This window comes from Pyrus communis, chromosome 11 (genome assembly GCF_041283825.1).
Source record: "Pyrus communis isolate YQ-2024b chromosome 11, ASM4128382v1, whole genome shotgun sequence".
NCBI classification, from domain to species: Eukaryota; Viridiplantae; Streptophyta; class Magnoliopsida; order Rosales; family Rosaceae; genus Pyrus; species Pyrus communis.
The window spans coordinates 1,099,783-1,232,431 of NC_142575.1; the positions used below are offsets into that span (position 1 = coordinate 1,099,783).

Below are 132,649 nucleotides of genomic sequence, written 5' to 3' on the forward strand. Positions count from 1 at the left end.
GTAGAGTCACACATATTGATTCTTTTCTGTAATAATTAACTAGAAGAAAGTTTCCCAGCAAGAATGTTGAGACATTATCTTCAGGACTGTAGAGTCACACATATTGATTCTTTTCTATGCTGATATTTTATCACTGCAGATTGAATTCAAAGGTTTATTAAAGTCTTGAATCTTGATAGAGGTCTTCTACTCTTTTGGAACACACATTGACACGCCCAATCCTGATATTCCTCGAACACCAGGGTAGGCACGTACTCGCCGATATCCAAATTAAAGTGACGAAGCCATACTAACATGCATGGAAAATAATAAATATGAATAAAAGTTATGAATTTAAATACAATGATTATGCAAATGAGGAACGTGTTTAGAGTATATAACTAATCTAGAACACTAAAAAGAAATAATATAAAATTGAGTGAACAAAGGAGTGGGTCCTACACCGAGAGGACTCGAAGATGCCGATGCGAAAGTGCCTTGACGATTGGATTGTACACCTCGATTCTAAGTCCTAAGGGGGCGCAAAACAAATATGAGTGGACCAAGTTGATATATATATATATATATATATATATATATATATATATAATATTGAAATAGTTATCAACATACTAACCCCCAAAGTTTTATGAAAACTAATAGCATAATATGTAATAGGTTTTCCTAAAACCCTAACATGCCATAAAACCTTTCAATAAACATATCTCGTATATAGTGTGCTAACTAGTGGTATCCTAGTCACTTGTAGTGTTCAATAATTATATCTCGCGGCCCACAGCCAACAACCATGTCTCTTGGCCCAAAGCCAGAGATTATTTCTCTCGACTCGATGTTAGCAACCATGACCCCGAAGCCAACAACTATATCTCTCGCCCATAGGCAGAACAGTGACCACTAGATACGCACAAAATATTGAACATAATCTTTCCAAACGTAGGTACATATATTTCAAAGACATCTTCATAGCATATAATCATCTATCATATATACTATAAAGAAGTGTAAAAACATGTTCATAAGCAGTATGTAGTCATCCATCATATATACTATAAGGAAGTGTAAAAACATGTTCATAAGCAATATATAGTCATCCATCATATATACTACAAAGAACATAAGTTTGATAAAATATGGTATTCCAAAATATTCTCAGTACGCATAATATCTCATAAAACGTAATCATTGTATCATGCTTTTCATAGATGCACTTATACTATTAAAACATACATTTTAGAAGGGGTCAACTCATAGATACTTCGCCGTCGAAAAGCCATGCAAACTAGTAAAGACAGAAACGCCACAATAAATGCACCAAAGCACATAAAGGGTCAAATTAATAAAACTCTACTAAAATGATTGAATTTGGAAAAACGGACGTCAGAAACAAACTCAGGGCATCAAAATTAGCTTAGGAGGGGTCCCGAACAAAATCCGAAAAAGTCAACCCAAAAATCAACGTTGACCTCCCAAAAATCAACATTGAAGGTCAACGGTCAGACCAAGTCGGGTCACCAAGCTTGGGTCAACAGGGTTTAGGGCTTAGGGTTTGGACTTGGATAGGGTTAGGTTTAGGTAGGTTGGGCTTTGGGTTAAAAAGTTAACAGGTTTAAAGATTGGGGCCGAGTTACAAGGCCCACGGGTTTGGGTCACAAGGGTCATGGGTAGGGCTAGAGGCCCGTGGGTTTTGGGCTGGGTTCAAAGGACTTGGGTCGGGTTGACCCATTTTCAGGCCAATGAATTGGCCGGTTTCTAGACACCACTTCAAACGCCCATAACTTCTTTGTTACTCAACCAAATCAAGTGATTCGAAAATGAAAGTTGTAGTACTCGACGAGGCAAAGAGATAAGTACCTTCTACGATGCCTAGCTCGCCGTGGTTTGACCGGAAAACGCCTCGCAATGTGACTGTCCCTGGGAAAACTGTTAACTCGCCATAATTTTTGGGTAAATTTTAAACATCCATAACTTTGTCAATACTCAACGAAATTGGGTGATTCAAAAGCCAAAATGTATTTAGGAATGTGGAGAAGATATTCATACTAAGTGGGGACCGAGTGATTGCTGGAGTTGGCCGGAAAATGACCTGAAATATGGCCAAATGACCACGACTTGGAAATTTCCAGATTTGCACATTGACTTTCCTTGAGCTTTTCCGAGTTCCTACACAACCAAAACCACCCAAAACTTACTAACCGCGAACCTAGAAATGATCTACAATGATAGGGACCAATTTTGAGGCTTACCTTCTTCGAAAATGGCGAGAAATCGCCATAGAAGTTCCTTGAACAGTGCAGCTTGGGGGTGAGTTTTCGAATGGTTTTTCTTCTATTTTCTCAGTTCAAGAACTTGTAGGGACAATGAGGGAAGGTTGTGGTGTAGTCTAGGTTGTTGTTGTGTGTTGGTTGAGTGAAAACCCTCTAGGAGGGTTGATTTTTGAGAGAGCCGAGAGGAAGAGAGGTGAGAGAGATGAGAGAGGAAAGTGAGGGAGAGAGAGAGCATAAGGTGCACGGAAGCAAGAGGGAAAAAGAAAAGATATGGGCCGGGGGGACAAAGGCCGAAGGGTGGGCCCCCTTGGGCACATCATTTAACACCAAAAACAATATTTTAAACAAATATCTCACAACCGAAATGAATTTATCAAAAATATCCTTCCGTTCCGTAAAATCTGGGACGGGTTGTTACACATGTTGAGAGTATGAAACTCATATCGAGAAAAGGAAGAGATCTTGCATATGTTTATAAGTAATTATGCTATTCATTATATTACCAATTGGTTTTATAGTGAAATCGCAAATTTTTTCATAACATTTGGGCAATTTGTCCCAAAAAAATGAGCTGGCCCAAAGTCTATTTAATCCATCCAAATGAATAGTAATTGACTCTAATAAACAGTAATTGGCCAAGTGTATCTTCATTCCTAAAAATGAGCTAGGCAAGAGTCTAGTCAACACGTATTAAATTATTATTATTATTATTTATAAAATAATAAAAAATAATTTTATTTTTAATTTTGGATATGATTTTTATACAATCTTGTCACGCCACATGTCATTATCCCAAAGTACAATTTTTGTAGATAGATTTTTAAGTAGAATTTTAACCAATTTAAATAAAGTAGCCAATTTAATAAAATTTCATTTTATTTTTTCTGTATTTTTAAATAATTTTTAACAATTTTTATTAAGTTAATTAATCTGGACCGTTGAATTTCAAAAAGATTGAAATCCAATAGCCCAAAATTGGACACGTGGCCAACGATAAGATTTCTGACATTTTCTTTCTTTATTTTTATTTTTAAATTTTTTTTACTGAAAAACCTAGATCATTGATCTGGAAATCGAACGGTCCAGGTTTTGCCACATCACTAGCCATTAGATTTCAATTCAAATTTTTTTTTTTACCGTTGGAAATCTAATGGTCCAGAAAACTAGCCGTTGGAAATCAAATGGCCATCGCCGCGCTACATGGCCCAACTCCGACTTCCGAGTTAGTGCACTTGTAGTACGGGCCCCTCCTTTGTGAGTTGTCGAAAACGCACGCCCACACGCGCTTGTTTCCCATGCGCCTGCCGCAAAAAAAAAGGCTCAGTCCATGGTTGATGTCAAGCTAACGTCAACATGACATCAGATGGGCCGGTTCTTTACTCAGTGCATTCTGGTCCAGCCTAGAAGCTGGGGTGGACTTTGGGTCAGCCTATTGGGTAGGTGGAATGGGTTTTTTTTTGCTGGGGTGGAAGTTGACACACCTCGACTCGGAATGTCCACTAGGATTTCAAATCGAGTTGTGCTAGCCAACACTTGGAACGTGACGAAGTTATAAAGTGTAGTGATGTGGAAAATGTGAATAAATTTAAAGGAAAACTAATGAAAAGGGCTTGAAAACTTTGAGTTTTAACGATAAGGACAAAATAAAGGGTAAAGTGAATAGTACCAGAATTGACTTTTTAGTGTAAAAATGTGGTTTTTCGTTAAAGTGAACAGTACCGTGGGCTTTTCGTTAAAACTCCCTAAATTTAAACCTAAAAGTGCCTAAGTATAAGAGTGCGCTAGTGAGCGGGAATGAACCTATATTACAAGTGAAGTCAGAGCATAAGTAACGTACAATAGTGTAGGTTGAGAATTATACCATCAAGGGTAATCATCTACATCAAGATTTTCCAAGAATCCTCGTTGATACGAAAGCTCAGCAATAAAACCTGGAGGGGCGAAAAATAAGGGTGAGTGGGCCTAAAAATAAAGCTTTGCAAAAACCTTTTTGAAAACATAATAACCCTTCTGTAGACATCGAAATTTCAGTAAAACAAATGTTCACCAATGCATTAAAGTTTTGACGTGTCAAGGCATACATGGCATACGCCACATGTTGTACAAATTGTACACATGGCGTGTGACTCAACAAAATAGGAAGAAATACCCTTGAAGGATTAAACAAGTTTTTCTTCTCATTTTGGGCAATGACAAGGCAAGTACATTTCAATCCATTGAGGATCAAAACAAGTTTTTCTTCTCATGTTGGGCAATGACAAGGCAAGCACACTTCAATCCATTACGGATCAAAGCAAGTTTTTCTCATTTGGGCAATGACCAAGCATACACATTTCAAGTTTAAAATGGTGTTAAGTGGGAAATTAGGCCATAAGTTAGACCACTTCAAGTTTAAAATGGTATTAAGTGGGAAATTAGGCCATAAGTTACACCACTTCAAGTTTAAAATGGTATTAAGTGGGAAATTAGGCCATAAGTTACACCACTTCAATTTCAATATTGCATTAAGTGGGAAAATTAGGCAATGGTGCTTGGAAAGGAAAAAAATATTTTGTGGTGGTGATTCATTCTCAAAGCCTATAAATAGGCTTCTCCATCAAGGTATCAAGCATCAAGGAATTCACAAATACATTTCTCTACTCCCAAATTGGAAGAGAATTCCCCAAATCCTTGAAGCTTTGAAACTCCAAAGCTCTCAAGCATCCAAATTCCCAAGAATTCCGAAGGATCAAGAAAGCACTCTTCGTTCTTCGTCAAATCCTCCTTCAAGATCAAGCCCCAACGGCCTTTGAAGAACTCCCACCAACTCAAGATCAAGCCCCGACGGCCCCTTGAAGAAAGTGTTCATCATTCATCATCCGTTCATCCTAAGATCAAGCCCCAACGGCCATTTGGATCAACAACCTCAACAAACCCATACACCCATTCTTCAAGATCAAGCCTAACGCCCCTTGAAGATCCGTTCAACAACTGTTCATCCAAGATCAAGCCCCGACGGCCCTTGGATCAACAAACAAATCCACACATCTATTCTTCAAGATCAAGCCCAAAAGCCCTTGAAGAAAACCAATTGTTCATTCAAGATCAAGCCCCGACGGCCCTTGAAGAAAACCAACCGTTCTTCAAGATCAAGCCCAAAAGCCCTTGAAGATCCGCTCATCCATCAATATTCAAGATCAAGCCCCGAAGGCCCTTGAAGAAACTTACAACTGTTCATCCAAGATCAAGCCTCGACGGCCCTTGGATCAACAAATCTACATCTTACGGAGATAGAATCAGAGGACCAAATTTGAGAGAGATCGTACCCCAAAATCATAAACACAAAAATATTATTTTGTACACGTTATTCTGGTTTCTTGTTTCAAGGAATCTTTCGTGTTCACACCTTCGTCGTAAAAGAAGTATAGTTTCCAAAATATATAGACTATGTATAGTATGAAAATACTTACCATAGCCAGCTGTATTTTAAGAATGCCATACGACACAACTTCCGTAAATAAATACCTAACATCCGTAATCACATATTCTCGCATAAGCAAACATATCATATTGAGTGCTCATCGACACATGCCGACACACGAGTTCATGCAGAGGTATTCTGACATGAACAGGACTGGGTGTAACAATGATATACGCTATGGTACTACAATCATGTGAAGACTGGCGCTATGTGCGGCACATACAAGTCAGAGTTGCCTAAAGCAACTTGTACAATAGGATTGGCACCTACAATGGATCTAAAGTGAGCGTACGGTGCAATGTGCATATTCATGCGAAAGACTGGACTGGGCCCGGCGAGTACCAACATCGGTGCAACAAACGATGAGCAAATAATGTAAATATAGTCATGCCATAGTGATTCAATAACTCTAGTCAACATCACATTATTCATAGTCGTAAATTTAACTAAGGTATCCCGTAAGATTCATAATAATTTTCTAATTCTCTTCGTTACGTCATTTCTTATAAATATTAATTTAACTACGACATTCATATAGAAAATTCATTATCAGATGTATATATGGAAACTAAGCATATGTGTATGTATATATCAAAGAAAAGACCCTCTCACAAATCATGTCGTTGAGTCGAACTCGCCTAGTAGCATTGAGAGTCCTTGCAATGCGTTTCGCCTAGAAACGAAATCATCTATGTAAATATATAACGTACTAACGTAGAAATGCGTTTTCGTACAAAGTAGGCTAATAAAATAACTATTTTAAAACGGTCGAATTTCGGAAAATGGACGGCGAAAACGGGTTCGGCACGTCGAGAAACCTAAGGAGGGACCTTGGGTTCCTCCACACGCCGATACCCTCACACTTCCATGCGTGTCCACGTGCCTACGAGTACAAACATACTCACCGTCTTCACGAAGCACAGATTCGGCCTGATTTCTGGGCCAACTTCCAGAGCTAATATCTAGCTCAATTCACCACCAAAATCGATGATGCAAAAACCAATTTGAAGCTAGAAATGTGGGGAACAAAATCATACCAAAGTGGGGTCGAGTAAAGGTCGGTGTTGGCCAGAAAAATGGCCTGAAATTGGCCAAGTGGTCACGGTTCATTAGTTTCCAGAAAACTAGAAAAGTTTCATCTCGTCCTTTTTGTCACCACACCCTACCAAAACAAGTTTAAAACCTTATGATCGTTTACAAACAATGAAAAAGAAGGGGTGGAGAGTGTTCCCGAGGCCCATCTTAGTTGTGGACGGAAGAAACTGTTGGATATATGTCAACAACCTGTGATAAAATTATATATGCTAATAAATAATAAATGCAAATAGGATATTAACATTATATGAACAATGAAATAATATTGAACATAAATATTGAAGATCGAGGCTTGCATACCGTAATAGCTCCTTTGGAAATTCACCCGAAATCAAGTTGTCATTCAACAACAAATAAAAAAGATGTGGAAGAGTCCCCAGCCAACCAGGTATTGTGCCAGTGAGTCTGTTAAAAGACAAATCCAGGACTTCCACTTTCCCAAGCTTTGAAATCCATGCAGGTATGTGCCCTGTCATATGACACATAAGTAAACTGAAAACACACAGATTTTGTAACCCAGAATCGACATTTATATCCCCGTCTGGCATTTCTTCACCTTTAAAATTTTTTGAAAGAAGGAGCACCTTGAGACTTTTGAAACCCGTCAATATCTTCATTGCCCCCGTGACATTGGTGAGTCTGTTATGAGAAAGCGAGAGGAAGGTCAAGTTTTTCAATTAAAGAATCTCAGGTTGGATTTGGCCCTCGAAATCATTTGTTGCCAGTCGAAGTGCTTTGAGGGACTTGCATGAGTAGAGGCTTATTGGCAAGGTACCAGTGAGATTATTACTTATACAATCTAGTTTACTAAGTTGAGTAAGATTAGAGAAATCGAGCACAGAGATATTCCCACTAAAAAAGTTGAATCCCAGATTTATTTCAACAAGGTTTGTGCAATTCATCAAAGATGGGGGCAGATGACCTTGGAGACTGTTGTAATGAAGGCGCATGAGCTTTAATTTGGAGAGCTTCCCAACATTCTCACTGATGGGTCCGACAAGCCCATTGGTAGATAATGAAATTTCTTGAAGTGCCTGAGCATTGTAGATATCAGCAGGAAGGGAACCTGAGAGAGTATTGTCGCCAGCACGAAAGACCTCCAATTCGGAAAAGTTTCCTAGTCCGGGAGGAATTGGGCCACTGAAATTATTGTGGGAGAAATCCAAGACTCTAAGCGAGGAGGAACGAAGACAGATAGAGGAAGGTATTTGGCCTGTAAAATGATTATTGCTGATATTCAAACTGCTCAAATTCCAAGCATGCTGGAGGAATGAAGATGGAATTGTTCCGTTGAATTTATTGCTCGAAAAATCAACCATTTGGATGTAATTTGATGATAAAGACAATGGTATTTCTCCGGAGAAAAGGTTATAGCTCAAATCAAGAATCTCAAGTCGTCTCAAGGACGAGAACATCCGGGCTTCAAGAGAGCCGGAAAGCAGATTGTGGGAGAGATTGAGGTGCGAAAAAAGCTTAAGGTTTCCAAGTGATGAAGGAAAAGTACCTCCTGTGAGGCCCTTGGATGCTAATCTTAATTGGATGATCCAACCATTCTGATTACATGTGATGCCTTCCCACTGGCAACAATCAACTGAAAGTCCAGTTCAATGCCGGGGAAGACAGAGTGCTCGCGAAGGACTTGAGGGCGCTGCGTTCGGTTAGATCACATGCCTGTATTGTGAATGTAATGGAAGAAAACAAGAGGATGAGAAGGAAGCCATGAGAGAATGGATGATCCATCTCAGGTTCAGATTACTCACAGGTTTTCTTCTACACGCGTAGATAGGTATGCATATTTGTATGAATCTGCGGACTATATACACATCTTCTGCATCCCGGGACTGAAAGCAAAGCCAAGAAGAAGCATAGACAAGAAATATATCAGGAATGTGCTATCCACACATCCCAAATTCCTTCTTACACACCCCTCGTTAATTTCTATCCGTTGATCTTCTTCAATTCAGCCGATCCGATGGCCAAAAATTAGAATGGTGTGTGAAAAGTAATATGGGGTGTGTGGATATCACACCCCATATATTAAGCAGCAATCTTCTCTCTCTCTCTCTCTATATATATATATATATATATATATATAATGTTTTGGTAGATTATGGGCGATAAGGCAACGACTTCAAAGTCGTTGAAAGTTTTTTAATCTCTTAGTCTTTGGTTTGACTGTAGGTTTCTTAGATTTAAAGGAAACACCAAAATTAGAAAGGACGACTCCGCTATTCTTTGAGGCTCTGTCACTGTTTGTTTCTGCATAAATCAGCGAGCGAAAATTCATCAAATTTCAGGTTTTTGTTTTAGGTGAAGCGGAGAGTGAGATTCAAACTCTTTCCACTGAGTGTAGGTAAGTACCCTACCACTTGAGTTGTCCCACAATTGTTTATTTTTGTTTTTTGATTTTCTGGGAAAAAGGAATATTGTGATGTGAAATAACGGTAAATTACAGAGACTTCTAAGTGCAAGGACTTGTAAATTTATTGAAAATAGTTGAGGTTTCACTATACAACCAATTGACAATATGAGAAATAACCTAATTTACTTAATGTGAGATTTAGTCTCAACCTTTACAATTTTTACATACATCTTCCATGTTCTTAGTTGTATTATTACTTGCACTATTTCGAAAAGCGGGGACCCGCGAAGCATCGGGTTGCCCTCAACGGCAGTGCATTGAGGCCTTGGACGAAGACTCTCTGTCGGTTAGATGATTTCCCGAGAGGTCTGAATCGTCTCTCCAAGTTGGTGAGGCTGGAATCTGGTCTGGAATGATGCCAAAGAAGTTGTGGTCGCTAAGGTCCGTTACATATGTAGAAGAGAAATAAGTGTAGAAAATGTAGATAGACTTCAAGCTTCAAAGCATCAGTTGCACAAGAGGGTCCATACAAGGTTTTTGGATTATTCCTTTCCGACTTTGATGACTTAAGAGACAGGGTATTGAAGTTATCAAAGTTCGAGAGACGGTTCATCAGCTTACTACTAATCAAACAAATACTAATCACATGTACAAACCAATAGTTGTGCCAACCCGCGACTTCAACGTTTTAAATTCATTGTTCCAATTCAAGTAAAGACAATCTAGGACCCTAGCCAAGTTTTTTAACTTTTTGATGCGGGGCATGCTTCAATTGAGGTTTTAGAGATGGTTTATTAGCTCATTACTAATCGAACATTGACATTGACCACATGTGCAAACCAATATATCGTTGGGTTAACTTGAAACTTTAGCATTTTAACAAATTTATTGTCCCAATTAAGGAAGAGACAATCTAGTGAGCCACTACTAATGAACCAAGGTTTTCTAGGTTTTTTTATGTGGGACGTGGTTGGTTGTGGTTGAAAATAAAAATGTAAATAGTTGCAAAAATCAATATAACAATTAAAACTCCCATACAATTGAATAATGCGTAGCATAAAAGCTACACCTGTGAGACATGCTTCAACTAGGGTTTTCAAATCTGCCACGTAGGCATGCAACAGCAAAAAATGGCAGCAAACTCTCTCCAACCTAGCTTTCAATTTCTTACGTGGCGTTGAGTCATTTGAAGGCAAAGTCTTTGCTGTCAAATTTGACATCAGATGTCAAATTTATTAAATGATTTTTTTAATAGATTAATATAATATATAGGGTTGGTTTGGTATTGCTGTGCTTTGAAAAAAAGCTGCTTCTGCTATATTGTGAGAATAAGCAGCTGTGAAATAAAGTAGCAGAGTGTTTGGTAAACTTTTTTGTAAAAGTGCTTTTGAAAAAACAAAAGCAGTATTAGAGTGTTTGGTAAATTTTTATGTAAAACAGATGTGAAAAAAAGCCGGTTTTTTAAAGCTGGGTTTTGCAGCTGCTTGTTTTTGGTTTTTTTTCACCCAAAACTGTGAAAAAAAGCTGAAGCTGAGTGTTTACCAAACACAAAAACAGCTCCCAGCTTTTTTTGATAGCAGCTTTTTTCAGAATCACCTCAGTACCAAACCAGGTCATAATATGTTGTTATGTTTTTCAAATATTCGATTGGTTGCCTTAATCATTGGACTCCACAAAAAGATAAATTTTTTTATTAAATGACATTATTATTTAATATATCGGGTGGAGCAAAATATTGTATAAAATGTTAAATTGCCACATAAGCCATCAAATATCATTTTGATGTTTAAAGTTGGCGTCTCCTTTGGAGATGCTCTAAGATGCTTTACTCAAAACACCTTAATATTATTGAGAATATAAATCTCACATCGGAAAAAGAAAGGGCTTAACGTGTGCTTATGAGTAATTGAGCTACTTCCACATTGCCATTTTAAAGTGGAATCTCAACTTCTTCATGGTATCAGAGTAGGTTGTTGCATGTGTGAAGTCTAACAGCCACTGTCACATCCCAGTCCGGGGCGGACCACTTCTCGGCCCCGCTCCACTACTGTAGCACGATATTGTCCGCTCTGGGCCCCGACTACGCCTTCACGGTTTTGTTTCTGAGAATTCACACGAGAACTTCCCGATGGGTCACCCATCCTGGGAATGCTCTCGCGCGCTACTCGCTTAACTTCGGAGTTCCGATGGAACCCGAAGCTAGTGAGCTCCCAAAAGGCCTCGTGCTAGGTAGAGATGAGAATATATATATAAGGATCACTCCCCTAGGCGATGTGGGATGTCACAGCCACAAGTGCTCTATGTCACTCGGTTTGATTCCGGATAGAGACTTTACCCTGCAGTCCAGATCCCACCTCCATCTAAGTAATCTAATTCTGAGTAATTTAGAAAATTGATTACTAATATTATTTGTAGATGGATCCCAGCAATTTTCTAATTCTTCAAAAGCATGATAAACGCTTGAATGCTTTGGGAGAAATGTAATTGTGTTTGTTCCCATTTTATTCCGGTTTTGGAATCACCCATAAGTGAAATGGGACGTCACTACTACAATATAGGCTATCATCGGCGGACCAAAAACCGACAAGAAACCCCGATTTCTGTCGGAAATTTGGCAAAAATCCGACATAAAACACTGCAATGTCGGATTGGAATAGCGACGGCATTGCTACCGTCACTAAAGGGCTTCAGCGTCGCTTTGTTCGCTTAATCCGCCACTACGTAGCGTCGGTTTAAAGCGACGCTGATGTTAACGTCGGTTTAAAGCGACGCTAGTCAACAATTAACTAAATAAAATATGCAAACTAGTGACGGTTTAAAGCGACGTTAGAGAACAATTAAATAAATAAAATATGCAAACTAGTGACGATTTAAAGCGACACCACCTTTGATAATAATAATTTAAAAAAAAGTCGAAATCTGTTTCTGTATTCGTTCTCAAATAATTATAACTCAAAAAAATTATATAATCGAAATAATAAATTTCAATTTTAGGCCAAAACAAACAATAATAAAAATAATTCAAAAGAAAAATAGTGCCATAATATACAAATGTTTTACATCCAACATTCCATATAATTTACAAAAATTCATCCTCCATGCTTTCCTGTGCTTGCCTTTGTCGAAGACCACATATTTTGTAGCTCCATAGTGCCATATATAATACTAGCAACTCCATGCTGCCATGCTTGCCATCAGATCAGTGCTCCAATACTTTACTACTTCAACATTAAGGCTCTAATCTCTATAGATTAAACTCAGGTTTTATACCTTTAAAAAATTATGGATCTGCGATTTCCAGTGTCCTTGCTCTTCAGATCCAACATGCATAAATACAAAAAAAACAATTAAAAACCAAGAAACAAAAATAAATTTTCAATTTAAGCATAAAACTATTTAGAATACAAAATAGAAACTAAAATTAATAATCATAATAATTTAAAAATGAACCACCTTCAAGCTCTTCCTCCTCGAATTGGAGTTCTTCAGAATGTTGATCTTCAAACTGGTGATCCAAAGCAAACGGGGAAGGAGTTGAGGAAAAAATGAAAAGGAGGAAGAAGGGGACGCACAGATGAAATGGGGAAGGAGAAGAAGAAAGTCTGAAATTGGGGGAGAAATGAAAGCACGGTTGAAATGGGAAAGAGAGGGGTTTAAATATGGGTACTTAGTTTGCGTCCGTTAAAACCGACGCAAACGTCTGACACTTTTTTTGAAATTCACATAGCGTCGCTTTAATGAAACTAGCGTCGCTTTAAACCGACACAAACTTCTGACACTTTTTGAAATTCACATAGCGTCGCTTTAATGAAACTTGCGTCGCTTTAATGAAACTAGCGTCGCTTTTAACCGACGCCAACTTCTGACACACTTTTTGAAATTCACATAGCGTCGCTTTAATGACACTAGCGTCGGTTAAAACCGACACTAAGTCTCTCCATCCATTCAAACAAGCGGGAAATTTCCCGCCTAATATTTCAAATACTATAATTTTATATATATTAATTTTATTACCCTAAAAAATACTATAATAATTATATATATTAATGTAACAATTTTATACCCCTAAAAACTATAATAATTATATATATATATATTAAATTAAATTTTAAAAATTGGTGACCGTTGGATCAGTTTCAATATACATACCATTCAATTTCTTTAAGTGTTATACATACAAAATAAATAAATTTAAATCTACTTAATAAATATATATATATATATATACACACACCATTGAACTTGATGGGATACAAATTCTATGGAACTTTTCGATGGTTATAAAACGAAAAACTAATTTAAATCAATATGTCGCTTAAAAGCGACACTGGGTTTCAAAATATTTAAAAAAACTAATTTAAAGCGACATTGGATTTCAAAATATTTAAAAAAATAATTTAGTGTCGGTTATAAGCGACACTCATATAAGGGTAGGTTTTTGGGTGTGCAAAGCACCATTTTTGCACAAGTCAAACCACCTGGTTTTTTCTTCTAAAAAAGAAAACATATATTCCGTATAATACCTCCTGGTCCCAAAATAAGATCTCTTCAATTAATTGGAAGGATACTTCTGAGAATTTGTATTACACAAGAGCAAAAAAATAAGAAAAGTTGAGGGCCATATTTGTGCGCTATACAGCACACACACTCCACACTCTGTCCATCAATTGATAGTGAAATTAGTTTGACGGTTGAGATCGTTGAAATTAGTTTCGGAGAATTCATATCCCATCAAAACAATAGATTGACTAACACTTAGAGTTTATTTATACTTTCATTAAGTATAACATAAGATTTTGTGGTATCCACTTGTGTAAATATTTTAATTTGAAGATCGAATTCATTCATTCTATTCATAAAGGGTCAATGAGTGTAGCTGTAAAAAATCATCAAAATTGGAGTTAAAATAACCGTTAAATCGTGATTTTTCGTTTATAACCGTCGAAAAGCTTTGTCCCGTTACTTGATCTCTGAATGTTTGTTTTTTGTGATTTTTTGCTGATGTGATCTCGAAGCATATGCAAACAAGTTTGACGGTTGGGATCGTTGAAATTAGTTTCGGAGAATTCGTATCCCATCAAAACAATAGATTGACTAACACTTAGAGTTTATTTATACTTTCATTAAGTATAACATAAGATTTTGTGGTATCCACTTGTGTAAATATTTTAAATTGAAGATCGAATTCATTCATTCTATTCATATAGGGTCAAGGAATGTAGCTATAAAAAATCATCAAAATCGGAGTTAAAATAACCGTTAAATCGTGATTTTTCGTTTATAACCGTCGAAAAGCTTTGTCCCGTTACTTGATCTCTGAATGTTTGTTTTTTGTGATTTTTTGCTGATGTGATCTTGAAGCATATGCAAACAAGTTTGACGGTTCGGATCGTTGAAATTAGTTTCGGAGAATTCGTATCCCATCAAAACAATAGATTGACTAATACTTAGAGTTTATTTATACTTTCATTAAGTATAACATAAGATTTTGTGGTATCTACTTGTGTAAATATTTTAATTTGAAGATCGAATTCATTCATTGTATTCATATAGGGTCAAGGAGTGTAGCTGTAAAAAATCATCAAAATCGGAGTTAAAATAACCGTTAAATCGTGATTTTTTGTTTATAACCGTCGAAAAGCTTTGTCCCGTTACTTGATCTCTGAATGTTTGTTTTTTGTGATTTTTTGCTGACGTGATCTCGAAGCATATGCAAACAAGTTTGACGGTTGGGATCGTTGAAATTAGTTTCGGAGAATTTGTATCCCATCAAAACAATAGATTGACTAACACTTAGAGTTTATTTATACTTTCATTAAGTATAACATAAGATTTTGTGGTATCCACTTGTGTAAATATTTTAAATTGAAGATCGAATTCATTCATTCTATTCATATAGGGTCAAGGAATGTAGTTGTAAAAAATCATCAAAATCGGAGTTAAAATAACCGTTAAATCGTGATTTTTCGTTTATAACCGTCGAAAAGCTTTGTCCCGTTACTTGATCTCTGAATGTTTGTTTTTTGTGATTTTTTGCTGATGTGATCTTGAAGCATATGCAAACAAGTTTGACAGTTGGGATCGTTGAAATTAGTTTCGGAGAATTTGTATCCCATCAAAACAATAGATTGACTAACACTTAGAGTTTATTTATACTTTCATTAAGTATAACATAAGATTTTGTGGTATCCACTTGTGTAAATATTTTAATTTGAAGATCGAATCCATTCATTGTATTCATATAGGGTCAGGAGTGTAGCTGTAAAAAATCATCAAAATCGGAGTTAAAATAACCGTTAAATCGTGATTTTTCGTTTATAACTGTCGAAATTAGTTTCATAGAATTCGTATCCAATCAAGTTCAATAGTGTGTGTGTATATATATATATATTAAGTAGATTTAAATTTATTTATTTTGTATGTATAACACTTAAGAAATTGAATCGTATGTATATTTAAGCCAATCCAATGATCACCAATTTTTTAAAATTTAATTTAATATATATATATATATATAATTATTATAGTTTTTAGGGATATAAAATTTAATTTAATATATATATAATTTAATATATATATATATATATACACACTTTATGTCGCTTAAAAGCGACACTAGTATTTAAAAATTATTAAAATAATGTTTACGTCGGTTTAAAAGCGACACTAGTATTTAAAAATTATTAAAATATATGTTTACGTCGGTTTAAAAGCGACATAAACATTTAATAACGCTTATAAGCGACAGTAAATCCGACGTCATGTTCAGTTAGTGTCGCAACTGCCTAATCCGCTACTATATTAGATTAAAGCGACACCACCCTCCGACACTATAGCCCCCTTTTGTAGTAGTGCGTCACTAACGGAAGGTCTAATAATTGGGTTGGCAACGTATTAGAAGGTTTAAATTGATTTTGGGCTCGTGCTTTTTGAAGAGTTAAAAGCACTTTTGTCTTGAAAAATGGTTTAAATTAGGGGTGGGCACTTGAAACCAGAAATCGAAATCGAAACACGAATCAAACCGAATCGCACCGAACGGTCTGGGTTTGTAGTTTTGAAATGGTTTCGGTTTGAAACCGAACCGCAGTGAAGGAAAATGGTTTGGCTGTGGTTTCGGCCTTTTGAAACCGAACCGCACTGCAAAAAATAAAATATTTAATTAAATACCCATATTAGGTGTCGTGTTATAGTTGATTGTTTGTTAAAGTGCATAACTTTAGTATGACTCGACCATGCCAGAAATTCATCTCTCTCTTAGTCTTCGACTCTCGGTCACTCATCCAACCATTCTTTGTCTCCCAACTCTCATATGTTCTTCACACCTTACACAAACAAAATTTGCAAATCAATTTGTCTCACGCTCACCGTGCAACAACTTTGATTCTTGGAGGGTAAACCCCCCACCCCCAAACAATGAACCACTGTAAGCCTGTAAGTTCTCTTTCACAGCTCCAGAGTCAACAACATTGTTTTGATTTGAAAGAGAAGGTGTTTCCTCCTTCTAATCTGCCCGTAGATGAGAAGTCCCTTTTGCTCCTTTCCAATTCAACAAGTCTAGCAGGAAACTATATTTTCCAACACGAATTTGGAACTTACATTGCTAGTTAATCTTTCAGCAATCTATTTTTCATGGTTTGATAATATTGTTACGAAACGACATTGAAAGAGTATAGGGAGTTGACAAATTAAATAAAGATAAGAGAATTGAAGCTATTTTTTTTATTTTGTTTGTAAATGGTTTAAAACCGAACCGAAAAAAATGATTTGGTTTTATTTTGATTTTAGCCTAAAAAACGCACCGAACTAAACCGCAAAAATTTTCGGTTTTGTTTTCGATTTCACTTAAAACCGTGCCCACCCCTAATTTAAATTGAATATGGGCTCGTGCTTTTTGAAGAGTTAAAAGCATTTTTACCGTGAAAATGGTTGTTTGATAAAAGTGTTGTAGGAAGAGTGTTAAATAGGAGAGTTATGAACTAACAAATAAATAATTATATAGTTAAGAATAAAAAAGTAGAAATGAGAACATCATTAATTAATCACGCGTTAAAATTATCAATGTTCTAAAAAACGGCCTAGGCGGCGCCTAGGAGCTGAGCGGTGGTGAGCCGAGACGTTTTCTTGCAAATCGGTGGGAAAAATCTGATGGGCTCTAGGCGGGCTAGGCGGGGTTAGGCGGTTTATTTATTTATTTATTTTTTAATGAAATTAAAAAATAAAATAAAATAAATCATATCCAAGTCTAAGTGGTTTAAAATTGTGAACTTGTTGTACATATGTCATCTTACAATACTCCTCACTATGGTTATATGGCATATATGCTTAATGTGTTTTTAAATTTTGGACTTGTTGGATACTTTTTTTGCATTTTATCATTCTTTTATTATCTTATCCATAAATTTCATACAAGTATAATTTTTTGTAAGTGTCAATATGCACTTATTTACAAGATATATAAGAAATTTACCTAAATTCGCCTAGGCCACCCGACTAGCGCCTAGCGTTTTTTAGAACCTTGAAAATTACTACCATAGAATGGTGTAGGTCCACCATGTGTGACTTATTTTACTACTATGTATTTTTGGGAATTGTTATTGTTACTCCAAAAATTTCATTCTACACTCCAAACTTTCTATATTTGGAAAGAAAAATACACTTGTAAGGAGTGTAGAATGAGATTTTTGCAATGCCAATAACACTTCCCATTTTTTTTCTCTTTCTTAACTTTGGAATTGCAAAGAGAGTGGAATGCTTGTTGAGTAAAAAAAAAAAAAAAAGGGAGTCTGATGCATTAAAAATAATTGTCATGCATGCTGGCTTACGAAGAAGCCAAGTCCAAATATCAAAAAGTATATTTGCTCATGGAGGTGGATTGTCTGGTCTTCCATTTTCATACTCTCTTTATATCCTCATGTGATGTGTGGTCATGCTTAAGTTACGTTAACATTTTATATTCTTATTACCTTTTGTTTTATTAATTCTATAAAAAATTAATATAAAATGTTAACGTAGCTTAACCGTGACCACACATCACAGAAGGACATGAAAAAAATATAGAAATGAGAGGACAAACAATCCCCCTCCTTTGCTCATAGGTGCTGCACAGCAGCTGTACTTGATCAAAAGTTAAAAGCAACGGCCATGCTTGAATAATGGTACAGCTATATACTGAGAAATATACCCCCTTGTCTCCCATCTTGGACGGATTTGATTTGTCATGTTAAAAAGAGAATCCACAGAACCGCGTCCGGGAAAGGACTGATCACTAGTTTTTTGCATGAATTTGGATGCATGTGTTGAAAAAAAATAAAAATAAAGATGAATAAGCTGCATAACAAAACCAAAGGGATAAAAAAATCCCGTTTTGTACGAAGACATCAGGCAAGTTTCCAAAGCAAAGAGTCACCACCGAAAGACACCTGCAACAAATCAAGAATACAAAGAAATGAAGTTGCGGAATATTCATTCAAATCCAAATAAAACGAAAAAGTATAAGGCCTTACTGACCATTCTGTTCTTCTCTTAAAAAAATAACGAACAGTAAAGAATGGTACGGGAGAAGCTTGTGCGAAAGAACTGATCAAAAGAAATTCAAAAAGGGTTTGGTAGGATGCTATTTATCCAAAACCACCAGAATGGGGGAATTTGAATTCCTTTCTCTGTGACTCACCTAGCATGAGATAAACCCCTTAAGAAAATAAAATAAAATAAATAAAATAAAAGAAGTTTGCATCAAACAAACTTCTCAAAAGAAAAGTATTGCCCACGTGAAGTCTTGTTTAGACTTAGAAATCCAAGTCGACAGAGAGAAGAACCAGGAACCAAAAATAAAAAATAAAAAAAAAAGAAAAGAAAAGAAAAAAGACACGTATTTCTTCCTACAAAAGGGGGAAAGCAACGTGGAGCGAGATTTCATATTCTTCTCTGCAAGACGTGGAAAGTTACACAGTTAGTGGGAGAGGTTAAGAGAAAATGGCGAAGGATATGGCCTCTATCTTCCCCACGTAAAAGCTCCAGAGACTTCCTATGACGCCTATAAATAGGCATCAGTCACAGTAAGAAGGGAGGAAGACACAGAAAAAAATAGGAGGAGGTACGCTGTAGAAATTGAGATAGAAATTGAGAGAGGAAAGAAGTAACAAAATACTACCGGAAGAGAAGTTGAAGTAATTCCATTATCGGTGATTTTCAAGGAAGAAGAGCAAACTACAAGCAACAATCAGAAGGTACAAAATTATGTTTCTTTTCTCTTCATTTTCTCTCCAGTAAATTTATTTTGCAGGCAAACGTTGTCTTGAAAAACTTTGGTCGGCAACAAGAATTTTATGCCAGCAACCGCCGACGTTAGACAAAAAAAAACCAAACGAAGGCAGCAGCCACGCCATAATTCTTCGCTTCCACTTCGACAAACCGTCTAACAATGATGTGGATGCGACACTGAGCAGCAAGCAGACCACGAGGGACAAAGACGCAGCCATAGCCATAGAACAAAAAAAATGGAAAAGGTTGCAGTTATCGCTTCAAGAAAGAAGACTCAAAGTAGAAGAATCATGTTTTTTGATGCAGTGCCCTCCGTCCATGCCAAGAAGAAAAGGAGTAGCCCGCGTCGGTCCCCGCTGAGCCATCACTGTCAAAAGTTCCTATCCACCGTAATGAGGCAGTTGAAGACCCGGTCTATGTAGAAAAGCCAACAGGAAGAAGATCGTCGAGACGTTGATTGAGTAAGCCCAAGAGTTCATGCCTTGTCTAGTAAAAAAGCAACCAAGGAACAACCTCAAAATTCTGTGCACCAAGTTGTAGAAGATGGTTGTCTACAAACAATAAGGCAATGGTGCAGAAATGGTGTTTCCATTGTTTCGTTACTCTCACAATCATGCATCCCGCTGTCCGTGCTCGCACATGCAGCAGCCCTTCAACTGATGCCCTCAAAAATCAAATTGTCACGGTCTTTCCCGGTGATTGCAGCAGTTTGGCGTGGAAGAACAAAAAGTGGTCCCTGCCTATTAAAGAGATACTGAAGATGTTTTGGAGAGTTTGCATCAAATTTGACGAAGGAAAATGGTGCAGCAGAAGCAAAGTAGAACGCCTGCAAGGCAAGGACTTGAAGCAAATCACGAAGACTTTCCCACTTGCAAGCCATTTTTTTAAAGAGAGTAACAACAAGTTTCAAGGGGTGTGCTATCCACACACCCCTTTTTACATCTCACACACCCTTGTTAATTTATGTCCGTTGATCTTCTTCAATTCATTCGATCCGATGGTTAAAAACCAAAAAGATGTGAAAGAAGTAAAAAAGGGTGTCTGGATATCACACCCCAAGTTTCAAGTATGGAGGAATAAGGTGGCAGAGAAGAAAGACGACAACCAATCCGTCTCTGTTGTTTGTGTCGCCTCGGTTGCCACTGAAACTCTACAAGGGAGCAACCCGACCGCCGCCGCTGTTGTCAAGAAAAAAATTGCCTTGGAAGGCAAGGATGTGCTGCCCGCATAGAGCACCAAAAATGGTGCGGGCTGCAGTGTAAGTTTGCTAGGGAAGATTGTCCCACATGGAGATTAAATATGCAAGAAGAAAATCAATGACTCTTTCATTTGTTTTATTCATATAGGAGTCTTATCAAGTTTGGATCTGAGAACGAGAAGTATGCAGACCATGTCCTCAAAAACCTGTCCTTCTTTAAATCACCAAATATGCATACACTTCTTGGCAAAAAGTTAAACACGACTTCAAAGAATTTGGCACGTTGTCGCTGCTCCATTCTTCGAAGGGTGTTCCAAGAAAAAGAGGAAGAAAGAAACAGTTTTGTCCATCACGTGGGTGTTGCAGGAAGCATTAGGTGGTAAAGTAAAAAAAGAAAGTGATGTCCTCTTACAACTGGAAAAGTCCTAGCAAAAGCATACTTAAAATAATGAGGCTATTGAACCTACAAAGAAACAAGACAAAAAACCTCTGAGTTACTACTTCTATGTCTTTTGTCCAAGAAATAAAAAGGATGGAAAGAAGCATCACATGGATAAAAGCAACGGTGAAAAGAGAAAGGGAACAGATGCCAACATTTTTTTTGGAAACTTTGGATGCGGTTTCTAGCTATGAAATTTTTTTGATTAAAACCTTGTTGGCTTTCAATTTTTGATCCAAGTTCCTGAAATTAATGTGATAATTTATTTCTATGTACGTTACTATATTTTTTAAAATTAAAAATTAAAATTTATAGTTGTTTATATTAATGAGATTTTAAATAAAAAACCATAATTTGTTGGATTAAAAATATTAAAATATAAATACACTATTGTGTGTGTATAAACATGGTTACATTCATCAAAATTAACCAAAAAATTATTGTACCAAAACATGGGTACATTCATCAAAATTAACCAAAAAATTATTGTACCAAAACATGGGTACATTCTTCAAAATCACCAAAAAAAAAAAAAAAAAAAATTAGGCTTAATATTATTAGTAAATTTCTTCAATTAAATTTCACATGGATACATTCTCAATTCAAAAAAAAAAAAAAAAAAAAAAAAGAATGTACCCATATAAGTTTCAAAATGGATTAGAAAAAAATTGAATAGATTTTATATAAAAAAATGTTACATTTTACGTATAACAAATTGGTATATTTAAGAATGAGTACATTTTAAGATTAAAAATTTCAAAAAAAATTACATGAATGGCACATATAATTAGCATGGGTACATTTAGCAAAATTAAAAATGGGTACAAATAAATAAAAAAATATGGGTACAAATACAAATAAAACTTTATAAAATATGGGCACAAAAAGAAATTAATATACGGGTACAAATTAAAACTGAAAAGAAAATTGGAAAAAAATTAAAAAAGGGTTGCAAATTAAAAATGGGTACAAACTAAAAATAAAAATATACAATAAAAAATTTAGCCATAAATATAAAATTATTAATTGTAACATTTTTAACATTAAATGAATATATTTAGAAATAAAAAATATTTTATTTTTGAAATAATTAATGATGTTATTAATACCAAGGACCTTGATAAAAAATTGAAAATGAATAAAGTTTTAATCAAAGGAGTAGTAAAAAGAAAGATGAGAACCTAATTTCTCCTTCTTTTTTTTTCCTCTGAAGTTCTACTCCAATTTTGAGTGCATTGTGCAAAGAAGAAAGCTACAGTGAAAAAATAAAAGCACACCTTCATGCCACTCACGTGAGCATTAAGAGCATGGCCTCCATCAAAATTAAAATTATCCATGAAGGCTGAGATGCACGGCACCAAGACAAAGTTAAATACCAAAGTATTAGTGGGTTCATCACAAACATACCCATTAATTTTACTTGACGCTCAAATGGAACAATGCCGCTTCAAATGGCATAAAGCCAATTTAAAGGCACAAAGCCAAGCCACGTTAGATATCAACTGGCATGAAGCCGTATCAAACGTCAAATGTCCCTAAGCCATATCAAATTTACAATGGCACAAAGCTGCGTCAAAATTCAAATGGCATGAAGCCGTATCAAATCCTAAAATGGCACAAACCCATGCTCCAAATTTCAAGTGGCACAAAGCCATGTCAAGTCTTAAATGGCATGAAGTCGAAGAAAAGTCAAATATCAAATGGCACGAAGCCGTGACAAGATACGAATGGCACGAAGCCGCGACAAGACTCAAATGGCACAAAGCCACTTTAAATTCAAAAGGGCACGAAGTCGCAACAAGATTCAAATGGCACGAAGCCACATCTAGCTCCAATGGTTCAAAGTCCTCACCCGCATGAGCTAAAACTGCACAAGGCACCAACGTTGACACGCCCCGATCCCGATATTCTCCGAATACCAGGATAGGGACGTGATGGCCGACACCCGAGGGTGACGAAAGCCATTTATTGAGTGCAAATGCTGAAAACAAGGGATAGATAAAGCTTATAAATATAAAATAATAATGAATATGGATTTAAGGAACGTGTTCATAGCATACAACTAACTAGAGCACTAAAAGAAATTATATAAAATTGAATGAAACAAAGGATGGATCCTACACCGAGAGGACTCGAAGATGCCAATGCGGAAGTGCCTTGACGCTGGGATTGTACGCCTCGATTCTAAGTTCTAAAAGGGGCGCAAAACAAACATGAGTGGACCAAGTTGATATATATATATATATATATATATATATATATAATAAAACAGTTTTCAACGTACTAACCCCCAGGTTTTATGAAAACACATACATTATGATAAAATAGGTTTTTCCGAAACCTAGCATGCCGTGCAATGTCTCAAATCATAACTTGTATATATAATAATCACTAGTAAATATCCGATAACCCCCAGGCCCCATGCTGGCTCCTCATCTCTGAGTAGACAGTCAGAGGAAAATACACTCCAGGCCCCATGCCGGCTCCCTGTCCCTGTGCTAAATAGCCAGAGGAAACACATTCCAGGCCCTATGCTAACACCAAACCGTCGCCCCGGACGGACCGGTTCTATCCCTACATCCCGTAGCGGAAATGACCACTAGGTAAGTACAAAACCAGTGAACGTACATATATTGAAAATCAACTTCATAGTATAAAGTCATCCATCATCTATACTATAAAAAGGTGTTCTAAACATGTTCTAAATATCATATCGTCATCTATCATATATTCTATAAGAACACGAGTTATAGGAAAAATAGTAATAATTCAAAATAGCCTCAGTAAGCATGTTATCTCATAAAATGTTTCATAAAACATAGTCATCAAATCATGCTTTTCATGTATGCATTTCTATTATCAAAACATGCATTTTTAGAAGGGGTCCACTCACAGTACTTAGCTGCCAAAAAGTCAAGCAACTAGCGAAGACGGAAACGCCATGATAAATTACCCCTAAGCACATACAGGGTACATTTAGTCAAACTCTACTCAAATGACTTAATTTCGGAAAACAGACATCGGAAACGGGTTCAAGATGTCGAAATTAGCATAGGAGGGGTCCTGCACGAAACCTAAAAAGTCAACATTGACCTTTGACCGGTCAAAGTCAAAGTCAACGTTGATCGTTGATTGAGTCAACGGTCAGACTGGGTCGGTCAATGGGTCAACGGGTCAACGGGTCAAAGGGTCTTGGGCTTAGGGTTGGAGCCGGGTTGGGCCTAAAGGGTTTGGGTCTAATGGGTTTTAGGGTTTAAATAAATGGGTTTAGGGTTAACGGGCTGAAGGCCCTAAAGGAAACGGCCCAAAGGCCTTTAAATTAACAAAACAAAATAATAAAAGGGTTGGGTTGGGCTGCCCAGGGTTTTGGGTTTGGCAGGAACGGCCCGAAGGCCTGGGAGGTTTCTTAGGCTGGGTTTCACGCCGCAAAAGAAGGCCGGAATTCGGCCGGAATTTAGACAAACTTTGAACGTCCATAACTTTGTCAATACTCGACGAAATTAAGTGATTCAAAAATGGAAATCGTAGCTCTCGAAAAGACAAAGAGAATACCTTACACAACGTCTCACTCGCCGTGGTTTGGTTGGAAAACGCCTCGAAAGCCTCGGAGGTCGCCGGAAACTGGGTAAGATTCAAATGGATATAACTTCTTCAATATTCCATGAAATTGGGTGAAACAAAAAGGAAAGTTGTAGTACTCGGTGATACAAAGAGATTGATACCTTGCACGCTGGCCAACTCATCGTGGTTTGGCTGGAAATTTCCTCGAAAGCCATTGGTTTCTCGCGAGAAATCTGGAGAAGTCTCCCTGACGTGTTTCTTTGTGGTTTGACGTCCAAAACATAACTAGAGGGTCAGAATAGAACTATAGAGATGAAAAAAGAAGCATTTGGAGTGTTTTGATATGACAGCCTGTCCCAGATTATTTCATATTGTAGGGATGAAATGACGATTTTGCCCCTAGTGGTTTTGTTTCGTTTTGTGGTTATTTTTGGGGTTTTGGTTGGCTACTTTTAAACCACACACACACACCCACACTCATTTTCATCTTCTGCCCTGTCCCGAGTCTTTCTGTCTCTTTCCCTTCTTCTTCTTACGTATGGACAAGAACCACATCCTTCGAACATGTTATGGATCGAGGAAGAAAATTATACCTTTGTGTTCATGAGCTTCATACGAGTTCAACCATACCTATTTCAGGTAAGGAAACCTTTGTTTTCACGTCAAACTCGAGATCCCCGATTTGGTCACTGTTCATGCACACTGAATTATTGAATTTCAGGGAATTTGAAGCTTGTAAGAAGCTTGGTGAGGTCCTTAGGAAGCTCGGGGTGGTTCGTTTGAAGGTTTTGGACGTCGGGATCGTGAGTTGCAGGTTTGGCTGGATTTTGTGAAGTTTTTCCAGCGAGATTCCGCTAGTTTTAGTGCTTGAAAGTGGTAAGGTTTTGTTCTACTAGTTGTAAGCTTCATTTTGGTACCAATTTCGTGGAATTTGGTGGAAAAACGAGTGAGAAATGAAGTTTAGAAAATTTTCCAGTTTTCCGGCTACGGCGACCACGCCGAAGGTTGGCCGGAGAAGACGACGGAATATTTCGTCAGCTTAGACGGAATATTCCTAACGGCGTTAGGTTAACTGTAATGGAATCTATTAGTTTTAACTGAATATTCTTGATGGCGTTAATTGACGCCGTCAGTGTGCCAGGCACGCGCCTGCACGTGTGGCCGTGCCTTGGCCGGTGCGTGAGGGCGCGTGAGACATCGAAAAATTATTTTAAAAATATGGGGGTGTTCGTGAGGTTGAGTAGATCACGTTGGTGTATTCACACACCCCATTTGAGCATTGTATGAGAAGTTATTACCTAGTTTGGGTTATGTGCTTAAATTAACATTTTTATAGTTGTTTCGCATATAGGTGAGACCTATCCCAAGGATAAGCGCAGTCACTCGAGGTAAGGGGGTTACGACCCTTCTACATACCAGTGAGTGGGCTTTTGGTTTTCCGTATATACTTATATACTTGTGATTTTCCTAGAAAACGAAACGAAATATTTATATGTTTTAAATGCCATGCATTGCGTTTGCCTATTTAATTATGCATTAGTAGTTACATATATGTATGTTTGGTGCTGTGGACGCACAGGTAAGTGCCAGGTAAGTTGTGGTTTATGTTTGTGTTTAGTAGTGATTTGAGATGCATATAGAGCTCATAACCTGCACCCTCGGTGTTAGTGCTCCCGACCAGAGTAGGGCACAGTCCTTCATGTGATGTTTACCTCCTGCACCACACACTTATCTTGGATCCAAGTTAGGTGCACAGTCCTGTCGTATAGACCACTTTAGGTGGTTCCGACTCGTAGGTGACCCGCGATTATTCGCCCAGTCTTCACGTGATTGTAGCACTTGAGCGTATTTATTTACACCCAGTCCTATCGTAGAGACCACTTTAGGTGGTTCCGACTCGTGTGCAGGTATAGTTAGTGAGTTGGAGATTTAAGCTCTAGATTCAGGCGTACATGTCACGTTAGGTGACTCCAGTTGATAGATTACATGGCATTGATTGACATTACCTGAGTACTTACATTTTGTTTAGAGGCATTCGACATGACATATTTCTAAGCATGTTTTAAATATATGTGCATATTCTATTTTCTGGAAAACTATACAGGTTTTACGGCGAGGGTTTAGAATTTTTTATATTGAAATGATTTTGAAAAGCTTTGTTTTTGCCCACTCACAGTTTCTGTTTTGCGCCCCTCCAGGTTCTAGTTTGGATAGCTCTTTTGGTGGCTCTCGAGGAATTCACGGCATATCTGACAAATTATCACCAGTGTAGGACCGCCTTTGGGTGTGTTTATTTAGTGTTTGTTTCCCTGGACTGCACTAGGTCTTTTGCGCTCTGAATATTGTTTTTCACACTTACGCTTGCACTTGTTTGTTATCTACTCAGTGTAAAGCTTGGTTTTTATTTATTCGTACTTTTATTATTATTTTTAGCTTCTGCACTATGCACATGGTTACGTCACCCTCACGTGACGGCCAGCACGCCCTGATTTTGGTCTGGGTGTGTCATTTGAGGCTTACCCAAAACGAAAGGACGAGGAACTCGTCGGAGTTTCTCTATGCTCGACAGAGATGAAGAGGGAAAGAGCTAACGTGGTGATGATGGTGATGCTGTCGTCGTTGATGAGGTGTGGGCACGAGGGTGTGGGTTGTTTTCAAAGATGAGGGGGATAACGCAGAGAAGGGAGAGAGATGCAGATAGTTTCGGGGGAGAGAGAGGAGAAAAGTGAGGGAGAAATGAGGGAAATGAGAGAGTAGAGAACTGAGAGACAAGAGAGACGAGAGGCTCGGGGGACAAAATCAGGGGGTGGGCCCCTTGGGCACACCATTTAAGACCCAAAAACAATTTTTAAAAAGGAAAGTATCCCCCAAACTTAGTGAAAATACAAAAATATCCTTTTTGTTCAGTAAATCCCGAGACGGGTTGTTACAAACGCTCCAATGGCTTAAAATCCTCGCCCGCATGAGCTAAAATTGCACAAGGCATGAAATGCTCCTTGCCTGCATGAGCTGAAACTGCTAACAAATACATAAGGAACTACGAGTGACTTGATCCCTCAATGAGCGTACGTAGGCAATCTAGGGCTCTACCTAGATGCAGTCACAAAATCAAACAAACACCCAAATCCCCAAGTTATGATTTATTCATATTAGAATCAAAGGGTATTCCTTTTTCAAAAGAAGGGTTGTAATTAATAGGCACGTAGCCTAGAATGGGTCGAACTCAATTTAATAAAACCCTCTTCGAAAAATGAATAAGGGTGAAATTGTGTCGAGTGAATTATTGGTTTACATATTGTGTACAATTTTTGCTCAACAATGCTAAAGAGAATCACTTAAAATGAAACTTTTTATGAACTCTTTGCCACCTCATAGTTTAATGCAAATTCTCGTGTCAACAATACAAAACAATGTGCCAAAAATATAAAGTGACAGAGAGTTTACAAAAAGTCTAATTTTGAGAGAATCTCATTTTGATAGAATCTACTTAACATTTCTCTTGCAAAGTTATAGAGCTCGTTTGGATGTGCTTTTAAAGTGACAAAAAGCGTTTTTGGTGAAAATGTTTTTAGAACCAATCATTAGTAAAGATGCAAGTAAATTTTGGAAAAGCATATAAAGTGCTTCCTAAAAGAAGCACATAAACATTTTCTTTAAAAGTGCTTTTAGTCATTTTAAAAGCACAACAATGGCCAATTTGCAGGGTTACCAACTTAGGTGCCACTGTAACAGATTTTCTGAATCGCCTCCTCTTGTGAAAGTTGGAGCTCTGTGATTTTCGGCTTCTGCTCGTGTTGGGATTCGTTAAACGACTTCCGACTTTCAACTCGTGCAAACTAGAAGAAGTAAGGGAAAACCCAACTTACACTAGTTTTTTTTGTTTTACTTTCGGAAAAAATAAAAACCCTTCTCAATGATTCTGCATACACACAGATTTTGATGTGTAGTATCAAATTCAATTAGGACTCTTATGTTAGTTTCAGTTTTCTTCTTAACCAAACTGATTGTGCAAGTTTATGAAAATCGAGGAGATTTTCACGAATAGTTTGATTCATCATGTGACATACCCTTTTGTGGTTAAACATATGTGATGTATACTCTTAGGCTTTATTCACGTGTAAAATCATCTAATATGTTATCAAACTTCCATCGTGATCTCAACTGATGATTGATAGTTTGGTCCATAATTTTGGCTAAACAAAGAGAGAAAATAAATAAAAGAGCTATTCAACTTACAATCTGATTAGGGAATGAACATCCTACTCTTAAATAGATATTTTGCACTAGAGAATTTCTGGCTCAATCCGTACATATTAATATTTCTTCATCTTCTGGGCAGCGAGCTTTAACTGGAACATTGACGAGAGAGGTGGTTTGGAAGTTGTCAGGGACCATGAAGGAGATACTGTTGTTTGCATATTCTGACTGATTTGTACTCTCGGTTTCACTATCCGGTTTGCTGCTTTTAACTTCGTCCTTTTGATTTGGGACTTGGACTTGGCCTTGGCCTTGGGCTTTCCTGTTAAGAAGAAGAACAAGAATTAGGAATTGAAAACAAATCGAAAAAAGAAAAATGAACATAGAGTCTAGATTCTAGAACTCTACCTTCTTCTAAGCCTTCTCCACTTCAGATAAACCATGAGTTGAATATTGTCAAGGAGTTGGAAATATGCATAACTCCACGTCCTCTTGAGAAGCAAAGGGCAACAGAATCCCAATAACCCTACAAAGAAACCAAGCATAATGGATAACCCAAACCATAGACTTTGCTCCTCATCATCGTCCAAATCCTGATTGTTCTCATTCTCATCTGCATCATTGCCATTACTTGGAAAGCACTGGTTTGAAAGTGGGGCACCGCACAGTTTCGGATTCCCTTCGAATGCAGAGACACTGAAGCCTTGGAGCTGAGTGCCGGCTGGTATTTTTCCTTCAAGATTATTGTATGCAACAGTAAATGTAGACAAGAAATGGAGATTTGATAGTGATGATGGGATTTCGCCTGACAGACGGTTACTGTTGAGTTCTAATCTCTCCAACTTTGTGAGGTTGGCTATTTGGTCTGGAATGTTGCCAGAGAAGTTGTTGATGCTTAGATCAAGTTGTTGAAGAAATTGCAATTGGCCAATCTCAAAGGGTATGCTGCCGCTTAAACTGTTGTTCCTGAGGGAGATTACTCTTGGCATGTTGGGCAGATACTTGTACTGTGAAGACAACACAGTTGCATTATTAGCGCGTTGAAAGTAGACGGGCAACTCAAGAGAACAATGGCCTGTTTCATTTGCAGCCTTTTGCGATACTAATTCTTGTAGTCTGCAAAGCTCCTTTGGAAATTCACCCGAAATCAAGTTGTCATTCAACAACAAAAAGAAAAGATGCGGAAGAGTCCCCAACCAACCAGGTATTGTGCCAGTGAGTCTGTTAAAAGACAAATCCAGGACTTCCAGTTTCCCAAGCTTTGAAATCCATGCAGGTATTGTTGGTATTTGACAGTTTACTAACTCAATACCAAAATATGTGGGTGATAAGTTTACAAACTCTATCACACCTCTTTCACTTTGCACTCTCAAATAAAATTGGACAAAGAAAGAAATAGAGAAAGGAGGGAAGCAACAAGCTTTGGCAAAACACTTGAACTTTGATATATGAAAAGGTTTACAAACTATTGGAATAAGAAAGCTTACAAGCTTCTTCACAATTGGAAGTGGGATTTGGATGGGATGATTTACAATGCTTGAGAACTTGGGTATTTATAGCAAACCAAATGATTAAACTAAGATTATTTATTACCACACAAAACACATTAAATGCACCTAATAATTTTTATTCAACCATACCTAACATTGCCTAACTTTCCATGCCTAACTTTGACATTGATTTTCAACAATGGCTAGTAGCAACCTTTTTTTGATTTGAATTTCCAACACACCTCCTCAAATCAAAACGCCTTCATTCCTAGCATTTCACGCAGTAGCCGGAATGTTTCAATTGGCAATGGCTTTGTGAAGATGTCTGCCACTTGTTCCTTGGTGTGACAGTAGACAAGTTCAATTGTCTTTTGCTTCACATGGTCCCTTAGAAAATGGAACCTGGTATCAATGTGCTTGCTCCTTCCATGTTGAACAGGATTCTTTGCAAGTTTGATTGCAGACACGTTATCTACGTGAATCACAGTCGATTCCACTTGTGGATGACACACTGACTTCAACAGATTTCTTAACCAAATTGCCTCACACACGGTTGAGGCTACAGCAACATACTCGGCTTCACATGATGACAAAGCAACAATTGATTGCTTCTTTGAAGTCCATGAGAAAGCTGTTGATCCTAGAAAAAACACATAGCCAGTTGTGCTTTTCCTTTCATCTTGGTCACCTCCCCAATCACTATCTGAATAACCAAATAATTTTGCATCTTCACCAAAATTATAAAATAGACCATAGTTTAGAGTACCTCTTATGTACCTCAAAATTCTCTTGGCGGCCAGCCAATGAGACTCCCTTGGTGTTTCCATGTATCGACTCACGAGTCCAACACCATAAACTATATCAGGTCTTGTGATTGTAAGGTACCTTAGGCTTCCAACGAGGCTTTTGTACACTGTTGAGTTTACAAACTCACCCTCTCCTCCTTTGGACAGCTTCAATCCAGTTGCGACTGGGGTATTGACAGTGTTGCACTTGTCCATATTGAACTTCTTCAATATGTCTCTCATGTACCTTTGTTGAGAGATGTAGATACCATCACTTTCTTGCTTCACTTCTATGCCAAGAAAGTATGACATTAATCCATTGTCAGTCATCTCAAATTCACTGAACATGGATTGCTTGAACTCATGGAACATTGCCTCATTGTTTCCTGTAAACAATAAATCATCTACATAGAGACAAATAATTAAGAACTCCCATTTTTCACCATTCTTCATGTAAACTGAATGCTCGTATGGACATTTCTGAAATCCATTTTGGTGAAGGTAGTTGTCGATCCTTGAGTTCCAAGCTCGTGGTGCTTGCTTGAGGCCGTACAAAGCCTTCTTCAAACGATACACCTTATCTTCTTCTCCTTGTACTTGGAAGCCTTCCGGTTGTTCCACGTACACTTCTTCCTCAAGTACTCCATTAAGGAAGGCTGACTTGACATCTAGTTGATAAATTTTCCATTTATGATGTGCGGCAAGAGAGATTAGCAATCTTACCGTGTCAAGTCTCGCAACTGGAGCATAGACTTCATCATAGTCCACTCCATACTTCTGTTTGTAGCCCTTTGCTACAAGCCTTGATTTGTATCGATCCACACTCCCATCTGCAGTGCGTTTGATCTTGTAAACCCACTTGACACCAATAGCCTTCTGATTTGGTGGGAGCTTTGTCAGCTCCCAAGTGTCATTCTTCTCGATGGCATGGATCTCTTCTTCCATGGCTTTCTTCCAACAATCTTCTTCCACAGCTTCATTGAATGAGAAAGGCTCGTGGTCTGCATACAAGCAGAAAAGGTTGGTTTCTTCTTCTTCTTCTTGTCCATAAATCTCTGTGAGACTCCTTAACCTCACTGGAGTTGAGGAGCTGCTTTCCTCACTAGATGTAGGACCACTCCTTGCAATTCTGTGCACTGGAGTTGTTGTGATTGTTTGAGCAGGCTGTTGCTCAATCGGTGGTACAACTTCTGGTTCTTCAAAATCAGTGGAGACGATCTTCTCTTTACTGACTTCTTTGTTGTTCCACGTCCATGTCTCTTCCTCACTGAAGATGACATCTCTACTAACCACTAGTTTGCCAGTTAGTGGGTTGTAGAGCTTGTATGCCTTGGACTCTTCACTATAGCCCACAAACACACACTTCTCACCTCTATCATCAAGTTTCCTCCTCTTGGCTTCTGGAACTTGAGCATATGCAACACACCCAAAAATTCTTAGGTGTGTAACATTCGGCTTGTATCCACTCCAAGCCTCTTGTGGTGTCATCCTCTTGACACTCTTTGTTGGACATCGATTCAACAAATAAATCGAACAAGCTACAGCTTCTGCCCATAACTCTTTTGGCAAATTCTTCTCCTTAAGCATGGACCTTGTCATGTCAAGGATGGTTCGATTCTTTCTTTCGGCTATCCCATTTTGCTGTGGGGTATAGGCAGCAGTAAGTTGATGCCTAATTCCTTGCTCCTTGCAGTATGCTTGGAAAGCATTGGAGGTGTACTCTCCACCTCTATCTGATCTCACAGCCACAAGCTTGTGGTTACTTTCTGCCTCTGTGAGTGCCTTGAACTCCTTGAAAATTTTTAGGGCAGCTGACTTCTCCTTGAGAAAATAGACCCAAGTCTTTCTACTGAAATCATCAATGAAGGTAATAAAATACCTATTACCTCCATAAGACATGGGATCCAATGGACCACATATATCTGTGTGCACCAACTGCAGTGGTGCCTTTGCTCTCCATGTATCACCAACAGGAAACGATAGTCGTGCTTGCTTGCCAAGCACACAACCTTCACATACTTGGCGTGTGGCTTCAATCTGGGGTAGACCACGAACCATTCCTCCACTTGACAGCAACTTTAGGCCATTGAAATTAAGATGGCCAAATCGAAGATGCCATTTCCATGACTCATCTTCCATTACACCGATGTTGCAGCTTCCAATCTTTGTGTTCAAATTCAACGGAAACATCCGGTTCTTTGACATTCGAACACGTGCAATAAGCTTTCTCCTTGCATTCCTGAGAGTGAGAAGCATGTTCTCCATATGTATAATGTACCCTTTCTGGAGCAGTTGACCAATGCTCAGAATGTTGCTCTTCATACCTGGTATGTAGTAGGTATCGGAGATGTATTCTTCTCTTCCATCCTTCTGGATGATCTTGATCTTCCCTTTGCCTTCAACTGGCAACTTTGAGGAGTCACCAAGACTTACAGATCCATAGGCCCCTTTTTTGAGTTCGGCAAAAAACTCCTTCTTTCCACACATGTGATTGCTTGCACCAGAGTCCAAATACCAAACATCTTGTTGGCTACTGGAATCATGGTGTGCTAGTAAGACTGTAAGTTTTTCATCAGTATTTCCACTTGATTCTGCCATGTTGACATGCTCACCAATTTTATGTGAACATTCATTGGCATAATGTCCATATTGCTTACAGTTGTGACACTGGATATGCGCCTTTCCTCGAGTAGATCTCCACTCCTGAGACTGACCTTGATTTTGTGCATAGCCTCGACCTCTTCCTCGAGCTCGTCCTCGGCTACGGTTGGATGAGCTCCCACGACGTGAGTTCCACTGCCCACGACCTTTATTTGGTTTGTCAATATTCAACTTTGACTCCAAAGCTTGCTCTAGCGTTGTGGGGCTTGCATTCTTCTGAATGCGTTGCTCGTGAACTAGGAGGGATCCTAGTAGCTCTTCTGCGCTCATCACCTCCAAATCCTTGGATTCCTCAATGGCAGTCACCACATGCTCAAACTTAGATGTGAGTGACCGGAGTATCTTCTCCACAACTCGTACTTCATCGAGTCTCTCGCCATTTCTCCTCATCTGATTTACTATCACAATGAGCCTTGAGTGATAGTCGGAGATGCTCTCCCCTTCATTCATATGAGCAGTTTCAAAATCTGCTCGAAGTGATTGTAACCTCACTTTCTTGACTCGATCTACTCCTTTGTAGATTGTACTGAGTGTATCCCATACTTGCTTGCTCGTTGTTGCTTCTGCAACCTTCTCGAACGTTGAATCTTCCAAACCCTGGTATAGAAGATACAACGCCTTTTGGTCCTTCTTTCGTAAGTCCTTGAGAGTGTTCCTTTGATCCGCAGTATATACGGCTTCTTGCTCGGCAGTGGGTACAACATACCCACTACTGACAACTTCCCATAGCTCCTGTGATCCAAACAATGCTTTGAATTGGATGCACCATCTTTCATAATTTTCTTTCTTCAATGTGGGAACTTGGAGTTGCACTAAGTTGGACGCCATAACTGCTGCACCTGCCAGAGTGGTATTCTGGCTCTGATACCAATTGTTGGTATTTGACAGTTTACTAACTCAATACCAAAATATGTGGGTGATAAGTTTACAAACTCTATCACACCTCTTTCACTTTGCACTCTCAAATAAAATTGGACAAAGAAAGAAATAGAGAAAGGAGGGAAGCAACAAGCTTTGGCAAAACACTTGAACTTTGATATATGAAAAGGTTTACAAACTATTGGAATAAGAAAGCTTACAAGCTTCTTCACAATTGGAAGTGGGATTTGGATGGGATGATTTACAATGCTTGAGAACTTGGGTATTTATAGCAAACCAAATGATTAAACTAAGATTATTTATTACCACACAAAACACATTAAATGCACCTAATAATTTTTATTCAACCATACCTAACATTGCCTAACTTTCCATGCCTAACTTTGACATTGATTTTCAACAATGGCTAGTAGCAACCTTTTTTTGATTTGAATTTCCAACAGGTATGTGCCCTGTCATATGACACATATGTAAATTGAAAACACACAGATTTTGTAACCCGGAATCGACAGTTATATCCCCATCTGGCATCTCTTCACCTTTAAAATTTTTTGCAAGAAGGAGCACCTTGAGACTTTTGAAACCCGTGAGTATCTTCATTGCCCCCGTGACATTGGTTAGTCTGTTATGAGTAAGCGAGAGGAAGGTCAAGTTTTTCAATTGCAGAATCTCAGGTTGGATTTGGCCCCCGAAATCATTTGAACACAGTCGAAGTGCTTTGAGGGACTTGCATGAGTAGAGGCTTATTGGCAAGGTACCTGTTAGATTATTACTTACAGAATCTAGTTTACTAAGTTTAGTAAGTTTAGAGAAATCGAGCACAGAGATATTCCCACTAAAAAAGTTGAATCCCAGATTTATTTCAACAAGGTTTGTGCAATTCATCAAAGATGGGGGCAGATGACCTTGGAGATTGTTGTAATGAAGGCGCAAGAACTTTAATTTGGAGAGCTTCCCAACATTCTCACTGATGGGTCCGACAAGCCCATTGGTAGATAATGAAATTTCTTGAAGTGCCTGAGCATTGTAGATATCAGCAGGAAGGGACCCTGAGAGAGTATTGTCGCCAGCACGAAAGACCTCCAATTCGGAACAGTTTCCTAGTCCGAGAGGAATTGGGCCACTGAAATTATTGTGGGAGAAATCCAAGACTCTAAGCGAGGAGGAACGAAGACAGATAGAGGAAGGTATTTGGCCTGTAAAATGATTATTGCTGATATTCAAACAGCTCAAATTCCCGGCATGCTGGAGGAATGAAGAAGGAATTGTAGCATTGAATTGATTGTTCGACAAATCCACTATTTGAATGTAACTAGATGATAGAAACAAGGGTAATTCTCCGGAGAGAAGGTTGTAGCTCAAATCAAGGATTTCAAGGCGATTCGAGGACAAGAAGAGTCCAACTTCCAGAGGACCGGAAAGCAGATTGTGGGAGAGATTGAGGTGCGAAAGATGCGTGAGGCTTCCAAGGGAGCGAGAAATGCTTCCTTGGAGCCGCTTAGAGGGCAACGAAACATGTGTTACCCTAGCATCGGCATCACAAGTGATGCCTTCCCAGTGACAACAATCGCTAGAAGACCAATTTAAACGAGAAGAAGATATATCAAAAGATGACAAAAGAGAGTTGTGATCTGCCTCCTTGCAAGCATGGTTTGTAGAAATGAAAGTAGACAACAAAAAAAACAGGAAGAGGACTCCGTAAGTTATTACGCGGCTAGCTTCCGGCATGATGTTTTTCGCTATGTCTGCACTGGAATTATATTGCTCACATCGTTTCAGGGGTATATATACACTCCTTTGTTTGGAGCAAAGGAGGTGGAAATTAACAAAGGGAAGAAGGTAATTAGGTGATGGTTCGAATTCTTGTGCGCAATGTTCGAGTTTTGAATTCTTTGCTTTCCACTTATATAGAAAATAAACAAACCTGCAGAACATGGGAGCATAGAAAATTAACAAAGGGTCTAATGACGGGTTTGCAACTTGGCAGCAACGTATCTGAAGGTTTACATTGACTTTGGCGTCGTGCTTTTTGGAAGAGCTACGTATCAGGAGGGCAATTGTTGAATACCTCAAATATCTTTTGCACATGTGTAAGCGTGAAGGCTAGTAATAAATAACACGAAGAATGCTTGAAGTTTTGGACATTGACTTTGACATGCCAACTTGTCTTTTTTCTTCTTAGCAGATTGGACTCAGTGGTCTACTTAAGGCATGATCAAGGGAAATTAATGGAGCATTTTGTTCACAGGTGATGCCTTCCCACTGGCAACAATCAACTGGAAGTAGTAGTCCAGTTCAACGGAGGAGAAGACGGAGAGCGAGAGAAGGTCGTGAGAGCGCTGCGTTCGCTTGGATCGCAAGCATCACTCGTATACACGTATACATATACATCTTTGAACAACAAAAAATACATATACATCAAATGTGAATCAACTTGTGCAGTATATACATCTTCTGGAAGCCATGACAGCTGCATATAAATATTGTTAAGTAGCAACTTGCAAGCTTTTATATTGATCAATATGTATGTGTGTACGTGTGTGTGTGTGTGGAAAGTGTTATTAACACTATTAAAATCTCATTCTACACTTCTCATAAATGTATTTTTCTTTCTAATTATAGAAAGTTTGGAGTGCAAAATGAGATTTTTAGAGTACTAATAACAATTATATATATATACACACACGTACTATGTATGTATGTAATGTGGTTTTGTCTTCTATTTCCCAATTTCTTCAAAGATCTTTTATGGATTTGGAGTGGTTTGGTTTGACTTTAAGAGTAAACAAGTAAACAACAAACAAAAGACTTCAAAGAGTCACTTATTGACTTCAAAGTGGCCAAATGCGTTTAGATTACAATTCTTTATTTTTCCTTTTGGATACAATCAATAGTGAAGAAGAGGATAATCAAATCTCGGACTCAAATGCAACGGTAAATATTTTTAATCATTTGAGTTACAAGTAATAAATGTATGAGTATTTTAGGCTGAAAAGTTTGATTCTAGCTGGAACCTTCACCCCGAAATCTAAATATCACCTCCATCTAAGTATTCTAATTCTGAATAATTTAGAAATTTAATTACTAATTTTAGAAGAACCAGGACCCACCTATTTTTTGATTCCTCACAAGCTTGGTAAATGCTGGAATGCTTTGAGAGAAGTGCCATTCCGTTTCTTCCCATTCCAGTCGGGTTTCGTAACCACGCCATAGGTGAAATGGGACGTCACTAATGGAGGGTCTAATCATGGGTTGGCAACGTATTAGAAGGTTTACATTGACTTTGGGCTAGTGCTTTTGGAAGAGTTTAAAACCCTTCAAAAATGTTGTTTATTAAAAGTGCTTTGAATAGAAAGTAGAAACACTATTAATCACTTTGGACAATTTTTTAGATGCAATCAAGTTAAGGAATTTTGATTAAATAGGAGAGTTATGAACTAACTGAAGAATAATTATATAGTTAAGAATAAGTAGAAGTGAGATGATCATTAATTTATTTATTTATCAGAAAATTCTCCTTGATTTAACAGCGTGCAAAGTTATGTGATTGATTTTTCCGCTTTAAATATCTCTTGTATAAAAATAAATGATATAGTTACGCGTAATAATTGTTTAATATAAAATAGCATAAATTTACCATGCGTGACCTATTTCACTACTATATATATTTTTTCTGTGTATTTGACTTCGAAATTGCAAAGTATAATCATTATCACGAAGAATGCTTTCTGGACATTGACATGCCAACTTATCGAAGTTGATTTTGTTCTTCTTAGCAGATTGGACTCAATGGTTTATTTATGTCATGATCAAAGGAAATTAATGGAGCATTTTGCTTTTGTTTTTCTTGGGTAAAGTAAGTATTCAATTAATATAGAGCTCAATTATTCTCACTGGCTAGAGTATTGACTAACTTGAATACACGCAACCGTTAAGAGTGAAAGTCATCAGAGTAAGGGTCGTTGTGGACATCGGGTCTTCCGAAGGGTGGTGTGATGTTATGATCCCACATCAGCTACACTAAAAATTGTGTAGTGGTACTTAAGTCCTTGGGGTCCTCCCACGTATTAGGCTAGTCTTTTGGGTTGGGCTCCTCCCTTGGGCTTTAGTACCTAACATTGTTATCAGAGTTTAGGTTCCCAACGCTGCGGAGGGGCGACCTAGAAAGGGCTAGCTTAACGAGACGACTAGAGGGTGCGCCGCCGTTAAGAATGAAAGCCACTAGAGTAAGAGCCATCGTGGGCGTCGGGTCCCGACCTTGCAGAGGGGGCAACTTGGAAAGGGCTACCTTAACGGGACGACTAGAGGGTGCGCCGCTGTTAAGAGTGAAAGCCACCAGAGTAAGGGCTGCCGTGGGCGTCGGGTCTTCCCAAGGGTGAGGTGATGTCATGATCCCACATCGGCTACACTAGAAATGGTGTAGTGGTACTTAAGTCCTTGGGGTCCTCCCACCTATCAGGGTATGTTTTATTCAAAACACCATGATACGATACGAAGCACGATCGAAATAGTCAATCTAAAATCCAAGTGGCTAGAACAGAAAACAAAAGCGTCATTTTTTTTAAATGGAGACTAATTGTGGGTATCACTCTACATTGACTTTCAATAATTCAAACTGTCTATTTTCAATCTTCTTTTATAGCCAACCGTTGCAAAAACAAACAAACAAAAAAAATCAATTATACAAAACTATTTGTTAAGTTCGATGTCAATGAGACCAAAAACTAGTTCCCATTTAAAAAAAATGAATACCCCTTTAAATAAATGGTTCTTTATATAAAACAGAAGAAATCTTTAACCCCATCTCCAAATGCATAAAACGCTTCACAATTCTTGTACTTTTTAATTCAAGTCAAACTACTCTAGCTTAATCATTGAATATAATCCAATCATCACTAAAAAGGCGAACACAAACGGAGCCGAAGTCTCTCGACATAACCTCGAGACATCATCAAATTGTAGACCCAGACATTTGTTTGCCAAAAACTTCAACAGAAAAAACTGGTACGTTGCATGCATGTGTTTGTAGACGATGAAGCTGCATTTACATGTTTCTTCCTTAAGGTGCTATCTTACGCTCACAAAATAATTGTAAGTTTAAACTTTCTGAAAAGAGATTGCAGATAAACTGTTCTGTTTGATGAATTTCCTGAACCGTTTTCTTTTGCCCTTTTTTTTTCTTTTTTCAGATTCCCAGATTGTTTTCATGTTTCCAACAATGACCAATTTGCAGGGTTAGGAACTTAGGTGCCACTGTAACACATTTCCTGAACCACCTCCTCTTGCGAAAGTTGAAGCTCTGTGATTTTCGGCTTCTGCCCGTGTTGGCATTCGTTCAACGACTTCCAACTTGCAACCCGTGCAAACTAGAAGAAGTAAGTGGACACCCAAGTTACACTAGTTTTTTTTGTTGGGAGTTTTAATGAAAAGATCACGGTACTGTTCATTTTAACGAAAAATTACATTTTTACACTAAAAAATCAATCCTGATACTATTCACTTTACCTTTTATTTTGTCATTCTCATTAAAACTCAAAATTTTCAAATCTTTTTCGTTAGTTTTCCTTTTTTTGTTTTACTTTCAGAAAAAATACAAACCCGTCTCAATGATTCTGCATATACACAGATTTTGATTTGTTGTATCAAATTCAATCAGGACCCTTCTGTTAGTTTCAGTTTTCTTCTTAATCAAACTGATTGCGCAAGTTTATGAAAATCGAGGAGATTTTCACGAATAGTTTGATTCGTTATCTGACATACCTTTTTTTGGTTAAACATATATGATGTGTACTCTTAAGCTTTATTCATGTGTAAAATCGTCTAATATGTTATGTTATCAAACTTCCATCATGATTTCACCTGATGATTGATAGATTGGTCCATAATTTTGGTCTAAACAAAGAGAGAAAATAAATAAAAGAGCTATTCAACTTACAATCCGATTAGGGAATGAACATGCTCCTCTTACATAGATATTTTGCAATAGAGAATTTCTGGTTCAATCCGTACACACTAATATTTCTTCATCTTCTGGGCAGCGAGCATTAACTGGAACATTGAAGAGAGAGGTGGTTTGGAAGTTGTCAGGGACCATGAAAGAGTTACTGTTGTTTGCATATTCTAACCGATTTGCACTAACAGTTTCACCATCCGGTTTGCTACTTTTACTTTTACTTGGACTTGGGACTTGGACTTGGACTTGGCCTTGGGCTTTCCTGTTAAGAAGAAAAACAAGAATTAGGAATTGTAAACAAATCAAAAAAAGGAAAATGAACACGCAATCTAGATTCTAGAACTCTACCTTCTTCTAAGCCTTCCCCACTTCAGATAGACCATGAATTGAATATTGTCAAGGAGTTGGAAATATGCATATCTCCACGTCCTCTTGAGAAGCAAAGGGCAACAGAATCCCAATAACCCTACAAAGAAACCAAGCACAACGGATAACCCAAACCATAGACTTTGATCCTCATCATCGTCCAAATCCTGGTTGTTCTCATTCTCATCTGCATCATTGCCATTACTTGGCAAGCACTGGTTTGAAAGTGGGGCACCACAAAGTTTCGGATTCCCTTCGAATGCAGAAACACTGAAGCCTTGGAGCTGAGTGCCGGCTGGTATTGGTCCTTCAAGATTATTGTATGCAACAGTAAATGTAGACAAGAAATGGAGACTTGATAGTGATGATGGGATTTCGCCTGACAGACGGTTACTGTTGAGTTCTAACCTCTCCAACTTTGTGAGATTGGCTACTTGGTCTAGAATGTTGCCGGAGAAGTTGTTGATGCTTAGATCCAGTTGTTGAAGAAATTGCAATTGGCCAATCTCAAAGGGTATGCTGCCGCTTAAACTGTTGTTCCTGAGGGAGATTACTCTTGGCATGTTGGGCAGATACTTGTACTGTGAAGACAGCACAGTTGCATTATTACCGCGTTGAAAGTAGACGGGCAACTCAAGAGAACAATGTCATGTTTCATTCGCAGCCTTTTGCGATACTAATGCTTGTAGTCTGCAAAGCTCCTTTGGAAATTCACCCGAAATCAAGTTGTCATTCAACAACAAAAAGAAAAGATGCGGAAGATATTGGGGAAAAACTTAGAGTACTCAACTCTAACACAAGTGTTGGAGAGACAATACAAGTAAACAAATTACTTGTATTACACAAACAAAATATTACAACACAAACTATCAAGGACACTCTTGGGAAGCTATGACACTCACTCACTTTCTAAAGACAAACTCTAGATCACTCACACTACTACAAGACTATTCTTGCTTCTCACTCTCACTTGCTTGCTTGCTTGCTTGCTTGGTTACATAGCACCACACCCATATTTATAGGGCATGTTTGCCGACTTTGGACATTGCTAGATCATTCTAGCTACTAATCATGCATGCCACCGACATATGGTTAATAGCCATATAATATTACAACTTGCTAAAATTATCTAGCTTATTATGCATGCCTACCGACTTTAACATGCAAATTTGAACTAGAATGGTCTAGTTCATTTGCAGCTGGACAAAGTCTTCTAGAAGCTTCTACATTCCAAGCTTGCTGCTTGTATTTGCTAGACTTTTCTAGAATCCAAACACCAATTGGGCTGGTGTTGATCTTCAATACTCCCCCTCAACACCATCTCATTCTTTCCTCCATGTCGAGTTGACGATGAAGCTTTTTCTTACACACCCATTTGCATGATATGGGTTTCACATCTCTTTGCTTTGGCACTAGATTCCAAGCTTGATTTAGCTCTGCTGCAGTGACCTCTTCTCCCAACTTTGAAGCACTCAGGTCCAGCTGCTTCTTCTTCTATAACTGCGTTGACGTATCTCGGATTTTTCCTCCGGATTCTTGTTGACCTCCTTAGTTGTGATTGTGGAGTTGATACTTCCACTTCACTAGGTCTATCTTCTTCTGGTTGTTGATATATGTTAGCTTGCCAAGGGTTTTGGGGCACTGCTTGCTCAACATCATCACCATCAAGCAAATCTTCAGACTCATTTGGTCTCGACTGGATTCGAACAATTTGCTCCCCCATCTTTTGCTGCAACTTATCTTCTATCTCTCTTGAATCAGGCAACGCCTCCTTTTCTGAGGACCACCAAGAAGATGCTTCATCAAACACCACATCTCGTGATGTGTAACACCTTCCATTCGTAGGATCACAATATTTCCACCCTTTTCTTTGGTTGTCGTATCCTACAAAGATACATCGGACTGCCTTCTTGTCAAACTTGCTACGTAAATGACTTGGAACAAATACGTAGCACACACAGCCAAAGACTCGAAAGTAACTAACTGTAGGTTTCATATCCCATAGTTTTTCAAAGGGTGAGACAAATTCTAACCTTGGTTGAGGAAGCCTGTTGATCACATAAGCTGCAGTTCTTATTGCTTCGGCCCAAAACCTTCCTGGTACATTCTTGGCATGGAGCATACTTCAACATATATCTCTAAGATGTCGATTCTTTCTTTCCGCTACACCATTCTGTTGTGGTGTATTGGCACAAGTGAACTGGTGACGTATTCTACATTCTCATAGATACTGGGAAAACTCATTCGAGGTATATTCTCCTCCATTATCTGTGCGTATGCAACGGATCTTCTTTCCTACTTCTCCTTCAATTGTCTCCTTAAACTCTTTAAATTTTGAAAATGTTTCAGATTTTTCTTTCATAAAGAAAACCCACACATACCTCGAGAAGTCATCAATGAACATCACCATGTACTGCATCCTACTTATCGATGGTTGCTTGACGGGCCCGAACACATCGGAATGAACCAACTCCAACGGCTCTTTCGCTTTAAACTTCGACTCTTCGTATGGTAGTAGATGTGCTTTACCATACTGGCATCCTGCACAAACCGTGTCTGTTCTCACGTCAAGCTGAGGTAGCCCCTTAAGCATTGACTTCTTCATCATCACATTTAGCTTGTGATAGCTAACGTGACCCAATCTCATGTGCCATAAATCTGCTGTCTCGTTCTTTCTTGTCTTGTCTATCTATGCAGTTTCTGTTGACATTACATAGACTGACTGCAGTCGCCGTCCCTCCATTGTTGGCGTCCCTAAGATCTTGAGGTGTCGATACACCTTCACATCTCGTGGACCAAACAATACATAATTTCCCAACGATGTCAGTTGCGGCACTGAAAGCAGATTTTTCTTCATACCTGGAACATGGTAGACATCTTGAAACGGCATATGGTTAGTGTTGTATCGGGGCTCAATTATTGTTTTACCGATGTGAGCAATCGGTAGCCTCGAGTCGTTGGCTGTCACGACCAAACGACCTCCTTTGTACTCAGTCAGACTTTGTAACTTTTTCTCATCACCTGTCATATGGTTTGAGCAGCTTGAATCCACGATCCAATCATTCTGGTAGTCAATCAACTTCGGACTTGTTGTTGTGAGAGCTGACTCTTGCTTCTCTATAGCAACGGATGCTTTAGCGTTCCATTCTTCCTCCAGGGCTAGAGACGCAATGACATCCCAATCATCTTCACTTTTCTTATCTGAGTTAGCGATGTTACTTTCTGCAGGCTTTTTGAACGAACAATCCTTCGCCATGTGGCCATTCTTTCCACAATTGTAAAACTTGCCCTCAAATCTTTTATTATTCTGGGACTGACCACGGTTGCCGTGATACTTCGGAGCTCCCCCTGGCCGAGAACTCTCTCCTCTTTGATGACCTTTTTCCTTGTCACCATTTCTTTTAGATCCACCACCAGCACGCTGCTTAAAGCTGCCTTTACTTTTAGTGCAGAGCGCTTCCTCCTCACCTTTTAACGAGACCCCTCCCATTTGCTTTGCCAAAGCTTCTTGATCGGCAAACAAATTCTCGAACTCAACACGTGATGGTTGGGTCGGCCATCCTTGTACAGCGGCAACAAAGCCTCAATATTCGGGTCTCAATCCATGGATAATTATTCTTTTTATCCTGGATTCTACAATGGCAGCACTAGGATCTAATTCAGAAATTTCACGGCAAATAGACTTTAACTTGTGGAAATACTGGGCAATCGTCATGTCCCGTTGGGCCACTGATAATAGCTCATTCTCGAGAAGCTGCAGTCTTGTATCGTTCCTCTTTGAAAAGAGTGTGGCGAAGGTGTCCCATGCTTTTTTTGGTGTCTTGGCCTTCCGTATGTGCTCTAACATGTCATCTTTAACCGTAGTTTTTAAGGCAAACATGGCCTTACCTGCCTTGATCTTCCACTTCCTCAAAGCACCGCTGGTGTCTTCTTCTGGTTGCGTAACTTCATTACCGCCGACGACATCCCAAAGATCTTGGCCTTGTAGGTAAGACTCCATACACGTCGCCCACGTGTTGTAATTTTTGTTGTTCAACTTCTTGATTCCTCCAACAACTTGAAGGTCTCCCATCGTGTCGGCAGAGCTTCGATAAGCCGAACAAGATTAACCAATAATCTTGCGAAGTACTAAACTTCTCACGATTGTCAATAACTTCAATAGAGACGGTCCCTGATCGTACCACTCTGATACCAATTATTGGGGAAAAACTTAGAGTACTCAACTCTAACACAAGTGTTGGAGAGACAATACAAGTAAACAAATTACTTGTATTACACAAACAAAATATTACAACACAAACTATCAAGGACACTCTTGGGAAGCTATGACACTCACTCACTTTCTAGAGACAAACTCTAGATCACTCACACTACTACAAGACTATTGTGGCTTCTCACTCTCACTTGATTGCTTGCTTGTTTGATTACAAGCTTGCTTGGTTGGTTACATAGCACCACACCCATATTTATAGGGCATGTTTGCCGACTTTGGACATTGCTAGATCATTCTAGCTACTAATCATGCATGCCACCGACATATGGCTAATAGCCATATAATATTACAACTTGCTAGAATTATCTAGCTTATTATGCATGCGCACCGACTTTAACATGGAAATTTGATCTAGAATGGTCTAGTTCATTTGCAGCTGGACAAAGTCTTCTAGAAGCTTCTACCTTCCAAGCTTGCTGCTTGTATTTGCTAGACTTTTCTAGAATCCAAACACCAATTGGGCTGGTGTTGATCTTCAGAAGAGTCCCCAGCCAACCAGGTATTGTGCCAGTGAGTCTGTTAAAAGACAAATCCAGGACTTCCACTTTCCCGAGCTTTGAAATCCATGCAGGTATGTGCCCTGTCATATGACAGCTATATAAACTGAAAACACACAAATTTTGTAACCCATAATCGACAGTTATATCCCCATCTGGCATTTCTTCACCTTTAAAATTTTTTGAAAGAAGGAGCACCTTGAGACTTTTGAAACCCGTCAATATCTTCATTGCCCCCGTGACATTGGTGAGTCTGTTACGAGAAAGAAAGAGGAAGGTCAAGTTTTTCAATTGAAGAATCTCAGGTTGGATTTGGCCCTCGAAATCATTTGTTGCCAGTCGAAGTGCTTTGAGGGACTTGCATGAGTAGAGGCTTATTGGCAAGGTACCAGTGAGATTATTACTTATACAATCTAGTTTACTAAGTTGAGTAAGATTAGAGAAATCGAGCACAGAGATATTCCCACTAAAAAAGTTGAATCCCAGATTTATTTCAACAAGGTTTGTGCAATTCATCAAAGATGGGGGCAGATGACCTTGGAGATTGTTGTAATGAAGGCGCATGAGCTTTAATTTGGAGAGCTTCCCAACATTCTCACTGATGGGTCCGACAAGCCCATTGGTAGATAATGAAATTTCTTGAAGTGCCTGAGCATTGTAGATATCAGCAGGAAGGGACCCTGAGAGAGTATTGTCGCCAGCACGAAAGACCTCCAACTCGGAACAGTTTCCTAGTCCGGGAGGAATTGGGCCACTGAAATTATTGTGGGAGAAATCCAAAACTCTAAGCGAGGAGGAACGAAGACAGATAGAGGAAGGTAGTTGGCCTGTAAAATGATTATTGCTGATATTCAAACTGCTCAAATTCCAAGCATGCTGGAGGAATGAAGAAGGAATTGTTCCGTTGAATTTATTGCTCGAAAAATCTACCATTTGGATGTAACTTGATAATAAAGACAATGGTATTTCTCCGGAGAAAAGGTTATAGCTCAAATCAAGAATCTCAAGGCGACTCAAGGACAAGAACATCCCGGCTTCAAGAGAGCCGGAAAGCAGATTGTGGGAGAGATTGAGGTGTGAAAGAAGCTTAATGTTTCCTAGTGATGAAGGAAAAGTACCTCCTGTGAGGCCCTTGGATGGTAATCGCAATTGGATGATCCAACCGTTCTGATTACATGTGATGCCTTCCCACTGGCAACAATCAACTGAAGCAGTCCAGTTCAATGCCGGGGAAGACAGAGTGCTCGCGAAGGACTTGAGGGCGCTGCGTTCGGTTAGATCACATGCATGTATTGTGAATGTAATGGAAGAAAACAAGAGGATGAGAAGGAAGCCATGAGAGAATGGATGATCCATCTCAGGTCCAGAGTACTCACAGGTTTTCTTCTTCACGCGTAGATAGGTGTGCATATATGTATGAATCTGCCGAGTATATACACATCTTCTGCATCCCGGGACTGAAAGCAAAACCAAGAAGAAGCATCAGACAAGAAATTCCTTGTTGGTAAGAGTCATGACAGCAGAGCATGAATATATTAAGCAGCAATCTTCTCTCTCTCTCTCTCTCTCTCTCTATATATATATATATATATACACACATACATATATAATTTTTTGGTAGATTATGGGCGATAAGGCAACGACTTCGAAGTCGCTGAAATTTTTTTAATCTCTTAGTCTTCGGTTAGATTGCAGGTTTCTTAGATTTAAAGGAAACACCAAAATTAGAAAGGACGACTCTGCTCTTCTTTGAGGCTCTGTCACTGTTTGTTTCTGCATAAATCAGCGAGCCAAAATTCATCAAATTTCATGTCGATTAAAATTTCAGGTTTTTGTTTGAGGTGAAGCAGAGAGCAAGATTCGAACTTTTACCACTTGAGTGAAGTAACCTAACTTACTTAATATGAGATTCAGTCTCAATATTTACAATTTTTGCATACGTCTTCCATGTTCTTAGTTGTATTATTACTTGCACTATTTCAAAAAGCGGGGACCCACGAAGCATTGGGTTGCCCACAACGGCAGTGCATAGATGATTTCCTGAGAGGTCTGAATCGTCTCTCCAAGTTGGTGAGGCTGGAATCTGGTCTGAAATGATGCCAAAGAAGTTGTCGTTGCTAAGGTCCATTACATATGTAGTAGAAGAGAAATAAGTGTAGAAAATGCAGACAGACTTCAAACTTCAAAGCATCAGTTGCACACGAGGGTCCATTCAAGGTTTTTGGATTATTCCTTTCCGACTTTGATGACTTTAGAGACAGGGCATCGAAGTTATCAAAGTTCGAGAGACGGTTCATCAGCTTACTACTAATCAAACAAGTACTAATCACATGTACAAACCAATAGCTGTGCCAACCCGTGACTTCAATGTTTTAAATTCATTGTTCCAATTCAAGTAAAGACAATCTAGGGCCGTAGCCAAGATTTTTAACTTTTTGATGCAGGGCATGCTTCAATTGAGGTTTTAGAGACGGTTGATTAGCTCATTACTAATCGAACATTGACATTGACCACATGTGCAAACCAATATATAGTTGGGTTAACTTGAAACTTTAGCGTTTTAACAAATTTATTGTCAAAGGAAGGGACAATCTAGCGAGCCATTACTAATGAACCGAGGTTTTCTAGGTTTTTTTATGTGAGACTTGGTTGGTTGAGGTTGAAAATAAAAATGTAAATAGTTGCAAAAATCAAATATAACAATTAAAACTCCCATACAATTGAATAATGCGTAGCATAAAAGCTACATCGGCGAGACATGCTTCAACTTGGGTTTTCAAATCTGTCACGTAGGCATACAATAGCAAAAAATGGCAGCAAACTCTCTCCAACCTAGCCTTCAATTTCTTACATGGCGTTGAGTCATTTGAAAGCAAAGTCTTTTGCTGTCAATTTTATTAAATGATTTTTTTAATAGATTAATATAATATGTAATAAATGTTGTTATGTTTTTCAAATATTCGATTGGTTGCCTTAATCATTGGACTCCACAAAAAGATAAATTTTTTTTTTATTAAATGACATTATTATTTAACATATCGGTTGGAACAAAATATTGTATAAAATGTCAAATTGCCACATAAACCATCAAATATCATTTTGATGTTTAAAATTGGTGTCTCCTTTGGAGATGCTCTAAGATGCTTTATTCAAAGCACCTTAATATTATTGAGAATATAAATCTCACATCGGAAAAAGAAAGGACTTGGCGTGTGCTTATGAGTAATTGAGCTGCTTCCACATTGCTATTTTAAAGTGGAACTTCAACTTCTTCATGAAATCAGAGCAAGTTATCGCATGTGTGAAGTCTAACAGCCACAAGTGTTCTATGTCACTCGGTTTGATTCCGGATAGAGACTTTACCCTGCAGTCCAGATCGCACCTCCATCTAAGTAATCTAATTCTGAGTAATTTAGAAAATTGATTACTAATATTATTTGCACATGGATCCCAGCAATTTTCTAATTCTTCAAAAGCTTGATAAACGCTTGAATGTTTTGGGAGAAATGTAATTGTGTTTGTTCGCATTCTATTCCGGTTTCGGAATTACCCATAAGTGAAATGGGACGTCACTAACGGAAGGTCTAATCATTGGGTTGGCAACGTATTAGAAGGTTTAAATTGATTTTGGGCTCGTGCTTTTTCAAGAGTTAAAAGCACTTTTGCCTTGAAAAAGGGTTTAAATTAGAGGTGGGCATTTGAAATCGGAAATCGAAATTCAAACACGAATCAAATCGAACCGCATTGAACGGTTTGATTTTGCAGTTTTGAAACGGTTTCGGTTTGAAACCGAACTGCAGTGAAGGAAAATGGTTTGGCTTTGGTTTCGACCTTTTGAAACTGAACCGCACAGGAAAAAATAAAATATTTAATTAAATACCCATATTAGGTGTTGTGTTATAGTTGATTGATTGTTAAAGTCCATAACTTTAGTATGGACTCGACCATGCTAGAAATTCATCTCTCTCTTAGTTTTCGACTCTCGGTCACTCATCCAATCATTATTTCTCTCTCAACTCTCATATGTTCTTCACACCTTACACAAACAAAATTTGCAAATCAATTTGTCTCACGCTCACCGTGCAACAACTTTGATTCTTGGAGGCTAAACCCCCCACCCCCAAACAATGAACCATTGTAAGCCTGTAAGTTCTCTTTCACAGCTCCAGAGTCAACAACATTGTTTTGATTTGAAAGAGAAGGTGTTTCCTCCTTCTAATCTGCCCATAAATGAGAAGTCCCTTTTGCTCCTTTCCACTTCAACAAGTCTAGCAAGAAAATATATTTTCCAACACGAATTTGGAACTTACATTGCTAATTAATCTTTCAGCAATCTATTTTTCATGGTTTGATAATATTGTTATGAAACGACATTGAAAGAGTATAGGGAGCTGACAAATTAAATTAAGATAAGAGATTTGAAGCTATTTTTTTATTTTGTTTGTAAATGGTTTAAAATTGAACCGAAACCGAACCAAATGATTTGATTTCATTTCAATTTTAGTCTAAAAAACACACCAAATCAAACCGTAAAAACTTTCGGTTTTGTTTTCAATTTCACTCAAAACCACACTAAATCAAACCGTGCTTATCCCTAATTTAAATTGAATTTGGGCTCATGCCTTTTGAAGAGTTAAAGGCATTTTTACCGTAAAAATGGCTGTTTGATAAAGTGTTGTTGGAATAGTGTTAAACTAGAAAATATGCCCGCGCGTTGCTGCGGGACTTGAATGCATCACCTTGAACTGCATGAATAAGACACATTTTACCTGAATAAATTCAACACAATTATGAATAAACAGAGAGATAGATGAGTGAATGGGGTCAGACCAACCAAAAAAAGATTCTATTAACATGATTTTCAACCCAACTATAAAAATGAGCTTTATAACAGCATAATCAATATCATTTCAATCCAACCAAAAGAAACTGAATGTATGTCATAAGTTTGTTAACATAGAGAAAATGTATCATATTTCATGACTAATCAAAAGCTTACAAATGTCAGGTAAGAACATCCATAAGTTCAAATGCAAGAATGCAAATGAAAACAATTCACTCCATTGTGTTCAGCAAGGGAATAAAAAGTGACGAAAATAGTATGATAGTGATTCGTACCTTTAACTTGATCTGATGGCAGGACATTGAATGTTGACTGAACAAAATTTTGCAAGTAATGAGGTTGCGTAAAAACTTTCACCTGAAAAGTTAAACCCACCATTATATGAAGGTAAATAAGAAAATCCAATCCAATAATCATAGCAATCTGAGAAGTGTATTTTAGTTTATAGAGAACATGCATGTATTTTCTAACAGCGAAAGCATGAGCAAATATGATTGGGCAGAAAAATGAGAGCAAAAAATCCAAACCTCAAGAATATGATTGTATTACAGCAAATATGATTGGGTTGTACTCGATCAAATGGGGACTTGAGATTTTGGTAACTGCGTAGAAGAAAAAGAACACCAATGTAACATTCCTAGAAACTAACCCTCAAACCCATCCAAATCAGATCAACTAAACAACCAAATTAGCCCAATCAATAACCCTAAATTTACTCAACCAAATTTACCCAATCAATAATCCTTAAGGATAAGATTATTTTTAACCATACACAAATTCACATGCTAGTTATTTGATACATTTAACTAATTCTGCAAGTTATATTTCTGTAAATGGGAATGAAAATGTAACTTATGGTCTTATACTTTAAGAACCAATACACATCTCATGTGGGAGTCTCAAAAGTTGTTTCATTTATTTCATTCCAAAGAAATTTTTGTTCGGACAGATATTCGAACAAAATACTCACTAATTGACACTCACTTAAACACTTTAGAGAACTCACGTTTCTCTACCTGAAAAGGAGTTCAGGGATATGAAAAAACTACTTAATACCAAAAGCATAAACCAAACTCAATACAATCAATAACTAAACTAACAATATTTTCAACAATTTATCAAAAACACCATCAAATTAAACACCTTTAAACCATAAAAACCAATGGAACAAACCATATAATTAATGAGTGGTGAGCGCAGACTTTCTGGTATTCAGGGCACCAATTATCCTAACAGAGAACGCGTTTTGGTCCTCCTCCCTTGCCATTTCCTCCTCATCCCCTGAATCCTCATCACTTGCACGTTCCAACGTCGTCTTGAGGTATTCAGGGCACCAATTATCCTAACAGAGAACGCGTTTTGGTCCTCCTGCTTTGCCATTTCCTCCTCAACCCCTGAATCCTCATCACCTGCACGTTCCAACGTCGCCTTGAGAAGCGCCTTAGCAAATATCAGGGAGGAAAAACTAATTAATTTTTTTAAAACAAATATTAGTGCACTATAGAAATACATCATCTATAATAAGCAAACACGCGAATGCCTGAAAACACTAAAAGTCTAATATATCCTTGCATTTCTATTTGAATTCAGAGTACGTGGAAATCACATCAACAACTCAAATTAGTAAATTACTCAGCTAAAAGACTTTTTTTTCAACAAAAACGCAGAAGGCAAGCCTGACTCCTAATAATCCAAAATCACGTCAAATGGAGGAAAATGATGTATCAGAATTGAATACTCATATACTAATAGAAATTTTTTCCTTAATTTATCTATCATAGAAATAAAAAAAATTAGATCAAGAAAACCAAGAGCTAGATACAATTTTGATGCAAAGAAAGCAAAGTTAGAATACCAAGAGCCAGATTATGCTATTAAATCAGAGAAAACTGAGATGCAATGGAATATATACAAATCTAATCCAAGAAAGCAAACCAAAACCCTTACTGTCTGAGAGAAATTGGGATAGAACATCGTAGAGAGAAAGCAAGAGGAGAGATATACTTCGCTCTGGTTGGAATTGCTAGCGATGAATGTTTGGAGAGAAGCTTTACCTTTCACTCGCTTTTGATTCTTGTAGCCACAACAGACACATCACTTGTGACAGTTTCCAAAGGGAATTTCGAATTCAAAATTCAACAACCTAAACCATAATTAACTCACAATTTAGTTCCATCAATATGATAGACATACCAAACTGTCAACAAACTAACAAAAGTAAACATAAACGTCCCTAGAAATAGCCCAACAGTAGGATTATGTAGTCTGACTGTGCTGAACTAAATAAGAAAAAATTAAAGTGATCAAAGCTAATCTAGAGCTTTCTCTGCTCCCAAACACGGCAAGAATTAGAACGTGCAACGTCAATTTCAAGAAATTCACAGAAAGAGAGAAAGGGATAGAGTGGTACAAACCTCAGATTGATTGGCCTCGATCCTTTGGATTCCCTCATTATCGTAGCAGAAATCGACAAAAGCATATATACAATGACATTTTATCAGCTACTGGTTGGACCACGTTTATTACCTGCCATAAACGGAGAAACAATTTGGTATAAGAATCTGATAAGAATCTCATTCCACAAAACTTCTTCAGTGTTGGCCTAAACAACTGCAAGCAAAAAAATCCTCAAGATACATACTTTCATCCAAATCATCCACCACCATTAACAAAACCACACCCTATATCTTCCTTTAGCAAGATTAAAAGAGTGAACTTATCACCCAAATAAAATAGGTAGATTAACGAATATGAGTTAAAAAGTGGAGGAAAGCAAAAACCAATCAAACAACGAATTGTCAAATGAATAAAACAACAAATATAGATATCTGAATCAAAGTTTTTTTTTTTTTTTTTTTTGTCAAATGAAGACTTAAATTTCACTCAACATTGTTTCTAATCGCAGCTTCCTCTCTACCTGTAAAACATGATTGTCTTAGCCAAACGTACATTTTGATCATGCAGAATCGAGATGGAGACGTTATCTTCTAACAACAGAAATGGAAGTTCAAAATATTATTGAATCATCAAATGTTGAAATTACCAATCAAATACAGATAAACCACCACCAGCAACCAAAACGGTTTTTTTTTTTTTTTTTTAAATGAAATTATACACGTCTTGCAGCAACCAGTTCTTTTGAACTGCACGTCTGTTCAAAAACATGAGAGCAGATATATTATAGAGAGGCAACAATCACTAAATTTCTAACATCACCGGCATTCACAACATTAAGCATGTAGGGAAACTATTTCATTTCATTTTAATTTTAGGTGACACAATTGATGCAAGAGAGGGTCGAGCAAGTAGCATGCCATCAAGAATAAAGGAAGATATTTAGGACGGAACAATTATAAGTTTCTGTAAACCGTTAAATTTATGCTTAGTGAGTATACCAGAATATCTGCGTGCAATGAAAGTACGGCAATTAAGCAGAGAAATCAGTTTATAATCCCTAAATACTGGAAAGAAAGAATCTTTGAAAGGGAAGCGTCCGGGTGGCATACAGAGATTTTTATTATAAGAAAAATGTAACCTTAATCCCATATTACGCAGTGAAATCACTTCAGAGATTTTTTAACAAATACACATAAATATTAAAGAACAACTTGTCATGTTGAACAAAACAAATGATTGATCAACTTAAGGAGTGTGTCTGGGAATGCTTTGGTAAGGCTAAATGCGTTTCTAGATACCAAAATTTGAGCAGAAATAACTAAAAGTGTTATTGAATAGAATTAAATTGCAGTATCAATAAACTTCAATATAAACCATTTACCCTAAAAAGACACCACAACCATGAATAGAATTAAAGTGTAAGCGAACTAATATTTTGTACAATAAATATATAAGGGATATTCATAAAGTCTCCCACGTTTCCAAAACGAAAACGCTGCATATCCAAGATATATGGCCAATTAATTGTTCAACCGGTAATAGATCGCTGGATATAAGACAATTACCTATTTAGTGAGCTGTTGGACCTATTTAGAGAGTCACTGGAATGAAATGAAGCCAACTCTGCAACAGAGAAACAAACGAAAAAGTCAAAATCCAGAAATCCAAGTTCAACTCAATCAAATATAATAACCAATGAAAGTTGCAAACTGCAAATTCTTGAAATGTAGACAAAGAAATTTGTTTCTCACCTATGTTGCTCCCTTCTTGTGATCCAAATTTGAAGATGGCCAATGGGGAGGGGCAGTTATAAGTGTCATCCTCTTTGTTTCTCCTATCCCTGCATTGTCGACCAAAACAACATCAAACCAAGTGCATAACAATCCAATGTAATGCTCACAAAATTTGAGCTCCAAACAAAGTCACAGGTCAGGAATCACCTAACCGATCATAACAACATTCGCAAATATGAAAAACATAAACAATTAAGTCAGCAAAATGATATGCCATCCCTTTCATACAAATACATATTGCAATTCATATATGCCACATTATTCACAAACAATTACAAATCGAGAAACAATTAAATCATCATCATGAATCACAGTGTAACATGAACACATCAATTAGAAAAGACAGAGCTACATGGCAATAAACATACAGAGATTAAACATATATAGAGGAACTGCTTCAAATCATTCCCAAAAGCAATCTTCCGCAGAATACAAAAGAGCGGTTGATCTCTGATCTAATTGCAGACACAATCTGTAGAATCGACTTCAATGGAATTTGAACTTGTGAAATGTGGGGTGGAGACCTGAATGTAACAAATTGGTGTTAAGTGGATAATTCCAAACATATAAAATTTAGACCATCACACCCGAACGCAAACAGAACAATTAAATAAAGAATCGAACGCATACTAATTAGACAAATAAGTGAACTTTCCCATGCCGAAATCCGAAAGGCCAACAGAAATCTCTCATTACACCACAGAAGACAAAACTTAAAAGACAAAACTTAAAAGGACAAAACTTATAAATAATCAAAATTAGGTGAACCAAATGAACAGAACATAACCCTTGTAACCAATCGGGAAAAGATGCTTTTAAATCCCAGAAAAAAAAATTAAGAGGAGTTTTTAGAAAACCATCATTTCAATTATTTTACAGTCTTACATTTGGGATTAAATAGAAAATATAACAAAATGCCAACTTTCTCAAAAAAGAATTACAACTATTTTTACAAATTTCCATCACCCAACACTGAAAAATGAGAATCACGAAGGAAAAAAGAACGGAACACGCGAGAACCGAACTGTTAAAAATAACACGTACCCATTTCAAAGGCCCAAAATCCTGCAAGGACCAAAAAATCCCAGAAAACATCAGCACTCCCTGCAAAACCCCAAAATCAGAAGATTAGAAAAAGAACCCAAAATCAGTGGCATGGTCCTCGTTTCTCCATTAATCAATAGCTAATGACCTAATGAAAAAGAACCCAAAACAGACCTAATGAAAAAGAACCCAAAATAGACAGCTAAAATTATGGAAAGTGCTTATAAAGCTCATGAATAAGTTTCAAAGCCTGCATAGAAATGGTATAGCGCAGACAACAACAGACAATAAAACTATGGACGGTATAACCTAAATCCGATATGTTGCATTCCACACACACACACATATGTCTACATATACATAAATGACTCACAGAGACTAACACCACACACATAACATATACATACATACTTAATTTTTCAGACAATAATACTTCACAACATAAGTTGCAAGTTGGGACTATTTCGTTGACTCAAAAGAAATTGATGGGTTAGAAAAAGTAAAAATAAATACAAAGACAGATGTTCTTATGTCGTTCTCCTCTTACGTTGACAAAACACACACACCTGTGTTTTAATGCTCCAATACTCAATGAGAAGGCACCAGGCAAGAAGAAGCTCAAGACTGGAAAGAAGCTTCCAAAGAGAACAATCTATAAAGCAGAGCACAAAAATTAGACAAAACCCAAAAACTAAACAGTAAAAAAACCACTAAAATGAAAGGAAAATAAATAAATAAATAAATTTGCACAAATGTCATAGCTTGTACCCTATCATATCCAAGTTGTCGTACATCCTCGAGCCTTTGCGTTCATATGTGCTTCCTCAATTTTAGGGTAAACCCCCAAAATAAATTACAAATATTCTGGAAATGGTAAAATGAACTGCAAATACGACAATCATTTCCCAAAATAAACTGCAAATCACAAAATTACCTACTCCAAATCGGCCGGAGAACTCACCCGGAAACCAAGGCTTTTGTAGGCTTAAAATTTCCTTCGAATTGGGACCAAATTCACGGTTTTTCAGCTAGAGGTCGTTGTGCTTCGTAGTTTCTGAGAGAGAGAATCGAAGAGATTTCTAAGGGCTTGATGGTTTTTGAGCTCGTTGGTGATTTCTGAGAGAAAAGGCGAAAAGAGAAAATGGAGATGGAAGCAGAGTCGAGGCTATGTCGTAGAAGCAGAATCGCTGGCTTGCACGATTATCAAGCACGACCGCACACGCATAACCCCCTACCTATCGAAACACTATTTCAGAACTCTCGATCCTCTTCGAATAGATCGAACGATTCGAGAGACAGAGAAAGGAAGAGTAAGACGACGGAGGCGAGAGAAGGGAGACGGCAGCAAGAGGAGGATAGGATGGAGGCGAGACCGTCGTTCTCACGGTCTCCTTCTCTCTCCATCTCTATCTCAGAGGCGGCATGCCTCCTGTCTGTCCTACAATCCCATCACCATCGATCCCGATCAGTCCCGACAATTAAGATGACAAAAGTACCCTCAAAACTTTTAATCCGCACCGTCCGATCTTAACCCTAGATGGGCATTCCCATCATTTGAACACCCAAAGGGCCGGGCTCATCAACAATTGAGGTAAGCCCAGCAAACGCAGCCTAAAACGAACTAACCCAGCCGTCTTCACCCTAGTGGCAAGCTTGTAAATAAATTGAAATGTGGTCCAAAACACTGTTCATTTCTACAGTGCAATTTTGCCAACTTCTTTAGACTAAAGTAATAGGAGAGTTATGAACTAACAGATAAATAATTATATAGTTAAGAATTAAAAAGTAGAAATGAGATCATCATTAATTAATTCGTGAACTCTCCAAGATTTAGCATCGCACAGGTATCGTTTGGTATGCAGACGGGACGGGACGGGACAGGACGGAATGGAACGGAGCGGGAGCAAAGATGCCCTCGGATGGAAACAAGGAGGAAGAAGAAGAAGATGGAGAGGTTATAATTTTGTGTTCCACGGATGTGGAACGAGTCATTCCAGAGGGGTGAGGTGGAACGAAAATTCACCCAAAACTCGTCCCGTGGAACAGCTCGTTCCACCCGTTTTAGGCGCACCAAACGTGGGACAGAACGTCTTCTCTCACTCTGTTCCGTCCCGTGACACGTACCAAACGGTACCACAAGTACTATTACATGAAGGAACTTCTAAGTCAAGGTCACCTGCTCTATTTTTCTTCTCTAAATATATTTTGTAAAAAATAAATAATACAGTCACGCGTTAGAATTACTACCATAGAATGGTGTCGGTCCACCATGTGTGACTTATTTTACTACTATATATTTTAGGAAATTTTAACGAAAAACCACATTTTTACACTAAAAGTCAATTCTGGTAGTATTCACTTTACCTTTTATTTTGTCTTTATCGTTAAAACTCAAAGTTTTCAACCCATTTTCATTAGTTTTTCTTATATTTTATCTCTATCTTAACTTTGGAATTGCAAAGAGAGTGGAATGCTAAAGAGAATCACTCAAAATGAAACTTTCTATAAATTCTCTGTCATCTCATAGTTTAAAGTAAATTCTTGTGTCAACGGTACAAAACACTGTGCCAAAAATATAAAGTGACAGAGTTTAAAGTCAATTTTGAGAGAATCTCATTTTGATAGAATCTACTTAACATTCCTCTTGCAAAGTTATAGAACTCGTTTGAATGTACTTTTAAAATGACTGAAAACGTTTTTGGTGAAAATGTTTTTAGAACCAATCTTTAGTAAAAATGTAAGTAAATCGTCGAAGCACTTAAAGTGTTTCCTAGAAGAAACACATAAACATTGTAACGCCCCAATCCCGACATACGTCCAGAATTGACACATGACGTCATCAAAAAATCCGTCTCTATCATACCCCGCCTCTAGGATATGGGCAAAGCACAACTCAATAATCGAATCGCATAGTAATTTTTCGTATTCCTTATGGCTGCATCTAACCTTCCTGTTAGACTGCCTACGTACCCTAAACAGGGATCAAGCCATTCGTAGTTTGTCATGCACAATAATTGACATATATCACAGTCCCATTAAGTCGAAAGGCATAACATTTCTCAATCAATCAATAGAACTTGACAAGCATGAAATTACTAGACTCAGGGTTACATAACAAACCCACCTGAAAATCATGATTTCCCCTCCATCTATATATAGGTCATTATGTCGCAACATGATACCGCAATTCACAACATATATCATTTCAAAGAACCAACGAAGCACAATACCATTCTCTAGCCACATTTATCAACAAGTCTAATCATAACAATAACAATGATATCCAACATAACAATCCCACATAACGATTAACATTTCCACTTCATCCATCACATAATTCATCATGTTTCCCACATAAAATCGCATTTCATAGCGTGTAACATATTTAAGAATTAACAAAGTACATATTATTCTCTAGAAATATTAATCAACTAAAATACTCATAATAACCACACTCATATCCAACGTCATTCCACAATCCCGTCAATTAATCAATTCATGAATCTAAGATGCACAATCTTAGCATTTAATTACGCTAATCAAACAGTGTGATAACGTAACATTTCACAAATTAACCAAGAAAATCTATATAATTCCCCACTTGGATTATGAGTAATAAACATGGTAATTCCAATTTATTTTCACAATATCTATTGTGGGTAATTCCCATCTACTCGAATTTAGGATTCTAAGATCACCTTACGGAATGAACAAGAGCAAGGATTCCGGACCACTCAACAGAACCAAAATATCAAGCCGTTCTCATAATCTACCCAGACTTGTCATATGTAAAGTCAATGCCAATATTATGGGATTGGTAAAATGGCAAATCAGGCACTCAGATAAGCCGAGAGGCTCGGGTGAGTGACAATAATATAAGCATGTGATACAATAATAAAACCAGCCATCAATCACAATTTATAAACCTTGAATATAAATCATTCATAAGTAATGATGCGAGTTTTATACGCGCACAAATTAAACCCTCTTTTTGTCAAATTGTAGTATAGGTGCAAGTAGGGATCGTTCTGGACCGGGGATTAGGAGGGATTGTTAATCTCTTGGAAACTGACTTAAAAACGTAAAAACAATATAAAACACTAAACTAGACTCAAAGAATTCAAAAATACTTTAAAACATAAACTAAACAGATTCTAACAAGTTCAAAAGACTCAAAACTCTTAAAAACACAAACTAAATTGATTTCTAACTAATTTGACATTAAAGTAAAGGGGGATTTAGGTTTTTGACAAAATTAAACTAAATGAACAAATTGCAATTAAAACAGAATGTAAATATGAATGTGAATAAAATATGGATGATGGAATAGCCAAGGGGTTCTTCTCCACACATGTTACACTTGCATACAAGATTGATTCTCAGTTGGTCTTTCGATAAATTATGAAACTCAATGCTCCAAGTTAATTAGGTCCGCTTAAATTAACTTTCAGATTTCCCTAAATTCGTTGGATTGAATGGAATACGCATTACAACCAAATTATTCTTAATCAAAGTCCCTAACTATGGAATACGCATGATAGAGACATTCAACAAAGATCATTAAGTTCAATGAAAATTATAAGTGTTGACGAGGCATTCGTTACTATGGAATACGCATGAAACTTATGCCAAGAATTCGTTTAACGCGATTGTTTATAAGCAACCTCCACTACTTGTGAATATAAGTTCATAACGATTAGGTGAAACTCACTTATATTCTAGCGTCATATTCATGCATGAAAATTAAGCTTGCAATCTCAATGAACATACATAAATAAGTTATCAATCAAACAGTTAAACGAATTGAATCCACAACTTATGAAATTCCAACCAAAAGTAATCAATTCATATTGCAAATATAAACATAGTTTCGAATCACCCCCTAGCTAAAGGGGGTTTTAGTTCCTCATAACTTTGAAATCAAAGAAACATCTAAACATTCCAACAACTCAAACTTGAATTGTATGAACGTTTAGGCACTCTTCTCTTCCATTCCTCATACGTACAAAACAAAGAGAATTAAATTTAAACTTTGAAATCAAAGAAACACCTAAACATTCCAACAACTCACACTTGAATTGTATGAACGTTTAGGCCCTCTTATCTTCCTCGTTGTTGTAGCACAAGGTCTAAGGTGAGGTTTGGGGGATTATGGAAATGGATGAGGAGTGGTGTTTGGATTATAAGGGAATAGATGGGAAGCTCACGGCTAGGGAAGGGAGAATGTGTTTGTAATGTGTTGTGTATGAAATGAGATGTCCATGAATGAATGAATGCAAGGGTATTTATAGGAGTAGTGGAGGGAACATATGGCTATGTCATTTGTAGGTGAAGTAGGTGGATGTTGTAGGTGAAGTAGGTGGATGTTGTAGGTGAAGTGGATGTTGTAGGTGAAGTAGGTGGATGTTGTAGGTGAAGTAGGTGGATGATATGTTAAGTGATAAGTGATAAGTGATATGATATGTGGTTATGATATGATAAGTGGTTAAGTGGTGATGATAAGTGATAAGTGATTAAGTGATATGATATGTGGTGATGATAGGTGATAAGTGCATGTGGGTTAACTAATGAAGGAAATGCATGTGCAATGACAATGTGTTAGAATGGATGTGTGTTATGCATGGCATGATTGGGATTAGGAAAGGTTTAAATGTCCTAAAACTAAAGAGAACAAGGTTCCAACACTTTGGCTCCAATTAGGTCTTCAATTTCGTCCAACACTTTGGCTCCAAGCATAAGCTATCCATCCTTAGCCCAAAAGTGCTCCAAAAGTCTCCAAAATGCATCTTTTTGCTCCTTTAGCCCTTTGGACCTATAAACACACGAAAATAGCTTAAAGTACTAAAATAACTAAAGAAACATAACGTAAATGCACGAGAACAAGCCATTTAAGTCGCATGAATATGCTCCTATCAAATACCCCCACACTTATCTTTTGCTAGTCCTCGAGCAAAACAGAAAGAAAAACAAAACAAAACCAAACGAAACAAAACAAGTAAAACACAACCTAAACCTTCCAACAACCGTCTTAGGGATTTCCAAAGCACATGACAAGTTAAAAATCATCATTCCCACAGATTTTTGCCATCATTACACTTACGTACATTCTTAATCATAGTCACCACATACTAGTTCACAATTAAGCATTTAAAACACATTTCGAATGTAGTAACATGCCTTAGAGAAATTGCTCAAATCCTTACAAGATATGCACTCGTTTTTCACACAGATTTTCTGACTACACACCCTACACTAGTTATATGTGAGAAGATTGATGTAAACATGTAGACGAACACTCACATATGTTATAACAAGGAAAGCATTTTCTGGATTTACGATAATGACATGAATATGATCTCATGAATGGAATGCTACTACTTAGAATGAGAACCAGTGATTCCATAAGCTCATATCAATTTCAAACTCCACATTATTGAACACATAACGATCAAGATAGAAGTCAAAGGGGTGTAACGGGGCTAAAGGTGTTTGGCTAACAAAGAAGGTATATGGAAAACAAAGGTTCTTAAAGAAATAGCGAGCAAAGCATTTGAATTAATGTAGAATTCACTTTTGAATGAAAACTCAACTTTTGAACAACAAGGGGGAACAAGCTCTTTTTTTTTTTTTTTTTTTTTTTTTTTTTTTTTTTTCTTTCTTTTCTCTTCTTTTCTGTTTTTCTTTTTCATATGTTTTTCACAAATTTTTTTTTTTTTTTTTTTTTTTCTTTTGACTCTCAAAACATACAAACTTTTACTCCCCCACACTCATTTTCTTGCAAAATGTACTCAAAAGGAATTCATTTAAGTCATGCTCACTATCTTTTAAGAACAAGGGTACGGATGGTCCTAATCTAGGCTAGGTAAGGGGTGATATGGTTAGCAAAGAAAATAGGTTAAACGAGGCTCAACGGTGTTAAGACTTACAATATATACGAAATATGGGAAGTAAGGCTATTTGGCTATGGTGGCAACTACACAACTTCATCTTGATATATGTTATGCAACTCAATATCATGCTTTGAATGAAACGGATATAAGTTCTAGCATTTAGTTCTATCATGATACAATTGCATTCTAAGTAGCAACCAAGCAAGGAATAATGAGATCATTCAACAACTTTAGAAAACAAAGAATCACAGAAAATAACTCTCCAAAGAAGGTAATGCCTCGAGTCTCACAGGGTTGTAGCGTTTGTTTGAGTTCCTTCCTTCAAGCATGTTACAAAAACGAATTTTTCTTTTATGATTGCATGTGAAGTCATACATTATAACCATAACTAAGCATAAACCAAGAGTAAATCAAACTTTTCTCTATGTATATAACTCTTTTTAACAGTCATGCAATTACAAACCAAATCCTCATCATAACGTTGGAAGGTTCCCTAAGACACAAAAACAACTCAAAACACTCTTTTTAGGCTTTTCAAAAAAATGTTTTTCAAATTTTTATGTGATTTTCGGAGTTATAAAACAAAACACTCTAAAACAGTTTAAAAACACCTTAAAAACATTTAAAACAGCAAGGAACAACACTTGAAGTTATGGGTGATAAAATTCAACGAATTTGCATCAACATACTTAGTTACCCCCCCCCCCCCACACTTAAATCAAACATTGTCCTCAATGTTTTAAGCATAGATTCACACAAAACATAAGTAAACACACAAACAACAACTAAACATACTAAACATGGCAGAATGTAATTAACAAAGAGAAGAGTTTAGGGACGCAAATCTGGTTATGGAGTGTAAATTCCCTCTTCTCTTTGTTGATTGCATTGAGGCTTGATCTTGATGATTCCACAGGCTTACTCTCGAACTGGTTTCCGCCCATCATTGATTTTCCTTTGTGCTACTTCTTGAACTGGGCAGCAGGATGGTTCTTTTGGTCTCCCCCGAAGGTCTGAGCTTACCCTTTTGGTCTGTTTCTTTGTTCAATCTTTCCAATTCGTATTGAAAAGGGTTGGAGGATAACTCAGCCTATGTTTGTCTCCACATGCTTCAATGTATCATTTTCACTTGCCTTACTCGCTCCCCTTTGCAGAAGTGGTCCCTTCTCCGGAAGTGTATCAACCGTTGAAGATGACTACTCGAGAGCAATGCTAGGTAAGCAATCAGGAATAGATTCCAGGCAGTTGGCTCCAGATCGGAAGATTGACTCCAAGTGCCGGTTGATTGCTTCTTTTACTTTACCATGCGAGTAAGAACAAGGACAAAGAAAAAGACAGGGAAAGAGCATGATATGAGATACTTTTGCTTTTGACCTTGATGATATGAGATACCTTTGCTTTGAAGAAGCGGTGAATGAATCAGCACATGCTTCAATCCGCCGTTTCCTCCTGGGTCATATGTACTCCAGGCATCTGGTATCATCTTTGGGGAAGAAGAAAGAATTGAGTATTTTGAAAGGCTTTGCTGGGAGTGCACCCTCAGAGGTGAGGGAGAGTTGGGCATTTTCTTCAGGTTTGCCCTGCCATAAAAGACGAAGGTCGACATATATAGAGATAATATCAAGTGGTGGTACTTTTTACCCTTGTCGACAAACGTTTTGATCCCGCAATTCCGGCTTTTTGAAATAGTGGCGCCTTTTCGATCTTTGAATACGCCTCTTCGATTTCTGAGCAGGCGCCCCTTCGATTTCTGAACGACGCCCCTTCTCTTTCTGAACGACACGTGGTAGTGCAGATGCGGCTCCTTTTGACAAAGCTGAACGCGTTTTCTGAAAAGCAGAGAAAGCGTCGCCGAACTTTGCGCTTGTCGGCTAAAGACGTGTAGTTGCGATGATGGCCTCCACGTGTTTTCAGCTTTGTCAGAAATCTTTTGACAAAGTTGAACGCGTTTTCTGAAAAGCCGAGGGAGCGTCGCCTAACTTACGCCGGAAAATCCGGCTCTTTGAATCGGTGGACGCGTCGCCTTGGCATTTTATAGAGCTATCGATCACCGCCAACATACACACTCTGAAGATTTCCCATTCCTGAAACTCGACTCCGGCCCTTTGTGAAATTTTTAACTCCATCCACCCCTTCTCTTTGAACACTTTTGAAAAAAATGGCAAACTCATCGAACCTTAGCTTAGATTTGAGTCTCAGCAGCGATCCGGTTGCGCCCCGTCAAGGTAATGTATGGCGCCCTTCTTTTTTATCTTCTAACGGTCCTCTTTCAGGTGAAGACTCTGTGATGCAGGACGCCACAACAGCTACAATAGTAGCTAAAAACCTCCTCACTCCAAAAGATAGTAGGCTGTTGTCAGGACGGTCCGATGAGTTGGCCGTTCAAGAGTCCCTCGCACTTAGTGTTCAGTGTGCGAGCTCTGTGTCCAACATGGGCCTACGCCTGCTTGCTCGGTCCCGCCAAGTGGAATCGTTGATGGCAGAGGTGGAAAGTCTTAAGCACGAAATCAAACAGCTTAAGTACGAGAATAGAAGTTTGCATGTGCTTGCAAATAACTATTCGGCGGGCATGAAGAGGAAGCTTGATGAGCTGCAAGAATCTGAAGGTCGGATTCACAGTGACCGTCAAAGGTTTTCGTCTTTCCTCCAGAGGCACCTTTTTCCTGGCTCATCCAGCGCTTGGCCAAGTATTGAGGCCTGGAATGCTCTAGCTCCGATGCCTTCCGCTCCGATGCCTTCTGCTTCGATGCCTTCCGCTCCGATGCCTTCCTCTTCGATGCCTTCCGCTCCGATGCCTTCCTCTTCAAAGCCTCGTAGTGGGGCTTCAAGTAAACGCCCTTTGTGAAGCTCCACCTTTCTCCATGTTTAGTATCTTTTTTTTTTTTTTTTTTTTTTTTTTTTTTTTTTTTTACATAAATAAAATCAAACGGCATGGAATTTATCTTTGAATGGGCGGTGATACTTGAAATGATCCGGTAATAGTTTAAATTCCAGATTGGGTGCCTGAATCATTAACCACATGTTAGTATAAAAGAAAATTGAAATTCGGGGAGGCGGCTTACCTGTGTGCTCCAAAATGAACTCCAGAATAAACACCCCTTCGAAAGTTATGACTTGTCCCGTGTCATAAAATCCAACTTCCTTGGGAATTGTGGTTTCAAATTTGTCCTCTTTGATGCCTTCTACATCTTCTCCAGCCACTACCTTCTCTTGAATCATTCTTCTTGGTGTACAAAGTCCTTTGAAGAATTCAACACCATCTAAAACTTGTTGTGTTGCACCAAGAATTTGAATAGCATTTTGCACCTTTGGGAAGGCTTCCATGATGTCCTTTTTACTCTCTTCTTGGTTGGGAATCAAAAACCTGCTAGGAAAAGGGACATTGGGTGGAATAACATCAGAATAACATGGAATTGGGACGTCCTTACTGGTGGTGGGTGGTTTAGAGGGCTTAGGGGGCTGCGGCAAGGGTTGTTCTACCCTTGCCGTGTGCATGTCTTCTTCCTCCTCCTCAATTAGGAGCTCTTCATCCACTTCTAGGCTATGTTTGGACATTTTTAGGTCAGCTCCAACCTCCATAGCACTTCCCAAAGTGATAGCATTATGGATTTCAAAATCTTCCTTCGAGTTTTCAATAGTTGAGTTGGAAAGTTCACTTTGCTCTTGAATTTGTTTCATGAACTCCATAATCTGCCCAAATTGCTCGTCCAATTTACCCAACTTCTTGTCTTGATTTTGTTCGTCCTGCGTCAAAGAGGTTAGTAATTGAAAATTTTTATCATTATCCATGGACATACTTGAACTTGATTGGAATTGTTGTGGGGGAGGTTGTGGTGGCTGCATAGGTGTTGTATTGAACTCCTCATATGGTTGCCAATATGCTTCTTGTTGAGCCTCCTTGGCTTGATTTTGTAAGCCCTGCACCAAACAAATTAATTCATCAAGCTTTTGGTTATAATTTATTGACGAACTTAAATTTGGTTGGGCATATTGAATATGAGGTTGTGGTGGCTGCCAATATCCTCCTTGTTGAGCATTTTGAGGTTCCCACCACATAGAGTTTGAATGATCACTCCAATCCGAATTGTAAGTATTGGAAAACACGTTATTCCTTGATTGAAGATTAAATATATCAACTCTTTGCATTTGGGACCTTTCCATGAGTTGTGACAAAAGAGAAGCATTATTAAGTGCCATCTTGTTCTTAACAAACAAAACACAAATAAAAAAAAACTAAATCTAAAAGACAATACAGAAACAAACAATCCAAGGGATTAGCAAATTTTCTAATCCCCGGCAACGGCGCCAAAATTTGATGCGAGTTTTATACGCGCACAAATTAAACCCTCTTTTTGTCAAATTGTAGTATAGGTGCAAGTAGGGATCGTTCTGGACCGGGGATTAGGAGGGATTGTTAATCTCTTGGAAACTGACTTAAAAACGTAAAAACAATATAAAACACTAAACTAGACTCAAAGAATTCAAAAATACTTTAAAACATAAACTAAACAGATTCTAACAAGTTCAAAAGACTCAAAACTCTTAAAAACACAAACTAAATTGATTTCTAACTAATTTGACATTAAAGTAAAGGGGGATTTAGGTTTTTGACAAAATTAAACTAAATGAACAAATTGCAATTAAAACAGAATGTAAATATGAATGTGAATAAAATATGGATGATGGAATAGCCAAGGGGTTCTTCTCCACACATGTTACACTTGCATACAAGATTGATTCTCAGTTGGTCTTTCGATAAATTATGAAACTCAATGCTCCAAGTTAATTAGGTCCGCTTAAATTAACTTTCAGATTTCCCTAAATTCGTTGGATTGAATGGAATACGCATTACAACCAAATTATTCTTAATCAAAGTCCCTAACTATGGAATACGCATGATAGATACATTCAACAAAGATCATTAAGTTCAATGAAAATTATAAGTGTTGACGAGGCATTCGTTACTATGGAATACGCATGAAACTTATGCCAAGAATTCGTTTAACGCGATTGTTTATAAGCAACCTCCACTACTTGTGAATATAAGTTCATAACGATTAGGTGAAACTCACTTATATTCTAGCGTCATATTCATGCATGAAAATTAAGCTTGCAATCTCAATGAACATACATAAATAAGTTATCAATCAAACAGTTAAACGAATTGAATCCACAACTTATGAAATTCCAACCAAAAGTAATCAATTCATATTGCAAATATAAACATAGTTTCGAATCACCCCCTAGCTAAAGGGGGTTTTAGTTCCTCATAACTTTGAAATCAAAGAAACATCTAAACATTCCAACAACTCAAACTTGAATTGTATGAACGTTTAGGCACTATTCTCTTCCATTCCTCATACGTACAAAACAAAGAGAATTAAATTTAAACTTTGAAATCAAAGAAACACCTAAACATTCCAACAACTCACACTTGAATTGTATGAACGTTTAGGCCCTCTTATCTTCCTCGTTGTTGTAGCACAAGGTCTAAGGTGAGGTTTGGGGGATTATGGAAATGGATGAGGAGTGGTGTTTGGATTATAAGGGAATGGATGGGAAGCTCACGGCTAGGGAAGGGAGAATGTGTTTGTAATGTGTTGTGTATGAAATGAGATGTCCATGAATGAATGAATGCAAGGGTATTTATAGGAGTAGTGGAGGGAACATATGGCTATGTCATTTGTAGGTGAAGTAGGTGGATGTTGTAGGTGAAGTAGGTGGATGTTGTAGGTGAAGTGGATGTTGTAGGTGAAGTAGGTGGATGTTGTAGGTGAAGTAGGTGGATGATATGTTAAGTGATAAGTGATAAGTGATATGATATGTGGTTATGATATGATAAGTGGTTAAGTGGTGATGATAAGTGATAAGTGATTAAGTGATATGATATGTGGTGATGATAAGTGATAAGTGCATGTGGGTTAACTAATGAAGGAAATGCATGTGCAATGACAATGTGTTAGAATGGATGTGTGTTATGCATGGCATGATTGGGATTAGGAAAGGTTTAAATGTCCTAAAACTAAAGAGAACAAGGTTCCAACACTTTGGCTCCAATTAGGTCTTCAATTTCGTCCAACACTTTGGCTCCAAGCATAAGCTATCCATCCTTAGCCCAAAAGTGCTCCAAAAGTCTCCAAAATGCATCTTTTTGCTCCTTTAGCCCTTTGGACCTATAAACACACGAAAATAGCTTAAAGTACTAAAATAACTAAAGAAACATAACGTAAATGCACGAGAACAAGCCATTTAAGTCGCATGAATATGCTCCTATCAAGTAATCAATACCAAACTTTTGAAAACTCCGAGGGAGTCACCCAGACATCTAACGGTTTGCCTGAAACAATCACAACATCTCACAACCATATTCTCATGCACACAATGAAAAGTAGGGTTAGAACGATACAGTTCGGCCGAAGCCTACATCTTTGAAGCTATCTCAATCCAAACTCAATGAAACCGAAGGTGGATACAATCCCGGACCATCACTCAACGGAATCGCGAAGTAAGAGGGAATCCGGACCATCACTCAACGGAATCGCGGAGTGGAGTAGGAAGGATTCCGGACCATAACTCAACGGAATCGTGGAGTACATTGCATAACCACCAATCAATGAAACAACACATGAATCAAGTTACTCAAGTTATAAAGGCTCAACGAAACAAGAAATGAAATAATGAAACGAGCATTGACACATGTTTCGAAGCAACAAACCCCATGACAATGGGTTAACGGTTCACCACTAGCCCTCACCTTTCATCAAATCAAGCCAATCATACAAAACAAACCATATTTCCAATATGCACATCAAATCCCACTTCATAAAACTACCTTGATGGCTAAATATAAAAATTAACAATTTATAGGAAACATAAGTATAAAACCAATTAATTTTCACATATATTAAAGTCACTCACATTTCATCATATCATACCATCTATGCAAATCAACCACCTTTCAAATATGCACATCAAAACACATATCATGATCATCATCAGTACACAAGCCAAATCATGTTTAATAAACATAGGTCTATGGCTAAATATATACATACATACATACATATATATATATATATATATATAATCACATTTCAATAGAACTCACATTATAAAACCAAGTCATATTCACAGATGATACCAATATAAGAAATCAAGGTAATAACCATATCACATATGTTTAAGTCACTCTCTAACCAATGTAGGCCACTAGACTTCACTTAAGTCTTCCGTACTAATTTTATTATTTAGAATGTAATGAGACATGTTGACAACAATTCAACTCTCGATCAACGATAGGGTCCACCACTCTACGTAATTCGATCTTGAAGATCCGCATATCAGATTTATGATCCATAACTTCCCAAAATCCACATTATGTTTCTAGAATAACATACTAAAATTTCATTATGATCCAACGGTCGGATTGTCGTCAATCACACAAACAAGTAGTGGTCCAGATTGATCACCACACCAAATAATTGAATTTTGGGAATCCGAGCTAGACATAGGTTCACAGGGTCACAAAAAGGTATTTGGAACCTAGACAACACTCGTGAACGATCCCACGCACCGCCACACGCGGTGGTAGTCAAGATGGATGGTTTAGACACCCCGAATTTTCAACATTAACTAGATGAGCTCAAATTTACGTGGTAGCTAGAGCTCAACAAGGGAAATACTTTTCACAGCTAGGCCAACGATAAATTCTAACCGGAAACCGTCCAAATTCACCGGAGAAAACCGGATTTCTAGGGTTCTAAACACCCAACTCTAAAATGAATACGAAAGCACAAACTAAGCATACCAACTTGAAGATTATGAAGAGTAGATGAAGTTTCATACCTCACTCGAAGGAAAGGGTTGCCGGAATCACCGGAAAAATGATAAAACCGCCGGAAAAGTCGTGGGCTTTGTGGCTTCGAACTGCAAAGATGAAAAAGAAATTGGAAAATCTAACACCACAGAGATGTAGGGTTCGTCAAGAGCTTTCCATGAACACCAAGATCACCCAAAATGAAGCTCGGATGAAGAAGATACAAGCGGGTCAAGTTTGTGGGTTAATGGTTCCAAAACTCCCCCTCTTCTGGAGGTTTCACTCCCATTTATAGCATTTTGGTAAAATTACCAAAATGCCATCAACTTCAAACGACTCTAACTTTTCCGTTCTGACTCGGAAATAAGATCCGTTTACGTCTACGCGCTCATGGAATCGAACTCTACCGAACCAATTCAAGAGTTGATCAAAAAGGTCGAGAAAATTGGAAATGACTAAAGTACCTCTCACTTTGTTTTTCTCAAATTTGAAGAATTAATGAACTAGTTCCAATCAAATCTTCGAAATACGTCAAAAATAAAATAAAAATAATTTTGGTGACCGGATATCACAAACATTTTATTTAAAAGTGCTTTCAGTCATTTTAAAAGCACATTCAAACGAGCTCATAATAATTAACACGAAGAATGCTTGAAATTTTGGACATCGAAATGCCCCACTTATCTAAGTTGGTTTTTTTCCTTCTTAGCAGATTGGACTCGGTGGTTTAATTAAGTCATGATTAAGGGAATTAATCAGATCCAAACGAGCTCATAATAATTAACAGGAAGAATACTTTTAGTCATTTTAAAAGTATATCCAAATAAGCTCAGAATAATTAACACCAAGAATGCTTGAAATTTTGGACATCGACATGCCCCACTTATCTAAGTTGCTTTCTTTATTTCTTAGCAGATTGGAGTCGGTGGTTTAATTAAGTCATGATTAAGGGATTTGATGGAGCATTTTGTTTTCTTTTTAGTTGGGTAAGATGCGTTTTTTTTTTTTTTTTCGCGATTAAGATGCTTTATTCAAAATACTATAATATTAAAAATGGGGATTAGTCGTAGGTTTTACTTTACATCAAACTTCAACGATTTAAACTATCTATTTTTTTAGTCTTCATTTATAGATCATATAAAAAAAAAATTCAATTCATTCCAAAACTATGTACCCATTTAATTGTCGTAAGGAAATTTCAATATTTTTTAAAATATAGTGTTTGTCAATTTCTTTGAACTCAACTCAATTAAATATCTCAAACATTTCTGTTTTAACTAATATTTTTTAAAAATAATCTATGAAATGTAACTCGAAAAATAAAGAATTTGAATCATTAAAATTCAATATAGAATGGGGCCAGAAGTAGTCCCCATTTTATTAAAAAAATGGAATCCATTTGAATAAAGGGCATGTTATATAAAACAGAAGAAAGGCCCACGCCTCTTCAGCCACATCTCCTAATGCATATAAAGCTTCACAATTCTTATACTCGTTAGTCCCATCCTAACTAAGGGAGATGATGAATTTTAGATTCGATTATCGTAAAAAACGAATTTAAACCATATTATTTCTAGTCTACTTTGAGGTTAAATTTACTCCCGACGCCTTAGTTGTGAGCTAGCCTAGTGTATTAGGCCTCATCAAAAATACCTTCCCGAAGAAAACCTCTTTCGACATCATCAAATTGTAGACCCAGACATTTGTTTGCCAAAAATTTCAACAGAAAAACTGTTACGTTGCATGCTTGTTTTGTAGACGATTAAGCTGCATTTACATGTTTCTTCCTTAATGTGCTATCTTACGCTCACAATATAAATGCAGTTTTAAACTTTTTGAAAAGAGATTGCACATAAACTGTTTGATAAAATTCCTGAACCGTGTTCTTTTGCTTTTTTTCTTTTTTTTTTTTTCCAGATTTCCAGATTGTTTTCAAGTTTCCAACAATGGCCAATTTGCAGGGTTAGGAACTTAGGTGCCACTGTAACACATTTCCTGAACCGCCTACTCTTGCGAAAGTTGGAGCTTTGTGATTTTCGGCTTCTGCTCGTGTTCAACGACTTCCGACTTGCAACCCGTGCAAACTAGAAGAAGTAAGTGAAAACCCAACTTACACTAGTTTTTTTGTTTTACTTTCGGAAAAAATATAAACCCGTCTCAATGATTCTGCATATACACAGATTTTGATGTGTAGTATCAAATTCAATCAGGACCCTTTTGTTAGTTTCAGTTTTCTTCTTAACCAAACTGATTGCGCAAGTTTATGAAAATCGAGGAGATTTTCATGGATAGTTTGATTCATTATGTGACATACCTTTTTGTGGTTAAACATATATGATGTATACTCTTAGGCTTTATTCACGTGTAAAATCGTCTAATATGTTATGTTATCAAACTTCCATCGTGATTTCAGCTGATGATTGATAGTTTGGTCCATAATTTTGGCTAAACAAAGAGAGAAAATAAATAAAAGAGCTATTCAACTTACAATCCGATTGGGGAATGAACATCCTACTCTTAAATAGATATTTTGCACTAGAGAAGTTCTGGCTCAATCCGTACACATTAATATTTCTTCATCTTCTGGGCAGTGAGCTTTAACTGGAACATTGACGAGAGAGGTGGTTTGGAAGTTGTCAGGGACCATGAAAGAGTTACTGTTGTTTGCATATTCTGACCGATTTGTACTCTCGGTTTCACCATCCGGTTTGCTGCTTTTAACTTCGTCCTTTTGATTTGGGACTTGGACTTGGCCTTGGGCTTTCCTGTTAAGAAGAAGAACAAGAATTAGGAATTGAAAACAAATTGAAAAAAGAAAAATGAACAGAGAGTCTAGATTCTAGAACTCTACCTTCTTCTAAGCCTTCTCCACTTCATATAGAGCATGAATTGAATATTGTCAAGGAGTTGGAAATATGCATATCTCCACGTCCTCTTGAGAAGCAAAGGGCAACAGAATCCTAATAACCCTACAAAGAAACCAAGCACAACGGATAACCCAAACCATAGACTTTGCTCCTCATCATCGTCCAAATCCTGGTTGTTCTCATTCTCATCTGCATCATTGCCATTACTTGGAAAGCACTGGTTTGAAAGTGGGGCACCGCACAGTTTCGGATTCCCTTCGTATGCAGAGACACTGAAGCCTTGGAGCTGAGTGCCGGCTGGTATTGGTCCTTCAAGATTATTGTATGCAACAGTAAATGTAGACAAGAAATGGAGATTTGATAGTGATGATGGGATTTCGCCTGACAGATGGTTACTGTTGAGTTCTAATCTCTCCAACTTTGGGAGGTTGGCTATTTGGTCTGGAATGTTGACGGAGAAGTTGTTGATGCTTAGATCCAGTTGTTGAAGAAATTGCAATTGGCCAATCTCAAGGGGTATGCTGCCGCTTAAACTGTTGTTCCTGAGGGAGATTACTCTTGGCATGTTGGGCAGATACTTGTACTGTGAAGACAGCACCGTTCCATTATTACCGCGTTGAAAGTAGACAGGCAACTCAAGAGAACAATGGCCTGTTTCATTCGCAGCCTTTTGCGATACTAATGCTTGTAGTCTGCAAAGCTCCTTTGGAAATTCACCAGAAATCAAGTTGTCATTCAACAACAAAAAGAAAAGATGCGGAAGAGTCCCCAACCAACCAGGTATTGTGCCAGTGAGTCTGTTAAAAGACAAATCAAGGACTTCCAGTTTCCCGAGCTTTGAAATCCATGCAGGTATGTGCCCTGTCATATGACACATAAGTAAACTGAAAACACACAGATTTTGTAACCCGGAATCGACAGTTATATCCCCATCTGGCATTTCTTCACCTTTAAAATTTTTTGAAAGAAGGAGCACCTTGAGACTTTTGAAACCCGTGAGTATCTTCATTGCCCCCGTGACATTGGTGAGTCTGTTACGAGAAAGCGAGAGGAAGGTCAAGTTTTTCAATTGAAGAATCTCAGGTTGGATTTGCCCCTCGAAATCATTTGTAGCCAGTCGAAGTGCTTTGAGGGATTTGCATGAGTAGAGGCTTATTGGCAAGGTACCAGTGAGATTATTACTTATACAATCTAGTTTACTAAGTTGAGTAAGTCTAGAGAAATCGAGCACAGAGATATTCCCACTAAAAAAGTTGAATCCCAGATTTATTTCAACAAGGTTTGTGCAATTCATCAAAGATGGGGGCAGATGACCTTGGAGACTGTTGTAATGAAGGCGCATGAGCTTTAATTTGGAGAGCTTCCCAACATTCTCACTGATGGGTCCGACAAGCCCATTGGTAGATAATGAAATTTCTTGAAGTGCCTGAGCATTGTAGATATCAGCAGGAAGGGACCCTGAGAGAGTATTGTCGCCAGCACGAAAGACCTCCAACTCGGAACAGTTTCCTAGTCCGGGAGGAATTGGGCCACTGAAATTATTGTGGGAGAAATCCAAAACTCTAAGCGAGGAGGAACGAAGACAGATAGAGGATGGTATTTGGCCTGTAAAATGATTATTGCTGACATTCAAACTGCTCAAATTCCAGGCATGCTGGAGGAATGAAGACGGAATTGTTCCGTTGAATTGATTGCTCGAAAAATCAACCATTTGGATGTAACTTGATGATAAAGACAATGGTATTTCTCCGGAGAAAAGGTTATGGCTCAAATCAAGAATCTCAAGGCGACTCAAGGATGAGAACATCCCGGCTTGAAGAGAGCCGGAAAGCAGATTGTGGGAGAGATTGAGGTACGAAAGAAGCTTAAGGTTTCCAAGTGATGAAGGAAAAGTACCTCCTGTGAGGCCCTTGGATGGCAACCGCAATTGGATGATCCAACCGTTCTGATTACATGTGATGCCTTCCCACTGGCAACAATCAACTGAAGCAGTCCAGTTCAATGCCGGGGAAGACAGAGCGCTCGCGAAGGACTTGAGGGCGCCGCGTTCGGTTAGATCACATGCATGTATTGTGAATGTAACGGAAGAAAACAAGAGGATGAGAAGGAAGCCATGAGAGAATGGATGATCCATCTCAGGTTCAGAGTATTTTCTTCTACACGCGTACATAGGTATGCATATATGTCTGAATCTGCCGAGAAAGAGTGGTGCGGGAGAAAGAGTGTTGGGGGGTGGAAGGGTGGGCACGGGTGGGGATTATGGGGAGGAATGGGATCTGGGTTTGGGGTTTTTTTTTCCTTCTTCTTCTTCCTCCATTTTCTTCTTCTTCTTCCTCCCTCTTTTTCTTCTTCTTGCTGCTGTAGCAGGTTTTTGGGTTTTGGGTTAGGGATAGGGATGTGGGTCACTTGGGGGGAGGGGGGAAGGATAGTGGGTTTCATTTTATTTTATTTTTCTTTTTGAGAGAATTCAGGTTTTTTAAAAAAAAAAAAAATTATTTTATTTGCCACGTGGCAGATATTTGGCAGCCACGTGACATATATGTGGCAGTTAGTCAGCATTTAACAGATCAATGAATGGAAAATGTAACGGATGTATTATTTTGAAATAAAATAGTACTTAAGGTATGAAAGTGAAATGTTTTGAAGATGTTGTAAGGAATTGAAATAGACCCCGAATATGAAATTGTAATTTACCCGAAATTTTTTGTTGTAATGGGAACACGGATGGTGCATTACGTGTTTTTATGCAAGTGGTGAAAATTTTTAATTTTTAAGTTATTCACTTTTTAACACACATAACCCACCATTTATATAGAAACACGTAGTGTACCACCTCGTATGATGATCACACTGAAAAATCTCTTTTTTTGCACGTTTTTTATCTTGTTTGTTATGTTTAATGGGCCTAATTTATTGGGACTCCCATTTCCTTCCACATGTCCCAGAAAAAAACCCAAGCCATGCGACCAGAGCAATTTTGCTTCAAACCAAGAGCTTTGTTTTCTTCGTCAATCCAAAACCACAAACTGAGTGAAACCCGCTTCCCACGACCAGATGCTCCATTTCTTCCGCCAGAGAACCAAAATGTAGCACAAAGCACTGAAGCAAATGGGCGAAATCATGGTTTTGGGAAAGAATACTGGCGACTGGAGGCGAGGGCGCAAACTGCAACATGAATAGACAGCTCCTAGACTTGTTTTTTGGCAAGTGAAGGGGTAGCCGCCCCCTCCCTCCTCCCACCACTGGCTGCCAGATCATAGTTTCCGTTTTTAAAATAGACAGATGTTATTTCAACATCAAGAATAACTCCACATCTTTTCTACCAGGATCAATGATAATTGTCAACAACGCCTTTTTGAAAACTTATTTTTGTATGTGTTGGGGCAATTTTGGAAACTTATTTTTATCCTTGTTGGTTTCTATAATCTAGCCCATGTTGAATTTCGGCCCATGTTTTTATGGTTAATTTTGAAGTGCTTTTGGTTAAAGAAAATTATAGGGTTATTTTTTTATTAAAATAATCTTGGTTTAAGCCCTTTTCATTAAAGCTCTTTATTTAAAAACGGGTGCATTTTTGCTCACCACCATAATTATGGTTTATGCTCACCATACACCTAGTCATTTTCCAAGTGTCCTTTCACCTAGTTCTAGTTAATTTTCAGATTAAATGTTACTTTTTTAATTTTGAAAAAAAAAATAATCATGATTAAATGAAATGATACGTGGCAAATGATTAAATGTATGATGAGCATACACCAAAGTTTAGAGTGATGACCAAATATGTTCCCATTAAAAAATGGTTAACATAAACAAAAAAATGTGCACCTTGAGTGAAAAACGGGGCTCACAATCTTGATTGAAGATTTTAGTGCTTTAAGAAAAAAAAGGTTAATATAAGCAGAAAATGTGCACTTAATCAAATTATCACGTAAAATCATAAAAACATTAAATTAGGAACACAAAGATTCCCATTAAGTCCTTAAATGAGTACTCAAAAGTAGTGGTGGGAGTCCTAAAAATAAGAACTTACATTGGAGAGATGCTCTTATAAGTCAAGGTAACGAGCTTGATTTTTTCCCTCTGACCATCACTTGTATAAAAAAAAAAAACTTAATGCTAGGGAGACCAAAATTTTAAATTAAATTTGCAAACCAAATGATGTGTCATCAATAGGAAATAAGCACGTTAATCAACACTTAACTAATAATCCAATCATCAACATCCACATCATTTGATTTAGAAATTTGATCTTCCTAGCATTACCCAAACAAAATGACATAATTATGCGTAGTAATTAGTTAATACAAAATTGAAGCGAGTCCACCATGTGTGACTTTTTTTTGTCAAACGATTTATTTGTTAGATTAGATGTTAAATTAGGAAGCCGACGGGGTTTGAACTTATGTCGTGGTGCAAGAGCAACACTTCTCTCTACTACTGTGCGAGAAGGACACTTGGGTGTGACTTATTTAACAACTATACTTGTTCTTCTTCGTCTTGACTTTGAAATTGCAAAGATATCTATACTACTATATAAAGCCAGCAACCCCATTTGAGGTCACGGGCTTCACAAAAAAAAAAAAAAAAAAAAAAAGAAAAAAAAAAGGGCACAAAAATGTCCCCCAAACAAAAAAGTTCAAAAACAGTCCAAAATAATGCATCAAATAATGCAAGGGTATTTTCATCATATAAACAATGCTTTTTATAATTAATTTTTTTTGTGCAGTATTTTTTTTCCTTAAATTTTTTTATTTATAATTAGTATCTAATAATGGGCTAACAATAATGTGATTTAACCAGTTATTTATTAAATATTATTTTTTTTATTTTTAAACACGTTAAAAACATCTTAAGAGGCGTAGTGCCAATTAGAAAAAAGGGCTTTCGCACGTGCATAAAAAATATGATTCAATTAGTTGTCAAAATGAATTTTTTTTAACATACGATATTATCTACACTAAGAAGAGTAGGTGGACTTAACCTCACAATGAGCTAGCAATAATATGATTAAAAAAATATGTAATCACGCGTAGCACACGGTGATTCAAAAAATATCTTAAGGTATTCATCAATTCCCCCCCCCCCTCAACTTTAATTTTGGCCAATTTCCCCCCTTAACTCTCATAATTAGTTAATTTCCCCCCTTAACTTTAATATGGCCAATTTCACCCGCCTCAACTCTCATAATTAGTCAATTTGCACCCTACTGTTAAATTTTTTTTTTTTAATTTTCTATCTATTTTTTTTTAATTTTCAATCTTTCTAATAACATCCAACAAAGTACTAAAATTAACATAAACTCACCTGCATAATATAGGGTAAAATGTACAAAAACATAATACAATTAGAATGTGATATGGGTTGATTATAAGAAAAAGTTATGAACCGGGTTTAAAGCATGTAGAAGAAGAAATAATAATCCTAAACTCATGGATCATACCTATTTCAATAAAATGGGTTATTCTTAATAAGGAGTCGAAAATTATGAATTGACTAGCCATTTTTTCACTAAAGCTCGATTCTCCGCAATTTACTTGAACTTAGCTTTCACTTTTATAAAGAAAATTGTATTCACATACAAAAATTTACACATCAATCCTTTTCGTTATCAATTTTGTATAGTAAAAAATCAAATAAAATTACTCCGTACTGATTTATTATGACTAATAATACTATCTATGATAAATTGTAAAATTCTAAATTTTAATCTATTTGTAATAGGATAAAGATAGGAACATGATTAACATATATCTTATTTAGTTTCTTACACACACTTGTTTAATTATGATCTAATTAAAAAAAAATAACAGTAAGGTGCAAATTGACTAATTATGAGAGTTGAGAGGGGAAATTGGCTAAATGAAAGTTGAGGGGGGAAGTTGATTAATTATGACAATTAAGGGGGGAAATTAGCTAAAATTAAAATTGAGGGAGGAAATTGGCTAATAGTCACAATTTCAGGAGGAAAATTGGCTAATGGTCATAAGTTCAAGAGGGCAATTGTTGAATACCTCAAATATCTTTTGCACATGTGTAAACGTGAAGGCTAGTAATAAATAACACGAAGAAAGCTTGAAGTTTTGGACATTGACTTTGACATGCCAACTTGTCTTTTTTCTTCTTAGCAGATTGGACTCAGTGGTCTACTTAAGGCATGATCAAGGGAAATTAATGGAGCATTTTGTTCACAGGTGATGCCTTCCCACTGGCACCAATCTACTGGAAGTAGTAGTCCAGTTCAACGGAGGAGAAGACGGAGAGCGAGAGAAGGTCGTGAGAGCGCTGCGTTGGCTTGGATCGCAAGCATCACTCGTATACACGTATACATATACATCTTTGAACAACAAAAAATACATATACGTCAAATGTGCATCAACTTGTGCAGTATATACATCTTCTGGAAGCCATGACAGCTGCATATGAACATTGTTAAGTTGCAACTTGCAAGCTTTTATATTGATCAATATGTATGTGTGTACGTGTGTGTGTGTGTGGGGAAAGTGTTATTAACACTATTAAAATCTCATTCTACACTTCTCATAAATGTTTTTTCTTTATAATTATAGAAAGTTTGGAGTACAAAATGAGATTTTTAGAGTGCTAATAATAATTATATATATACACACACACGTACTATGTATGTATGTAATATGGTTTTGTCTTCTATTTCCCAATTTCTTCAAAGAACTTTTATGGATTTGGAGTGGTTTGGTTTGACTTTAAGAGTAAACAAATAAAGAACAAGCAAAAGACTTCAAAGAGTCACTTATATTGACTTCAAAGTGGTCAAATGCGTTTAGATTACAATTCTTTATTTTTCCTTTTGGATACAATCAATAGTGAAGAAGAGGATAATCAAATCTCGGACTCAAATGCAACGATAAATATTTTTAATCATTTGAGTTACAAGTAATAAATGTATGAGTATTTCAAGCGGAAAAGTTTGATTCTAGCTAGAGCCTTCACCCCGGAATCCAAATATCACCTCCATCTAAGTATTCTAATTCTGAATAATTTAGAAATTTAATTACTAATTTTAGAAGAACCTGGACCCACCTATTTTTTTATTCCTCACAAGCTTGGTAAATGCTGGAATGCTTTGAGAGAAGTGCCATTCCGTTTCTTCCCATTCCAGTCGGGTTTCGTAACCACGCCATAGGTGAAATGGGACGTCACTAATGGAGGGTCTAATCATGGGTTGGCAACGTATTAGAAGGTTTACATTGACTTTGGGCTAGTGCTTTTGGAAGAGTTTAAAGCCCTTCAAAAATGTTGTTTATTAAAAGTGCTTTGAATAGAAAGTAGAAACACTATTAATCACTTTGGACAATTTTTTAGATGCAATCAAGTTAAGGAATTTTGATTAAATAGGAGACTTATGAACTAACTGAAGAATAATTATATAGTTAAGAATAAGTAGAACTGAGATGATCATTAATTTATTTATTCATCAGAAAATTCTCCTTGATTTAATAACGTGCAAAGTTATGTGATTGATTTTTCCGCTTTAAATATGTATAAAAATAAATGATACAGTTACGCATAATATTTAATATAAAATAGCATAAATTTACCATGCGTGACCTATTTCACTACTATATATATTTTTTCTGTGTATTTGACTTCGAAATTGCAAAGTATAATCATTATCACGAGGAATGCTTTCTGGACATTGACATGCCAACTTATCGAAGTTGATTTTGTTCTTCTTAGCAGATTGGACTCAATGGTTTACTTATGTCATGATCAAAGGAAATTAATGGAGCATTTTGCTTTTGTTTTTCTTGGGTAAAGTAAGTATTCAATTAATATAGAGCTCAATTATTCTCACTGGCTAGACTGTTGACTAACTTGAATACGCGCAACCGTTAAGAGTGAAAGTAAATAAAAGAGTAGTGATTTCACCTGATAATTGATAGATTGGTCCATAATTTTGGTCTAAACAAAGAGAGAGAATAAATAAAAGAGCTATTCAACTTACAATCCGATTAGGGAATGAACATCCTCCTCTTACATAGATATTTTGCACTAGAGAATTTCTGGTTCAATCCGTACACACTAATATTTCTTCATCTTCTGGGCAGCGAGCATTAACTGGAACATTGAAGAGAGAGGTGGTTTGGAAGTTAATAAAAGAGTTACTGTTGTTTGCATATTCTGACCGATTTGCACTAACAGTTTCACCATCCGGTTTGCTACTTTTAACTTCGTCCTTTTGATTTGGGACTTGGACTTGGACTTGGCCTTGGGCTTTCCTGTTAAGAAGAAAAACAAGGAATTGAATATTGTCGAGGAAAATGAACACACAATCTAAATTCTAGAACTCTACCTTCGTCTAAGCCTTCTCCACTCCAGATAGACCATGAATTGAATATTGTCAAGGAGTTGGAAATATGCATATCTCCACGTCCTCTTGAGAAGCAAAGGGCAACCGAATCCCAATAACCCTACAAAGAAACCAAGCACAACGGATAACCCAAACCATAGACTTTGATCCTCATCATCGTCCAAATCCTGGTTGTTCTCATTCTCATCTGCATCATTGCCATTACTTGGCAAGCACTGGTTTGAAAATGGGGCACCACAAAGTTTCGGATTCCCTTCGAATGCAGAGACACTGAAGCCTTGGAGCTGAGTGCCGGCTGGTATTGGTCCTTCAAGATTATTGTATGCAACAGTAAATGTAGACAAGAAATGGAGACTTGATTGTGATGATGGGATTTCGCCTGACAGACGGTTACTGTTGAGTTCTAACCTCTCCAACTTTGTGAGATTAGCTACTTGGTCTGGAATGTTGCCAGAGAAGTTGTTGATGCTTAGATCCAGTTGTTGAAGAAATTGCAATTGGCCAATCTCAAAGGGTATGTTGCTGCTTCTTGGCATGTTGGGCCGATACTTGTGCTGTGAAGACAACACAGTTGCATTATTACCACGTTGAAAGTAGACGGGCAACTCAAGAGAACAATGGCCTGTTTCATTCGCAGCCTTTTGCGATACTAATGCTTGTAGTCTGCAAAGCTCCTTTGGAAATTCACCTGAAATGAAGTTGTCATTCAACAACAAAAAGAAAAGATGCGGAAAAGTCCCCAGCCAACCAGGTATTGTGCCAGTGAGTCTGTTAAAAGACAAATCTAGGACTTCCACTTTCCCGAGCTTTGAAATCCATGCAGGTATGTGCCCTGTCATATGACAACTATATAAACTGAAAACACACAGATTTTGTAACCCAGAATCGACAGTTATATCCCCGTCTGGCATTTCTTCACCTTTAAAATTTTTTGAAAGAATGAGCACCTTGAGACTTTTGAAACCCGTCAATATCTTCATTGCCTCCGTGACATTGGTGAGTCTGTTACGAGAAAGCGAGAGGAAGGTCAAGTTTTTCAATTGAAGAATCTCAGGTTGGATTTGGCCCTCGAAATCATTTGTTGCCAGTCGAAGTGCTTTGAGGGACTTGCATGAGTAGAGGCTTATTGGCAAGGTACCAGTGAGATTATTACTTATACAATCTAGTTTACTAAGTTGAGTAAGATTAGAGAAATCGAGCACAGAGATATTCCCACTAAAAAAGTTGAATCCCAGATTTATTTCAACAAGGTTTGTGCAATTCATCAAAGATGGGGGCAGATGACCTTGGAGATTGTTGTAACGAAGGCGCATGAGCTTTAATTTGGAGAGCTTCTGACACGCCCCGACCCCGATATTCCCCGAATACTAGGATAGGCACGTGCTAGCCGACACCCGAGGGTGACGAAAGCCATTTATTGAGTGTAAATACTGAAAACAAAGGATAAATAAGGTTTATAAATATAAAAGAATAATGAATATGTAAATAAGGACCGTGTTCAGAGCACACCACTAATCTAGAACATTAAAAGAAAATAATATAAAATTGAAAGAAACAAAGGAGTGGGTCCTACACCGAGAGAACTCGAAGATGTCGATGCGGAAGTGCCTGGACGTCGGGATTGTATGCCTCAATTCTAAGTCCTGAAGGGGGCGCAAAACAAACATGAGTGGACCAAGTTGATATATATATATAATAAAACAGTTATCAACATACTAACCCCCAGGTTTTATGAAAACACATATATAATGATAAACATAGGTTTTCCGAAACCTAGCATGTCGTGCAATATCTCAAATCATAATTCGCATAAATAATAAACACTAGTGAATGTCCGATAACTCTTCAAGCCTCATGCCGGCTCCCCGTCTCTGAGCAGACAGTCAGAGGAAAACACACTCCAGGCCCTATGCCAACACCAAACCGTCGCCGGGGACGGACCGGATCTATCTCTACGTCCCGTAGCGGAAAAGACCACTAGGTAAGTACAAAACCAGTTAACATATATATATTGAAAATCAACTTCATAGTATAAAGTCATCCATCATCTATACTATAAAGAGGTGTTCTAAACATGTTCTAAATATCATATCGTCATCCATCAGATATTCTACAAGAACATGGGTTATAGGAAAAGATATTAATAATTCAAACTAGCCTCAGTAAGCATATTATCTCGTAAAACGTTCATAAAACATAATTGTGAAGTCATGCTTTTCTATGTATGCAATTCTACCATTAAAACATGCATTTTTAGAAGGGGTCCACTCACAGTACTTTGCCGTAAAAAAGCCACGCCATCTAGCAAGGAAGGAAACGCCACAGATAATCGCCCCTAAGCACATAAATGGTACATTTAGTCAAACTCTACTCAAACGATTGAATTTGGGAAAACGGACATCGGAAACGGGTTAAGGACGTCGAAATTAGCCTAGGAAGAGTCCCGCACGAAAACCCAAAAAGTCAACGGTCAATGTTGACCGTTGACCGGTCAAAGTCAACGATGACCGTTGACCGGGTCTGGGTCCAGGTCAACAGGTCAAACGGGTTTGGGCTTGGATCCGGATTGGGTTAAAGGGTTTGGACTTGGGTTGGATCTGGGTTTGGGTCTAGTGGGTTTAGGGTTAATGGGCCGAATGCCCTAAAGGAAACAGCCGAAAGGCCTTTAAAGTAACAAAACCAAAATAAAAATAATAAAAAAAAGGTTGGGTTGGGCTGCCCAGGGTTTTGGACTTGGCAGGAAAGGCCCAAAGGCCTTGGGTTTGGTGGTTCGCCGGATTCCAATGAGGGAGAGGGCAAGATTTCGGCTGGAGAATTCCCAAGCTCCGATGGAGCTCAAAACTCAACCAAAACATGTCATTCACCAAATTGAAGCCCCGAAGGTAAGGAATCGAAATATACCCTTGGTTCCCGTCATAGTGGTCGGAGTTGGCCGGAAAACAGCCTGGAAGCCATGGGTGTCCGCCGGAAATTGGGTAAGATTCAAATGAGTATAACTTCTTCAATACTCAATGCAATTGGGTGAAACAAAAAGGAAAGTTTTAGTACTCAGCGAGACGAAGAGATTGATACCTTGCACGCCGGCCAAATCGCAGTGGTTTGGCCTGAAATTTCCTCGAAAGGGGCAGTGATCGCCGGAAAACTAGGAAATGTCTATGAGGTGGTTTCTTCATGGTTTGACGTCTAAAACACAACCACGGGGTTAGAAAAGAGCTATAGGTGTGGGCATGGGTGTGTGTGTGTGTGTGTGTGTTTTGCTCGGAGGGAGGGAGAGAAAGACAGAGAGAAAGAAAGAGAGAAGAGAGACTGAGAGAGAAGAAAGAGATGAGAGGCTCGGGGGGACAGAATCAGGGGATGGGCCCTTTGGGCTCACCAATTAAAACTCAAAAACAATTTTAAAAAGAAAGGTATCCCCCAAACTTAGTGAAAATACAAAAATACCTATTTTCTTACGTAAATTCCGAGACGGGTTGTTACAGTTTCCCAACATTCTCACTGATGGATCCGACAAGCCCATTGGTAGATAATGAAATTTCTTGAAGTGCCTGAGCATTGTAGATATCAGCAGGAAGGGACCCTAAGAGAGTATTGTCGCCAGCACGAAAGACCTCCAACTCGGAACAGTTTTCTAGTCCGGGAGGAATTGGGCCACTGAAATTATTGTGGGAGAAATCCAAGACTCTAAGCGAGGAGGAACGAAGACAGCTAGAGGAAGGTATAACAAATATAACAATTAGAACTCTCATACAATTGAATAATGCATAGCATAAAAGCTACACCGGCGAGACATGCTTCAACTTGGGTTTTCAAATCTGTCACGTAGGCATACAATAGCAAAAAATGGCAGCAAACTCTCTCCAACCTAGCCTTCAATTTCTTACATGGTGTTGAGTCATTTGAAGGCAAAGTCTTTTGCTGTCAAATTTATTAAATGATTTTTTTAATAGATTAATATAATATATAATAAATGTTGTTATGTTTTTCAAATATTCGATTGGTTGCCTTAATCATTGGACTCCACAAAAAGATAATTTTTTTTTATTAAATGACATTATTATTTAACATACCGGGTGGAACAAAATATTGTATAAAATGTCAAATTACCACATAAACCATCAAATATCATTTTGATGTTTAAAATTGGCATCTACTTTGGAGATGCTCTAAGATGCTTTATTCAAAGCACCTTAATATTATTGAGAATATAAATCTCATATTGGAAAAAGAAAGGACTTGGCGTGTGCTTATGAGTAATTGAGCTACTTCCACATTGCTATTTTAAAGTGGAACCTCAACTTCTTCATGAAATCAGAGCAAGTTATCGCATGTGTGAAGTCTAACAGCCACAAGTGTTCTACATCACTTGGTTTGATTCCGGATAGAGACTTTACCCTGCAGTCCAGATCGCACCTCCATCTAAGTAATCTAATTCTGAGTAATTTAGAAAATTGATTACTAATATTATTTGCACATGGATCCCAGCAATTTTCTAATTCTTCAAAAGCTCGATAAACGCTGGAATGCTTTGGGAGAAATGTAATTGTGTTTGTTCGCATTCTATTTCGGTTTCGGAATTACCCATAAGTGAAATGGGACGTCACTAACGGAAGGTCTAATCATTGGGTTGGCAACGTATTAGAAGGTTTAAATTGATTTTGGGCTCGTGCTTTTTCAAGAGTTAAGAGCACTTTTGTCTTGAAAAATGGTTTAAATTAGAGGTGGGCATTTGAAATCGGAAATCGAAATTGAAACACGAATCAAATCGAACCGCATCGAACGGTTTGATTTTGCAGTTTTGAAACGGTTTCAGTTTGAAATCGAATTGCAGTGAAGGAAAATGGTTTGGCTTTGGTTTCAGCCTTTTGAAACTGAACCGCAAAGCAAAAAATAAAATATTTAATTAAATACCCATATTAGGTGTTGTGTTATAGTTGATTGTTTGTTAAAGTCCATTACTTTAGTATGGACTCGACCATGCTAAAAATTCATCTCTCTCTTAGTCTTCGACTCTCGGTCACTCATCCAATCATTCTTTCTATCTCAACTCTCATATGTTCTTCGCACCTTACACAAAACAAAATTTGCAAATCAATTTGTCTCACGCTCACCGTGCAACAACTTTGATTCTTGGAGGCTAAACCCCCCACCGCCAAACAATGAACCATTGTAAGCCTGTAAGTTCTCTTTCACAGCTCCAGAGTCAACAACATTGTTTTGATTTGAAAGAGAAGGTGTTTCCTCCTTCTAATATGCCCATAAATGAGAAGTCCCTTTTGCTCCTTTCCACTTCAACAAGTCTAGCAAGAAACTATATTTTCCAACACGAATTTGGAACTTACATTGCTAATTAATCTTTCAGCAATCTATTTTTCATGGTTTGATAATATTGTTATGAAACGACATTGAAAGAGTATAGGGAGTTGACAAATTAAATTAAGATAAGAGATTTGAAGCTATTTTTTTATTTTGTTTGTAAATGGTTTAAAACTGAACCGAAACCGAACCAAATGATTTGGTTTCATTTCAATTTTAGTCTAAAAAACATACCGAATCAAACCGTAAAACTTTCGGTTTTGTTTTCAATTTCACTCAAAACCGCACAAAATCAAATCTTGCTTATCCCTAATTTAAATTGAATTTGGGCTCATGCTTTTTGAAGAGTTAAAAGCATTTTTACCGTGAAAATGGTTGTTTGATAAAGTGTTGTTGGAGTAGTGTTAAATAGGAGAGTTATGAACTAACAGATAAATAATTATGTAGTTAAGAATTAAAAAGTAGAAATGAGATCATCATTAATTAATTCGTGAACTCTCCAAGATTTAGCATCGCACAAGTACTATTCCATGAAGGAACTTATAAGTCAAGGTCACCTGCTCTATTTTTCTTCTCTAAATATATCTCGTAAAAAATAAATAATACAGTCACGCGTTAGAATTACTACCATAGAATGGTGTCGGTCCATCATGTGTGACTTATTTTACTACTATATATTTTAGGAAATTTTAACGAAAAGCCTGTAGTACTGTTCATTTTAACGAAAAACCACATTTTTACACTAAAAGTCAATCCTGGTACTATTCACTTTACCCTTTATTTTGTCTTTATCGTTAAAATTCAAAATTTTCAACCCATTTTCATTAGTTTTTCTTATATTTTATCTCTATCTTAACTTTGGAATTGGAAAGAGAGTGGAATGCTGAAGAGAATCACTCAAAATGAAACTTTCTATAAACTCTCTGTCATCTCACAGTCTAAAGTAAATTCTTGTGTCAACGGTACAAAACACTGTGCCAAAAATATAAAGTGACAAAGAGTTTACAAAAAGTCAATTTTGAGAGAATCTTATTTTGATAGAATCTACTTAACATTCCTCTTGCAAAGTTATAGAACTCGTTTGAATATACTTTTATAATGATTGAAAACGTTTTTGGTGAAAATGTTTTTAGAACCAATCTTTAGTAAAGATGTAAGTAAATCTTCGAAGCACTTAAAGTGTTTCCTAGAAGAAACACATGAACATTGTCAGGCCCCAATCCCGACATACGTCCAGAATTGACACATGACGTCACCAAAAATCTGTCTCTATCATACCCCGCCTCTAGGATATGGGCAAAGCACAACTCAATAATCGAATCGCATAGTAATTTTTCGTATTCCTTATGGCTGCATCTAACCTTCCTGTTAGACTGCCTACGTACCCTAAACAAGGATCAAGCCATTCGTAGTTCGTCATGCACAATAATTGACATATATCACAGTCCGATTAAGTCAAAAGGCATAACATTTCTCAATCAATCAATAGAACTTGACAAGCATGAAATTACTAGACTCAGGGTTACATAACAAACCCACCTGAAAATCATGATTTCCCCTCCATCTATATATAGGTCATTATGTCGCAACATGATACCGCAATTCACAACATATATCATTTCAAAGAACCAACGAAGCACAATACCATTCTCTAGCCACATTTATCAACAAGTCTAATCATAACAATAACAATGATATCCAACATGAGAATCCCACATGACGATTAACATTTCCACTTCATCCATCACATAATTCATCATGTTTCCCACATAAAATCGCATTTCATAGCGTGTAACATATTTAAGAATTAACAAAGTACATATTATTCTCTAGAAATATTAATCAACTAAAATACTCATAATAACCACACTCATATCCAACGTCATTCCACAATCCCGTCAATTAATCAATTCATGAATCTAAGATGCACAATCTTAGCATTTAATTACGTTAATCAAACAGTGTGATAATGTAACATTTCACAAATTAACCAAGAAACTCTATATAATTCCCCACTTGGATTATGAGTAATAAACATGCTAATTCGAATTTATTTTCACAATATCTATTGTGGGTAATTCCCATCTACTCGAATTTAGGATTCTAAGATCAACTTACGGAATGAACAAGGGCAAGGATTCCGGACCACTCAACAGAACCAAAATATCAAGCGGTTTCTCATAATCTACCCAGACTTGTCATATGTAAAGTCAATACCAATATTATGGGATTGGTAAAATGGCAAATCAGGCACTCAGATAAGCCGAGAGGCTCGGGTGAGTGACAATAATATAAGCATGTGATACAATAATAAAACCAGCCATCAATCACAATTTATAAACCTTGAATATAAATCATTCATAAGTAATCAATACCAAACTTTTGAAAACTCAGAGGGAGTCACCTAGACATCCAACGGTTTGCCTGAAACAATCACAACCTCTCACAACCATATTCTCATGCACACAATGAAAAGTAGGGTTAGAGCGATACAGTTCGGCCGAAGCCTACATCTTTGAAGCTATCTCAATCTAAACTCAATGAAACCGAAGGTGGATACAATCCCGGACCATCACTCAACGGAATCGCGGAGTAAGAGGGATTTCGGACCATCACTCAACGGAATCACGGAGTGGAGTAGGAAGGATTCCGAACCATCACTCAACGGAATTATGGAGTACATTGCATAACCACCAATCAATGAAACAACATATGAATCAAGTTACTTAAGTTATAAAGGCTCAACGAAACAAGAAATGAAATAATGAAACGAGCGTTGACACATGTTTGGAAGCAACAAACCCCATGACAATGGGTTAACGGTCCACCACTAACCCTCACCTTTCATCAAATCAAGCCAATCATACAAAACAAACCATATTTCCAATATGCACGTCAAATCCCACTTCATAAAACTACCTTGATGGCTAAATATAAAAATTAACAATTTATAGGAAACATAAGTATAAAACCAATTCATATTCACATATATTAAAATCACTCACATTTCATCATATCATACCATCTATGCAAATCAACCACCTTTCAAATATGCATGTCAAAACACATATCACGATCATTATTAGTACACAAGCCAAATCATGTTTAATAAACATAGGTCTATGGCTAAATACATACATACATACATACATATATATATATATATATATAATCACATGTCAATAGAACTCACATTATAAAACTAAGTCATATTCACAGATGATACCAATATAAGAAATCAAGGTAATAACCATATCACATATATTCAAGTCACTCTCTAACCAATGTAGGCCACTAGACTTCACTTAAGTCTTCCGTACTAATTTTATTATTTAGAATGTAATGAGACATGTTGACAACAATTCAACTCTCGGTCAATGATAGGGTCCACCACTCTACGTAATTCAATCTTGAAGATCTGCACATCAAATTTATGATCCATAACTTCCCAAAATCCACATTATGTTTCTAGAATAACATACTAAAATTTCATTATGATCCAACGGTCGGATTGTTGTCAATCACACAAACAAGTGGCGGTCCAGATTGATCACCACACCAAATAATTGAATTTTGGGAAACCGAGCTAGACATAGGTTCACAGGGTCACAAAAAGGTATTTGGAACCTAGACAACACTCATGAACGACCCCACGCACCGCCACACGCGGTGGTAGTCAAGATGGATGGTTTAGAAACCCCGAATTTTCAACATTAACTAGATAAGCTCAAATTTACGTGGTAGCTAGAGCTCAACAAGGGAACCACTTTTCACAACTAGGCCAACGATAAATTCTAACCAGAAACCGTCTAAATTCACCGGAGAAAACCGGATTTCTAGGGTTCTAAATACCCAACTCTAAAATGAATATGAAAGCACAAACTAAGCATACCAACTTGAAGATTATGAAGAGTAGATGAAGTTTCATGCCTCACTCAAAGGAAAGGGTTGCCGGAATCACCGGAAAAATAATAAAACCGCCGGAAAAGTCGTGGGCTTTGTGGCTTCGAACTGCAAAGATGAAAAAGAAATTGGAAAATCTAACACCACAGAAATGTAGGGTTCGTCAAGAGCTTTCCATGAACACCAAGATCACCCAAAATGAAGCTCAGATGAAGAAGATACAAGTGGGTCAAGTTTGTGGGTTAATGGTTCCAAAACTCCCCTAAAACGGGTTAATAACAGCTACCCCCTTTCATTTTCAGAAACCTCCCCCTCTTCTGAAGGCTTCACTCCCATTTATAGCATTTTGGTAAAATTACCAAAATGCCATCAACTTCAAACGACTCTAACTTTTCCGTTCTGACTTGGAAATAAGATTCGTTTACACCTACGCGCTCATGGAATCAAACTCTACCTAACCAATTCAAGAGTTGACCAAAAAGGTCGAGAAAATTGGAAATGACTAAAGTACCTCTCACTTTGTTTTTCTCAAATTTGAAGAATTAACGAACCAGTTCCAATCAAATATTCGAAATACATCAAGAATAAAATAAAATAAAATAAAAATAATTTTGGGGACCGGATATCACAAACATTTTATTTAAAAATGCTTTCAACCATTTTAAAAGTACATTCAAACGAACTCATAATAATTAACACGAAGAATGCTTGAAATTTTGGACATCGAAATGCCCCACTTATCTAAGTTGGTTTTTTTCCTTCTTAGCAGATTGGACTCGGTGGTTTAATTAAGTCATGATTAAGGGAATTAATCAAGTCCAAACGAGCTCATAATAATTAACATGCATAATACTTTTAGCCATTTTAAAAGTACATTTTATCCAAATAAGCTCAGAATAATTAACACCAAGAATGCTTGAAATTTTGGACATCGACATGCCCCACTTATCTAAGTTGGTTTCTTTATTTCTTAGCAGATTGGACTCGGTGGTTTAATTAAGTCATGATTAAGGGATTTAATGGAGCATTTTGTTTTCTTTTTAGTTGGGTAAGATGCGTTGTATTTTTTTATTTTTTTATTTTTTTCGCGATTAAGATGCTTTATTCAAAATACTATAATATTAAAAATGGGGATAAGTTGTAGGTTTTACTTTATATCAAACTTCAACGATTTAAACTATCTATTTTTTTAGTCTTCATTTATAGATCATATAAAAAAAAAATTCAATTCATTCCAAAACTATGTACCCATTTAATTGTCGTAAGGAAATTTCAATATTTTTTAGAACATAGTGTTTGTCAATTTCTTTAAACTCAACTCAATTAAATATCTCAAACATTTCTATTTTGACTAATATTTTTTAAAAATGATCTATGAAATATAATTTGAAAAATAAACAATTTGAATATTAAAATTCAATATAGAATGGGCCAGAAGTAGTCCCCATTTTATTAAAAAAATGGAATCCATTTGAATAAAGGGCATGTTATATAAAACAGAAGAAACACCCACGCCTCTTCAGCCACATCTCCTAATGCATATAAAGCTTCACAATTCTTATACTCGTTAGTCCCATCCTAACTAAGGAAGATGATGAGTTTTAGGTTCGATTCTCGTAAAAAACGAATTTAAACTATATTATTTTTAGCCTACTCTGAAGTTAAATTTACTCCCGACGCCTTAGTTGTAGGTAGGCCTAGTGTATTAGGCCTCGTCAAAAAAACCTTCCCGAAGAAAACCTCTTTCGACATCATCAAATTGTAGACCCAGACATTTGTTTGCCAAAAATTTCAACAGAAAAAACTGTTACATTGCATGCTTGTTTTGTAGACGATTAAGCTGCATTGACATGTTTCTTCCTTAATGTGCTATCTTACGCTCACAATACAATTGCAGTTTTAAACTTTTTGAAAAGATATTGCACGTAAACTGTTTGATGAAATTCCTGAACCGTGTTCTTTTGCATTTTTTTTTTTTTTCCCAGATTTCCAGATTGTTTTCAAGTTTCCAACAATGGCCAATTTGCAGGGTTAGGAACTTAGGTGCCACTGTAACACATTTCCTGAACCGCCTCCTCTTGCGAAAGTTGGAGCTCTGTGATTTCGGCTTCTGCTCGTGTTCAACGACTTCCGACTTGCAACCCGTGCAAACTAGAAGAAGTAAGTGAAAACCCAACTTACACTAGTTTTTTTGTTTTACTTTGGGAAAAATATAAACCCGTCTCAATGATTCTGCATATACACAGATTTTGATGTGTAGTATCAAATTCAATCAGGACCCTTTTGTTAGTTTCAGTTTTCTTCTTAACTAAACTGATTGCGCAAGTTTATGAAAATCGAGGAGATTTTCATGGATAGTTTGATTCATTATGTGACATACCTTTTTGTGGTTAAACATATATGATGTATACTCTTAGGCTTTATTCACGTGTAAAATCGTCTAATATGTTATGTTATCAATCTTCCATCGTGATTTCAGCTGATGATTGATAGTTTGGTCCATAATTTTGGCTAAACAAAGAGAGAAAATAAATAAAAGAGCTATTCAACTTACAATCCGATTGGGGAATGAACATCCTACTCTTAAATAGATATTTTGCACTAGAGAAATTCTGGCTCAATCCGTACACATTAATATTTCTTCATCTTCAGGGCAGTGAGCTTTAACTGGAACATTGACGAGAGAGGTGGTTTGGAAGTTGTCAGGGACCATGAAAGAGTTACTGTTGTTTGCATATTCTGACCGATTTGTACTCTCGGTTTCACTATCCGGTTTGCTGCTTTTAACTTCGTCCTTTTGATTTGGGACTTGGACTTGGCCTTGTGCTTTCCTGTTAAGAAGAAGAACAAGAATTAGGAATTGAAAACAAATTGAAAAAAGAAAAATGAACAGAGAGTCTAGATTCTAGAACTCTACCTTCTTCTAAGCCTTCTCCACTTCAGATTGACCATGAATTGAATATTGTCAAGGAGTTGGAAATATGCATATCTCCACGTCCTCTTGAGAAGCAAAGGGCAACAGAATCCCAATAACCCTACAAAGAAACCAAGCACAACGGATAACCCAAACCATAGACTTTGCTCCTCATCATCGTCCAAATCCTGGTTGTTCTCATTCTCATCTGTCTCATTGCCATTACTTGGAAAGCACTGGTTTGAAAGTGGGGCACCGCACAGTTTCGGATTCCCTTCGTATGCAGAGACACTGAAGCCTTGGAGCTGAGTGCCGGCTGGTATTGGTCCTTCAAGATTATTGTATGCAACAGTAAATGTAGACAAGAAATGGAGATTTGATAGTGATGATGGGATTTCGCCTGACAGATGGTTACTGTTGAGTTCTAATCTCTCCAACTTTGGGAGGTTGGCTATTTGGTCTGGAATGTTGCCGGAGAAGTTGTTGATGCTTAGATCCAGTTGTTGAAGAAATTGCAATTGGCCAATCTCAAGGGGTATGCTGCCGCTTAAACTGTTGTTCCCGAGGGAGATTACTCTTGGCATGTTGGGCAGATACTTGTACTGTGAAGACAGCACGGTTCCATTATTACCACGTTGAAAGTAGACGGGCAACTCAAGAGAACAATGGCCTGTTTCAGTCGCAGCCTTTTGCGATACTAATGCTTGTAGTCTGCAAAGCTCCTTTGGAAATTCTCCAGAAATCAAGTTGTTATGCAACAACAAAAAGAAAAGATGCGGAAGAGTCCCCAACCAACCAGGTATTGTGCCAGTGAGTCTGTTAAAAGACAAATCCAGGACTTCCAGTTTCCCGAGCTTTGAAATCCATGCAGGTATGTGCCCTGTCATATGACACATAAGTAAACTGAAAACACACAGATTTTGTAACCCGGAATCGACAGTTATATCCCCATCTGGCATTTCTTCACCTTTAAAATTTTTTGCAAGAAGGAGCACCTTGAGACTTTTGAAACCCGTCAGTATCTTCATTGCCCCCGTGACATTGGTGAGTCTGTTACGAGAAAGCGAGAGGAAGGTCAAGTTTTTCAATTGAAGAATCTCAGGTTGGATTTGCCCCTCGAAATCATTTGTAGCCAGTCGAAGTGCTTTGAGGGATTTGCATGAGTAGAGGCTTATTGGCAAGGTACCAGTGAGATTATTACTTATACAATCTAGTTTACTAAGTTGAGTAAGTCTAGAGAAATCGAGCACAGAGATATTCCCACTAAAAAAGTTGAATCCCAGATTTATTTCAACAAGGTTTGTGCAATTCATCAAAGATGGGGGCAGATGACCTTGGAGATTGTTGTATTGAAGGCGCATGAGCCTTAATTTGGAGAGCTTTCCAACATTCTCACTGATGGGTCCGACAAGCCCATTGGTAGATAATGAAATTTCTTGAAGTGCCTGAGCATTGTAGATATCAGCAGGAAGGGATCCTGAGAGAGTATTGTCGCCAGCACGGAAGACCTCCAACTCGGAACAGTTTCCTAGTCCGGGAGGAATTGGACCACTGAAATTATTGTGGGAGAAATCCAAAACTCTAAGCGAGGAGGAACGAAGACAGATAGAGGATGGTATTTGGCCTGTAAAATGATTATTGCTGACATTCAAACTGCTCAAATTCCAGGCATGCTGGAGGAATGAAGACGGAATTGTTCCGTTGAATTGATTGCTCGAAAAATCAACCATTTGGATGTAACTTGATGATAAAGACAATGGTATTTCTCCGGAGAAAAGGTTATGGCTCAAATCAAGAATCTCAAGGCGACTCAAGGACGAGAACATCCCGGCTTGAAGAGAGCCGGAAAGCAGATTGTAGGAGAGATTGAGGTACGAAAGAAGCTTAAGGTTTCCAAGTGATGAAGGAAAAGTACCTCCTGTGAGGCCCTTGGATGGCAACCGCAATTGGATGATCCAACGGTTCTGATTACATGTGATGCCTTCCCACTGGCAACAATCAACTGAAGCAGTCCAGTTCAATGCCGGGGAAGACAGAGCGCTCGCGAAGGACTTGAGGGCGCTGCGTTCGGTTAGATCACATGCATGTATTGTGAATATAACGGAAGAAAACAAGAGGATGAGAAGGAAGCCATGAGAGAATGGATGATCCATCTCAGGTTCAGATTACTCACAGGTTGGTAAGAGTATGAATATATTAAGCAGCAGCCTTCTCTCTCTCTCTCTCTCTCTCTCTCTCTCTCTCTCTCTCTCTATATATATATATATATTATATATATATATATATATAATGTTTTGGTAGATTATGGGCGATAAGGCAACGACTTCAAAGTCGTTGAAAAATTCTTTAATCTCTTGGTCTTTGGTTTGACTGTACCCTACCACTTGAGTTGTCCCACAATTGTTTATTTTTGTTTTTTGATTTTTGAGAAAAAGGGGTATTGTGATGTGAAATAACTGTAAATTACAAAGACTTTTAGGTGCAAAAACAGGTAAATTTATTGAAAATAGTTGAGGTTTCACCATTCAATCAATTAACAATATGAGGAGTAATCTAACTTACTTGCACTAATTCGAAAGCAGGACCCGCGAAGTATCGGGTTGCCCTCAACGGCAGTGCATTGAGGCCTTGGACGAGGACTCCGATAGTGACGATAGGATTCTGTCGGATAGATGATTTCCTGAGAGGTCTGAATCGTCTGTCCAAGTTGGTGAGGCTGGAATTTGGTCTGGAATGATGCCAAAGAAATTGCTGTCGCTAAGATCCATTACATATGTACAAGAGAAATAAGTGTGAAAATGTAGATAGACTTCAAAGCATCAGTTGCACAAGAGGGTCCATACAAGGTTTTTGGATTATTCCTTTCCGACTTTGATGACATTAGAGGCAGGGCATCAAAAGTAATCAAAGTTCGAGAAACGGTTCATCGGCTTACTACTAATCAAACAAAATACTGATTACATGTGCAAACCAATAGTTGGGCCAACCCACAACTTTAGTGTTATAAATTTATTGTTCCAATTTGGGTAAAGACAATCTAGTGCCCCAACCGAGGTTTTTAAACTCTTTGATGCTGGGCATGCTTCAATTGAGGATTTAGAGACAGTTTATTAGCTCACTACTAATCGAACATTGACATTGACCATATGTGCAAACCAATATATAGTAGGATTAACTTGAAACTTTAGCATTTTAACAAATCTATTGTCCCAATTGAGGTAGAGTCAGTCTAATGAGCCACTACTAATGAACCGAGCTTTTCTAGGTTTTTGATGTGGGACATGGTTCGTTGAGAATCAAAATAAAATATGTAAATAATTGCAAAAATCAAATATAACAATTAAAACTTTCATACTATTGAATAATGCGTAGCATAAAAGCCACACTCGTGAGACATGCTTCAACTAGGGTTTTCAAATCTTGCACTAGGAGATGGTGAGCCCTGTTTTTCAATTCATATTAATTCATACGTCCTTTTGTATCGCTATAGTTTTCACTAAAAAAGTAGGTTTAAAAAGGTGGGTGGCTTTAGATATTTGTCCACAGTATTTGAAATTTGAAGTCTTTGCTTTTATGTACGCAATATATAGAATGAAAAATCAGTAGTAGTAAGTGAAAATAGTTCACATTAGAAATTTTACATACTTTTTTTTTGGTAGAAAAGAAGGTTTTACATACTTTGACAATGAGTCCCACAATACTTGTAATCACTAGACAGGTTTTTTGATGCAATCATGCAATCAAGTTAAGGAAATTCGTGCATAACGTAAATAGGAGCCACTTTATAATAATTTCGTTTTTAGTTTTAGTTTTCACTTTTATTAAAAAATGAAACCTAATATATATTTAGTAACTGTTTTTAGTTTTCAAAAAATGAAAATTGACAGCTAAATTTTTTGAGTTTTAAATGGGAGGTGAATTGTCACTTAGTACTACGGTTTAGTAGTATTTTTCTTCACTTGTAAGTAAGACGTTTTAGGTTTGATTTCCGCCAAAAGCAAATTTGAATCATAGTATTGCTATCGCTAGACTGTATTACTAAGTGGCTATTCCTAGCTATTAGATTGAATAAACCAATCATAATCCACGACTATAATTAAATTTGTGTGCGATTGTCAATTTCCTTCAAAATTTGGCTTTTTTTTAAACTTGCTTTTTTTATTTAACTTTTTTGAAAATTGAAATGATTATCAAACAAGTAAGAAAAAAGTTTTCCAAATTAAGAAGAGAACTTAGAAAATTTAACTATCGAATGACAACCACCATTTCAACTGGATTAGTTGATCAGATTAGAATTAATTGTAAAATCATATCAACAACTATTTCATTCAGCATTCGTAATTGTGCACTTTTGATTTTATGGTAGAATCAACTTTTTCGATATATTATGCCTATACTAAAACCCAAACTCGGGTGCACTGTTCACATGCAATGTGCAGACGAAAATGCCCCTCAAAATGGTCTTTGGGTTTTTTATTTTTGTTGGAAAATTTAATAATAATATTATTATATTAAATTTATTAATTGAATGGAAATTAGAAGTGGAACCTTTTGTTAGAAAGATATGTCTACTTAAATGAAATGTTGCAACTTTTGACTCTTCATGAATAGTAACATGTTTTCCAAAGAGGTATCTCACATTTTATAAATAGGGAAGTCCCCTACAATCACAAAAAAACTTTTCATTGTTTTACATAATCATACCTATAGTGCACTAACTATTAGAGAGTCTCATTGAATCCATATGAGAGAGTTTTCAACACAATCGTGGTTCATGGAGCCTTGTGATTTGGAGTGCTACTATTACAAGGACGGGGTCATTGTATCTTGGAAGACATGCGCCGATCAACCATAAGCTCCGTAGTGGGGCGTAATCTTGTCTTAAGGACAAAGTGTCCAACACTTGTCTCGACCGTATTTTCTAGGTTTTTCTATTCCATTATATCATGTTCCATTAACATTGGTTACTCATGTGCATGCATTAATTTTGATATATAATTGAATGGATTATTTCTTAAATTTTTATGTGATTTAATATAACAATTAGACCCTAATTTTTCCAATAATTTTTTCCTGTTTCGCCAGTGAAATGGTCGTTTTGTGATGTGAAATAACTGTAAATTACGGAAACTTTTAGGTGCAATGACTGGTAAATTTATTGAAAAAAGTTGAGGTTGAACTATACAACTAATTGACAATATAAGGAGTAACCTAACTTACTTAATGTGAGATTCAGTTTCTATACTTGCAATTTTCGCATACATCTTCCATGTACTTAGTTGTATTATTACTTGCACTAATTCGAAAGCGGGACCCGCGAAGTATCGTGTTGCCCTCAACAGCAGTGCATTGAGGCGAAGTCTCAGGTTGCCCTCAACGGCCGTGCATTAAGGCCTTGGACGAATACTCCGATAGTGACGCTAGGATTCTGTCGGATAGATGACTTCCTGAGAGGTCTGAATCGTCTCTCCAAGTTGGTGAGGCTGGAATCTGGTCGGGAATGATGCCAAATAAGTTGTCGACGATAAGATCCATTACATATGTAGAAGAGAAATAAGTGTAGAAAATGTAGATAGACTTCAAAGCATCAGTTGCACAAGAGGGTCCATGCACGGTTTTTGATGACTTTAGAGATAGGGCATCAAAGTTATCAAAGTTTTGACAGACGGTTCAGCAACTTACTACTAATCAAACAAAATACCGATCACATGTACAAACCAATAGTTAAGCTAACCCTCGACTTCAACGTTGTAAGTTCATTGTTCCAATTCAGTTAAAGACAATCTAGTGCCCCAATTGATGTTTTTAATTTTTTGATGTGGGGCACGCTTCAACTAAGGTTTTAAAGACGGTTTATCAGCTCACTACTAATCTAACATTGACATTGACCACAAGTGCAAACCAATATATAGTTGGGTTAACTTGAAACTTTAGCGTTTTAACAATTTTGTTGTCCCAATTAAGGAAGAGACAATTTAGTGAGCCACTACTAACGAACCGAGGTTTTCTAGGTTTTTGATGTGAGACATGGTTGGTTGAGATTGAAAATAAAAATGTAAATAGTTTCAAAAATCAAATATAACAATTAAAACTCTCATACTATTGAATAATACGTAGCATAAAAGCCGCACCGGCGAGACATGCTTCAACTAGGGTTTTCAAATCTTGCACTAAGAGATAGTCAGACCTGTTTTTTAATTCATATTAATTCACGCTTCCCTTCGTATCACTCAAAAAGTAGGTTTAAAAAGGTAGGTGGTTTTAGATATTTGCCCACAATATTTGAAAGGGAATTGTTATTAGCACTACGAAAATCTCATTCTACACTCCAAATTTTCTATATTAAGAAAAAAAAAATACACTTATGAGGAGTGTAGAATGAGATTTTTGGAGTGCCAATAACACTTCCCTAATTGAAATTGAAGTCTTTGCTTTCATGTACACAATATGTAGACTAAAAAAATCAGTAGTAGTGAGTGAAAATAGTTCACATTAGAAGGTTTACATACTTTTTTTTTTTGGGTAAAAAAGAAGGTTTTACATACTTTGACAATGAATCCCACAATACTTGTAATCACTAGACAGGTTTTTAGATGCAATCAAGTTGAGGAAATTCGTGCATAACGTAAATAGGAGCCACTTGATAATAATTTCGTTTTCAGATTCATTTTTCATTTTTATTAAAAAATGAAACTTAATATATATTTGGTAACTGTTTTTTGTTTTCAAAAAATGAAAATTGACAGCTAATTTTTTTGAGTTTTCAAAATAGGAGGTGAATTGTCACTTAGTACTACGGTTTAGTAGTATTTCTCTTCACTTGTAAGTAAGACGTTTTAGGTTCGATTCTTGCCAAAGACTAATTTAAATCACAATATTTCTACCACTAGACTGTATTACTAAGTGACTATTTCTAACTATTAGATTGAATAAACCAAACAAAATCCACGACTATAATTACACATGAGTATGTAAATAGCTAAATTTGTGTGCGATTGTCAATTTCCTTCAAAATTTGGCCTTTTTTTTTAACTTGCTTTGTTTATTTAACTTTTTTGAAAATTGAAATAATTATCAAACAAGTAAGAAAAAAGTTTTCCAAATTAACAAGAGAACTTAGAAAATTTAACTATCAGATGACAACAACTATTTCAACTGAATTAGTCGATTCAAATTAGAATTGGTTGTAAAATCATATCAACAACTATTTCATTCAGCATTCGTAATTGTGCACTTTGATTTTTCAATGAATTTATTTACCTAAAGAAAAAGCAATTACTGTTAAATGCAGTAGTAGTAGTACTTGGATGGCCTACCATGTTGATTTGTTTCACAATTATATGCAAGTCTTTTTCTTGACTTTAAAAGCCAAGCCACAATAATTAACTAGAAGAAAGTTTCCCATCAAGAATATTGAGGCATTATCTTCAGGACTCTAGAGTCACACATATTGATTCTTTTCTATGTTGATATTTTCTCACTGCAGATTGAATTCAAAGGTTTATTAAAGTCTTAGAATCTTGATCGAGGTTGAATTCAAAGGTTTATTAAAGTCTTGAATCTTGATCCAGGTCTTCTACATTTTTGGAATGCACGTTGAGAGTATAAATCCCACATCGAGAAAAGAAGGGATCTTGTATGTGTTTATCAGTAATTAGACTACTCATTATATTACCAGTTGGTTTTATAGTGAAACCTTAACTTTTTTCATAGCATTCGGACAAGTTGTCTCTCGTGTGAAGTCCAACAACCACATGTACTCCGTGTCACCTAATTTGTGTTATTCACGTGTTAGACTTGATAATTCGCCACATATGGAAGAGGCTGAGAGTATGAATCCCACATCGAAAAAAGAATGAATGTTGCATGTGCTCATAAGTAATTAAACCATTACCAATACTGCCAATTTACGATAGAACCTCAACTTTTTCCGATGCATGTCACGTTAATAAATCACCACAAGATTATTGGAAAAGATACAAAAACTTTGAAAAATCTCCCATGGATAGGATGGAGCTATACCACAGGATGTTCAGTTTCTTCACCCTAAAGAAGTACTGAAGTAGAGATTTTGTACATTGTCTAGGAATTGGAACTGCGTAAATCTGCGGATCTCAAACATGAAAGAGCCATAAGCTCCGAAAAATCCTGTGGTGAACCCAGGTGCGAAAGAGAAATGAAACCATGGAATTGGTTCCCATTGTCCAAATCTTGGCTGTTCTTATATCTGCACCAATGCCGTCACCGGTGCACCGCAAAGTTTCAAATTCACCTCGAAGGCGGACGAATTGAACCGCAAAGTACTGTATGATACATTAAAAATGACTAGATATTAACAACCGCCAATGACGCTGGGGTTTCTCCGAAAAGTGATCATTCTGACAATTGAGATTTTGTATTTTCATCGTTTCTGTCAAATTTCCTAGAAATAAAGCTACGAACAAAGAGGCATCAGAAAGATGAAATTATGTTACGCCCAATTTTGTCGGGCAATGGTCGTCGCACAAACATCATCACTGCAGAGTTTACCGATGAATAGTACAAAGTCGTTGAGCAAATTTTATTACATGATGAAATAATTTTGTCAAGGAAATGATGTTACCTTTGACCGACGAACCGTAAACCCTAAATTATAAAATATAAGTACCTTTGCACGACTAACAATTTAACGAAACTTGTATTATTCGTCAAACAATGGTTGCTATATTTACGCACCAAGTTTTTTCCTCGGTGTGAAAACTTTACCCGATGGATGGAACTTTGCCCATTGAACACTGTTTGTGAAATCCTATCCCCATAATTTCACTATTAATTATGTATCTCGTTATTTAAATTCATATTTCACGTTTACGTTATTTTTATTAATTCATTTTAATTCCGTTAATTTTAATAATTAAATCGATAAGTTATCGGGTTTGAATTTTCATAATTACCCTATAAAATTTGTTGGCCTTTCGAGGTCAAAATTAATGTTTTCGAATAGATCTTGAAACCCCAAGCACATAGACGAAAGCCGTTAGCGAATCGGGATTATAACGGAAAAGTTATGGGCGTTCAAATTTGTGTTTTTTTTTTTAATTAATTAAACTCCCACGGGAAAGAAGCCCAATCAGAAATAAGAAAAAAATAAGGGGACCAATCAGCTACAAGGACAAGTGACCAATCAAATTAAAGGATGGAGAACCAATCAGGAGAGGAAAGAGAGAAGGACCATTCCCGTCTACCTATCCTCGCGCAGCACCCCCGGGTGTTTTCCGGCGTTTCTCAACCGTTTTTCAAGGGATTTTCACCCATCAACCACTTGCAACCTCTTCCACAACTTCCCATCTACCCTATTCCCCCAAATTTGAGGATTTTTAAGTCCAAAATCGTGTAAAACTGTGCGGGTGACCGGTGGAGTTTGACGGCGATTCCGTCATTCCGACGAATTGTACCACCCACCACCACCCTTAATCAACTCCCCTTGTACCCAGGAACAAGACCCAAACAGTTGTAGGGGCGTTGGAGCACCGAGGAAGGAGAATCGAAGCTCACCCATTCTAAGGTTTCCGGCGGGTTTGAGTGAAATTGGAGCTTTTCTCGGCCAAATTGGACTTGGCCACACGTATGAAACTTGCTCTACTCATTGAGATCTTCATTTATGTGAAATTTGGTAATTTTTAGAGTAGTTGAATTTTCCAGCGAGTCGATGCGACTGGCCACCTCGGCACATGGGCCGAGACACCCCCTAACAACCCTAAGTTAAATTTGATGTCCGATTCCATATTTGACATCCGATTGACAAAATTTTGTTGCTTGTGCATATTTTCGTTAAGGTCCGCCATTTGAACATTATGACAATCAACGATCTGACCGTTGGATCGTCACTAAAATTTAATACGTAATATTTGAGGACAATATGAACTTATGGATCGGGAATCCAACGTAAGGATCTTCCCGAATTGAATTTTTAAGTTTGTTAAATCAAACGTTGATCTCCACTTAAATATGTGATTGGCGAAGATCCGACCATCAGATCGTGGTGAGATTTTAGTATGTTGTTCTATGAGCATAATGTGGACCTTAGGAGGTTACGGATCTGAAATCCGATGTGCGGATCTTTTAGATTGAATTGCTAGGGTTGTGGACCCGATGGTTGACCTTTGACTGACAGTTGACTTTTGGTCAAATGATCTCAATCATTCTAGAACATCCTTGGGGATGTGTTTTATGTAAGTTACGTGGTTTATCACTTAAAAATTTTTGAGACGTGATTTGATATTTGTTCTAGGCAACGATCATTCGTGACGCCTCAATATTCGTGCTAGAGAGTCGTAGTGCGGACGCTAGGTGAGTGACTTTAATATATGTGATATTGGTGATTACCCTATCTTCATAACTTTCATCCTGTGTGAATATGAGTTGGTTTTATAATTATGTTTTTTATAAAATTGTTTTTTTTTTATTATATATATTTGCCATCGATGTAGTTTTATGAAATGTGATTTGACGTGCATATTGGAAATATGGTTTGATTTGTATGTTTGGCCCGATGTGATGAAATGTGAGGGCTGGTAATGGGCCTTGAACCCATTGTCATGGGGTTTGTTGCTTCGAAACATGTTTCACCCCTCGTTTCATTATTTCATTTCTCGTTTCGCTGAACCATTCTACATTTAATACTTGTGCTTTGTTTCATTTCATGAAGCCTTTGTAAATTGAGTACTTGGTTCATGTATTGTTTCCTCGAGCCATTGTTATATTCTTGGACTTCTGCTCAGTTCCGTCGAGGGATTTGGAACTAGGTTTTCGCTGAGGTTCCTTTGAGTAGTCTGGTTCCTTGCTCAGTCTGGATTTCATTGAGTGGTCCGGAATCCCTTGTGCTCCGCAATTCTGTTGAGTGCTCCAGAATTGTATCCAGCTTGGATTTCATTGAGTGGTCTGATATCCATTGTACTCCACGATTCCGTTGAGAGTTCCAGAATCGTATCCACTTGGATTCCGTTGAGAGGTCTGGAATCCCTTCTACTCCGTGATTCCGTTGAGTGGTCCCGAATCGTATCTTGGTTGGATTTCGTTGAGTGGTCCAGAATCTCGTTTGATATTATGGTTCCGTTGAGAGGTTCGGAACCCGATTAATTGCTTTGTTGATTCTTCAGATTGAGTTTGGATTGAGATAGCTTTAGAGATGTAGGCTTTGGCCAAACTGTGTCGCTCTAGCCCTACTTTTCATTGTGTTGTATAAGTTTATGGTTGTGAGCTTTTGTGACTTGTTTCAGATGAGCCGTTGGATGTTTGGGTGACTCCCTTGGGATTTTCAGTGACTTGATTATGATTACATAAAATATGATTTTATATTTGATGTATGTAAACCATGATTGATGGATGGTTTTTAATATTATCACATACATTGCATTATTGTGACTCACACGAGCTTCGCGGCTTATCCGGGTTGTTGTTTGCCGGGTGCACCATTCCCATGGTGTAGGGGCAATTGTGCAGGTTTCAGTAGATACGAGGAGCTTTGGGGTAGCAAACAGAGTTCAGGGAGCTTGGAGTGTTAGGTTACACCTATACTTTCTTTAAAAAGACGTGATTATTGTTATTTTCAGTTCAATATTTCAGTTTGTATTTCTTGGCATCCCCCTACAGTCTACTGTCACGTGTCGATTTCAGGTGTATCTCAGGATCGAAGCGTGACACTGTTTGTCAAGCAAAAGCCTCTAAAGAACCAAAACGTTACTGTTTTTGGCAACCGAATATATGAATTCCAACGATCAAAGTTTATTTACAAAAATCCTTTTATCTAATTTCTAGCTGTGAAAGTGAAAGGGGCTTTATGCCATCAAATTATTATAGAAAAAACTATTAACAAACAATAATCGTATTTCTTAATTAGCCATCGCTAGGAACTTATCTTTAACTTTGCTCAGAAATAGGAAATACGCAGGTTAAGACCTAATAAACACCAAAGAGCCACAGACTCCCCAAAATCCGAAAATAAAACCAAAAATCACAGAAAAATGAAACCACGGAACTCCTTTTTCATTACTAGTGTGCACATATTTAGTGTCATTACTTGTATTCATCTGTTGGCATTTGTTTGGAAGTGGGGCACCACAAAGTCCTTGGTTCCCCCCGAATGCAGTGGCATTCAAGCCTTCGATTTGAGTGCTGGATGGTATTATTCCTTGAAGGTTGTTGTAAGCAACCGTAAATGAAGACAAGAAGCGGAGACTTGATATTGATGCTGGGATTTCTCCTGACAGATTTAGGTGATGGTTTGAATTCTTGTGAGCGATGTTTGAGTTTTGAAGTCTTTGCTTTCCACTTATATAGAAAAGAAACAAACCTGCAGAACATGGGTTGGCAACGTATTACAAGGTTTACATTGACTTTGGGTGCGTGCTTTCGGAAAATTGATGTGGGCATATGTTCATATATTATTATCGTATTTTTTTTTTTTTTGGAATTTGTGTAAATATACTAAATTTAATTGTTTTAATAAATAGACTTCAATATCAGAATTGTGCAAAAAGGATGAGGATCCTCTTCGGATTCTCTTCGTGGGGATTCTAGGGATTCTCAAATTTTAACCGTTTATCTTACATCGATCGTGCGGTTAGTTTTCTTTAGGTACTATTTATGTTTAATTTTAAATAAAAAAAATCAAATGATTTTTGATTGCACGATATATGATGAATGACTAAGATGTGAGGATCCCTAGGAACCCCATCATTTGGATCCGGATGGGATCCAAATCTGTGCGAAAAAGAAATGGAAAATGGTGATTTTGGGTGTCTAAAGTAATTCCAGCTGCGCAGGAGGCTAATTAATTGTGCCAAACCATATGTATTACAATATGAAGATGAGACTACAAAGGTTTTGAATATACATGGAAATGTTGTTCAATGGATTTAAGGTCAGACATGATTATTTGTTCTTATTATTTCCGTTTATTTTATTTTTATTTAACAAAGACTTAAAGTCCATTAGTTATAATTTTAGTGGGGTTTTCATTAGAATTTAGTAGGATTTATTTTTATTGCAGTGGGTTATAAAAGGAGATACTCTTTGTGATAAGGGGATTCAACCAAATCAAAATTATCATATTGGAGAAGGTTGCGGCAAGGAAGAAGAAAGCTAGATTTTTTATATCTTTTATAGGGCTTCGATGTAGTCTGATCATGAATACTTAATTGCCTTTTGGCATTGTTTTATCACGTTTTTATTTCATATTGAATATCTTTTGCTATTCGTAATGCACTTGATTTTTATTTGAGGAAATTGTAGCAAATGTCCCTCAACTTTAATCCAATTAGAGTAACGGCCCCTGAACTAAAAATCAATGACCATTGATCCCTTAACTCCTTAAAACGTGCTGATATGATCATTTTCTTCAATTCCGTTAGAACTCCTGTCAAAGTGAATCATGTGCCACGCACATGAGGCCAAATCAAGGGGCAAATATGGTAAACAAAATGAGAAAAATTCTAGCAATGATCCCTCAACTTTAATCCAACAGGAGAAATGGTCTTTCAATTTTAATGCAAGTTAGAGTTGTTTTGATCACCATCTAAGTTTTAGTTAAGTTGTTTTGATGCAAGTTAGAGTAGATGTCATACTTAACTTGGGTTTAGCTTCTTGCAATTGATACCATAAACACATATATGCCATGCAATTAGGGTTTATGTGATTTTCAAGCACTTTTCATAGGGTTTAATGAGTTCTTACTTGTTTAAATTCATCTAGATTTCATAGAGGGTTAACATGTTAAGATACTTTTGATGCAACCAGATGCCATGACAGTTGGATAATTTAGGGAAAATTGATCATCATTAGCATAACATATTAACGGAATTAAGTAGAATTGATTATGGTGAGTTTGGATGCTCTAGGTCTTATTTTCTTATGTTTTCAATTATTTCTATGCATTTTATTTTCAAGCTTTGTTTTATTTCAGTTTAATTCAAATATCATATCTTCTCCGTTAAGCTTTTCCGTTAAAAGCTTCTTCATTATATTAGTTTCAATTTAGTTAGTAAGAATTTTAGAATCAATTCGATCTTTGTGGAACGATATCCGTGCTTATATGCTATACTATCATATGATTCGTATATTTGCGAGCACTAAAATCCAAGACATAATGGGATTAATTTTGATTGTCTAATTTTCGCAACAAAAAGCTAAAAACACTTTTGCCATAAAATATGATTGTTTGATAAAAGTGCTTCGAGTAGAAAGTGTAATGAACTAACAGATGAATAATTATATAGTTAAAAATAAGAAGTATAAGAACGTAATACATGGTTTAAATTGACTTTGGGTTCGTGCTTTCGGAAAAGCTAAAAATAAGAAGTGCTAAGAACGTATTACGCTAGTTTTTTTGTTTTACTTTCGGAAAAAATACAAACCCTTCTCAATGATTCTGCATATACACAGATTTTGATGTGTAGTATCAAATTCAATCAGGACCCTTCTGTTAGTTTCAGTTTTCTTCTTAACCAAACTGATTGCTCAAGTTTATGAAAATCGAGGAGATTTTCACGAATAGTTTGATTCGTTATCTGACATACCTTTTTTTTGTTAAACATATATGATGTACTCTTAGGCTTTATTCACGTGTAAAATTGTCTAATATGTTATGTTATCAAACTTTCATCGTGATTTCAGCTGATGATTGATAGTTTAGTCCATAATTTTGGTCTAAACAAAGAGAGAAAATAAATAAAAGAGCTATTCAACTTACAATCCGATTAGGGAATGAACATCCTCCTCTTACATAGATATTTTGCACTAGAGAATTTTTGGTTCAATCCGTACACATTAATATTTCTTCATCTTCTGGGCAGTGAGCTTTAACTGGAACATTGAAGAGAGAGGTGGTTTGGAAGTTGTCAGGGACCATGAAAGAGTTACTGTTGTTTGCATATTCTGACCGATTTGTACTAACGGTTTCACCATCCGGTTTGCTACTTTTAACTTCGTCCTTTTGATTTGGGACTTGGACTTGGACTTGGACTTGGCCTTGGGCTTTCCTGTTAAGAAGAAAAACAAGAATTAGGAATTGTAAACAAATCGAAAAAAGAAAAAATGAACACTACCTTCTTCGAAGCCTTCTCCACTTCAGACAGAGCATGAATTGAATATTGTCAAGGAGTTGGAAATATGCATATCTCCACGTCCTCTTGAGAAGCAAAGGGCAACAGAATCCCAATAACCCTACAAAGAAACCAAGCGCAACGGATAACCCAAACCATAGACTTTGCTCCTCATCATCGTCCAAATCCTGGTTGTTCTCATTCTCATCTGCGTCATTGCTATTACTTGGAAAGCACTGGTTTGAAAGTGGGGCACCGCACAGTTTCGGATTCCCTTCGAATGCAGAGACACTGAAGCCTTGGAGCTGAGTGCCGGCTGGTATTGGTCCTTCAAGATTATTGTATGCAACAGTAAATATAGACAAGAAACGGAGATTTGATAGTGATGATGGGATTTCGCCTGACAGACGGTTACTGTTGAGTTCTAATCTCTCCAACTTTGGGAGGTTGGCTATTTGGTCTGGAATGTTGCCGGAGAGGTTGTTGATGCTTAGATCCAGTTGTTGAAGAAATTGCAATTGGCCAATCTCAAAGGGTATGCTGCCGCTTAAACTGTTGTTCCTGAGGGAGATTACTCTTGGCATGTTGGACAGATACTTGTACTGTGAAGACAGCATAGTTGCATTATTACCGCGTTGAAAGTAGGCCGGCAACTCAAGAGAACAATTGCCTGTGTCATTCGCAGCCTTTTGCGATACTAATGCTTGTAGTCTGCAAAGCTCCTTTGGAAATTCACCAGAAATCAAGTTGTTATGCAACAACAAAAAGAAAAGATGCGGAAGAGTCCCCAGCCAACCAGGTATTGTGCCAGTGAGTCTGTTAAAAGACAAATCCAGGACTTCCAGTTTCCCGAGCTTTGAAATCCATGCAGGTATGTGCCCTGTCATATCACACCTCAATAAACTGAAAACACAGAGATTTTGTAACCCGGAATCGACAGTTATATCCCCATCTGGCATTTCTTCACCTATAAAATTTTTTGAAAGAAGGAGCACCTTGAGACTTTTGAAACCCGTCAGTATCTTCATTGCCCCCGTGACATTGGTGAGTCCGTTACTAGCAAGCGAGAGGAAGGTCAAGTTTTTCAATTGAAGAATCTCAGGTTGGATTTGGCCCTGGAAATTATTTGAAGACAGTCGAAGGGCTTTGAGGGACTTGCATGAGTAGAGGCTTATTGGCCATGTGCCAGTGAGATTATTACTTATACAATCTAGTTTACTAAGTTGAGTAAGCTTAGAGAAATCGAGCACAGAGATATTCCCACTAAAAAAGTTGAATCCCAGATTTATTTCAACAAGGTTTGTGCAATTCATCAAAGATGGGGGCAGATGACCTTCGAGATTGTTGTATTGAAAGTGCATGAGCTTTAATTTGGAGAGCTTCCCAACATTCTCACTGATGGGTCCGACAAGCCCATTGGTAGATAATGAAATTTCTTGAAGTGCCTGAGCATTGTAGATATCAGCAGGAAGGGACCCTGAGAGAGTATTGTCCCCAGCACGGAAGACCTCCAACTCGGAACAGTTTCCAAGTCCGGGAGGAATTGGGCCACTGAAATTGTTGTGGGAGAAATCCAAGACTCTAAGAGAGGAGGAACGAAGACAGATAGAGGAAGGTATTTGGCCTGTAAAATGATTATTGCTGACATTCAAACTGCTCAAATTCCAGGCATGCTGGAGGAATGAAGATGGAATTGTTCCGTTGAATTGATTGCTCGAAAAATCAACTATTTGGATGTAACTTGATGATAAAGACAATGGTATTTCTCCGGAGAAAAAGTTATAGCTCAAATCAAGAATCTCAAGGCTACTCAAGGACGAGAACATCCCGGCTTCAAGAGAGCCGGAAAGCAGATTGTGGGAGAGATTGAGGTGTGAAAGAAGCTTAAGGTTTCCAAGTGATGAAGAAAAAGTGCCTCCTGTGAGGCCCTTGGATGGCAACCGCAATTGGATGATCCAACCATTCTGATTACATGTGATGCCTTCCCACTGGCAACAATCAACTGAAGCAGTCCAGTTCAATGCCGGGGAAGACAGAGCGCTCGCGAAGGACTTGAGGGCGCTGCGTTCGGTTAGATCACATGCATGTATTGTGAATAAAATGGAAGAAAACAAGAGGATGAGAAGGAAGCCATGAGAGAATGGATGATCCATCTCAGGTTCAGATTACTCACAGGTTTCTTCTACACGCGGAGATAGGTATGCATATATGTCTGAATTTGCAGAGTATATATACATTTTCCGCATGGCTTCAAAGTCGTTGAAAGATTCTTTAATCTTTTAGTCTTTGGTTTGACTGTAGCTTTCGTTGATTTAAAGGAAACAAAACAATTAGAAAGGACGACTCTGCTTTTCTTTGCGGCTCGCTCTGTTTGTTTCAGCATAAATCAAAATTCATCGAATTTCATGTTGATTAAAATTTAAGGTTTTTGTTTTAGGTTAAGAGAAGAGCGAGATTTTTGTTAATAAAATTTCAGGTTTTCTTTGCGGCTGTCTCTGTTAATTTCGTTTTCAGTTTTAGTTTTCATTTTTATTAAAAATGAAACTTAATATGTATTTGGTAACTGTTTTTAGTTTTCTAGAAAGGAAAATTGACAGCAAATTTTTTTGAGTTTTCAAAATGGGAGGTGAATTGTCACTTAGTACTACGGTTTAGTAGTATTTCTCTTCACTTATAAGTAAAACGTTTTAGGTTCGATTCTCACCAAAGGCTAATTTGAATCACAATATTTATACTATTAGATTGTAGTACTAAGTGGCTATTTCTAGCTATTATATTGAATAAACCAAATAGAATCCATGACTATAATTAAACAGGAATATGTAAATAGCTAAATTTGTATGCGATTGTCAATTTCCTTCAACTTGCTTTGTTTATTTAACTTTTTTGAAAATTGAAATAATTATTAGACAAGTAAGAAAAAAGTTTTCCAAATTAAGAAGAGAACTTAGAAAATTTAACTATCAGATGACAACAACCTTTTCAACTGGATTAGTCGATTCATATTAGAATTCGTTGTAAAATCATATCTAACAACTATTTCATTCAGCATTTGTAATTGTGCACTTTTGATTTTTCAATGAATTTATTTACTTAAACAAAAAGCAATTACGGTTAAATGCAATAGTACTAGAACTTAGATGGCCTACCATGTTGATTTGTTTCACAATATGTAAGTCTTTTTCTTGACTTTAAAAGCCAAGCCACAATAATTAGCTAGAAGAAAGTTTCCCAGCAAGAATATTGAGGCATTATCTTCAGGATTAGAGTCACACATATTAGACCTGGCAATTTCTTACACGATCCGTTAACACGACACATAAACGACACAAAAATAACGGGTTTCAGGTCAACACGATAACTAATCGGGTCATTATCAGGTCACACGATAATAACCCGTTAATAACAGGTTTACACGAGAGTGACACGCGGGTAACATGTTTCGACACGATAAGAAAAATGTTATTTTGATGATTTTAATTTTTTAAACTACTAAAAAAAACTTACTATAAAATGCAATAGATATAATGAATATGTATATATTGTTTATTAATTATTATTCTATATAAACTTTAAATTTTAAGTTTTATTTATTTATTTATTTTTATAGTATATTATAGGCAAAGATTGAGATTAAAAATCATAAAACACATTAAAAATAAAAATATCAAGTAATATAAAAATACCAAACACATAAAAAAATTATAATAATTAATTTCCCGCCTAATATTTCAAGAATTCATCCATTTCCCGCCAAATGTTTGGGAAATTTTGCAGCCTATATCCATCCATTTCCCGTCTAATATTTAACCCAAAGAAACTCTAAGTGTTAGTTAATGTATCGTTTTGATGGGATACACATCCTATGAAACAAATTTCAATGATCCAACCGTCAAACTTGTTTATATATGCTTCGAGATCGCATACGCCAAAATTTGCAAAAAAAAAATATTCAGAGATCAAGAAATAAGACAAAACTTTTCAACGGTTATAAACGAAAAATCACGATTTAACGGTTGTTTTAACTCTGATTTTGATGATTTTTTACTGCTATACTCTTTGACCCTATATGAGTATAATGAATGAATTCGATCTTCAATTTAAAATATTTACATTGGTGGATACCACAAAATCTTATGTTATACTTGATAAAAGTATAAATAAACTCTCAAGTGTTAGTGAATTTATCATTTTGATGGGATACGCATCTTACAAAACTAATTTCAACGATCCAACCGTCAACTTGTTTATATATGCTTCGATATCGCATACACCAAAAATTGCAAAAAACAAACATTCAGAGATCAAGTAACGAGACAAAAAATTTTGACGGTTATAAACGAAAAATCACGATTTAACGGTTATTTTAACTCCGATTTTGATTATTTTTTACAGCTACACTCCTTGACCCTGTATGAATACAATGAATGAATTCGATCTTCAATTTAAAATATTTATACTAGTGGACACCACAAAATCTTATGTTATACTTAATGAAAGTATAAATAAACTCTTAAGTGTTAGTGAATCTATCGTTTTGATGGGATACGCATCCTACGAAACTAATTTCAATGATCTAACCGTCAAACTTGTTTATATATGCTTCGAGATCGCATACGCCAAAAATTGCAAAAAAAAAAAAACATTTAGAGATCAAGTAACGAGATAAAACTTTTCAACGGTTATAAACGAAAAATCATGATTTAACGGTTATTTTAACTCTAATTTTGATGATTTTTTACAGCTACACTCCTTGACCCTGTATGAATACAATGAATCAATTCGATCTTCAATTTAAAATATTTACACTAGTGGATACCACAAAATCTTATGTTATACTTAATGAAAATATAAATAAACTCTCAAGTGTTAGTGAATCTATCGTTTTGATGGGATACGCTTCCTACGAAACTAATGTCAACGATCCAACCGTTAAACTTGTTTATATATGCTTCAAGATCGCATACACCAAAAATTGAAAAAAACAAACATTCACAGATCAAGTAATGAGACAAAACTTTTCGACGGTTATAAACGAAAAATCACGATTTAACGATTATTTTAACTCCGATTTTGATGATTTTTTACAGCTACACTCCTTGACCCTATATGAATACAAGGAATGAATTCGATCTTCAATTTGAAATATTTACACTAGTGGATACCACAAAATCTTATGTTATACTTGATGAAAGTATAAATAAACTCTTAAATGTTAGTGAATTTATCGTTTTGATGGGATACGCATCCTACAAAACTAATTTCAACGATCCAACCGTCAAACTTATTTATATATGCTTCGAGATCGCATACGCCAAAAATTGCAAAAAACAAACATTCAGAGATCAAATAATGAGACAAAACTTTTCGACGGTTATAAATGAAAAATCACGATTTAACGGTTATTTTAACTCCGATTTTGATGATTTTTTATAGCTACACTCTTTGACCCTATATGAATACAATGAATGAATTCGATCTTCAATTTAAAATATTTACATTAGTGGATACCACAAAATCTTATGTTATACTTAATGAAAATATAAATAAACTCTAAGTGTTAGTTAATGTATCGTTTTGATAGGATACGCATCATATGAAACTAATTTCAATGATCCAACCATCAAACGTGTTTATATATGCTTCGAGATCGCATACGCCAGAAATTGCAAAAAACAAACATTCAGAGATCAAGTAACGAAACAAAATGTTTCGACGGTTATAAACGAAAAATCACGATTTAACGGTTATTTTAACTCTGATTTTGATGATTTTTTACAGCTACACTCCTTGATCCTATATGAATACAATGAACTAATTTGATCGTCAATTTAAAATATTTACAGAAGTGGATATATACCATAAAATCTTATGTCATGATGATCTATGAAAATTGAGGATTTTGTAAAAGGAATAACATGTAAGCTTTGAGTTCCATTGGCAAGGTTACATGGTCGTTTAGATTTTTAAAACCCTCCAAATCTCATGAACAATGTTATTTATTTTAGTGAAAAATTAATAAAATTAATAATAATTATTGTAGAAGTGTGAAAAATGTAATCACTCGTAATAAAAAGCTTTACAACTTTCATTAAGGGGTCAACTCCGAAATTTAGTATGCATATACTGATTTAGTATTATGTTTTACATTTTTTTGGGTCAAATTATGTTTTTCATTTTCATTTTTATTGATTTAAAATATATTTTTCTTAACGGGTAACGGTCGGGTCATATTACCTGAAAATATTAACGGGTTGATTTCGGGTCGGGTCATATTACCAGTTTACTTTAACGGGTATTACACGACACGACCCGTTAAGCTATCGGGTATGACATGAAAACGACACGAACACGAGAAACACGACACGAATGCCAGGTCTAACACATATTGATTCTTTTATATGATGATCTTAGAATCTTAATCGAGGTTGAATTCAAAGGTTTATTAAAGTCTTGAATCTTGATCGAGGTCTTCTGCATTTTTGGAATGCATGTTGAGAGTATGAATCTCACATCGAGAAAAGAAGGGATATTGTATGTGTGTATCAGTAATTAGACTACTCATTATATTACCAGTTGGTTTTATAGTGAAACTTCAACTTTTTTCATAGCATTCGGACAAGTTGTCTCTCGTGTGAAGCCCAACAGCTACATGTACTTCCCGTCACCTGATTTGTGACATCCCACATCGCCCAGGGGGTGATCCTTAAATGTATATTCTCATCCCTACCTAGCACGAGGCCTTTTGGGAGCTCACTGGCTTCGGGTTCCGTAGGAACTCCGAAGTTAAGCGAGAAGGGGGTTAGAGCAATCCCATGATGGGTGACCCACTGGGAAGTTACTCCTGAGTTCCCAAAAACAAAACCGTGAGGGCGTGATGGGGCCCAAAGCGGACAATATTGTGCTACGGTGGTGGAGCGGGCTCGGGAAGTGGTTCAGCCCCGAGCCGGGATGTGACAAGCAGGCCCGGGAATCGGTTCAGCCCGGAGCCGGGATGTGACAATTTGGTATCATAGCCTAACCCTGGCCGTGGTGTGCCGAGGAGGACGTCGGGCCCCTGAGCGGGGTGGATTGTGACATCCCACATCACCCAGGGGATGATATCAGAGCCTAACCCTGGCCATGGTGTGCCGACGATGACGTCGGGCCCCTGAGGGGGGTGGATTGTGACATCCCACATTGCCCAGGGGATGATCACATCCCAGCCCGGGGCAGAACCGCTTCTCGGGCCCGCTCCACCACCGTAGCACGATATTGTCCGCTTTGGGCCCCGACCACGCCCTCACGGTTTTGTTTTTGGGAACTCACGAGCAACTTCCCAGTGGGTCACCCATCATGGGATTGCTCTAGCCCCCTTCTCGCTTAACTTCGGAGTTCCTACGGAACCCGAAGCCAGTGAGCTCCCAAAAGGCCTCGTGCTAGGTAAGGATGAGAATATACATTTAAGGATCACCCCCTGGGTGATGTGGGATGTCACATGATTTGTGTTATTCAAGTGCTAGACTTGATAATTCACTACATATGGAAGAGGCTGAGAGTATGAATCCCACATTGAAAAAAGAATAAACTTTACATGTGCTTATAAGTATTTAAACTATTACAAATATTGTCAATTTACGATAAAATCTCAACTTTCTCCGATGCATGTCACGTAAATAAATCACAATACGATTATTGGAAAAGATACAAAAACTCTGAAAAATCTCCCATGGATAGGAAGGAGCTATACCACAGGTTGTTGAGTTTCTTCGCCCTAAAGAAGTACTGAATTAGAGATTTTGTACATTGTCTAGGAATTGGAGCTGCGTAAATCTGCGGATCTTAAACATGAAAGAGCCATAAGCTCCGAAAAATCCTGTGGTGAGCCCAGGTGCGAAAGAGAAATGAAACCATGGAATTGGATTTCCATTGTCCAAATCTTGTACCGAAATGTATGTACCTAAATATATGAACCGGAATGTATTGTAATGAATTTAATGTACCTAAGTGAAGAAGACAAAGTACATCAAAATATATTGTATAACAAAAATTAGTTTATCTAAATGTTTACAATAAAATATATTATGATAAATGAAATGAAAATGAAAATGAAATAAAATTAATACATTAAAAATTAAGAAGAAAAAGAGAAAAAATTAAAAAATTAATAAATGATTAATAAATGAGGTTATTAATGTATCAAGGGACTAAAATTAGATTTTGATCTTACTCATGGTTTTAATCTAAAAGGCATCTTTGCAAAGGATTAAAATGAAGTTTTCTATTAATTTTTTTTAGTAACGACGATATTTTAATCATATACTGATGACTAAATAATGATGACTAAAATAGAGAGTTATGAAGTAATAGATGAATAATTATATAGTTAATGTAGAAGGGGTTTTTCCCTTAATAGTCAAATGTACATGAGTACAAGATTTATACACGAGTTTTTTCCCATCACCATCCTGTACTAATGACTATATAAATTACAAATAAATTACATAACGAAAAGCGGTTACAAAGAACTTATAACAAAATAAAATGCAAATAAATTACATAACGGAAAGTGGTTACAACAATCGCATTCAATAACTGTAAATTATGGGCGATAAGGCGACGACTTCAAAGTCGATGAAAGATTCTTTAATCTCTTAGTCTTTGGTTGGACTGTAGCTTTCTTAGATTTAAAGGAAACACCAAAATTAGAAAGGACGACTCTGCTTTTCTTTGAGGCTGTCTCTGTTTGTTTCTGCATAAATCAGCGAGCGAAAATTCATCAAATTTCATGTTTATTTACATTTTCAGGTGAAGGGAAGAGCGAGATTCGAACTGTTTCCACACCCTACCACTTGAGTTGTCCCACAATTGTTTATTTTTGTTTTTTGATTTTTTTCGGAAAACGGAATATTGTGATGTGAAATAACTATAAATTACGTATACTTTAAGGTACAAAGACCGATTAAATTCAATGAAGAAAGTTGAGATCTTACTATAAAATTAATTGACAATAACCTAACTTACTTAATGTGAAATTCAGTTTTAACATTGATAATTTTGGCATACACCTTCCACGTTCTTAGTTGTATTATTACTTGCACTAATTCAAAAGCGGGACCCACGAAATCTCGGGTTGCCCTCAACGGCAGTGCATTGAGGCCTAGAAACGAAGACTCCTATAGCGACGCTATGATAATGTCGGATAGATGATTTCCGGAGAGGTCTGAATCGTCTCTCCAAGTTGGTGAGGCTGGAATCTGGTCAGGAATGCTGCCAAAGAAGTTGTCGTCGCTAAGATCCATTACATACTAGAAAATTAAGTGTAGAAAATGTACATAGATTTCAAAGCATCAGACGCACAAGAGGGTCCATACAAGGTTTTTGGATTATTGTTTCCGACTTTGTTGACTTTAGAGACAGGGCTTTAGGGTTATAAAAGTTTGAGATACGGTTCATCAGCTTACTACTGATCAAACAAAATACTGATAATATGTACAAACCAATAGTCGGGCCAACCCGCAACTTCAACATTTTAAATTCATTGTTTCAATTCTGGTAAAGACAATCTAGGGCCCTACCCGAGGTTTTTAACTTTTTGATGCAGGGCATGCTTCAATTGAGGTTTTAGAGACAGTTTATTAGCTCATTACTAATCGAACATTAACATTGACCACATGTGCAAACCAATATAAAGTTGGGTTAACTTGAAACTTTAGCGTTTTAACAAATTTATTGTCCTAATTAAGGAAGATACAATCTAGTGAGCCACTACTAATGAACCGAGGTTTTCTAGGTTTTTGATGTGAGACATGGTTGGTTGAGGTTGAAAATAAAAATGTAAATAGTTGCAAAAATCAAATATAACAATTAAAGCTCTCATACCATTGAATAATGCGTAGCATAAAAGCCACACCGGCGAGACATGCTTCAACTACGGTTTTGAAATCTTGCACTAAGACACAGTGAGCCCTGATTTTCAATTCATATTAATTCACACGTCCTTTCGTATCGCTATTGTTTTCATTGAAAAAAAAGTAGGTTTAAAAAGGTAGGTGGGTTTAGATATTTGTCCACAATATTTGAAATTTGAAGTCTTTGCTTTCATTTACTGTAACATCCCACATCGTTCAAGGGAGTGGATCATGTAAGCCTTATATGTATATTCTCATCTCTACCTAGCACAAGGCCTTTGGGAACTCACTGGCTTCGGAGTTCCATCGGAACTCTAAAGTTAAGCGACTTTGGGTGAGAGCATTCCCAGGACGAGTGATCCACTGGGAAGTTCTCGTGTGAGTTCCCAGAAACAAAACTGTGAGGGTGTGGTAGGGGCTCAAAGCGGACAATATTGTGCTATGGTGGAATCGAGCCCGAGATGTGATGGGGACCCGGGCCGGGATGTGACAATTTGGTATCAGAACCAATCCCTGGCCGAATGTCTAGCCTCCTAAGGGTGGGGGACTGTAACATCCCACATTGCACAGGGAAGTGGATCCTATAAGCCTTATATGTATATTCTCATCTCTACCTAGCACGAGGCCTTTTGGGAACTCGCTGACTTCGGAGTTCCATCGGAACTCTGAAGTTAAGCGAGTTTAGGCGAGAGCATTCCTAGGATGGGTGACCCACTGGGAAGTTCTCGTGTGAGTTCTTAGAAACAAAACCGTGAGGGTGTGATAGGGGCCCAAATCGGACAATATTGTGCTACGGTGGAGTCGAACCCGGGATGTGATGGGGGTTCGGACCAGGATGTGACATGTGCACAATATATAGACTGAAAAATCAGTAGTAGTGAGTGAAAACAGTTCACAATAGAAGGTTTACATAACTTTTTTTTTTGGGGTAAAAAAGAAGGCTTTACATACTTTGACAATGAGTCCCACAAATGCTTGTAATCACTAGACAGGTTTTTAGATGCAACCAAGTTAAGGAAATTCGTGCATAACGTAAATAAGAGTCACTCAATGATAATTTCTTTTAGTTTTCACTTTTATTAAAAAATGAAACTTAATATATATTTGGTAACTATTTTTAGTTTTCAAAAAATGAAAATTGACAGTTAATTTTTTGAGTTTTCAAAATGGGAGGTGAATTGTTACTTAGTACTACGATTTTGATGGTATTTCTCTTCATTTGTAAGTGAAACGTTTTAGATTCGATTCTTGCCAAAGGCGAATTTGAATCACAATATTGATACCACTAAACCGCATTACTAAATGGCTATTTCTAGCTATTAGATTGAATAAACCAAACAGAATTCACGACCATAATTATTATTATTATTTTTTGAAACAAAAGTACGATATTCATTAAGCAAACAAAGAACACGTACATCCTGAGGATAGTATGCATACTAGGCCTCGATAAAAACTTTGTTGTGGCTTTCAACCCGGTATAAGGAAATAGCTAAATAGTGTGCGATTGTCAATTTCCTTCAAAATTTGGCTTTTTTTTTTTTTAAGGAAAACTAATGAAAAGGGTTTGAAAACTTTAAGTTTTAATGATAAGGACAAAATAAAGGGTAAAGTGAATAGTACCAGGATTGACTTTTTAGTAATTGCCTCCATAAAATATGATTGTTTGATAAAAGTGCTTTGAGTAGAAAGTGTTACGAACTAACAGATGAATAATTATATAGTTAAAAATAAGAAGTTTAAGAACGTATTACATCCAGGGCTGGCCCTGAGAGTAGCTCAAGTAGGCGCCCGCCTAGGGGCCCCATTTCGGAAGGGCCCCAAAAATATTTTATATCCTGTAATTAACATATAAATAAATAAAATGTAAGAAATATCATAATTCATTTGTTAGTGTAGTGGAAATGTTGGCTTCATTTTTCTTTGGGGTGGTTGAGGTCGAAACACGAACGTGCCTTGCAGTCACTAAATTTTTCTTATTTTTCAAATTTACTGTCAATCCATTTGTCCAAATGCATATAAAATTAAAAAACTCAAGTCTCTTTGCAATTTTTTTTCTTTCATCTTCTCAGTCTCTCCATTTCCATCGAATGTTTAAACCAACTTCCCATTCTCTCCATTTCTATTGAATGTTTAAACCAACTATCATATGGTCTTAAAGATTGTACTTTAAGGTAATCAAAACTTTGAATTTCTATTTTTCTTTTCAATAACTTTTTATTCAATGGATTATTTTAATATTCAATTCGTTAGTGTGATGTTGATTTTAGAAGAAAAAAAAACACAAGAGAAACAATTGGCGTTGAATTTATTATACTCATCAATCCAGTTTTATTGTTATTTACTCTCTTAATCATCAAGTTTTATTGTTCTTCACTCTCAATCTTAGACTCTTGATTATAAACATTTAGTATATTTGTGTCTAAAAACGTGAACCATGTAATGTTTAAGTAATATTTGTATATTTATTTTCTTTGATATTAATTTTTAATGATATTTGATGTGAAAATAGAACCTTTTATGCATTAAGCGAATTCTTAATTATACAAATCAATATATAAAGAACCGGAGATCAGAGAATTTTAGGACCCCACTTCGAAGACTCACTTAGAGTCCCCAAATTCTCAGGGCCGGCCTGATTACATGGTTTAAATTGACTTTGGGTTCGTGCTTTCGGAAAAGCTAAAAACACTTTTGTCGTAAAAAATGGTTGTTTGATAAAAGTGCTTCAAGGAGAAAGTGTTAGAAGGTTTACATTGACTTTGGGTTCGTTCTTTTGGAAAAGTTAAAGACACTTTTGTTGTAAAAAGTGGTTGTTTGATAAAAATGCTTCGAGTAGAAAGCGTTATGAACTAACAAACGATTAATTATATGGTTAAAAAAAGCATAAGTGTTACGTGAAAGGGACTTATAAGTCAAGATTATGTGCTCGATTTTTCCTCTCTAAATGCCATTTGTATATAAAAAAAAATGGCACAGTTACGCGCAATAATTATTTAATATAGAATGGCGTATACGTACCATGCATGACTTGTTACACTACTATGCATTTTTTTCTTGAGAAATACCAAGGGACTCTCTCAAAAGTAGACATTTTCATTGACTATATGTCACTTCATATTTTTTTGCACAATGTTTTATAATGATGACACATATATTAACATTAAACTACAAGGTGACGGAAAGAATTCCTTAGCATTTCTCTTTTTTTTTTCTTTTTTTCTTTTTGTTTTTTGACTTTGAAATTTCAATGATATAACAACTAACACAAAGAATGGCCGCTTATCTATGTTGATTCTCAATGGTTTAATTAAGTCATGAGCAAGGGAAACCAATGGAGAATTTTGTTTTCTTTTTAGTTGGGTAAGATGCTTTATTCAAAAAGAATAATTTAATTAGAAACTATTTATCCATTTGATTGTCGTGGTAAAATTTTAATAATTTTTAGAATATAGTGTTCGTTAATTTTTTTTAAACTCAATTACATGTCTCAAATATTTCCATCCTGCATAATAATTTTTTTTTTAAAGATGATGAAACGCAAGTTGAAAAATAAATAGTTTTAATAGCTGAAATTTGATGTGAAATAGGACCCGAACTAGTCTCTATTTTTATAAAAAGAAAAATGGAGCCAGAGTCTCTCAGGCTAAAAAGGTGAACATAAAACGCTTCATATTGCATCAGACCCTCATTCAAAAAAAAAAAAAATAAAAAAATAAAAAAAAATAAAGGCCCTGACAAAACCTCGAGACACCATCAAACTGTAGACCCAGACATTTGTTTGCCAAAAATTTCAGCAGCAAAAAACTGTTACGTTGCATGCATGTGTTTGTAGACGACGAAGCTGCATTTACATGTCTCTTCCTTAATATGCTATCTTACGCTCACAAGATGATTGCAATTGTAAACTTTCTGAAAAGAGATTGCAGATAAACTGTTTGATGAAATTCCTGAACCGTTTTCTTTTGCCCTTTTTTTCAGATTCCCAGATTGTGTTCATGTTTCCAACAATGACCAATTTGCAGGGTTAGGAACTTAGGTGCCACTGTAACACATTTCCTGAACCGCCTCCTCTTGCGAAAGTTGGAGCTCTCTGATTTTCGGCTTCTGCTTGTGTTGGGATTCGTTCAACGATTTCCGACTTTCAACCCGTGCAAACTAGAAGAAGTAAGTGAAAGCCCAACTTACGCTATTTTTTTTGTTTTACTTTCGGAAAAAATACAAACCCTTCTCAATAATTCGGCATATACACAGATTTTGATGTGTAGTATCAAATTCAATCAGGACCCTTCTGTTAGTTTCAGTTTTCTTCTTAACCAAACTGATTGCGCAAGTTTATGAAAATCGAGGAGATTTTCACGACATCATACTCTTGGGCTTTATTCACGTGTAAAATCATCTAATATGTTATGTTATCAAACTTCCATCGTGATTTCACCTGATGATTGATAGTCTCGTCCATAATTTTGGTCTAAACAAAGAGAGAAAATAAATAAAAGAGCTATTCAGCTTACAATCCAATTAGGGAATGAACATCCTCCTCTTAAATAGATATTTTGCACTAGAGAATTTCTGGTTTAAATTTTTCATCTTCTGGGCAGCGAGCATTAACTGGAACAGTGGTTTGGAAGTTGTCAGGGACCATGAAAGAGTTACTGTTGTTTGCATATTCTGACCGATTTGTACTCTCGGTTTCACTATCCGGTTTGCTGCTTTTAACTTCATCCTTTTGATTTGGGGCTTGGACTTGGCCTTGGGCTTTCCTTTTAAGAAGAAGAACAAGACTTAGGAATTGTAAACAAATCGAAAAAAGAAAAAATGAACACAAAGTATAGATTCTAGAACTCTACCTTCTTCTAAGCCTTCTCCACTTCAGATAGAGCATATGCATATCTCCACATCCTCTTGAGAAGCAAAGGGCAACAGAATCCCAATAACCCTACAAAGAAACCAAGCACAACGGATAACCCAAACCATAGACTTTGATCCTCATCATCGTCCAAATCCTGGTTGTTCTCATTCTCATCTGCATCATTGCCATTACTTGGCAAGCACTGGTTTGAAAGTGGGGAACCGCAAAGTTTCGGATTCCTTTCGAATGCAGAGACACTGAAGCCTTGGAGCTGAGTGCCAGCTGGTATTGGTCCTTCAAGATTATTGTATGCAACAGTAAATGTAGACAAGAAATGGAGATTTGATAGTGATGATGGGATTTCGCCTGACAGATGGTTACTGTTGAGTTCTAATCTCTCCAACTTTGGGAGGTTGGCTATTTGGTCTGGAATGTTGCCGGAGAGGTTGTTGATGCTTAGATCCAGTTGTTGAAGAAATTGCAATTGGCCAATCTCAAAGGGTATGCTGCCGCTTAAACTGTTGTTCCTGAGGGAGATTACTCTTGGCATGTTGGACAGATACTTGTACTGTGAAGACAGCATAGTTGCATTATTACCGCGTTGAAAGTAGGCCGGCAACTCAAGAGAACAATGGCCTGTTTCATTCGCAGCCTTTTGCGATACTAATGCTTGTAGTCTGCAAAGCTCCTTTGGAAATTCACCCGAAATCACGTTGTCATTCAACAACAAAAAGAAAAGATGCGGAAGAGTCCCCAACCAACCAGGTATTGTGCCAGTGAGTCTGTTAAAAGACAAATCCAGGACTTCCAGTTTCCCGAGCTTTGAAATCCATGCAGGTATGTGCCCTGTCATATCACACCTCAATAAACTGAAAACACAGAGATTTTGTAATCCGGAATCGACAGTTATATCCCCATCTGGCATTTCTTCACCAATAAAATCTCTTAGTCTTTGCCCGTCGAAATCTGTTCACCAAGCAAAAGCCTCTAAAGAACCAAACGTTACTGTTTTTGGCAACCGAATATATGAATTCCAACAATTAAAGTTTATTTACAAAATTCCTTTTATCGGGAAATAGTAATTTCTAGCAGTGAAAGTGAAAGGGGCTTTATGACATCAAATTATTATATATAGGCAAAACTATTAACAAACAATAATCGTATTTCTTAATTTGCCATCGCTAGGAACATATCTTTAACATTGCTCAGAAATAGGAAATATGCATGTCTCCAAGACCTAATAAACACTAAAGAGCCACAGACTCCCCAAAATCCGAAAATAAAACCAAAAATCACGGAAAAATGAAACCACGGAATTTCTTTTTCATTACTAGTGTGCACATCTGTAGTGTCATTACTTGTATTCATCTGCTGGCATTTGTTTGGAAGTGGGGCACCACAAAGTCCTTGGTTCCCCTCGAATGCAGTGGCATTCAAGCCTTCGATTTGAGTGCCGGATGGTATTATTCCTTGAAGGTTGTTGTAAGCAACTGTAAATGAAGACAAGAAGTGGAGACTTGATATTGATGCTGGGATTTCTCCTGACAGATGATTTCTTGAGAGGTCGAATCTTTCCAAACTTGTGAGGTTCGATATTTGGTTTGGAATTTCTCCAGACAAGTTGTTGATGCTAAGATCTAGTTCTTGAAGAAGTTGCAATTGACCAATCTCAAACGGTATATTACCACTTAAACTGTTATTCCTGAGGGAGATTGCTCTTGGCATGTTGGACAGATACTTGTACTGCAAGGGAGTTACAGACGCATTAACCCGTTGGTAGTAGATGGGAAGCTCGAGATAATCATAGCCTGTTTGAGTTGCAGCATTTTGTGATACCAATGCTTGTAGTCTGCAAAGCTCCTTCGGAAATTCTCCTGAAATCAAGTTATGATTCAGTATTAAAAGGAAAAGACTTGGTAGAGTCCCCAACCATCCAGGTATTGGGCCCGTGAGTCTGTTAAAAGACAGATCCAAGACTTCGAGTTTCTTGAGCTTCAACAACCATAAAGGTACTTGACCTGTCAACTGGCACCTATAGAAGCTCAAAATGGATAGATTCTGGAACCCAGAAGAATCAACCATAATATCAACATCTGGCATTTCTTCACCAAGAAAATTTTCTGACAGAAGGAGTACCCTGAGACTTTTGCAACCCATCAATATCTTCATTGCACCGGTGGCATTAGTCAATCTGTTTTCAGAAAGCGAGAGGAAGGACAACGATTTCAACGAAAGAATCTCAGGTTGTATTTGTCCCTCAAGATTGTTTTCAGCCAGTCGAAGTGCTTTGAGGGATTTGCATGTGTAAAGGCTTATTGGCAAGATACCAGTGAACAGATTAGCTACAAAATCTAGTTTACTAAGTTGAGTAAGTTCAGAGAAATCAAGCACGGAGATATTCCCACTAAAACGGTTGTATCCCAGATTTATTTCAACAAGGTTTGTGCAATTCATCAAAGGTGGGGGCAAAGGACCTTCGAGATTGTTGAAATGAAGGAGCATGAGCTTTAAACTGGAGAGCTTCCCAATATTTTCACTGATGGGACCGAAAAGCCTATTGGAATGTAATGAAATTTCTTGAAGTGCCTGAGCGTTGTAGATATCACTAGGAAGGGACCCTGACAAAGTATTTTCACTGGCACGAAAGACCTCCAATTCTGAACAGTTTCCTAGTCCGAGAGGAATTGAGCCACTGAAACTATTGTGGGAGAAATCCAAGACTCTAAGTGAAGAGGAACGAAGACAGATAGAGGATGGTATTTGGCCTGTAAAATGATTATTGCTGACATTCAAACTGCTCAAATTCCAGGCATGCTGGAGGAATGAAGATGGAATTGTTCCGTTGAATTGATTGCTAGAAAAATCAACTGTTCGGATGTAACCTGATGATAAAGATAATGGTACTTCTCCGAAGAAAAGGTTATAGCTCAAATCAAGGATCTCAAGGCAACTCAAGGACAAGAACATTCCAGCTTCAAAAGAGCCTGAAAGCAAATTGTGGGAGAGATTGAGGTGCGAAAGATGCATGAGGTTTCCAAGAGAGCGAGAAACCCCTCCTTGGAGCCGTTTGGAGGGCAACAACAAATGTGTTACCCTACCATTCTCATCACAAGTGATGCCTTCCCAGTGACAACAATCGCCACTAGAAGACCAATTTAAAGAAGGGGCATCGAAAGATGATGAAAGAGATTCTCGATCTGCTTTGTTGCATGCATGGGTTGTAGAAATGAGGATTGAGATCACATAAAACTTGAAGAGGACTCCGTAAGGCGTTATATGTCTAGGTACCGGCATGGTTTTTATTGGCTATTTCTATTCCGGATTATATTATTGCTCACGCGTTTAGGTCGTATATATACACATAAGGAGGAGGAGGAAGGTGAAGGTTTCAACTATTGTCAGCATATTTGAAGTCGTTGCTTTTAAATTATAGACTTTAAATAATGAGAAGTTGTCCAGAGTCCAGACAAGACTGGAGTAGAACTTTTGAACCCTCCATCAGGGGTTGGTAGGAATCTCATTAGAACTACTGTACATATCACAGTTGTTTAGATGTAAATGAAGGAAATTGATTAAAAACGACAGGAAACATCCATTTCCAGTAACTTTATTATTGAATCTCGACGGACGTGGATGTAGCTCCATAGACTGGATGTGTTCCCTTTCATGCACCGAGTTCAAATCTCTCTCCTTGCAATTTTGCGTTCCCTGCTGTGAGGGGAGCAATAGGAGCCATTGCATAGGGCCCCCAATTGAACATGGGAATTCGAAATTAATGGGAGAGTAAACTTTGCTTGTGCTTATAAGTTATTGAGTTACTTCTCATATTACTAATTGATTTTATGGTAGAATCAACTTTTTCGATATATTATACCTATACTAAAACCCAAACTCAGGTGCACTGTTCACGGGCAGTGTGCGGACGAAAATGCCCCTCAAAATGGTCTTCGAGTTTTTTATTTTTTCTTGATTCGCTAGTGAAGTGGTTGTTTTGTGATGTGAAAAAACTGTAAATTACGGATACTTTTAGGTGCAAAGGCTAGTAAATTTATTGAAAAAAGTTGAGGTTGAATCATACAACTAATTGACAATATGAAGAGTAACCTAACTTACTTAATGTGAGATTCATTTTCAATACTTACAATTTTCACATACATCTTCCATGTACTTATTTGTATTATTACTTTCACTAATTCGAAAGCGGGACCCTCGATGTATCGGGTCGCCCTCAACGATAGTGCATTGAGGCCTTGGACGAAGACTCCGATAGTGACGCTAGAATTCTATCGGATGGATGATTTCCTGAGGTCTGAATCGTCTCTCCAAGTTGGTGAGGCTGGAATCTGGTCTGGAATGATGCCAAAGAAGTTGTCGACGCTAAGATCCATTACATATGTAGAAGAGAAATAAGTGTAGAAAATGTAGATAGACTTCAAAGCATCAGTTGCACAAGAGGGTCCATACACGGTTTTTGGATTATTCCTTTCCGACTTTGATGACTTTAGAGACAGGGCATCAAAGTTATCAAGGTTATGAGAGACGGTTCATTAGCTTACTACTAATCGAACAAAATACTGATCGCATGTACAAACCAATAGTTGGGCCAACCCGCAACTTCAACATTGTAAGTTCATTGTTCCAATTCAGGTAAAGATAATCTAGTGCCCCAACCAATGTTTTTAATTTTTTGATGTGGGGCATGCTTCAACTGAGGTTTTAAAGACAGTTTATCAGCTCACTGCTAATCGAACATTGACATTGACCACATGTGCAAACCAGTATATAGTTGGGTTAACTTGAAATTCTAGCGTTTTAATAATTTTATTGTCCCAATTAAGGAAGAGACAATCTAGTGAACCACTACTAATGAATTGAGGTTTTCCAGGTTTTTGATGTGAGACATGTTTGGATGAGGTTGAAAATAAAAATGTAAATAGTTGCAAAAATCAAATATAACAATTAAAACTCTCATACTATTTAATAATGTGTAGCATAAAAGCCACACCGGCAAGACATGCTTCAACTAGGGTTTTCAAATCTTGCACTAAGCGATAGTGAGCCTTGTTTTTTTATTCATAGTAATCCACACGTCCCTTCGTATCACTGTAGTTTTCACTCAAAAAGTAGGTTTAAAAAGGTAGGTGGTTTTAGATATTTGTCCACAATATTTGAAATTTGAAGTCTTTGCTTTCATGTACACAATATATAGACCGAAAAATCAGTAGTAGTGAGTGAAAATAGTTCACATTAGAAGGTTTACATACTTTTTTTTTTGGTAAAAAAGAAGGTTTTACATACTTGGACAATGAATCCCACAATACCTGTAATCACTAGACAGGTTTTTAGATGCAATCAAGTTGAGGAAATTCGTGCATAATGTAAATAGGAGCCACTTGATAATAATTTCATTTTCATTTTCAGTTTTCATTTTTATTAAAAAATGAAACTTAATATATATTTGGTAACTGTTTTTAGTTTTTAAAAAATGAAAATTGACACTAATTTTGTGAGTTTTCAAAATGGGAGGTGAATTGTCACTTAGTATTACGGTTTAATGGTATTTCTCTTCACTTGTAAGTAAGACGTTTTAGGTTCGATTCTTGCCAAAGGTTAATTTGAATCACATTATTGCTACCACTAGACTGTATTACTAAGTGGCTATTTCTAGCTTTGAGATTGAATAAACCAAACAGAATCCACGACTATAATTAAACAGGAGTACGTAAATAGCTAAATTTGTGTGCAATTGTCAATTTCCTTCAAAATTTGGCCTTTTTTTTTAAATTGGTTTTTTTATTTAAATTTTTTGAAAATTGAAAAAATTATCAAACAAGCAAGAAAAAAATTTTCCAAATTAAGAAGAGAACTTAGAAAATTGGGAAAATTAGGTTCACATCCTTCTTTTTGTTACTCCATTGATTAAAATCCTATTTATTTTGAATTTTTGGTCAAGGTCCTTGGGTATTAATAACATCATTAATTATTTAAATAATAAAATATTTTTATTTTTAAATATATTCCTGTAGTGTTAAAAATGTTATAATTAGTATATTTATATTTATGGCTAAAATTTTTATCATATATTTTTATTTTTAGTTTGTACCTATTTTAATTTGCAAATATTTTTTAAATTTGTACCAATTTTCTTTTAATTTTTAATTTGGACACATATATTAGTTTCTTTTTGTGCCGATATTTTTTAAAGTTTTATTTGTGTTTGTACCCATGTGTATACCGTCACGTGACATTGTATATTTAATCAATGATAGAAAAATTAAATATGGTATATTTATGTTTTATGCCTAAACTTTGTATAATATATTTATATTTTTAGTTTGTACCCACTTTTAATTTGCAACATTTTTTTTTTAATTTGTAGTATTTTCTTTTTAGTTTTATTTTGTACCCATGTATTAATTTCTTTTAGCGCCTATATTTTTAAAAATTCATTTGTACTCATAATTTTTAATCTTTTATCTGTACCCTAATTTGTTTATAATGTACTCATTCTTCTTTATTAATGTACCACTTTGTTATATGTGAAATGTACCAATTTTTTAACACTATGGTTACATTCTTTTGCCATTTATTATTTCTTATTTTTACATAGTTTTTATCCATTTATTCAATCAAAATGTTTGAATTTTTTTATTGTAACCGTTTCTAATAGTATTATAATGAGGGATTTTAAATTTATAGGATTATAAATCTCATAAAATATCAAACAATTAAAGTCAAAACTATAAAAATATAAATAATAATAGTAATATAATGAGGTGTACAAAGTTAAGGGACATTGATCAAACTTTGAATACTATTGAGGTTTTAATCAAAGAATGTTAAGGATTAGGGACCGCATTCAAAATATCCTTAGAAAATTTAACTATCAGATGACAATAACCATTTCAACTGGATTAGTCGATTCAGATTAGAATTAATGGTAAAATCATATCAACAACTATTTCATTCAACATTCGTAATTGTGCACTTTTGATTTTTCAATGAATTTATTTACCTAAACAAAAAGCAATTACTGTTAAATGCAGTAGTACCAGTACTTAGATGGCCTACCATGTTGATTTGTTTCACAATTATATGCAAGTCTTTTTCTTGACTTTAAAAATAAACAATTGTGTGACAACTCTAGTGTAAGGTACTTACCTACACTCATCGAAATAAAGTTTGAATCTCGCTATTTTCTTCTCCTAGAACAAAAATGTGGAAATTTAAATCGACAACCTGCTGATTTATGGACAAACAAACAGAAAGAGAGCCTAAATAAAAAAGAAAAATAAACAATTGTGGAACAACTCTAGTGGTAGGGTACTTTACATGCACTCATCGAAAAAAAACTCGAATCACGCTATTCTCTTCCCCTAAAACAAAAATGTGGAAATTTAAATCGACAATTTGCTGATTTATGCAGAAACAAACAGAGAGAGTGAGCCTTAAAAGAAAAGAAGAATGGTCTGTCCAAGTTGGTGAGGCTGGAATGGAATGATGCCAAAGAAGTTGTCGACGCTAAGATCCATTACATATGTAGAAGAGAAATAAGTGTAGAAAATGAAGATAGACTTCAAAGCATCAGTTGCACAAGAGGGTCCATACAAGGTTTTTGGATTATTCCTTTCCGACTTTGATGACTTTAGAGACAGGGCATCAAAGTTATCAAAGTTCAGAGAGACGGTTCATCAACTTACTACTAATCAAACAAAATAATGATTGCATGTACAAACCAATAGTTGGGCCAACCTGCAACTTCAACATTTTAAGTTCATTGTTCCAATTCGGGTAAAGATAATCTAGTGCCCCAACCGATGTTTTTAATTTTTTGATGTGGGTCATGCTTCAACTGAGGTTTTAAAGACGGTTTATCAACTCACTGCTAGTCGAACATTGACATTGACCACATATGCAAACCAATATATAGTTGGGTTAACTTGAAACTTTAGTGTAGTGAGCCACTACAAATGAACAGAGGTTTTCTAGGTTTTTGATGTGAGACATGGTTGGATGAGGTTGAAAATAAAAATGTAAATAGTTGCAAAAATCAAATATAACAATTAAAACTCCCATACTATTGAATAATGCGTAGCATAAAAGCCACACCGGCGAGACATGCTTCGACTAGGGTTTACAAATCTTGCACTAAGAGATAGTGAGCCTTGTTTTTTAATTCATATTAATTCACACTTCCCTTCATATCACTGTAGTTTTCACTCAAAAAGTAGGTTTAAAAAGGTAGGTGGTTTTAGATATTTGTCCACAATATTTGAAATTTGAAGTCTTTGCTTTCATGTACACAATATATAGACTGAAAAATCAGTAGTAGTGAGTGAACATAGTTCACATTAGAAGGTTTACATAGTTTTTTTTTGGTAAAAAAGAAGGTTTTACATACTTTGACAATGAATCCCACAATACATGTAATCACTGGACAGGTTTTTAGATGCAATTAAATTGAGGAAATTGGTGCATAACGTAAATAGGAGCCACTTGATAATAATTTCGTTTTCATTTTTAGTTTTCATTTTTATTAAAAAATGAAATTTAATATATATTTGGTACCTGTTTTTAGTTTCCAAAAAATGAAAATTGACAGCAAATTTTTTTGAGTTTTCAAAATGGGAGGTGAATTGTCACTTAGTATTACGGTTTAGTGGTATTTCAAATTAAGAAGAGAACTTAGAAAATTTAACTATCAGATGACAACAACCATTTCAACTGGATTAGTTGATTCAGATTAGAATTAATTGTAAAATCATATCAACAACTATTTCATTCAGCATTCGTAATTCTCCACTTTTTATTCTTCAATGAATTTATTTACGTAAACAAAAAGCAATTACTGTTAAATGCAGTAGCACCAGTACTTAGATGGCCTACCATGTTAATTTGTTTCACAATTATATGCAACTCTTTTTCTTGACTTTAAAAGCCAAGCCACAATAATTAACTAG

General features: G+C 36.9%; 5 protein-coding genes, 3 long non-coding RNA genes and 3 pseudogenes across 14 annotated transcripts; 2 read left to right on the forward strand and 9 right to left on the reverse strand.

Annotated features, from left to right (window-relative positions):
* Positions 1-6,386: 6,386 nt before the first annotated feature.
* Positions 6,387-8,868, reverse strand: LOC137743246 (tyrosine-sulfated glycopeptide receptor 1-like; annotated as a pseudogene).
* A 19,958-nt stretch (positions 8,869-28,826) lies between these two features.
* Positions 28,827-36,653, reverse strand: LOC137741539 (receptor-like protein 3). 2 transcript variants are annotated; one of them, XM_068481237.2, is made up of 3 exons: positions 35,099-36,653; positions 29,245-30,116; positions 28,827-29,158 (listed from the first exon to the last, which is right to left on the reverse strand). In XM_068481237.2, exons 1-3 carry the CDS (start codon positions 36,584-36,586, stop codon positions 28,939-28,941), a joined length of 2,580 nt encoding a protein of 859 aa, XP_068337338.2. In that variant the 5' UTR covers positions 36,587-36,653; the 3' UTR covers positions 28,827-28,938. The 2 variants fall into 2 exon arrangements, 1 of the variants encoding a protein (XP_068337338.2); XR_015952840.1 differs by lacking the exon at positions 35,099-36,653 and having other exon boundaries at positions 29,014-29,147; positions 29,245-29,377.
* Positions 36,654-40,501: 3,848 nt separating this feature from the next.
* LOC137741972 (receptor-like protein 2) lies at positions 40,502-47,322 on the reverse strand (annotated as a pseudogene). Its single transcript, XR_015953151.1, has 3 exons — positions 45,727-47,322; positions 40,953-41,732; positions 40,502-40,866 (listed from the first exon to the last, which is right to left on the reverse strand). The product of XR_015953151.1 is annotated as a receptor-like protein 2 (transcript).
* Positions 47,323-50,428: 3,106 nt separating this feature from the next.
* On the reverse strand, positions 50,429-56,697 carry LOC137741973 (uncharacterized). 5 transcript variants are annotated; one of them, XR_015953155.1, is made up of 11 exons: positions 56,586-56,697; positions 56,384-56,469; positions 55,818-55,877; positions 55,142-55,297; positions 54,732-54,820; positions 54,546-54,603; positions 52,998-53,109; positions 52,638-52,726; positions 51,757-52,023; positions 50,859-50,940; positions 50,429-50,485 (listed from the first exon to the last, which is right to left on the reverse strand). It is a non-coding gene; the product is annotated as an uncharacterized LOC137741973 (long non-coding RNA). The 5 variants fall into 5 exon arrangements; XR_015953154.1 differs by lacking the exon at positions 55,818-55,877 and having other exon boundaries at positions 50,431-50,485; positions 51,757-51,992; positions 52,588-52,726; positions 56,586-56,696; XR_015953152.1 differs by lacking the exon at positions 55,818-55,877 and having other exon boundaries at positions 50,433-50,485; positions 51,757-51,992; positions 56,586-56,695.
* Positions 56,698-71,951: 15,254 nt separating this feature from the next.
* LOC148692626 (uncharacterized) lies at positions 71,952-73,343 on the forward strand. Its single transcript, XR_015953157.1, has 2 exons — positions 71,952-72,017; positions 72,441-73,343. It is a non-coding gene; the product is annotated as an uncharacterized LOC148692626 (long non-coding RNA).
* Positions 72,963-75,805, reverse strand: LOC137741971 (receptor-like protein 2). Its single transcript, XM_068481689.2, has 2 exons — positions 73,375-75,805; positions 72,963-73,288 (listed from the first exon to the last, which is right to left on the reverse strand). The coding sequence occupies exons 1-2, from the start codon at positions 75,558-75,560 to the stop codon at positions 73,075-73,077; spliced, it is 2,400 nt and encodes a 799-aa protein (XP_068337790.1). The 5' UTR covers positions 75,561-75,805; the 3' UTR covers positions 72,963-73,074.
* A 5,910-nt stretch (positions 75,806-81,715) lies between these two features.
* LOC137743245 (tyrosine-sulfated glycopeptide receptor 1 pseudogene) lies at positions 81,716-83,066 on the reverse strand (annotated as a pseudogene).
* Positions 83,067-92,455: 9,389 nt separating this feature from the next.
* LOC148692627 (uncharacterized) lies at positions 92,456-96,888 on the forward strand. The gene is made up of 2 exons (XR_015953466.1): positions 92,456-92,558; positions 92,939-96,888. It is a non-coding gene; the product is annotated as an uncharacterized LOC148692627 (long non-coding RNA).
* Positions 93,459-96,020, reverse strand: LOC137742708 (receptor-like protein 2). The gene is made up of 2 exons (XM_068482648.2): positions 93,871-96,020; positions 93,459-93,784 (listed from the first exon to the last, which is right to left on the reverse strand). Exons 1-2 carry the CDS (start codon positions 96,018-96,020, stop codon positions 93,571-93,573), a joined length of 2,364 nt encoding a protein of 787 aa, XP_068338749.1. The 3' UTR covers positions 93,459-93,570.
* Positions 96,889-108,526: 11,638 nt separating the features above from the next.
* LOC137743426 (receptor-like protein 2) lies at positions 108,527-111,285 on the reverse strand. The gene is made up of 2 exons (XM_068483313.2): positions 108,951-111,285; positions 108,527-108,884 (listed from the first exon to the last, which is right to left on the reverse strand). Exons 1-2 carry the CDS (start codon positions 111,098-111,100, stop codon positions 108,659-108,661), a joined length of 2,376 nt encoding a protein of 791 aa, XP_068339414.1. The 5' UTR covers positions 111,101-111,285; the 3' UTR covers positions 108,527-108,658.
* A 12,177-nt stretch (positions 111,286-123,462) lies between these two features.
* Positions 123,463-127,285, reverse strand: LOC137742776 (receptor-like protein 2). Its single transcript, XM_068482724.2, has 3 exons — positions 124,860-127,285; positions 123,688-124,659; positions 123,463-123,600 (listed from the first exon to the last, which is right to left on the reverse strand). Exons 1-2 carry the CDS (start codon positions 126,981-126,983, stop codon positions 123,694-123,696), a joined length of 3,090 nt encoding a protein of 1,029 aa, XP_068338825.2. The 5' UTR covers positions 126,984-127,285; the 3' UTR covers positions 123,463-123,600; positions 123,688-123,693.
* Positions 127,286-132,649: the final 5,364 nt, after the last annotated feature.

Coding starts and splice junctions, on each gene's coding strand:
- LOC137741971 (XM_068481689.2), bottom strand. CDS start 75,560: ATGTACGCGTGTAGAAGAAAATACTCTGAACCTGAGATGGATCATCCA. Junction 73,289..73,374: donor TGGAGAAGGCTTAGAAGAAG/GTAGAGTTCTAG, acceptor TCTTCTTAACAG/GAAAGCCCAAGGCCAAGTCC.
- LOC137742708 (XM_068482648.2), bottom strand. CDS start 96,020: ATGGATCATCCATTCTCTCATGGCTTCCTTCTCATCCTCTTGTTTTCT. Junction 93,785..93,870: donor TGGAGAAGGCTTAGAAGAAG/GTAGAGTTCTAG, acceptor TCTTCTTAACAG/GAAAGCACAAGGCCAAGTCC.
- LOC137743426 (XM_068483313.2), bottom strand. CDS start 111,100: ATGGATCATCCATTCTCTCATGGCTTCCTTCTCATCCTCTTGTTTTCT. Junction 108,885..108,950: donor TGGAGAAGGCTTCGAAGAAG/GTAGTGTTCATT, acceptor TCTTCTTAACAG/GAAAGCCCAAGGCCAAGTCC.
- LOC137742776 (XM_068482724.2), bottom strand. CDS start 126,983: ATGCCGGTACCTAGACATATAACGCCTTACGGAGTCCTCTTCAAGTTT. Junction 124,660..124,859: donor TGTTCCTAGCGATGGCAAAT/TAAGAAATACGA, acceptor TTTGCTTGGTGA/ACAGATTTCGACGGGCAAAG.
- LOC137741539 (XM_068481237.2), bottom strand. CDS start 36,586: ATGTTCTGCAGGTTTGTTTATTTTCTATATAAGTGGAAAGCAAAGAAT. Junction 30,117..35,098: donor TGTGTCATATGACAGGGCAC/ATACCTGTTGGA, acceptor CAAATACCAACA/ATACCTGCATGGATTTCAAA. Junction 29,159..29,244: donor TGGAGAAGGCTTAGAAGAAG/GTAGAGTTCTAG, acceptor TCTTCTTAACAG/GAAAGCCCAAGGCCAAGGCC.